General features: G+C 41.6%; 1 protein-coding gene across 1 annotated transcript; it reads left to right on the top strand.

Moving 5' to 3' along the window:
• The first annotated feature begins 19,411 nt into the window (after positions 1-19,411).
• MICAL2 (microtubule associated monooxygenase, calponin and LIM domain containing 2) lies at positions 19,412-137,916 on the top strand. Its single transcript, XM_061464237.1, has 37 exons — positions 19,412-21,907; positions 24,083-24,440; positions 43,466-43,673; positions 44,344-44,460; positions 45,573-45,674; positions 47,457-47,612; positions 48,588-48,688; positions 50,190-50,447; positions 51,226-51,341; positions 52,343-52,469; positions 52,645-52,735; positions 52,833-52,980; positions 55,116-55,315; positions 55,825-55,937; positions 60,197-60,268; positions 60,756-60,902; positions 62,004-62,108; positions 63,652-63,870; positions 64,098-64,199; positions 65,178-65,309; positions 73,582-73,689; positions 75,619-75,805; positions 76,894-76,982; positions 77,319-77,698; positions 94,073-94,176; positions 96,458-96,666; positions 99,059-99,192; positions 99,473-99,648; positions 100,747-100,821; positions 106,456-106,553; positions 108,720-110,079; positions 118,309-118,403; positions 120,458-120,550; positions 122,504-122,597; positions 132,304-132,403; positions 133,619-133,692; positions 134,607-137,916. Exons 2-37 carry the CDS (start codon positions 24,177-24,179, stop codon positions 134,789-134,791), a joined length of 6,339 nt encoding a protein of 2,112 aa, XP_061320221.1. The 5' UTR covers positions 19,412-21,907; positions 24,083-24,176; the 3' UTR covers positions 134,792-137,916.
• Positions 137,917-140,817: the final 2,901 nt, after the last annotated feature.

Here is a 140,817-nt window from a genome sequence, read left to right as displayed (position 1 = left end):
GGGGCTGCAGCGGAGCGGGGTGATGGTCCCCCTCTGCAGCGGGCACGGCCGGTCCCGAAAACCCACAGGAAAAGTCCAAACTCGGGGCGGTGGGGCCATGCACCTTCCCGGCAGCGCAAGAGCGCCCGGCGGCGGCTGGCTCGGGGCTGGGGCGGCCGGCCCGCCTCTGCCCGCCCCGACCCGCCGGCCACGCCCCGCCCGGAGCCGTGCTGTGCCGTGCCGAGCCGAGCCGCGGGCAGCATGTGGAGCGGCGTTGCCGCCGCCGGTAGGTCCGCGGGGCGGGGGTCGGGCGCGTTGCCGAGGACGCAGCAGGTGCGGCGGGAGCGGTGCTTCCCGCGGGGTCCCTCCGCGGGTCTAGGGCTCCCGGAGCCGGGCTCCGTCTTCGCGGGTGGCGGCGCTCGGGGCCGTGTGGTCCCTTCGCAGGGCTCCGCGGGCGGGTGGTGCCCAGTGGCCGTGCGGCGGCTCGGTGCGCCCGGCGGCTGGGCTTCGCTTCGCGGTTGGGGGTTTCTGCCGGCAGCGGCGCCTCGACAGCTGAGGGCAGAATCTGCCCCACGCGTCGGTGGCAGCGCTGGGTCCCTCGTGTGTCGGAGCGCGCCGCAAAAAGGTGACAGTAATCGTTGGCTTCGTGAGTACCTTGCGATTAAGATGGCAAAATGCTTTCCTAATAGGTTACGACACTGAACTGGGCTATTACCTTGGACGCGTCTTAATGCGTGTGATAATCAGCACTCTATCCTTCTCTGCTGACCTTTTGGGCTAAGGGAATATGGCATCTGATGGGTTTTGCTTTGCGCTTTGAAGTCTGTGTTAACCTATGATATTAATTGTCTTGTCATGTTCACTACATTTTTTAATGTGTAAATTCAGCATGTGACTTGAATTCGGATAGTTAGCCGTGGGTTGGCTCTAAGACCGATGATTGTAGATTTATTTGCCCCAAGGCTTATAGGGTTGAACTAGTATCAAAAAGTTTTCAGTTCTCTCTCAAGCTTATCACGAAAGATCTGGAGGTCTCTTGTTGACTTTCAAAACCGTTTACAGTTGGCAACCTTGCTGGTACTTTCAGCCAAAACGCGATCTGAGCGTGGAAACCAAACTGCATTCTTGTATCTAAAGATGGTCCCTGCTACTACTTTTTTTTTTTTTTCCTTACAGACTAAACCTTGTAACAAGGTGGAGTAGCGTAGTCTGGTGCTGCCAGGCCCGGCTCGGTGTAGCTGCCCCCCCCCTCTGACTGCACTGTTAATTTTGAGGAAGTTCTTAATCTCTGTGTGACTCAGTGTCCTAATCTTTAGAATGGCTTAATAAGGTTTGTCAGGCTTGCCTCCCAGGGATATTCACATCTAATTGATGTTCATGAAGTGCCTTGATCTGGGAGAAAAGAGGGCATCTTGCTTCCCTCATTTTGCCACTCTGAATTGGTTGCTAATTATATTACATAGGTGGGAAACAGGTTATCCAACGACCAAACTTGAACTCATATGTTTTCATTTATACAAGCATTCCAAGTAAGTGTAAGCTTAGTTTGAAGTATCTGGGGATTTCTTTAAGTACCGGGGGTTTTATCCTTTCTGGAGGACGCATCTGAAAAATGCGCTTCCACAATACTGTACTGAAGCATCAGTTAACTTTTGCTTCTGACTCTGTAGATACTACACAGCTTTTCTCCATATATTATGAACTCAATAAACGTTTTAAGAATTAAAATTACCTTGACTCACTTAACAGTCAACCCTCCTTGATCTTATTCTTACTCAGACTGAATCTTATGTTCAGTTTCAGTTTTTGACATGTTTCACTTCTTAGGAACTGAAAAAAAGTACAACAATTCTACAGATTTTTGCTAGAAAATACAAGCTGTCTTTAAAGTACAAGTACTGTATTTATCTTTGTAACCATTTTACCTGCTGCTGAAAGCAGTAATTAGCCAGTTTACTCCCCTGATTTGAATCTTGCCCCACCTCCTCTTTATCAGTGCTGCCTCCCATCTCCCCTGGGGCATATAGCAGAGCCTGCAGTGGCAGTAGCATAGGGCTAGGGTGGTGGAGTCACCAGTGATGTACGCCAGGAGACATCAGTATTCCATAGATCAGCTGCTGTGAGTGGACACACCTACTTAGAGCAGGGGCATAATGGTCCTTGTCTAGCTAAAGCTTTGGGTTGGGAAATTCTCTGTCCTTTCTCTGTGCCTTGGTTTCTCCATACCACAAGGCTGGGTGCTAGGAGGCTGCTTTCTGATGGGATAGGAAGCCAGGTACCAGCTCATTCAACCCATGCATTTTATTCAGTTCTCCTTTTCAGGATTGTTACTGCAAAACATGTATTACTGCCCATGTTAGGCCTGTCAAGTTGATACCTGACAAAGAAAGGTTTTAAAATGCTGCTTGACATTAGTTAGTGCTGTTATTTTCATAGTACTAGAAAAATATATTGGAGATGCAGCTTATAATGTGTGGTGGAGGAATGCCTGTGGTCTGCAGCAAGTGATGTGACTTTTCCTGCCGTGTCTGTAAAAGCGAGGTGAATTCTTAGCAAACCAGTATACAGAAGTGTATAGAAAAATATACAGAAATGAGAAGTCATCTCTGTTCAAATCTCTGATTTTTTTATTTTTTTTATTTAGTTGCCTTAATGCTGCTGTAAAGATGTACTACTGTACAATATCCCTGATATCAGGGTGGTTGTGCAGCTGTTGTGCTGCTGTTTGTGAGGAGTTCAGATTTCATTCAGTTTTATCTAGAATCTAGAAGTAAGTGTGATGTGTAAAGACTTCATTTTTCTCTAAGGTATTCTGAAGCAGAGTTTTCTTGTCTGGTGTCCATGTCTCAGTCTTTGTGGAGATAAGACTGCCTGTTTTTTGGCTGGAGAAGTTCTTTACGTATAAGAACCCATCAAACAAGAGAGGTGATTGCTATCCCGTTTTTCCATGAGTATGCTTTAAGCCTTTCACCTCTTTTAACACATACCTTGTATCTGCTCCAGCTGTCTCACTGCTCTGGTATTTTATAATTAGTATCTTGAAAACTCAAGGGAAAACTTTCAAATGCCATGTATTTCCCACTACGACTCTTCCACGTGGCTGTAACATTTGTTGTGAGTCCTTGGTAACGTGTATCTGTTCCTCAGGAGTCCTTCGTTTGATTTCCCTGGTGTCAGCAGAACTGTTTTCTAGTAGAAGAGGCTTTGCTTCTTAGGGGCAGAGTGTGTTTTCATTCCTTTAAAACAAAGGCAAATTCAGATGAATGAAATTGAGGTCTGCCTCCTTGTACAGTCCTGTTTTCTCAGCTTGCTCTCTATTGTAGCTGGAGCCAATGAGCTACAAGGAGTCTGAGGGTTGCTTTGTGCGTCTGTACAGGTAGCCCGCATGCATGCGTCTGTATAATGTACATGTACCTGCATAATGCAGCTTTAGTGTGTGCATTTTGCAAGTGAGCAAGTTGTTTCTTTGATACACCTTTTCTTCTCAAGCTCTTTTGTGTGAGAAGGCCATGAATTTGAAAAAGGCAGCCTCTGCTGTGTGCCTGTCAGCCTCCCTGCTAAAGGAAGGCACACTGCTTTGCTCATCGCTAGGACCAGTTTTAGAGGTGTTTATGCTGCAAATTGGCTTCTTCAGAAGTGGTAATGGTATTCCAGCATTGTATGTTAGGCTGTTTCCAGAAAATACAGAAGTTCTAAATTATGGCTATTAAGTGTCCACTGATTCAGTGACCGTGTAGATACATAGTTAATATTGTATTGTGACACATTCTAGAAATTGATGGGTTTGTTTTTGACACAAAGATGACTAACTCTTTCATCTGTGCATAGCTACATTTACAAGCAAGTAAAAACTTCCCCAAAGTGATCTTTAGTCATATTTGGACTCCTAGTTCCATGAAAGGAAAAAAATTCAGACTTGGGCTTTAATCTGAGCTGCATGTACTATCATGCTCTCTTCCAGCTCTGAGCTCGTAATGCCCCATTCAGTAAGGGGTTATGTCTGTGGGTTTTTGTTTTATTATCTGCTCTAAACTGTTAATGGGCAATTGCTCTCCTGAGACCTCACTTGGAGTACTGTGTACAGTTCTGTTGTCTCCAGCATAAGAAGGACATACACATGGAGCAAGTCCATAGGAGGGCCACAAGGATGATCAGGGGACTGGAGCACCTCCTGTATGAAGACAGGCTGAGAAAGTTGGGGCTGTTCAGCCTGGAGAAGAGAAGCTGCATGGATATCTCACAGCAGCCTTCCAGTGTCTGAAGGGGGCCTATAAGGATGCAAGAGAGGGGCTCTTCATCAGGGCCTGTAGCGATAGGACAAGGGGTAATGGGTTTAAACTTAATAAGGGGAAGTTTAGACTGGATATAAGGGAGAAGCTCTTTACTGTGAGGGTGGTGAGGCACTGGAATGGGTTGCCCAAAAAAGTGGTAAATGCTCCATCCCTGGCAGTGTGCAAGGCCAGGTTGGACAGAGCCTTTGGTGACATGGTTTAGTGTGAGGTGTCCCTGCCCACAGCAGGGGGTTTGGAACTAAATGATTTTAAGGTCCTTTCCAACCCAAACCATTCTATGATTCTATGATTTACTGTGCGGGGAGGGGGGCAAGAGAAGCCCCGTTCTGTGTTTGGAAAGGTAGACCCTACCACAACACAAATTATAATAGACATGACTGCCCTAGCTTATATGTAGTCCAAGTTCTGATTATTTTTATTGTGATGTCCCACTAACACTGGTGTAACCAGGAGAAAACTTGGGTTCATTTCTTCTTGTTTTTTTTTCCTCCTAGAGCTGAGATGGTAAGATAAGACCTGTTAATGAGGGAATAGTTGTGAAGACAACCCCTGGATTCAGAGATCACCTGCATGTCTGTCCCTGTATGCTTTGCTACATTTTGTTAACTGGTCTCCAAAAGCTTCCTATTTGGGGCCTGACTCCTTTAGGCAGGTGAATTGCATGATGGGAGTGTGAGGATTAGATTTAAACTTTTGTTCTTGTCACTGGCATCCTGTCTGTGTTGGTCTGGACAAACAGTGCCAGCAGTTTCCCCACTCCTGCATTCAGCCAAGTGGAGATTACCAATATGCTTTTTTAAAATGTCTCTGCCTAGTATTCTGTGTTGTGGAGTTTTGGCTTCCTAAAAAAGCAGGTTCTCTGGATCTGTTAGTACATGATAAATCCTTCTCAGACCTTTTAAGCTTGCAGTTTATTGCCTGTGTAGACTGCAGTAATGCTCAAGGGGGTGTTACAGTTCATTCTTCTGTGTAACTACCATAACCAAGCTTCAAAATAGAATTTCCAAAATTTTGTTTGGAATATGCAGGGAATATGTTTTATAATCAACCTTAAATAGTTGTGTGGTAATTCAGTTGCTTCTCTTAACTCTTTTGCATGTTTTATGGCAGGATTTTTTTATGCAGTGTTGCTTTTTAAAGACTACTTGGTTGAGATAACTTATTTTGCCATTTTCTTACCTGAATAGGCAACTCCAGTAGTCAATTGGAAGGTTTTTAAATCTTCCAGGATGTTTTTTTCCCTAGTCTGTTGTGTGCACATCAGATGCGATGGAGTCCAGCGAAAAACTATTAACAGTTTTGAATGAAACAAAGCAGAAAGCAGAGCAGGATCAGAAAGGCAGGTTTTCCTCTCTCTTTGAGAAGACTTGGGTTTGGCAGGTAGCGGAATTATTTTTTTGCGTGTAATCAGATAAGAGTGTATTGGAATGCCTACAGTCTGTGTTACTGGCTGAGGTGAGTCCCATCTGTTAGTGGTGTTAGGGATGTGCAATACCCTTGCTCTCTGAACTTCTGCATCACAGGAGGATTTAGAGCAACAAATGCAGTCTCTAAAGGCATTTGCTAAAAGCAAGGGAGAAAGTCATGCAGTGTAATACTGCATGATGAAAAGAACCCCTCTCATTAAGCCCTCTGGTTCTTAATGAACTTTACAAGATGCTGGGTAGTTTTTTGTTTCTCCTTACTCATGAGGTCAGCTTCTTTTTGTACAGATTGTTACCAGGCTGTTTACTATGAATTTTCTTTATGCTGTGTCACCTTGTGCTGAGCTGGGGAATAATTTTAAGTAGCAATCATCTGAGCTGATTAGGAGAAGATTCAGGGCTTGTGTTGCACGAAGTACTTGGGCTTGATGCCATCATAGTAAGTGTGTAGTAGGTACTGATATTTATTTATTTATTAAAAAAATGTTCTTGTAATCATTTTACCCCGGCTGTGGATCTGTCACAGTGTATACTTGTACACTTGAATCACTTTGGCTTTTCTCCTGTAAATGAGTAAGTATCCCAAGAAGAGAACTTGCTTCCTCAGGGCTCATTTGATCCTAGCTGGACTGAAGGAACTGCTGATGGAATGTGATATTTGGGCTTGGATAATAAATGTGAGCGAGTCCTCTTTCAGATCCAAACTCCTAGCCTTCTGCTTAGTATTCGATTTTCCCTTTTCACTGAGTGCTGTGAATTCCTGTGTTGCCACCTATGTACATGCCAACTGCATCTGTTGGTTCAGAAAATTGTTTAAATAGTTACACAGCTGTAAGGACAGAAGAATATTGAAGTCTGGAGCCACTGTTTGTATCTCATAGTTTTGGTTCCTAAGATGAATGCAGAATGTAGGTTACTCCTATTTCTATCTACGGGTTTTTGAAAGTAGCAGCTGACACTCTGTACGTTATTTGAGTTCAAAACGGTAATGTGGTTGAAAGAATATCAGAGAGGTGTATATGTTTAAGGCTTGGAAACAAGCTCCATAAAAATGAACTCTTGGTGCGTATTCAAAACTAAATTTAGTGGAAGTAACCAAATACCTCTTGCTGTAATAACTCTCTGAAACATTGCCCTTGCACCAGGTCAGCATAAATGTCCTAGCAAATGCATTAGGAAGAATAAGGTTTGCATAAAGAACTAAATGCAACCCAGCAGTGAACCTGTTAAGACAAAACTGTCTTTCTGTTGTTCTGATGTGAGAGAAAAGAGGATTATGGTGATTGACTTTATTTCCTGGAAATGACTAGCATACATTTTGCAGAGCATAAAACGGATATTACTCAGTTTGTGACCTGCTTCCTTGTAAAAGTGTCTTGAAACAGGGATTGGTTTAAATCTGTTTTCTGCATTCCTGACGTACAGTATTGTGTGATGCCATCTTGTCACAAAGGCATGCAATGTGCCATGATGTATAAATGAACCCTGTGTGTCAAAGGTAATTCGAGACGATGTGCCAAATATTTAATGAAGTGCAGAATCTTCTCCTGAGTGCCTGGTATATATTTGGGAGTAGGTATCTTGAGCTGAAACTGCGTCAGAGAGGTGATAAGTAACGCAATACTCCCCAGCACATACTGCAGAGCTACTCTGCACAGTACAGTAAGACACAACCAGCGCTGCAGGTCAGCAGCATCTTATTTGTAACTTTGAGGCTTAATATGCAGACAGCAGAATAAGTTAATATGCACTTGGCTAACCTTCTCTGTGCATGTTGTGGGGGGAAAAAAAGTTGCTTTTAGTATCCTCTGGAGTAATTTTAATGATTAGTTCGCATATCAGTTTTCAGGATCACTATAGAATAGCATGCAGAGGGGAATGGTTTTATTCCTTTGGGAGCACTGCTTCTTCCCTGGAGGTGGGCTTAGCCAGATGCCAGCCTCAGGCAGTGTGGCACGTTTTGTGTTTCAACACAGGGTTGAGGTACCCTGGAGCTGAGGGGAGTCCTGAGAGGGAGATAGCTTTGGGAGGTGCTGACAAGGGAAGGAGGAGCTGTATCGTGCTCCTGGAGCTTGGCAAAGGCCTGGGTGTGGGTGGCACAGGTGGATGCTGGCCCCTTGCTCAGAGGAGAGGGTTTCTGTCTGGGTCTCCCTCTGACCTGGGAATGAAACCCCACAATAGGGAGTTCCCCTCTGTATATTTATGTGAGAAAGGAGATCCACAAAGTCTTTATCTTACACTTGCCTATGCAAAAATGCGAAGGGCAGAATTATTTTCTCTCTCTCAATTTTCTTTTTTACTGAGGCAGAAGCTGTGATTGGTTTCTGAATGCATGCATGTAGAAGGCTTCAGCAATATTTCTAATGCTATTTTATGGTAAATGCTGAAATGTGATAATATCTCAAGGACTTCTTTTTTAAATATTTAAATATATACCACTGAACCTGTGTATAGCTACTTCTTCAGCTACTAACTGGCTTAATGAATGGATTGATATTATTAGTAACGTGTGTAGAAGCATCTTCAAGCTCAGTTATGGAGTCAAAATTTTGTCTCCCATTTATGTTTATCATGCATTAGTAGAGAACAGAAAGAATTATAGAGCAAGGTGAAACATTTTTGTGTGGTGTTCCTCTTACAAAGGTAAGTTCAAGGTTCAACCTGACATTCAATAGAATACACAGATGACTTCACACTGTGTTTGACAGACTTTCTTGACTCAGCTTTTTCTAACGGAGTATTTCTATGCATCCTTCAGATGGTTGGGTAAAGCAAGTAGTTGTACAAAGCAGTGCCAATATGAAACTCTTTTGCCCTTTGAGGTAAAGCTCTGTGGGTTCTTTGACAAGTAAAATATTCAATAATTCAGCAGGACATAAGTGACCCAGAACTTCACAGGATAAATGTTCATAAGGTGATCTGGCTCATTAGAAATCTTAAGCCAGTGTAAATAAAAACACTGGCTTCTGGAAAATAGCTGTATAATTATTGCAATGTTTCTCTTAGTTCACTTCTTTCTAAGATAGATAAATGAATGGCATATGCAGTATAGCAAGTCTATATTTACATACAAGATGTAATTCAGAAGTAAATATTGATGCAGATATAGGATTTTACTCTAATAATTCTAGTACACAAAGGGAGTGTGAACCACTGGTTTTCAATTTTATTTGCTCTACTGAAGTAGCATACAGGCAAGCAAAGAATGACAGGGCTTTCCTTGTCGTGCAGCCTATATACCAACCCACATGCAGAATTTATTGACAGTGTGTGTGTAAGAGAGAATTACTGGTACTTCTACCAAGCAGAAAGCAAACTTGCTTCATTACTTTGACTTTCCTGCTCGGTATCAGTGGACTGTAAGGTTGTGATCAGTGTGCTTCAGATGAGTTCAAGGAAGCCTTCATTACATTTATTTTTAATGACTGTTTCTCTAATGAGAAAAATACACCTATGTCATACTGAGAAGCAGTTCGTGTTTTAAATCCAAATTTTCTACTTTCCTCATGTTTTTTTTCTGTTGTCTAATATTTTTATTAGAAATTACACCACATACAGGGTGGAAAAGAATGTGGTTTTTAATTTTGGAGGAGGAAGTGAAGCCAAGCAGGTTGTTTTTTTTTTTTTTAATCTCTGGCTGTTTTATTTAATTTTTAAGTGATTATTTAATTATTCTGCTTTACTGGGGGAAAATCTCCGGAAGAGAGAAAGCTTTTCTCTTTTCTACAAGGTCTGGGTAACTTAAACTGAAAACTAATAGATTGTTCTGGACTTCGCCATTAGAAAGTAGTATTGATAACGTAAGTATTATCTTTCATAATTAGAATTAATCAAAAAGGCAACATTTACTTTCTTATTTACCCTACAGACCTGTATTAACATGAATAGTCTCTGTCAAGTGTATCTCCAGTCACCTTTCTGTTTTTAGAGATAGGAGCCTAATTTCTATTATCCATATTTCTACTATCTCTTAATTGATACATTTGAATCTTAAAAGTATTAACAGTGCAAATGGTTGTTTTGTATCTGGTGGTGTCACTGTTTCTTGTTAAGACTTCTTAAACTTCATTCATAGTGTTCTGTCTTTTCCCGTGTTTACAGATTGGTGAGAAAGGGGACATAAGAAGGAATTACTTTATTTTCAAATGGGTGGTTGAGTATTGACATACCCGAATACATGCTTAGTCATGTATTGTGCTGTGATGCGGATGAGTTTCGCTTGGCACACCCCAGCAGATGCAGTCCCTCCCCTGTTTTCAGCAGAGCCATCTTCTCTGTGGTGCAATTGTAGATGACTGGATTTGTTTTACAGCAGTGACACAGTGTAATGATAACCTTGCCAATGCTGTGAGGAGGTAGAAACAGCTGAACTTTTTGCTTGTATAGCATGTATAAAAATTCTACTCAAGGAACTGTAACGTGAAGGTTTTGGTCAGTGTCACAAAAGTGCCTTGAACTTCTGTAGGAAAGTGGCAGTGAGGTTCAGGCCAAAGGTTCTTTTTAATTCTACCAAAATTGTATTTTAGTTGCTCAGTCAGTTTTTTTGCCTTTACCTGATTTTTCTCTTCTCAAAGCCTATATTCTAGATGATGTTCCTAATGCTTTTGATTAAAATTCTGGCAGTAAACTTTCAGCTTTAAAGCTGTTAGATATGCTGATGTTCAACCTCATATAGAGGTAGGCAAGAATGTGGCTAAATCCATTTGAGAACTGCTGTGGTAATTGTGTTGGCAACTAGTTTTCCTGTCTGGGAAATATGAGCATGTTGAATTTATTGTACTGCTTAACACATGAAGTATCTGTGCCTATAAGGTCATGGCAGTCTGTCAGAGCCTGGATAGACTCGACTCTGTGAGGTAGCGCCTGTGAGCGCTCTGCACTTCCTCTGCCTGATCAGGCATGTTGTAGATCCAGGAACGTGGAGCCCCATTAGCAGTGGCTGTGCTGAGCGTCTTTGGTTGAGATCTTTGCCCCTGCCTGTTGGGCGTATGCCTTAAGTAGATTTACTAGTCTGACCTTTTAACCCACTGATGACTAATAGACCTCTGCCAGAGCATTATTAGACGTGGTTACTCTGGAGCAGCCCTGCCAGTAAAGATGAGGTAGAAGGAGTGACCACGTAAGTGCAGCTGCCCCAACTGCAAGAAGATGAGCTATAAGGGGCCTGCACAAAGCTGTCAGCTTCTGTTTTCAGAGAGGAAGAGTGCTTTCTGCCTGATGTTGCACTGGCTGATTTCAGATATAGTCTGACCTGAAAATACCCAGGTGAATTGTTCATGCATTGCCATACGCTGTCTGCCAAGATGCCTTGGAGAAATAGACTCTGCGAAAGTTGATTTGTAGTGAGTTGATATGTTGAATATTAGGAATCCTGTGAAGTGCTGCCTTCTATGCTTTTTTTCTAGTAATCTCCCTCAGACCCAATTTGTATATTCAAAGTGGTTTCTCACATGTGCATCTTACAGGCCACAACAGGAGAGATTGTGGTGGTCACTCATGTAAGTCAACATTTGTAACTTACATCTCTTTACATTTTTTGTTAGTCTTCTTTTATGCAAACATATGGCATCTTCTGTTGCAGTGGAAAAAAAAAAAAAGCTAGTAATTGAAGAATCCTATCACATCAATCACAGAAAGCTGGGAATAAACTGTTCTGGATGTCACTGACTGGCTGCATTAGGTCATCTGGTAAGCAAGCACTTTGTTACTAAGGCTTTTGAGTTTTTCTTGCTGTGCTGCTCCTCCAGCGGTAGTGTGCTGGTCACCTTAACTGGCAGGACTGTTGGGCAGCAGTAGGCAGAGGTCTAAGAACACCAGCAGTGTGTGGTGGGGTGAGGCGAACTTCGGATTGTGGAGCACAGATAAACCATCACATTAAATAAAACAGAAGAGTTTTTCAGGAAAGGCTCCACATCATAGTGGCAGCAGGAGCTATGGGATATGTGCTTACAAGCCAAATCACTGTAATATGTGCTTGTGTGTATGTGCATGAGTGTGGTTTTAAATATGGTGTTTAAAGGTAGCAGATTAATCTGGCTAGAAAGGAGCCCGTTTTTCTCGGGTGCAGACAGGGGTATGTCTGATGGACATTGTTTGAAAGGAATTCCCTGAAGTCGATAGCATCAATGAAGAAGTCGTGTTCAGTCTAGCTTTGATTAGACACATGAGGTCTGACAGCCCTCTCATCCTGCCTGGCTGTACCAGAAGCACCACCAAAGAGACACTGATGTTGAAAGCTTTTGCTGTGGTAATCTACCCCACACACAGGGGAGGCTCTGGAGTAATTGAATTTAGTGTATTTCATAGTTACCTGTGCTTGGCAGGAATGAGGGCAGGGGTAAAAATGCTCATGTTGCACCTTGAAGAAATGTACCGATTCTGTGACTATTGTAGTCACTGCCTGGCTCCTTCTAATCAGGATTTCCAATTTAGAAATTCATTAGGGAAATATCTTGAATAGTTTTCAAGATTTATTATTTTGATGTTGCTCTTGTTTCTTTTTCTGTTTCTTTAGGCTATTGGTTTGAGAGTTGTCTTTTAAGTAGTATCTGGCTGTAGTGTGACTTGGTGCAAAAGGAAACGCTGTTCCTTGAGAACTTTGCTTCCAGAGCTGATTAAATATCATTTAAACTTGTTCCATACTTCTTTCTCTCCAAATTATTTCATCTGAGGTTTAGCTTGTATGTTGACTCACGCCTTTTCTATTTTCTGTTTCTCTGGTGGGGTGAGCTCATAGTATGACTGTTGTATTCACTTGGACGTGGTGTGTCAACTGTCCAGAACTTGGGGTGTATGCCTTTTTTTCATCTGTTCTTTTTCTTCTCTCCGTATGATAACTGCACAATACCTGAAACTTGGTTGTGATCACAAGCCTGGGGGTGCAGCATGCAATGGAGAACCTGTTTTTAAATTCAGTTCAAAATTGAAAGGGGAAATACTGCAATTTTAGATTCATTATAATTCGGCTTTTACTTCAGGTAATATAACTCCCTTGCTTTATGCAGTGTATCACTTGCTTATTCTCTTTGGTAGTAGTTCTAAGCAATTTTTTGGGAGGAGAAAAAATAAAAATATTCATGTAACTTTAAGAAAAGAAAGAAGTCCCAGCTGGCAAGACAGGCTGAGGAGCAAACCCCATCCAACAGTAACTCCAAAGTTCATTTTTCTTTTCTTTCCTTCACCACAATGCTTTACAAAGCTGAAAGGTACAACATGATCTTTACGGGTGTTTCTGCCAATTTGGGTTTTCTTTGCTGTGGAGAAGTGAGTGATGTTGCCTGAGGGCCCTTGACCTGCTCATCCCAAACCAGCACCTACCACTATGCTGTGACAGAGGCAATGGCAGAATTTGATGTGGTCCAAATGCAGATCCATCCTCTGCCTGCACCTATCCATCACCAGCTACCTCCATGCTGGTGCCTCAGCCATAAGTCAGGCTCAATACAGCAACGGCAAAGCCAGATGCCAAATGCAGTTTAGTAAGAAAATGCAACACAACTAAATGCTAGCTCAGTGCTGTTTTCATGGCTTTATGAACACTCAAAGCCCTTTGCAGTGATCCCCAGTCAAGTCCTACTTCTGAAAGATGCTGCAACAAAGCCTATGTTGTTTTGTACATTTAGCTCTCGGGGCACTGATTGCATTAGTTTTTAATCACAGTGGTCATACAGCCACTGTATTAGGGCACTAGCTAACTCTTGATTCTTAGTAATCTAAAGCTTGATAACTTGAGCATAGATAAAGATCTGGTTGCATATTTCAGTGAAATGAAAGAAGTACTGTTTACCCGTATGCAAAAAAGAGGGAGAAATCTGTGCTAATGTACAACCAGAGATAAGTCCAAATCAACGTAAGGTCTCGGGCTCAATAACAAAACTTTTTTATAAATCATATTTGTAAACTGGAGAACTTAACAATATTGTCTTTATGAATAGCATGCATCCAGAAATTTTTCTGTCCATCCTTTTTCTGATGGTCGATTCTCTGGTTTTCCTCTTGATCTCTGTAAGCTGGGGGGTATCACAAACGTTTGAACTATATATCCAAAGGAACTGCAATAATGGAATACATCATCATGTCTTCAGTTTGTTTGCTTTATGTAAGCCCATTGGATGAATGGAATTTGGGTTTTCTTCTGGTCAGAAGTTGAGTAAAAACTTCCAATATTCTGACTGCTCCCATTCCCAAGTCCATGCTCTTTTCAGAGCAGGCTCTGTGAGCGAGGAGCACAGTGCCTGGGGGTCAGGCTGGGTGGGCTCAGCCTTGGGGATCATGCAGGGGCCATGGGCAGCCCACAGCAGCTGGTGCAATGGATCAGCCACCCCACACCTTCCTGGTGTAGTCCTGGGGAGTGACAGTGCTGAGGCACAGGCCAGCAGGCATCCAGCTTGCTGGCAGGGGCTAGGCTGTGCCAAAGCAAAACCATGTTGACCCAGAATGTTTCTGTGAAGCACTTTCATTCTAAAATTGTTGTTTTCCCTAACAAAGCCAGCTCTCTTCAGGACCTTGTGTACAAGGCACTCTGCAAACCCAAGACCACTCTTTTCTCTCTCTGAAAATTACAGGCTGTTTGAGAGTTGGGGCACCAAAGCAGCTTTAGCTCTGTCTTCCTGTAGCTGTAGGAAGGGGAAGATACGCGATGCCTTGAATCTACTCTGGTCTTGCAAACATAACACTCAAGTAAGCAGCATGTAGTAACCACATGGCATCATTTCAGGATTCCCAAACAGCTGTATCTCTTACATGTAACCTCATGGTAATATATGGGAATGAAATGGTAACCGTCTTAAAACACTTTGGATATGTCTAACATACTGGTGATGGTTTTGCACTTAAACATACTCAACTCTTTAAAAGCACATACTTTCAGATATGTATGTGTTGATATTGGCCATAGTCTTCTGCAATTTTCAATCTTCTATACATTAAAGCAAATGTTAGGAGAGTAACAGAAGTTAACCTTAGAAAAAACTGACGTTGTTCTTTGCCTTGGCACCTGAGAAGTGCCTTCCTTCTTAACAGTGTCTGCGTGCTTACATGCAGTGAAGTACAGCTGCATGGAAAAACACATTTCCGAATGAAAGAATGATTAGTTAAAAGCCAGATGGTAACATCTCCTACATATGTAAGTGTAAATCATTCTACTTGGTAGGTGATTGGAGGCAAATGGCCCATGTTGCATTGACTTTAATATGAGAAGGTGCCTTTGCCCCTGATCTTCAATACTGTTGACAGGGCTGACACTGAGGATTTCAACCTTAGGCTTTTGGAGCCAGGCTCTGTGATGAACAGTTACTATTAAGAAGTGCTCTTTTGGTGTTTCACATTTTCAAGTAAACTTTTCTGTTCTATCTCAGCTTGCATTGTGAAAACACTGATGCATTTGTCATCTCTCCTGTTACTGGCTAATGATGTTCTGCCCTCAGAGATATTTGTTGAAGGGACTGCTTCCTAACATTTTATTCCCACTCATGGATTTCCCAAAGCTAATGTTTCAATATGTATTTTCTTGTATGACTCAGAGGATTTTTCTACAGCAGAAATGGGTGATGTTTTTGTAACTCTCTTGGAATCTTTATTTGGGTATTTATGCTTTGTTTTTCTTCATTTTTGGGGAGGTCAAGATTGAGAGAGAGTAGACATTGTCCTGTGCATTTTCTTCCAAAAATACTGTTTCTACTTTCAGAAGCAATGTCTTTTCTAGTCTCTTCTGGTAACTTTTGTCCAGTTTACATGGACAAAAAAAGAAAACAGATATAAGGCAATCCCAGCAGCTTGCTTTCTTTTTTATTTTTTTTTTTTTTTTCTCCTCATGTAAATGTGCTCTGGAGCAGTTTGGTGTTTAACCTAAATTTCATGGTTTTCTACCACCCTCTGCCTGCCTTGACGGTATGCAGCGTCACAGTTCTTCACTGTTGCTCAATGGCTGTTTTGCTGGTGAATTGACATTACTCTAACCAAGGAGCCTGTCATTCACAACCCAAAACTGCCTTTTTTTTTTTTTGATTGTTTTTCTTTAACTTATTGGTGGTTCCCGTGGATTTCAGTGTGACTGACAACATTAGTGCCCCAATAAGCTGCAGGAAGTACTGTGTGCCAGCTTGCATTAAAAAATTGTAACAGTGGACTATGTTGATTCCTAAAAGCATGTGTGTATGCATATGAAGTACTGCCCAGAATGTTTTATTTCTTTGATTGGCAATACAATGATGTCTGTGTTTTCAGTGGATTAATCCTGATTACTGATCTGGAAGTCTGATGTCTACAGATGAGCTCTGCCAAAAGAATTCTCGTGGCCTGGAGCCCTTGGGGTCTTGCAGCAGTCATGCTGACTGTTTATTACTCCTGTTCAGCTTGGGTAGCTGCTGCAGCCCAAATAGCAAGAGGGAAGCATACTGGGGAGAAGATATATAACCAGCTATCCAGACTTGGAAAGACAATCTGAAACATACTCCAGAGAGCTTTTGGCACGTATTCTGTGAAAGCTAACATTGGTGCTCTTCTTTTTCTTCCCCCAAGACATTTTGCTTAAGCACAGCCGTAATTTAGTATTTTTTGATTAAAACACACCAAAACAACAAACATCAAAAACCTCACTTACCTTCTTTCTCACAGAAATCCTGAGGAGAAACAAAAGACGGTCTTATATTGTTATCCACTGTTGTCTGATCCCTTATTGCAAGGGACTTCTGGTGTCTCCAGCTGATGTCTTTGGGCAGTTCACTGCTGCTACTCAGCTGAGCTGATCACCTCTCTCTGCTCTGGGGCAAGAGTGGTGGCAGTAAGGGAACAGGCTGAATACAGGGATAGGGTTGCTCCCAGATGGAGAGAGCAGGAAGGCACCAAGACTGGTAGCCTTCTTTGCCTCATGCTCACTTCTGGGAGCCACCAGCTGCCAAGAAATGTGGTGGCATCTCCTCTGGCACTGCCAGAGGCAGTCTCCTGTTGCTGTGTCAGTTCATAGCCTGTCTTGCTGCCCCATCCATCTGGATTATCCCTATTCTCAAAGTGTCAAAACCCAACATTATTTCCATGACTGCTGACTAAGAGTATCCTTTTTCCTGGTTTCATGCATTTGTTCTTTTTTCATGGTGTATTTACCTCCATAATTATGTCCCAGGGAGGACATACAAAGGGAGGGCTGTATTAGAGGAACTGCTGGTGCCAATGTGGCTCAGTTTTGTTGGTATAGCTGCATCTATACCAGGGATTTTGCTGGCATAGCTCTGTCAGCTACTGGGTATGCATTTTTTGTGCCCCTCACAGACACAGATGTATCATCTAAGATTTCCTTGTGACCTGAGATGAGGAGCAGGGATGGCTGTGAGAGGGAGGGGGATGTCGATGCTGTCTGGCAGCTGAGCAGGAGTGGTGCCAGAGCTCCCTTTCTATCATCCTCTCATGTTGTCTGCCCAGCCTCATCTACCTGGCCCTGCTGCCTCCCTGCTGGACATGGTTTTGGTGATGGTAAATAGGATATTTCTCCTCTGAAGTAATTCAGTCTCTCAGTCCAGCCCAATGTCCTAATATCCTAATGAAAATAGAAAATCTTGTGCTGATCAAGAAACAACCAGCTTACTGTCTATTCTGTGACTATCTTTTGTGTCTCCGCTGTTCTAGTTTGTGAGCATGAAATTTTAAGTGTCAATACAGGAAAAGAAAGGCAGGATCTTCAAAGAGTTTAAAGTTTGTCATTTTAATTGTTTTCACTGACAGTATTTTCATAAGATCTTTCTAACTTAAATATAACAAGTGCCCTTTCTTAAGAGATGGCTGATATTATCCTTATGGTATACATTTTTCCCTTGCTTTTGTGATCCTAACCTAGGAAAACATCAGCATAAACTTTCTACTGTTGTTTATATTGTGTTTCTAATCTACTTGACCAGATCTGAAAAATGATCGTTCTTGTAACTAGTCTAAACAAGAGTTTTAACATCTTGTTTATTCATAACATTAACCCCTAATGACTATGGCTTAATCACCTACAATTAGCTTTGAAGATGTAGACTACATGGGAACTTGGGACCTTGTAATAAAGCTTTTAGCACCCCTGTTAAAACAATAATTTTTAAATATTCACTGTAACCTGCACAAAACAATAATTGGGGTAGAGACATTTTTCCTCAAAACCATTGGACTTAGAGGTTTAGAGTTACAATTTCCAGTGGTATAGGTGCAACACTGCTACTTAAAAAAAAAAACAACAAAACCAACAAACTTCTTTATTTTACAACTGACTCCTCAGAAATGCATTGGTATTTCTGGTCAGTGGTTTTGATGAGTAGTTCAAATATATGCTGCATACAGACGCCAGGTAAATGATGCATTGTCATTCATTTGAAATAATTGTGCCCGTGCTTTGCAAAATGAGCATCCATGGGTTTTAATGATGCTCTGCATGCGGTAGAGTGGCGTGACCCCTGTAAATGCCAGTACTCTGTGTTATCTGTACTCTGTGTTGCAAGAGTGGCAGTAAGGCAAAGGTAGTGCAACCTGCCTTGGGCCCACCAGCAGCTGTGGCAGGGGCAGATGTTCCTAGATACGAAGGATCTAGGATTACACAGAGACCCTTGGGCAGCATCCCATGCTTTACCCATGCCAGCACTCTGCATTAATGGAGAAGTATGCACACTGCTTCCTTACGTGCTTGAGCTCATTTTATTTGTCAGTGTCTTAGTGTATTCCCACAGTAAAACTTGAAGGCTCAGACCAGTAACATCAAGGAACAAACTGGACTATTTTTAAAGCTTTCAACATTAAAATGTGTGGAATGTGACTTAGTCTGTGTGGCAGATAAAATACTACAGATAAGTCACTTTATTTCATGCTTCCTGTGAACATATTTAAAATACTTACACCAGAGTGTTAGTGTACTTGTGCGCGTGCTTCCAGCTATGTTTTATTGAGGGATGATTCCAGATGTAGCAGGTTAAATCGGCACAGCAGCACTTGTTGGAAGGCTTGTGTTTGAAATGTCTCATGTAACTTTGGCAAAACAAGCTGATAGCGTGTATGGTAACCTTGTAAGTTCATAGGCACAGAATGTCTCAGTAGGAGCTGTTTTGAATTCCATACTTGGCCTGCAAAGTTATTTTGCAGGAGTTCAGTGGAAGTCATTTTTTTATAAAAATAAAGAAAAGTAATCTGTCTGTTTATAAAGAGAGAATGTTTGTGGGGCTATGTTCAGAAACATTGATGTTTCTGTTATGATTTGCATCTTAAGAAATGTGTTTCCTATTTGTCACCAATAGAAAACAAGTATTTTAGACAAATGTACTTTTGTGGGTTTTTTTTTTAGCCAGTTTTATAAGCAAAGTAAGGGAGAGCTTCAGTTATTACCAGAATAATTTTTTTTTTCCTCCTTTTATGTCAATTTGAGGAAAACATGCAAAGAAATAAAACCACCAAAAAGCTGTATTTCCTCCAGATAGAAATACTTATATTTAAAATGGTCACCATGAAAACAAAGTGCCTAATGCGAGTAGCAACTAAGTTGAAAAACCTAGAAGGTCCTGTAACACAGCCAGTCTCACTTAGAAATTTAACTTATTGTAATGGTATTGAAACTTGAGGCCATTATGTCAGAGAAGAGGCAGCACAAATGCTGTAAATTTTACTCATGACGAGGAAAGGCCAAGATGCTGCAGAAACCAGTCTTTTTTTTTTCTCTTGATATTTTTAACTTCAAGCAAGCAATAAATCTATTGTATCTTGCATGCCAAACTGAAGTCTTAATAAAAGAATTTGTTCTTGGTAAACATGACAGAATTAGGGCTATATTGAAAATGGAATCAGGATTAGTGGTATTGAAATGTGAGGAATTTAATTATTTTCCATTCTCCCCAAGGAACATGTTCTCAAATATTAGAAACAGCATTAGGGGACTAAGGAAGGACTTAAGTGCTGCAAGTTTGAATTCAAATTAGAGTTGTATTCTCTCCCATGGGACAACTAAGCTGAGAAAAGTTTTTGATTTTTGAGTATCCTACCTCAAAACACTGCTGACAAGCAATTCACGTGGTACCGTTGTCAAAAATGTAAGTTATTTTCATTTAATGACTCCTATATGTCAACTTTATTGCTTGCTCTGTTATGCTGAAAGGCTTCATGTGCAGGCGCGAGCCAGCTCCCTACATTCATTTAGTTGGTGATGATGACAGGAATTACCCTGACAGTGGAGACCTTTTTTCACTATTCTCAAAGTCATCTGGAGTAACAGAGTTTGTTTTACCAACAGGAAATATCAGCCAAGACTTGAGGCATTTGCTTTCAGATGCTTACATCTGTACATGCATTGTAGCTTCAATTTCTGCTTCCTTTCTGTCCCTTTTGCACTGCTTTCCTTTAAGTTGTAGTAAGATCTTCACTTTCTCCTTGGGTAGCTACCAGGCATGAACAGCACTTCTCAGCTTTTCTTATCTGACATTCTGTTTGCCTGGGAATGGAGGCAGAAAGGAGATTGGGCTAACATTACAGTAGAAGGGATCATCAGAATGGGGGTCATCTTGTTCTCAGTATCTGCACTTTGTGTGAGGGAGCCTCCAGAGATGCCTGTAATACCATGGGGAAGCTGCATGGAAGGCTAGATTCTTGTATGTGCTTAATACAGCATACGTGGAACCTAAAGTGACAGTTCTTTCAGATGTGAATCTAACCCATGGATGCTTCAGTTCTGACTTCAAAGAACTGTTTGTCCAGACCAGTTCCTGCTTTCTAATTCTCTTCCTTTCTGTGACCCAAATTTTTATTGGGCTCTAGCACTTCAGTAAAGTTTTAGATAAGCTTCATTATATTTTTGTATTGTACTTCCAGAGGAAGTTCAGCGATTACTTTAAAAAGCATAGTTTGAAGTTTCAATATCAATACTCACTTTGATGAGACTTTTGGATCTGTATTTCATCCCTAGAGTGGTCTACACAATGAAGGAAGAAAAAGGATAAATGATAATACTCTTTAAGAACTCTAGTACTTCCCCAAACACTGTTTTTATTTTCCCCACTACGGGTAAGCAGTTTATGCATTGCCTCTTAATTCCGTCTTAAGAGGCAGTTACAGAACAAGAAACTTTAATTATAGTTCAGAATTACTCTGTTCAACTTCTTGTCCTTATTGCATTGTTTCTAGTGAGCTATGTACAATGCTGCATTGAAATATTTGTGACTCCTCAGAAAAAAATGCATACTTTTCCAAGAGCTGCATACACTTAGGACACCATCTTCCTCTCTGTCATCTGTCAACGCTGTGTTCATGTCCAAAAAAAGAGGAAAAAAAGTGGTGTTTCCAGCAAGCCAGAAACCCAAGTAACCAGAGTCTCCTGTCTCATCCTGCCTTTTTGACCACAAAATGTGGCTGTTTTGGAGAACGTGACCTCTGACACAGTGAGGAGAAATGCTTTGCTGGTTAACAAATGTCTCTGCTGAGATGCCACTCCACAGCTTTTCAATGTGGACAGGATGGGAGTGGTTTGGGTGTTTTTTGGAAGATTTTGTGCCCAGAAGAAACAGTCTCAGTCTTGGTTTTTTGGTGTTGGAAAAGGGAATTTTAAAGTGTCCAGGCTGTCCTTCCTTCCTGCTCTCTTTCCCAGTGGAAAGGCAGAGGAAGCCCAGGCCTGCTGCCCGTGTTTGTGTGCAACACCAACGTCCACTGTTTTGCATCATGCTAAAAATGTTTTCCTCCCCTTCCCTTTGCTTGCAGCGTTTCCTGCCAACCATCTCTTCTGTCTCCTCTTCACTGTTATCAGCCCTGGCACATACTGCTTTTCTTCTTTGGTTGATTCAGATATGGCTCTACTCTCTTAGCTTTTCTCTCCCCCCATTCCCCAGTTAGATGGAAAGTGCTGAGGCTGTGAAAATCTCCTCTCTGTGAGCAGAAAAGATACTAAATTAAAGAGCTTGTGATCAGACTCACTTATCAATTATGCCAGAGGTAACTTTTAAAGATATTTGTGTTGTATGAACATAACAGCCTTGTGGTGAGCTAATGAAAACAGTGGAGAGGAAGTATTGTTTTACGGCTAGTAAGTCGGTCAAAGTCTTTGGTCTAGCACTGAGGCAGTAGCAATGTGAGTTTATAGTGATTAATAAAACATAATCTGGCTGCTGTTCACTTAGCTCAATTGTCCAAAGTGGAACATTTCACTGACACTTTGCCCCTCCCCAAGAGACAAGAAAAGTATGTTGGCTTTTCTGTTACAAAAAATATCTTAGGCAGGTAAGTATTTATCCTTGATTTGACCTCTTTCTTTTTCAATGCGTCCTGTATATCAAGCCGTTAAGCTGCATAGTGGCATCTTGCGCTGTGCTGTTGCTATCTTCAGTTACACTTGTGTATAAAGCTGAAATGCAGACACAAATTGGCCTCTCCCAGGCTCAGTAGAGACATGGCAGTCCCTACCCTTCCCCTAGGAACTTCTGGATCTATTGGGCTGTTTTGGAGCGACCCAAAAACCCACTGTAGCTCTTGAGTTCCCGAAGTCGTGGCTGGGGAAGGTAATACTGGGCCCCAGTCGCATCTGTACAGGGATTGAGGAGGTGGCCAGGGTTCTTTCCATCACCATGCAATTGTTGGAGGGGTTTGCTCATAAATCATTGAGAATTTGAACCTGGAAAGGTACTGAATGTCCTGAACTCCTTTCGAGTCAATGGGAGTTCATAGCACTCAGTCTCTTGAAAAATTGGACCTTCTGGAAGTCGGGTGTATAAAATACTTGTGCTTTTACCTCACAAAGCCACAAAGCTCTTCAGAAAAGGGCATGGAGCATACTATAAATGAAGTATTCAGAGGGGAAAACAAAAATTTCCTGACTTATTCTTGGCACTAAATATTTAATCATGACATTTGGTCTAAGAAAATGTACAAACTCTCAATGTTGCCAATTTGTTTTACCCACAAACCGACAACAGACAAAGTTGTGCACACAAAGGTTATTTATTTTGAGCACAGCCAAGGAATGTTAGTATTCCAAATGCTTCCTTATATCTCCCCATGGGATCTCTTTAATAAGTTGCATAGTATTTTTCAGTATTAGAGGATAGATAATATAAGATAATGTAAGATAGACATGGTAGGTCTGTACTTAAATACACTAGGTATGTTTTCTTTTTTTCTTCTTTGAAGGAAGTGCAAGCAGAGAACAAATAGTTTGTGGACAGTGTTAAATTAAAAAGCAAAACCTTCAAAGGCCTTTCTAACAATTTATTCTAAAACTATCAGCCAAGAGATGGTGTTCCAAGCAAAATAACTAATTATGTGGGAGATTAGACAAGCATTGATTTAGTTTTGGGGGTTTTGGAGTGGTAGATAATTCTTTAATAGCAACAGAACCCATCTCTGGCCTTGAGTCCAGGTAGACCCTCTTCTGAGGACAAGTTTATACATAACCTGTAACAATATTCTTGGAAAATGTGAAAGCTATTTGCGTATTTTCTGTGGACCTTGGCTGACTCTAAAACGCTCCTCATTAGAGATTGAGAGCAAGGTTAAAGAAGGATAAGGGAGTGCCACAGTGAGAGTTCGTTAGTTCTTTCAAACTTACATTAATTTAAAATAGCATTGCTTTTAGAGAATGTAAGGGCATTTATCTGGAATATCAGGCAGTTTGACAGTGATCATGTTACTATGAAAAACCAGTGGGGCTTAGTGGGCCAAGCATCACTATTTTATATCATAGCACATGACAAAGTAAGACTCTAAACATAGAGCTTTAGCATTTAACATGTGGAGATGTGGAGATAAAAAATTCCTTTCTGCGCACTAAAGCACCAAACTCTTTCTCATTTTGGCAAGAGTGTTAGAAAAAGGGGAGTGCTCTTGTTACTTGTTTGCTGTTTCTTCAGTTCTGGTGTAACTTGTGATAATATTTCTCCTTAGACTGTTTTGTGTATTTGCTTGTGGCAAGTGATTGTGCCAATTCTAAATTGCTCTAGCTAAGCTGTGCTCTTGGCCCTCACTTATGCAAGGGGTGGTGTTGACTTTTGGCTGCAGGTTTCTAAGAATTCTTAAGACCAAGATGTTACCAGACAAGTACTTGCTGAGACATAAATTCTTCTTGGGGAAAAGTATCGGGACATTTGTTTTTTCTTCATCTATTATCTAGCAGTTATCACTGAACAAAAATTAAAGAAATCTTGAGGCTTTTGGTGAAGCTGGTTGGTTTTGAAGCAGTAGACTTGTAGGGTTTCTGTACCAGTCATTGTGATGTATATCATGAGAGTGCAAATATGTTATGTTTGTAACACTTATCTTAGATGCTACTACTGACTTTTTGTACCTGGTTGTCCACTTGCCATGTGTTGTATTTTTATATTAATAGTGGATATGCAGTTTGTGGGTTTAATTTGGTTATGCTGTACCTGCTTTAACATGACCTGTGTTTCTCTTTTCTAGGAATAACATGCTTGAAAGTACTTGGTAGTGCTGATTACCTGTACTCCAGCACAAGAGCTCCAGCCCAATCCTTTTCAAACACTTCTCTCAGAACATGGGGGAAAATGATGATGAAAAATACAGTCAAGCTGGCCAGATATTTGAAAACTTTGTACAAGCATCAACATGCAAAGGTACCATTCAGGCCTTTAATATTCTCACTCGCCAACTTGAATTAGATCCTTTGGACAATAGAAACTTTTACACCAAACTGAAGTCAAGAGTGACCACGTGGAAGGCCAAAGCTTTGTGGAACAAGCTTGATAAAAGAGCAAGTCACAAAGAATATAAACGTGGAAAATCTTGTATGAACACTAAGGTAAGTAGAGTTCGGTTTGGGATTTTGTAGTTTAGAGTCTTTCACACTTTTTTCCTGCAGAAGCAAGGTTCCTGTCATCACATGCAATGCATCCATTCATGTAACTCTCCCTTGAACATACTTTTTGAAATTATGGGTGATATCAACTGATTTTGACAAGTTTTCAGGTATTTTTGTTCTGCAAGTTTTATGAAAACACACGGTATGTAGGAGTGATCCTTAAAGCACCCTGCTTTACAATCTGCCTCAATCACGCAAAAAGCTTTTCTACCCTCTTTGGACATCAGTGTCAATAAGGCATAAGATGTAAACTCATGAGGCAGTAGATTTCATTCATTCCAGGCTCACAAGAACTACTGGCTTTATTAAACAGTGTTTTGAAAGGTCCAAATCATAGCATATTCAGCAGGCTTCTCAGTTTCCTGCTTTGTGGAAACTGTAGAATATCAGGGCTGGCCTGATGCTTTTCAGCAGCAGTTCTCAAACTGTTCTCTGGGAAGTGCAGCTTGGAGGTCTGGGGATCTGTCTTTGTCACCTAGCACTGATTCTAGTTGCTAAACAACAGCACAAGAAAATCCTGCACTATTTATGGATCTAAATACTTTCCTGTAACTGCTTTTTTGCAAGCAGAATGTGGATAATTGCTAGTGGTAGTTACTGAAGGAAATGGTTGGCTTGGTTGGTCGTGAAAAGGGCAGGGTATTATCTTCTCTTCAGTAGGGCATGCAATACCATATTTTGATACAGAGAGCCACTGAACATTGGTATAAATCTTGTTGACAGAGCTGTACAACATACTCTAGCTCATACCACTTGTTTCATGTAGTTATCACAGAATATTTTTGATAGCTTTCTCTTGGAGCAATTTACTGCTAAGTGATGGCTAAAAGTTGCCCCAAGAAGGTTAAGTTTAAAAAAGCTACTTGACTGTATTGAGCAGAGAGGGAGGGTAACTAGACACAAAAATGAAGAGGACTTTTTAATTGAAACTATCACTGAAGTGTTATGTTGGACTCAGTAGATAGGCAATGTTGACGGTCTCTTCCTGTTTGCATCATTGCATTGAGGCTTCTCAGGAGCACCAGGGAGAAGGACACCATGTTACCTTCAGTATATATATATAGAGGTCTCCAGTTTTATTTATTCATTTTGAATAAAGTCCCATAAAGTGATTATGAATATTTTCTAAGGTAACAGATGCCCTTACTACAGTTTTATTTAGTAAGTGAAGCGTGCCATTACAGCTATTTGCACTGTTTTCCTGACAGTCTCTGTTTTTATCTTTTCCTTTCATCTCCTTTTTTTTGACTCTTGCTTCCTTCCTGCCTTTTGTTCTTTTGAAAAGGCCTTGAACATATGTCATTGAGCATCTTCATGATGAAAACGTACAGGAAAGGGAAGGAATGAGAAAAGGTCTGATGGTTAACAAATTATAGGAGACATTCCACATGCACCTTGCCTTACATATACAGCCTCAGGCCCACATTTCATAGTTAATTTGAGGAAATATTTGCAACAAAAAAAGCAGTTTTAAGACACATGTGAAATATAAAAATGAAGTTCTCTCTCAAGTGTGACAGTAAAATGCCAAGGCCTGGTTCTGCAAAGTTCCTGAGCAAAATGATTGATTTTTATGTATGGGAGAAGGCTCATGGCAATCAGTTGGTACATAAAATAAAGCCTGTTTAGTGCTTTACAAGGCTGCCAAGCTGGAGGCTAATCAACACCTTCCACAGTGTTCGAAGTATGGTATTACTGCTCTTTGCAAGTAAAGGTTTATTTTTAGTGGCGTGGTGGAAGTATTTGCAGAAATTAATAGACGTATCTGATGCACATATGATCAAATTACAGTAGAGTTTAGAACGTCTGTATGTGAACAGTGTGTGTATAGATAATCTGTGAAATACTTGTAGATGTTCATTATGAGCCTGGACCATGCCCAGACCTGTACTTCACTGTGTCATCACGCATTTAACGAGAGAAACATGAATCTTCAGACTGCTGCAAAAAAGCAATAACCACAGTCTCTGTGGGGATATCTACCAAACATTCCTCACCCGTGAATCACACACAGCCTGCTGTGAAAGCCTATCTATGCAACATGAATGAGAGGAGACATGCTGGGAGAAGGCTGTGGACTCTCTGATCACTGCAGTGGTGTGCTCTGACAGAACCACTTACAGATAAGGAATTCTCAGAAATGCTGGCAGTCCAACCAAAATACCAGTGTAGAGAGATTAGGCTACAGTATGCGTGCCATGATTTTCCTTGAGTGCAACTGGTGATTTTAAGTTCGTCTGTCTTGCATGTTATGCCAGCTACCATTTTTAGTAGTGAAGCAGGCAAACAGGAGTTAGCAGGCTAAATCCTGACAACAGCTCACTTCTGTGCAGCTGCCTGGGGGCTTGTTGAAGTAGATCATCCCAGAGTAAAAAATCTTTCTTGTTAAAGCAGGATCACAAAATGAGCTAAGTGGATTTTTGCAATTGCAGTTCTGTAAACAGAGCCAAGGTTGCTAGTAGGCATCATTAAAAAAAAAAATGACTTGAAGGCTTTATATGAGCTCGTGGCCATGAGCTGTGCAGCTGAGTCTGCAGCTTCAGTTCTCAGATATGGCTCTGCAATCTGGCTTCTTGCAGTCTCTCCAGTCTTTGGAGGAGATAAAGGAAATTAAACACAATTGGCATCTAAATTACTCATGGTGGTTTTTTTTTTGGTGTGTTTTTTAAAAACTGACAATCTACTGCCTTACCCCAAAACTGTTCATATTTTTTGCACTCTTATTTAAGAGGCGAATGTCGTACTTGTTGATTTTTGCATTTATAAACTCCTTAGCCACACTTAAGTTACTCATTACAATATACATAAGTTTTATACACACAGAACGTACCACTACCACTAAATAACAATAATCTTGTGTTTTAACTGCTCTTGAAGAACATTGCCAAATACAGCTTTCCAGGCTTCTACAATTACATGATTTTAAGCTGGATGAATAAAACCAGTTGAACAATTTTCAAGAAGTTCAAACCCACTGCTATTGCAGAGTTGCCTTATTATGGACATTATTTTCCCTTTTATTCTTTGTAGAAGAAAACAAAAAAACACCCCAAAATAAAACTGAAGTGCTATAGAAAGACATGCACAAAATTGGGGTGGGAATAAACTTTTTCTGAAGCTGTAGGAGTCCACCTGTATGTACGCTAAGTCTATATGAAACAGGTACTTCCTTCCATCACCAACTTGTAAAATAAAAATGAATACTGTTCAGAATTGCTGTTTCTGAGAGCTGGCATTTGTTCACTACTACTAGAGAGAAATGGAAGTCTGTCCTAAGTAGGCAAAGCTCTAGAAACCTGTGATTTTTGCAAGTGCGTCTAGAAAAAGAGCACAGATTTATTATCCTGGCAAAGCTTCTCTCTCATTTTCATCTTTTGCTAATCAGTGCAGAGTAATGTGCTCAGAATCTGTAATGATTATTTATTTCTTCAGGGAATGAAGCATAGCTAGACAACTGAAGAAGATTAAAGTTTTAGCGTATGTTGTTCACTGCGCTAACAGTTTGAATGTCTCTAGTCTAAAGTTTGGAACATGCAAAACAAAATACAGTGATGAACAAGAATTCATCCAGCTAGTTGCAGTGTATTCAGTAGCCTTTTTAAGACATGGGAGCATTCTTCAAACATTTATTTGAACCTCTGTGTATAGAGTAGATTCTTTACTTGCACTTGATTTACTGGCCATTTACCTGTGCAAATTATACAAATATATGCATGCTTGTATAAATGAGGCTCCCGCTGATGTTTGAGATGTGTATGTATATGTATCAGAGGACCTGGCTTGTGCTGTCCACCTGAAATTCTGACTCTCCTCATTCTTGAGAAGAGGAGAGGCCACTGCACATGAAAACATCCCAGACTTAATCTGAAGAGAAGTGTTGATTCTCTAAAGCAAATGTGGTGTTTTCTTCCCCTTCAAACATGTGTGCTGTTTTTTCAAACACATGCTTACATGAAGGAAATTCTAAAGTGCTACTATGTAGTTACCAGCTGCCATGGTAGACTGGTTTCAAGGCCTAACTGGACAAAATTAGCATAAAGCAAGTAAATAAAATCAAGCCAAGAAGTTTTGAGTGCTGTGTATGTAAATACACACATACATCCTCATTAGTAGATGTGTAGAAACATATACATTCCTGAAAAGCAAGTTAAATGATCTCGAGCTCTGTCTCTTGTTGGCCTGTCTAGTTTTCCTTGTTCCTGGATTTGGCCTTTCAAAGCTTGTTTCTCAGCAGATCAGGTTCCCTTCCAAAACCTCTTCTTGCAGAACTTTTTTCAAGAGAATGTCTCTAAAATTCTTTATGACCTTATTTCCATGGCTTATGTAAAAAAACACAGTGGCTCTGTTTGGTGGTGTCCTATGCTGTCCAGTCTTACATGGACTCAGTGGCATGTGCATCTCTGCTGTAGGGAAGGCTTTGCAGACTTCTCTGGCATGGTGCTGCTTTAGCAGAGAGCATGTGGCTTGAGGGGAGCCAGGTAGTTGGGGGCCAGGGTGTGAGCTGAGGAGCAGCCGTGGATCAGGAATGGTGCTGGAGGCTGGAGGTTCTACGCCTGACTCAGTGTTGGCTCAGAGCCTTGTCTCTGATACTAGCCACAGTGGTGTACCCATGAATGATAAACCAGGATGGTCTTTATCGGTCAAACCCCTTCTGAATCCTTTGGGAGTTAATAAAGCTTACTTTACCTGGTGCTCTCCTTCCATGGATTTGAGTAAGGGAGAGGTACCCCTGGGCCATGCTGGGTACTGCCATGTTACATAGCTGTAGGGTAGTCAGCAGGATGAGGAGTGGATACAAGGTCATGCTCCTTGTTATTAGGTAGAAGTTGGCTTCCTACCAGTCCTTGGTTGTTTACAAACATTCTATTCTGCAGTCTTGGCCCTCATGGTAAGTAAGGCAGGTTGGGCTCTGGATGTCTTCCTCTCTCCTGTCTCCACCTCTCTCTGTAGTGCTAAACAAATATTTGGCTCTTAATTAAGCAAATCATCCAGCATGTATAAACCTGTTGGTATTGTGGCTGAATTTCCTCCTGAATCACTGGCATTTGTTGATCCTTCAGAGTCAATTTGGATTTTCAGGCAGGTTTCTCCTTTGCTGTGTATATTGGTGCAGAAGACAGTGAGTCTGTGTGTTCAAGTGTTGTGACTGATTGTGTCCCATGAAACAAATACTGGTTCTTTTCTTAAGAAAGTAATTGAATTGTAAGATGAAAGAAGGGAATGCCAGTTGTGGCCAACTCAAAAATATCCTTCTTACAACAAAAACTTTAACCTGTTTATTCTATAAAGAGCGAATATCCAGATGGCATGTCCCTTCTGCTGGATTTACTGATTTCTACAAAATAAAGATTGAAATGGGGAGATTTCCGAACCTGATAATTGGTCTTTATAATGGAAATGCCAAACATATCTTAGATCTATTAGATAGCATTGCCAACCTGCTTATTATAATAAAAATGTGTTCCTGTGAAGGTCATAAAACTTGAAACTAGATGCTGAATGCCATATTTATAGGAAGTTTAGTGAATGAAAGGTTGTGACTTCTCACAAAAAGGCATTCAGCTGCTCTTTTGTTTGTTTCCTTTTAAAATCCAAACACGGTGTGCTTGGACAACAGAATCCAGAAGCTATTGAGGTGTTGGAGACATTAAAGGCCATGTACTCTACTTACTTTTTAAGTGTTACCTAGGTGTGTTTGGTATACTTGAAAGACAGTTTTTATTTTGGCATCTATGCTGCTTTGCTTTTGCCTTTTAGGACAGAGCACCTAAAGTCTTGCACTGCATTTTCATTGTAAATTCATTTTTTAGGAATTTTAATAAGTAACTTTTACAGAGTTATTTCAAAGTAGTAGAAAACATGGGATGAGAGGTAAGGAAAAGTTGCTTGAGATGCAGGGAGAACCAGCAAATCACCTATGAACATGCAGTGAAACCACAGTTGTAGAACACTGTGCATTCATTTCTCTAAGGATTTTTTGAGAGGGGATGGGGGCATTTCGGGTGATGACAGGACACAGAGCAGACAGGGTTCTTTGAAAACAAAACAAAGTGTTTGACTCTTTGAGCTGTGTTTTAAACAGATTGGGCCAAATTACGTCAGCAAAAGCAAATGTTTGGCATGTGATTTGGTAATGAAATCACTTTATTTTTATTATCCTACAGACATTTCCACAAACACACAATTTTTCAGCTTTATCAGTCATGAAAAGCAATGAACCCAGGCCAAAGCAATGTGATCAAACAGCCTAAATAAGAATTCTTCAGGCATTTGGGAATTTGAATTTTTTTTTGGCTGTCAAGATAACAGTAGCTTTACATCTGTGCTTTAACAGCACTGTGCTGTTTCTCTGTGCTTTGCTTAATGGCTTTGCAAGTAATCAACAGAAGGGAACTGTTCCACCCTGACCTGATTTCCTAGATATTTTACAGATTGCCACGGGGAGTGACACCCAGTCACTTTCACATAAAACACGACTATTGTCACCACAAGTGGCTTAACCTTTTGTTTCATTCAGACTTAATTACGACAGGGCGTGTTTCTCTAACTTTGGCTTTGTAGTGCTTTGGGGTTTAGCTGTATGAAGCAGCAGGGCTGGGTGTCCCTCCACCAGCCAGAGTGGTGTGTATGGGGTGAGGGATGCTCCTGTGTGGGCCGCAGTGCACAGCCTGTGCTGATGGTCTGCTCGGGTGAGGCCCTTCTCCTGGCTTCAGAGAGACCCTGTCAGTGCCAGATGTGGTTGTTAGGGGTTTGCTGTTTGCAACATTTCCAGCTTCACTCTGGTAATGTTTGTGTACTGATAAGTGAGGAAATACATAGCTTTTGCTACCAAGAAGTGATTAAACACTTGGCTGCTAAAACCCAGGTTTCAGACAATAAGGCAATTTCCTGTCTCCTTCAGTTCAGGTCCTTCCTGAGGTTCCCATGTCTGTCCTGAGAACTGGGGTTTTGGGGATGTGGTCACTCTTTCGTCTTTCTGCTGACAAATCTAGTTGTGCAGTATTTTCTGTTTCAGGCATCTGTGCAGACACTTTGGTAGAATTTAGAATCCCACAGTTCTAAGAGATTCTGTGTAAGAAGTGAAAATGCAAAATATCTTAATAGAAGCCAATTTTCTTAAGCAAACAAAATTTCTATTTGCTTTTTCTCTCTGAAAAGCCTTAATGTTGGAGTTTGTGGTGAAAAAAAGTTTAACTAGGATCTGTTGTAAAGACAAAGTAGAAATTCCCTGTTAATGCACTTGAAATTGGGTTAATTTACTTTCTCTGCTACAGTGTGTAAAGGTGGATTATATTGTGTCAGTCAGTTCTCAAAATTCCCACATTCCCTAGTATGTCTGTACTTGCGCACAAAATCCCGTGTTTCTGCCTGCAGGTAGCCGTGTTTCTGCAACCTAGACACCTGTTTGCCATTTCAGGTCTCTAGGATTTTGTACCTTGACCTGTATATCTGATGAAAGGTGCTAATTGAAAAATTATCTGAGTTTATGCCATAATCTGACATTATTACAGTTTTCTAATTCTTAAATCACTTAACCTTTTCCTCAGGTCAGGAATGTTTGCGTGAGTTTAAGCTGTATTTTGAAACGAACCTGGCAGGGGGGAGAGAACTAATTATTACTGTGGTGAAAAAGCCTTCACAAGGAGAGTCATTGTCCTGGCAGCTGGTCTCAATGTGCTTCGTATCTTCCAGAAGCGTGAAAGTCTGACAGGTACCCAAGTGGGCCTTGGTCCCATTCTGGGTCCTGGGCGAAGGCAGAGAGAAGAACAAGCGTTACGTCATTTCAGCTAACAGACCAGCTGTACTTCAAGTCTAGAGAAGTTTTAAGTTAAAAATGCACAAGAGCTGTGGGCCTGTTGTACTGACCACCTGGGAGATGAGAGATGAGATGGGTAATGGTGACTTTTTGCATTGGCTGTGATTACTACAGCCAGGTGTAGGTGTCTTCTCCTTTACAAAGAAGTTGCCCCAGTGTGTCTGAGGGAAGTAAAAGTTGCAGTTCTGACCTGATCCTCATAGAGCCCTTGCTTTAACAAGAAAACTTGTGGCTGTGGTTTAGGTTAAATTATATCACGCAGGCAGCTGAAGAACTATGCTTACAGTGGTACCAGTAAGTTTGCTCCAGACTAGTGAAACGCCTTCAGTGGGATTTCAGTGATTCCTGTTGTAGACTGGTATGTGTTGTGCTTATTAGAAGTGTGGGAGCTGGATTGAGGAAGGGCAGATGTGACCCAGCTGCAGTGACCTGCAAGTGCTTTAAAACACAGGGTTCAGAGTTTTAAAAAATGTTGAAAGCTAGAGGAGTAGTCCAAGATCAAGAGGATAAAATTTCCAGAAGCTACCAGAAAACTATGACTCTTCTAATAAAAGAGGACAAGAGGCAAGATTAGACTCAAACAAGCCCAGAGTTCCAGAGAGCATGGTCAGAATTTTAGAGAACATAACCTGTAGGAGAGGCTTAAATACCTTCACCTAATCTGTGGCAGAGAAGACCCAAAAAGGAACACTACACAGTTGTTCTATGGAGCTTGAACACAACCAGATCTGTTATTCTTTTCACCTTCACTCTGTAGTAGTCTGGCTGACACTGCTAGATCATACTCTGATTAGTTTTTCAGAGTTTGCATTTTGCCCTGGACATTCACTGCTCCTGTTTCAGCCCTGAAGAACAGCTTCTGTTTCCCAAGGCCATGCTTGTTTCTGCTTAAGAAACCAACCACAAGATACTTTCTTGCTTGTCTTGCATCACTCTGGATTTGTTCATTTGACTAAGATATGAACTTAGAAGGAACCACGTGGTTATGCCACAATTTGAATTAGACTTGTGTTGCTTACTCCCACTGCCCCTGTGAATGAGTTACAAGAGCAGCTTTGAAAGGACCTGTGCAACAGCAAATGCACGTCTCTGAGACTGATGTCCACCTCCCCATCCTGCCTGCACACTCTGCCATCCTCGCTGGATTTACAATTCAGATAAAACAACTGCCACAGGGAAGTTTGCAGCTCAGAGTAGAAAACATTGCAAGAGATGGTAGTGAGCTTCCTGCCAAGGACTACACACCCATATCACTAATAACAAGTTATGCTGATCAGCAACTGCTCAGTGGAAGGCAAAGGCATTTCTCTCTAATTCCACCCCCCCCCCATCTTTTCTCTTGTTTGTTTGTTTTTTAGCAAGGTAGGAAGCAGTTGCATGCAGTAGGAAGCCTTTCCTGATGGGTGAGGACTATTGTGACTGGTGGAGCTGCTGTTGGGGCTGCTCCCTGCCTGCCTGGCCACCAGGCTGTTGGGGCTTGGGTGGCTTACTCTGTCTTCTAATGGGCTGTAGGCATCTGGGGTAGGAAGTTCACTGCCTGGCAGCCCAGATACAGCCTTGATAGTGGCAGAACAAGCACAGCCAGTGCTGTTGAGTCAAGTGCCTCCATCTGAATTTCACCCTGTCTGGAATGTGAAAACAGAGTCATTAATATGGAGGTGTGTAAATAAACACTGATCTTCTATGTATGTTCATCTTCCTTTTATTGCATCGGAATATGGTGTAAAAGGGACTATCACACCTTGTGAAGTGCAGTTTGCTGTCAGATTTTACCTCCAACTCTCTGCCCCTCTCTTTGAAGCATGCTCTTTTTTTTTTTTTTTTCCCTTTTTTTATATTTACTTCTATTTTCCAAGACTCTTACCTTCAGTAATAAGGCTGTTTTGTCCCTTCCTTCTTTGTTTTCAGCCAAAAAGGTTTTGGAAATAAGAACTAGAGGTGCTGAAATTTGATTTTCTCTGTGTGATATACTGCCAGCAGCCTGGTTAGTTGGTTCTGTGTGAGTGCTGTTAACATTGCCTGCTGTCAGAAGCACTAAAGGTACATTTTCTAATTTGAGTTATGTGAAGTGTTTGAATCTATCTTGCATGTTGATGCTACTTGATACCATATTTTGAAGAGGTGCTGGTTGGTCAGTTCTTATAGTTTTTAGGTTGTAAATAAAAATGTAAAAGCATTTTCTACCCGTGGTAGACTGGTATGTGCAAGTGACCAGTCAAACTGGAAAAAAATCGGTTTATCACTCTTTGGAGCTGTATTTGGCTTTACTAGTTAAGTGGCTGTGAATGCTAGCACTGGAAAATGCGGTGCCTTCGAAGACTGCATGATGAGCCAGGAGAAAATAAACCCCAGGAGCCCAGAACTGTTGCTTTGTTGTCCAGTGTTGTATTTTGAGCTCATCTATAGCTGCCATGCACTATTGTACAGTCGTTCTGCTTGTCGAAATTAGAAATGATGGGGTTAAACGATTCAGCTCTTCAAAAATAAATAGATAAATGATTTTTAAATCTGGATTCTGATGGCTGGTTCTGTATGAGCTCGTTTACCCAGTACTGGCTTCTAAAAGCCAGGTCTTAATTTGTTGTTGGTTAATAATTCACCTAATATAAAAATGTATTTGCCAGTGTGTTTTAAAATATTCCGTGAAATGACCTTGGAATAACTTGACTCACCGCTTACTTTAAAAACCAGCTTCTGAATGGAAGCTTTACTCATTTATTAGATTGTCGTAATTGTTGTTCAGTTAACAATTTCAGGTTCAATTTAGTGTTTCATTTTGGTACCCACACCAGGCTGTAGCAACAGTGCTATTTTTGTGTTGTGGGTGGGATTTTTATTTTTTTTTCCCCAAGCATATTACCAGCTTCTTCCTGTAGCGATGCCATGGTTGTTGACCAGCCAACATACCTGCATGCTTTGGATGCTGTCAAGCATGAGAAATCCCTTCCTCTGCGCCTGTAGACAAGTCCTCCACTGGCTGGTCAGCCTCTGACCCTGAAACCATGTAGAGGATTAATTATTTCTTGCAATTGTGATCACGCAAGTGTCACTTCTTGCAAGGCTTCCAAGACTTGAGTCTTGGACACTGGCTAGTCTCTGCTGTGCTCACAAGTGAGGCTCTTGGTGCCTTTGTTTCTTCGCCTCTGCTCACCAGTTTTCTGTTTCTGAACAGTTTGTTTCATGGTTTTGTCTTGGTTTTGGGTTGGTTTTTTGTTTGTTTTTTTTTTTTGCTAAGTGTTTAAGGGTAGCCTTAAAGCATTATCTCAGTATGACAGGCATAAGCCTACAAGTAAAAGACAAGGTACTCAAGTGCTGCCAACCTATTCATGACTGGGATAGTCAGGCAGCATTCTTTCTGCAAGGTTTATCTTGTTTTCATTTTGATTGTTTAAGCAACTGATGTAAAAAGAAAAAAAAAAAGAAAATAAAGCGGTCTTTCCTGGTTTTTGGGTGTGCTTTTTTTCCCTGTTTTGATTACAATGAAAGACAGATAGGAAAACAGAAAATAGGCTCTTAATTGCAAATGATGTTAGAGGGTTTATTTTGTGCTTTGCACTTGCCTGATTTCTGCTGGATAATCTGTTTATTAAAAACAGTGTAACATTTGCTGTCAGGTTTTCTTCAGCTAGCTGTAATTGTGCTGCAGGACAACTTAAAGTTTCTGGAGATACTTTTCTATGTTATGTCTGCTAATTACAATTTTTATTTCGTTTTTCAGTAAATTATTATAAAAGCTCCGAGATCAAGCCGAATATATTTAAATATGTCCAATGCCACCTGAGTGAGCTCTTCAGAAAAGCTCCAAGTAACCAAGCCTTGACAGCGTTGGTGCGTGAATGAAGGAACTCTTGACCTTCTAGCACACTGAATGCATACAGCTTTTCTTTGTGTTGCACAGAAGACTATAAGTTTCAGATGTCTTTCATACCATTGTTTTAATTTCATGTAATGGAAAGATTTTTATATGCAGTTCTAATACTAGTACATATATCTGAGAGAGAGACAGGATGGATGGACAAGTGTGTCCAAATTAATCCAGGAAAAATGAAGGCACGTGTTTTTTTCCATGCAGAAGCTTATCTTCCAAAAAAGAGAAAAAAATCCCTGTAAAGATGAGCCAAATGAATGCAATAAATGTACTAATGTTTCACTTCTGGCATTAAAACAGGAGGGCAATAAAGATAGATCCTCTGATCCCTGGACTGTGCAATGTCCAGCTGTGAGCGTAGCAACTGCAGGGCACAGTGCTGGGGAAAGCTCTGTCCAAAATCAGCCTGGATTAGGTAGCCTCAAATCCTTGTTACAGTCTTTTAAGGAGAAAAATAGCAGTGTTTCCATTTTAGCCAGTTCCTGATATGGGCACTTTTGGCAGGAGATGACAAAACTGCATATTTTGGAGGTGCTCAGCTGAGGATATGAAGGGTAAACTACTGTTGGTAGTGAAAGCAGAAATGGAATTGTAGTGTTGCACCAAAATGGTTTTGTTGCTGTGGTTGGTGGCAATTAGGGGTGCATGAGTCTCACAGTTCCCAGCTGCCTTTGAACTTCCCCAGCAGCGGTATTTATGTGGTGTTCAGTCTCTAAAAAAGTCCATTCAGCAAGATCCAGCTAGTCATAATATTTTAAGGTAGATTTTGGAACTATCTGTAGTTCATTTAAATAGTGTTCATATAACCCTTTGGAGAGTTAAGACCTCTCATTAAAATACACTTAACTGAATATTATTTTTGTCAAATGAAACGTTTTTAACCTTACTAATTTTATAAGGAGCTCATGAAACATATTATAGTAGAGGAAAGTTCTCCTAAAGATTACTTCATTTTTGTAGGGCAAGTTTAATTAGCTCCTATACCTTCTCCTTTTGTTGGAAGAATCTGTAGTATAGATCTGTTAACCACAGAAGTTTGGGGTATATATTTTGGTATCTGGCCTCTTTCTAAAAACGAATGAAAGAATTCCTGGTTTAGGTCAGTGCTGTTCCCTTTCTATATGTATATCTAGTCAAATCGACACCTTCCAAATCATTCTTGTATTTAGCTGCAGTTATTATCATCAATGTTCTTGACAAGGTCATGTTCTGTTGCCTTTTACTAAAAGCAGTTGTATATGCATGGCAGCATTCAGCAAGTCAGGCAACAGGCAACAAGGACAAGCATCCTATGCACTGCAGGGCATGTTACTGACAAAGCAGGTCTATACTAAGGTGCCTGTTAACCAAGGTATTTTATAGCAACACATCCTTTGTTGGCAATGGCTGGGCTGGCTTGTAGTGGTATGTAGTATGTAAGGGGATGGCAAGCACTTTGTACAGGGGTCTTCATCTGGAGAAGCAGTGAGTATCTGAACAGGACTGTGAAGGGGAGCAGGCATATATTGAGGTGCTTTGGTAGGCCAGGCCTTCAGCATGATTGGGCTAGCACCATAAATTGACAAAATGTGTCATGCCTATTGTGAGTGTAACCTTTTTTTCTTTTCCTTCTTTTTTTTTTTTAATAAAACTTTATCTCTTGACATTTTTGATATTGCCTCAAGTGGCACATAGAATTGTATTTTTCAGTGATTTCTATTATAGTTTTTCAAACTTCAAAAACTATATTGGCTTTTCAGTGGATTCAGGGTACATTTGACTGCACTGTTGTATCCAGTGGTTGTCAATGAATTCATGTGATAAAATCTGCGACTATAAATATGAGATGAACTGTGAGTCAGGAATGTCCTACTGAGCAGCCCTCTTTTTGCCAGAAACATTTTCGTGTCTAATAAGGGGGATGAAGTGAAAAGCAATGTGGTGGAGAGAGATTCCTGCTGTAGCTTCTGGTAGCTGTCTGCCTTAGCTGCTTACGCAGCTGTTTCTCTTTGGAGCCATTCCAGGGAAACAGTCAATGCTGATCCAGAAAATGTGTTGTTTCATTGTGTTTTTGTGTCTATCTCGTGTTGCATCACTTGCCTAAATCCATGTATGATGTGATCCCGTATAGTCAGTCAAATTAATCCTTGTGAACTCCTGTTGCTTTAGACGTTGCACAAAGGCCGAAGTCCCACATCTGGTGACTCTGGGAATGAACACACCCGAGTCCCAGAGTAAATGGTGGAAGAGTGTTTGCCATGGAAAGGCAAAATATTGTGTCTGTCTGCATCCTGCAGGCTGTCTGGGCATGGGTAGAGCCTCCTGGGGAAACCTGCAGCACCAGGCAGGGACCTTGAGGCATGTGGGGAGTTGGTGTTCATTTCTAGCAGCATGATCCATTCCTATAGGTTTTGATTTCCAGTTAGTACTTTGGGCAAATATTACATATAAGCTGAAAGAAGTTAAATAATTTGGGTAGATGGTTTTCAGTATTTTTTTCACTAGTGTACGTGTGTGTATTTCCACTGAAGAGTAGAAATGGTGCTTCTGGCTAGGCATGCCTTTGGACGATAAAGGGTGTCTCTGCATCTATCCAGGTGCTGTTGAGCTGGAGTCTAAAATTAATCTCCTCTTTTTCACCTCTAAAGCAACTGAAAGGCAGAAATGAGAAAGTCTTGAACTCCTGGAGTGGTTGTAGCTCTTCATCCCCACCCCACAGGAAGTGGGTCATCATTGAACATATTTTGATTTTCCAGGACTAATTTAATGGTGAGGTACCTTGAGCAGGAGAGGAGTGAGGGATTTAAAGCTGGGTAATAACAATGTGATGCATTGAGCTACAATGGGATTTGTCTATTCTTAACCGTGCAAAGAGATGCAGTTTGGTTGCATCCCCCACCCACGTGCTACTACCAACTGGTGCATTCCTCAACTGTGAGCATGTAAATGTGGAGGACTAACAAATTTATATATATATATATTTATTTTTTTTTTTACATTTTTCAAGGTCAATGAGTAGATTCTGTCAGTTATTAAAGTGGATGAGAGATTTCTGTGACTAGGTCATTGTGGAGTGGGGTGGGGTTTTTTTTTAAGAGTAGTGTTAGTATTCATCTGCTCTCTCCCCTTTCTCTCAAAGCCTCAATTGTTTCTGTATTCTATATAAAGATTTACTTCAGTGTGTGAAAACCAATGGAAGAGTTCTACAAATTCTCAGCTGTTAAACTGCATATGGTTTTTCCAGAGTGGGATATAGGGGTCTGGATTCACAAGCTGCTGATTTAATAGTGGGGGACAGGAGGGGTTGCAAGAGGCTCCTACTTCCCATCCCTCTCTTCTTTCCTGTCCTTCTATTTTTAAGTCTCATGTTTGTACATTGTATAGAGGAGATCGTACCAAAAACCTGTGCCTGGCACAGAAGTCATTCTGCTTTTGGGGAGGTAACTTGTGCTGCCATTTATCTCAGCACTAAGTGCTCTTATTCAGTGTAGAAACATTTCCTGGAGATTTTCAAGGCACTGCCATTCTTAAACATACCAGTAGAGAGAAAGTAGGATCTCATAGAGTCAGATCAACCTTTGAGTAGAATCAAGCTTATGAGACTTACCAAATGCTGTGTATGTTTATATTATTACAAGTGAACACTTTCTGATATCTTTTAATTGCACTTGGGGAAAAAATACACAAAGTTTCTGCTCTATTTCAGTCTGAAGATAAATAATGGAACAAGAAGTGTGCTTAAGTGAGACAAGATTTATACAGAAACAAGTAATTATCTTTTAGGGAAAAGTATGGTGTTTTTTAACAGTACCATAAAACCATATTATTTACTCAGTGGTTTAAGTGACAACTTTTGTAAAATATGCAAAGCCTTATTAGTGTTTTATTTTGAAGTACAAAAATTTCCATGCTTTACCTAATGTTTATAATTGTAAGCTGAAATTGTCCTAAGTTTGTCACTAGGCAACTGTTACTGGCCTGTAAACTTGCCTTAATCCTCTTCAATGGGGATTTTGTAGCTGGTATTCAAAAAATGCCTTTGCAGAAGTCTAACTCAAACCAGCATGTCCATTTATTTATGATAATTTATATCGTAAGTGTAAAATTTTCCTTGTTGCATTTATTGCAAGCAGTAATTGGTATCATTCATATCCAGGATATTTGCAAGAAGAGTAGATGAACTTAGCTCACATAAAATCCTGATGAAAAGTACTCGTGGTGACTGTTGCTTGTAGGAGTTGGTGTTTATGGGCAGTCTCTTCAGTACTGCCAGTTACAGCATAGCTGGAGTTTGGAGCAGGAAATTTGATGTACATAACCTTACATGGTCCTGTTGCTGATGAGGTGATGGAGCACAGGCAGGTGTGCCCATGCTGTTCTTGGGGAGTGTATTAAATTTAATGAAGCTTCTGATTTAACAGGAAGTGTTTATGTATGTTTGCAGGCAGCCTCACCCTTTGTAGTATGAGGTTTTCGCTGAGAAATATGCCTTCTCTCAGTATTGCTATCTTGGACTAACGTGGTGTATATATGCAGTAAAACAGGATATAAACTCAACATGATACAGAATCTTCAGGTATGTTATGGAAGTCTAGTCATGATCTTATTCTTGAACAAGCTGCCCTGTATTCTGTACAAGTCTTTCTCCCTTCATTTGCAGCCTGAAAAGTAAATATGCAAAAGCTCCTTGTCAGTCCCCTTGAGAAACTGTTACTTTGAATAAGTTGCGGAAGATGCTTTTGAGTTACCCTTTACCTTTTTAGGAGGCGGTCTGGCACAATTGAAAGACAGTTGAGCTGTGAATGGTGATGTGGATGTCAAGAAACCCTTGGCATTTGTCCATCCATGTTTGTTACATTTCAGGATTGATTGCTTGAGACTTCCTTGCATGATGTCAGTTTTCATAATCGGTGTTAAATTGCAAGATGTTAATTTCAAAAGCAGGCCCTGATGAGCCAGGAGACTGAGGTAACAGGAGGTGAAAATGGGAAGCCATTCAAGGCTTGTTCTAGGCTGACTACAACAAGGTTTCTCCTGTGACTTTGCTAGCAGAGAGTTTGGGAGGGAGGGAAGGGACAGGCTAGTGGTATGCTCTCTTTCCTTACTTGATAAAGGTAGGAACACAAACACAGTAAGAATTACCTTTGCAAGGGTTTTATGTTGGTTTTGACCCCAGAAGTTTAAAAAGAAAAAAAAAAAAAAGACAAAGTGCCAAGAGTAAGCTCTACACCAGCAGGAAGTGTCCTTAATAAATCAAAGAACAAATAGTGCTGAGACACAGATAAATGTGTTTATGGAAGGTAACCATGGATGATGACAAATATACTACCATTTTTCATGGTGTCTCTAGGGAGTTACAAATACATTTTGCCAATGGTCACAGGAGGAGGGGAGGGGACAGAATCCTCCTCAGAATTGTAACATACTGTGTTGCAGAGCCCCCAGAGGAACTAAGAGTGTTTTCTGCTTGGGTTTTATTCCTTGGCAGGATCCACTATGGCTAAATCTCAAAGGCCGCTTTTTTAAAGAAAAAGTTGTGTGTATATAATACAGTTTGTTAGCCAAAACCCAGCCCCACATTGTCAAACCATGTATGGTCATTATTGTAAAATCTTTCTAACTGCTTGCTAAACATTACTGGAAAACTCTGTACCTGTGAAGGCAGTCACTTACTTGTTAGAATTCGCAGTTCCCATGTTAATCACAACATGCATGTGCAGTGAAGAGCTGACCCACCAGAGATCCTCTTCAGCTGGGGTAACATCTGCACTCTATTTTCTTCCTTTATATAATTACATCTGTTGCTAGTTTTTAATACTTAGCATGGAGTGAGGAGTGTTCTTCTGAAATTATGAATTAAATGTGTTCTTTTTAAGAGGAAGAAAGCCAAATGGTTAATACAACAACCTATCTTTAACTTATTTAATGTCTCTAGTTAAAAGAACACTTGCCTTAAGCAAAGCAAAAGCACCTCACAGGAACTCTTCTTTCAGTGGGAATTTACTCAGATTAATTATTAAATTAAAAAAATCCCTGGCACTTCTATGATTGGGTTGGACAAAAGTCATGGACTAAAGTCAGCACTGGGTAATTTTTTGCTTAAGTTATTAAATTTGAAAACAAATGTTGAACGAACCAAAATAAATAAATGACTCTATTTTATGAAATTGAAATGTAATGGGAACCAGACTTGTATCCAACAAGCCTCCAAATACAGTCCATGCTTGCTTTGAAGCTTCAATCACTGTCTGGCTATGTGTGCAGGATGCACAGGAGCATGTCTGGTGTGTGAGATAATGGGTTTGGGGTGCAATGCAGCACAGCTCAGCCTCTCTCCATTAAGGCTCACCTTGTCTCTCCCTGTCCGAACCTGGTGCTTGAACTGGTGGCATAGAGTTTGTGAAGTCCATGAGTGTTTTTGGGTGTTTTCGGGGAGGTAGGGTGAATTTTGGGGGAGATGTGGAACAGCAGTGATGAGACTTTCTAATCAGTTTTTAGTAATCAGTCAGGAAAACATAAGCATTAAATATGTTAAGTCTTAATTAGTTTGCTTCCTGGAAATCCTTTGCTTGTTAGGCTGTGAAAACTTACAGCTGTCAACTAAAATTTGGGCAAGAATTCTCTGTAGTGATTTCTGAAGCAGTTCTTCTGAGGATGCCCAAATTTAGACTTAAGCTCCTAAAATGTGATTGTGCTGACAGTGAGGATGTTGACCAGTGGGTGAAATGGAATAGGGCAGGTCAAGTTCCTTGGCTCTGGTAGGGAGTACAAGTCTGCTGACTGTTCTTAACATGCACTACTTTATGACAGTAGGTGAAATAGGTTGTCATATTCAGGATACATCATCACTTGAAAGAGTAACTAGTACCGTAAGATTACTGGCTTATCATAGATTTGTTTAACAAGTCTAACAAATGTCCACCTATTTCCTCTTCAAAACAAGACCACTTATTTCCTTTCCTCTCTTTTTTATGTAGCTGTAATCCTGTTTACTGCAAGCAGTTTTGAAACACTAAATGTGAGTTAGAAATGTACAAGCAGGTGCTCAAAACTGTTTAGCTTTTTTCTGTTTCTTGTTATATCGTTTTATCAGATGTTTCTACATCTGCATGAAGCACAGCTTATCCTCTTGTATAAATTGACTGAATGCCACACGAGCAGAATTTGAATGTTTATTGGTTTAAATAGATGACTTGCATCCATTCTCAGTAGTGTATATCTGGTTGAATATCAATTTGTAACAGAGGAGTGTGTGGAAGTCAATACAAAACCCTGTGTAAGACTCCTTCTTTTCTGTGCTAGTGTTTAATTATTGGAGGTGGCCCATGTGGCTTGCGGACTGCCATAGAACTTGCCTTTCTGGGAGCCAAAGTTGTCGTTGTGGAGAAGCGGGACACCTTTTCAAGAAATAATGTGTTGCATCTCTGGCCATTTACAATCCATGATCTCCGGGGACTGGGAGCAAAGAAATTCTATGGAAAATTCTGTGCAGGATCTATTGATCACATCAGTAAGTATCCAAGGGCATGGGCACAGTTCAGATAACAGGTGTACTGAAATCAGATGATTACCAGAGACTTCTTGATTTGGCAGAAAGTTCGTCTGCCTTAAACATGCTCAAGTGCATGCTTGCACACACACACACACACAGAGGAAAAGAAATGGTCTCATTTAAACAAAATGGCAGTTGAACATTTGACAGTCTTACAGAGTAGATTTTTTTATTAGTCTGGATTTGTTAAACTATTTTTTTTTAACTGTGAAGTATGAAGACTATTGACATTCATTCTAGTATGTTGAAGATAGACACAACCCTTAATCTAATGAAAAAATATGTGAAAGTGAGGTATTTTACAGGTAAATATGCTGTATAATATTCTGTTCTAAAATGGTCAACATACTGGTTAGCAGATCCTTTAAATGTCATTAAAAAGGAAAGTTCTATATAAGTATTGCTAGAAACTCACTGAAGTGAGTCTTATTACCTACAGATTTTGCTGCCAGAGGAAAATGAGACAGAAGAGAGCAACAGGCTGTGGCGGTTGCTACATTTGCATTCAGCACAGTATGGGAAATAATAACGCTGCATGCTTGTGTTAACAATATCAGTTGGGTTGCATGCTTGTAGCAGCTGTAATTACTTATGTATTAAATACTTCTTCATTACTCACTGTCTACAGGTATTCGACAGCTTCAACTTATCCTCTTCAAAGTTGCACTTATACTAGGAGTTGAAATCCATGTGAATCTAGAATTTGTGAAAGTCCTGGAACCTCCTGAAGATCAAGAAAACCAAAGTATTATTTGTCATAATGTAGTTTTGTTCACAGTACCTTCTTTTTGGCAGGCATTATGTGCGATCGTTCAAGGTGAATTCTGTCTAAAGAAATGGGAAGTTTTTGCCCTTCTTATTCAGCAAGGTTTGCTGTACACGGTTGTGATCATGATTTGTGTCATTGTGGCAGAGCACTGATAATTCTTAAAATACAGCCCAGTCGGAGAAGATGAGGTTTTGGACTATGCCTTCTGGCATGCATTTGAGGCTTTGTAGGGAGTCTGGTGTGGCTTTTTGGTATCTTCTTGCAAAAACAATTTTTGATTGATAATATAAATATTGAGGATGGATTAAGCTCCCTGGGCCTCATTTTGCTTTCACATTTGATGTAACTCCCACTGGTGCACAGAGTCTTATCAGGCATGTTATGCAAGGTTTTTAAACAAAATAGAGAATGATCCCTCATTCTTTTTTCCATTTTTTTAATAAGATTATTATGTAGGGTGTAGTTGCAATAGAGTATTTTAAAATTTTGCTTTCATTAAAAATACTATGCTGTCTCTTTTTAAAGGATCTTATAGTGACAGTAGAATAAATATATTTTATATAAATAAAATATAGAAATAGATATTTTATATTTATTCCTATAAAATATATAAATGTCTAAGGTAGTTAAATCATATATAATTTTTAAATATGGACAATGCAAACATTTTTGCATAATCAGCTTTGTGTTAACATAAAGGTTAAATTTTGGTTTGTGAGCATGCTCACATTTAATTTCTATTTAGAAGGTAATAAAAAGTATTGATGATGGAATGCTATATTTCTTCTTTTAATACCCAGTCCTTCATTGTGATACGGGTCTGAGAAGAAGTTTAGTGCATTAGGCGATTCAAATGAAGCCTTCTGTTCTTTTTTTTCTTATTGTCAGTTTACGAGCTTGACAACTTGCTAACACAGCCTGAGCATAGCTTTGACTGCAACAGAGCTTCCCTCCATCAGACCAGGGCAAAATTCAGCTCTGTTTGAATGAGAAATGGATAATTTATCCTAATGCCCTTTCTTCAGACTCTGAATCGCTTCTCCTTTGTATACTGAAGAATGAATAAGTATTATTCCTTGTGTTTTTAGAGATAGGTTGGAGGGCTGAATTTCTCCCCATGGATCACCCTTTGTCAGAGTATGAATTTGATGTTATTATTGGTGCAGATGGCCGCAGGAACACATTAGAAGGTAGGTGAATATGTGCTTAGGAGAGCACAAAACAACAGACTTTTCAATCCACTAAAGTCTGTGAAACTATTTTTTATGTGGTATCTTCTGCTTCTGTTGTTAAGTTGTAGCTCAAAATAAAGACATTTAATGTCATTACCAATTCTCAGCTCTGTGTATCTGCATTGCCTACAAAATTCATCATGACGCCATTGGGCTTGCTTCAAGCTTCAGCAATTATATGATTTTACTTCAAGGATGCTGACTAGATACATGGCAGGAATTGTCTAGTCTTTGCTATTGTGCCTTAAACTTGTACTGTATGTTTCAACTAATGACCAAAACATGACTGTCAGGTATTTAATGAAGGCATCAGAGATATTGCTGTCTTACAGAGATGATTTAACTTCAAAAGCAAATACTTTGGAAATGATACCAAAAGATAATAACTCTAAGCAAGGAGGGCAAAAGAGGGGGGAAATGCTTCATTATCTGGAGCCACTTCTGAGAATTCAGACCATCTGAGCTGTCTGTTTTAACGAGACACTAGCTAAGCTGCTCCTGTATCACATGAACAAACCTGTTACTTAATTATATATTTGCCTTGTAGCTTTAATTATATCCATGTTAGTTTCAGTTCACTAAGTACACTATTTCCTTCTTTATTAGCTTCATAGTTTGCTTATTCTTATATCTGCCAACCACAATATGTTTAGAGTTAATGCTCGATTAGAAATTACCCCACAGTATTGTCTAGCTATCCTCTCTAACAGACTGTTTAAATAATAAGGTATCAGCAAAATGAAATTATTCTTACCTCAGCTACAGACTCTATTGAGAAGTTAATGTGGTTATCGTAGTACCAGGATCTAAGGGAAAAATTAGTGCACTGAAGGTTGTTTACATACAGAGGCTGGTATTGTCAAATCAATCCCAGTGAAATAATGAGACCATATCAAGAAGCACAGAGACAAAAATTTATAGCTAATTTATTTCTTCTTAAAAACTACATGTATTCTCTGCAAAGTCATCTGCAATTGGCCTTAAAAATAAGGACCCTCTGTCCTACTTCAGAATTTACTTACAGGTAAAGGGGAATATCCAGACGGAAAAACTTCAATGTGTAATTGCAAGATAGTGGCTTAGTGGCCTTTTTTTTTTTTTTTTTTTTTGTGAAAAGAGGAAGCTAGGATGGAGCAAGACAGCGAGTGACTTTGCAGTCAATCTCACCTTGGGAATATGACAGATAAGCCACTGAATATTTTTCATCCCCTAATATCTTTGGAAAACCTCACTAGCTGGGAGTATGTGCATCTAAGCACTGTTCTAGAGGTTTCTGTTTTTCAGATCGTTCTTTGCTGCTTTTGACTGCTGATCCCCTTGCATGTTTTTTCTTAAGCAGTTTACCATCTATGTAACAAAAATCTTACTTAATATTTTACATGTTAATAATGTTTTCCTCCATTAAATTTGATCTATTTCCAATCTGTTGTTCTTTAGTTATCATTTGTTCTTAACTTCTTCCCATATTGCACTTCTTCCCATGGTTCCCCTCCAGGTTTTTTTTTTTTATCTTATTGAGACTTTATCTTGAATGCAGTGCAGCTTCAGTTTTGCACTGAAGTGGGGAGAAAAGACTCCTTCATTCAAGGGAATTTTGGAGAAGTGATGGAAGCTGCTTCTGGTGTGTTGTTTGATATGTAGGGCTAGACACAGAAAAGAGACCAAGCTGCCTTGCGCAGCTCCTTCCTGGAAGTCCAATGTGAAATTTTCAGTGTCTTTAATTTTTTCTTTGCTTACCAGGTTTCAGGAGGAAGGAGTTCCGTGGAAAGCTGGCCATAGCTATCACTGCCAATTTTATAAATAGAAATACAACTGCAGAAGCCAAGGTAGAAGAAATTAGTGGTGTTGCTTTCATCTTCAATCAGAAGTTCTTCCAGGATCTTAAAGAGGAAACGGGTGGGTGCATCCTCTTTTTCTTATTTCCACAACCAAATACAAGAGAGAATAGAGGAACTCTTCATGTGCCAGGCCACCCTCCTATTCACATCAATTTAAATACAGTGTATAAAAAAAACTGCCTAAAATGCCATTGATGTCAGAGCCTTGCAGATGGAGGTGTCCATTTATGGTGCAGTGGGATTTATTTATTTATATTTTTTAGCTTGGGCGTTGCTACCTCATAGCTTGTTTTACTGTTTAAATTTTTCTCAACTGTAAAAATGTCTGCTATCTTGAACAAATTTAGAAGAGCATTTGCAGTGCCCAGAGATTTCCCTTAAGACATAGCTTGTTTTGTTTGTATCTGTTCACATACTGAACAGCTTAAACCCTGTGAAAAAGGCTCTGCCCTTCTGGGAGGAGTTTAATCTTCGGTTTTGATGTGCAGATCTGATAAACTGAAAAGAATTACACAGGAATCTGCCATAAATACTTAAAATATAAACTATGAAACATCTTCATGAAAAGGGGTTTCAGAGGAGTTGCGCTGTCAGTACAAGCAATTCCATTCTTGATGTACAGCTAATTTCATTTATTAAAAATTACTACAATAGAAACCCAAACTGCTGGTTAGACCCAATGCCAGAGCCCCAGCAACCTAAAAAGCACTTTACTGGCTTATTTCCCTTTTTGATTTTGGTTGGTTTTGTGGGTTGGTTGGGTTTTTTGGTTTTTGGTTGGTTGGTTTTTGGGTTTTTGGGGTTTGTGTTTGTTTGTTTGATTGTGGGGTTTGTGTGTGTGTGTGTGTGTGGTTTGTTTGTTTTTTGTTTGTCTGTTGGGGTTGGGGTTTTTTTTAATAGTATCTTGTCCACTAATGCTTTATCCCAGCTGCTAAGGTATCCCAAGAAGGAAAGGCATCTGTGAGGCTCTGTCACATGTTGTTAGTAAAGTACACAGGCAGTGCTTGATAACAAATGTATTATCTCTTTTCAGGAATTGACCTGGAGAATATTGTTTACTATAAAGATAGTACTCATTATTTTGTGATGACAGCAAAAAAGCAGAGTCTTCTGGACAAAGGAGTGATTATTAATGTATGTAAAAATGCTGGCTAAAACCTAATTTTATTTACTTGGCACAGAATAAGTGTGAACATCTGCATAAATGTTGATGCATGTTATAGAGGGTATTTATGGACTTACTACATCATTCCATGAAAGCTCAGATCTCTTAGATCTTACTGTGGCTTTTTTTGTTAATGTTCTTTTTCCCTCCAGTCAGCACCAAGTTTCTGTAGAGAACTGAAAACAATATGTCCTAAATTTATCAGTTCTGAAACTGGCTGAAATGGGATCTTGACTCACCTTGGAAATATGTAGTGTGGTCATCACACTAGAAAATAAAATCCTCATTATTTAAAGGTGAACTTAACACAGCTATGTCCAGTTTTATCAGACAAATAAGGAAGACCTACCCCAGGCTAAATTGCAAATTCTCTAATGTGCATAGAACATGATATAAGTAGGCTATAAGCACAATGTCCCAAGTACCTCTGAAAGTTCAGGCCTTTGAGGCCTTTTTTCTTTTTTTTTTTTTTTGTTCTTCTCTAAGATGTACGGGTTTATTCTCTTTTGTTTCTAGAGAGTGTTTTGGCATCATTTAAATTTGTCTTCCTGGAAACTCAAGAGAGGTCAATTTTTCTTAAAGTAAGACAGTGCCAAAATGAGTCGAGTATAATTTCCCGAAGGAAGTACTTGTGGGGAGCTATCAGAAAGCTGCTTGGCTTCCTGATGGGACCACTTAGCTTGGTACCATGAACTCCTGCCCTTTCAGAGGATGGTCCCAGAGCAGAGCAGCTGGCCTTGACCAGCCAGGATGGGAGAGGGGAAGGGCATCAGCCCCCCTGCAGTGCAGGGTGGACAGAACTGGACATAGGTCCTGGGGTTGAGGGGCTGATGTTTGTAGGTGAGGGCAGTCCTGGGAGGTCTGTGGGTAGTTTGAAGAAGAGGAGCAGAAGCTGTGGCTGTCAGAGCTCTTCTAAGCTGCTCAGGTCTGAGTAGGAGAGAAACCAAAACAGTCTCTCTAAAACAACTGGGCTAATAGGGGTTCTGTGGTATCATCCCTACGATTAGGGGTCTCATCTGCGATTAAGCTGTAAATAGAAACTGCCTTATTAATAATCACTGGCTTTAAGTAGGGTGACCTGCAAAGGTGGGGGCCTTTACCACACTGGCCAAAGAAAACCCAGCCCAAAACAGCACAACAGAAAAGTTTCCACAGTGTAAGTTTGAATGTATTGTTACCGAGGTGTTAAGTCAAGCCTTGAGGCTGAGACCTGCATGTTATATCATCAGTATGTTGGTATTTCTGCTCTCGTGTGGTTTCAGATGTGGGGTGCACACATGCAAGAAAGCATTGCAGTGATGATGGTAACATCTTTTGATGTTTTGTATTAACTTCTTGGAGGAGATCACAAACTTTACGTGGTTCTTTATGCTGTGAGATGTGTGATTGCTACTCATGCTATGACACTGCAATGTTCCAATCCAGTGCGTATAGTTGGAGTATCTAATCTACATGCTTCTCTCCCTGCAGGACTATATTGATACTGAGTTGCTCCTCTGTGGCGAGAATGTGAACCAGAGCAATTTGCTCTCCTATGCTAGAGAAGCTGCTGACTTTGCAACCAACTACCAGCTGCCTTCCTTGGATTTTGCAATTAATCACTATGGTCAACCAGATGTGGCAATGTTTGATTTTACTTCTATGTATGCATCTGAAAATGCTGCGCTAGTGAGACAGAGACACAGACATCAGCTCCTGGTGGCTCTTGTTGGAGATAGTTTGCTTGAGGTATATCTTTATTTTTTCCCCTTAACCGAGCCATTCAGTCTACCCTCCAAAACAAACTGTACTCTCTTATGTGTACTTTCTTTGGAATAGATTTTTTTTTTCCTTTTTTTTTATGCCATAGTTATGTCATAACTAATGCTTGGCTCACACCCTGTAGCTGAGATCCTATTTTGCTTTATGCAAGGTTTTTTTTCTGTCTGAAAACTGAGCTGTGTGTCCTCAGCTTGGGTGCATGGCATAATTTTCCTGACTTTCATCATAGAGAAAACTTGGTCCAAATTTGAATTGTAGTCTCTTTGCCTTAATATGTTCTATTTTTCTGAAGTGAAAAGTGTATTTCACAACTAATTTTTTTATTTTTTTTTTTTAATTCATGCTGACAGCCTGAAGTGTCTGAAAAGATCAGTTCAAAGCAAAATTAGGAGATGGGAAGAAAGGCATTTTTTTTCCTTTTTTTTTTTTCCTAGAGTAATTCTTGAGTATTGAGTCTTTTTTTTCTTTTATTTTTTCCTTGTTTTCCTGTCAGCCTGTACCTTTAGAGGTTAAGAAATCTGTTTTTAAATATAGAAGCTAAAAAAAGAAAATGTGAAAGCAGTTTTTTTCATTACCTAGGATGTGGAGGAGAGAAATGTCTAAAAATTGCAAGTTGTTGCATTTTAACTCTTTCAGGGCTACTTTTCTGTTACAGTATGAAACCCTAGACTCCAAAATCACATTGCAGGTTACTTTTGTAATAAGACATTAATACAAGGAATTAAAATGTAATTGCTTCTTACAGCCCTTCTGGCCAATGGGTACTGGCTGTGCAAGAGGCTTCTTAGCTGCTTTTGATACTGCATGGATGGTGCGGAGCTGGGCTCAAGGAAAACCCCCATTAGAAATTCTTGCTGAACGGTAAGTGCTGCTTTTGTCTTCTCCACCATTCCCAGTATTTGAAGGAGTTGCAGCACTAGTAGAAGGCAGTGAAGTTCAGAATGCCACTAGGAAAAATATTCTTCACTGCGATGGCATTGGGTTGAGATTATCTATTAGCTCAGGTTACTAAACAGTTTACAATAGCAGTAGGCCATTGTGCTGTACACTTCTGCACACTAATACAGAGATCCAGCAATGTGTATAACATGGGTTTACAGCATTAATTTAAGTCGCTAATGACTAGGAGTAAGTGAGATCCTTAAGGAAGTAAACCGGAGTTACTTTGGTTGTGTCAAAAGACTAACTTTCCAGCCATAAGTACACCAGCAATCCTGGTGTTGCCATGGTCTGATGGTTCAAGTTGCTGATTCTGGTCCGGATGGCAACTTCCCTGCTCTGCTACAGCTGCCCAGGTGTTTCTGGGGCAGATACACAATAGAAATAGTCATGGTTGTAGTAATGCAAGTAGAAGCATTACTAAGAACAGTGCTTTGAGAAGTTTTAAGATAGAAGCCTGTGGGATGACTCAAACACAGCCTAGTCCCAAATGGAAAATTGAACAGCATAATAAAAAGGCTGTGGTGGTTATAGGCATTGCAGAATGACAGGATTTAGTGCTGTTATGTGGTAAATAAGTTACTCCTTGTGTGGATGTTAAAGCAAAACCAGATGACTGAATGATGTAACCTTTTTTTTTTTTTTTCCTCCCTCCTCTTCTTTTTCTTGCTCACTTCCTGCCTCAGGAAAATATGGGCATAAGTTCTGAGCGTCTGTCTTTTTACTGTCCTTTTTGTCTGGCATTTTTCTGTTGTTCTGCTGAGTGGGGATAGGAAATAGGATGGATGCATTATGCAGTTAGTGCATAACACTTGTCCTAGCAGAATCAAAATAAGGTGCAGGTAGCTGCAAAAAATAAATACACTTTATGTAATAAATATTTATTTTAATCAATATATCTTGCATCTTTTTTTCTCTACCAGAGAGAGCATTTATCGACTCTTGCCTCAGACTACCCCTGAAAATATTAACAAGAACTTTGACCAGTATACCATTGACCCTGGAACAAGATACCCAAATTTGAACTCAAGCTGTGTTCGACCTCATCAGGTTAGTTCTTAAAAGGTTGCTTGTGAAATCAGGGCTGTAAATAGTGCATGAACAAAATCTTCAGGAGATTCCTTAATTTAGAGCCAACTGTTAATAAAGTTTTCTTTCTAGGGTAACTCTTGTTTTTCTCTCTAAGCGATTCTCACATTGTGCTGCTAATTGCTTTTACTTGTAGGTGAGACAATTATATGTTACCACTGAGTTACAACAATGTCCTCTTGAAAGAGTGAGCTCCATTAGAAGATCAGTGAATCTCGCAAGACACGGTATGTGACATCTCATGTTTCCTGCAGCGCTTAGTATTTAGAGCATTCTGAGCATACAAAAATTGATTGAAACATTTGCTCTCCACTGTAACTGCAGAGTCAGATATTCGACCTAACAAGCTTTTGACCTGGTGTCAGAAGCAGACAGAAGGGTACCGTAATGTTAACATCACAGACCTGACTACCTCCTGGAAAAGTGGCCTTGCACTGTGTGCTATTATCCATCGCTTCAGACCTGACCTCATGTAAGTGGCATCTGTAGATCTTGTTAAGTGTAGGCATGTTAAGCATTTACTAAAGTATAGGGTAAAACCAATGAGAACAACACTGATACTCCAGAGTCCTCTTTTATTTCTGGTCTTTGCAAGGAGATGCACACCATTGCCAGGTTTGGGGGATGGAGAGGGTGGGGTAGTTTTTGCTTTGGTTTTTTTTTTGTATGTCTTTGCACACCATTTAAAATGAAGTATATATGCTTTCAAAGAGCTAGGAAGGCTTTGAACCTTATGATTTATGGTCATGTTTGTCACATGGCTATTTAAAACGAAAATTGCAGTGCTTGGAGAATGTGAGAGTTGCATTCCCAGGTCTCTAGAGACAGCTTTTTAGTGTATGTTTGAAACCACAACGTCACTGTCATGAGTTACAGAAATACCAGAGTGAGCCTTAAATGGACCATCCTCAGTATATTGTAGTGGTTACTGTGACAGTCATGTAGGGAAATGGTGGGCCATGTTGGTGCACAGGAGATGGTGGTTTTGCATAACTCTTTGTCCAGAAGAGCACAGTTCCCTTGCACGTGGGCTGTGTAGCAAGGGCTGGCCCTTGAAAATTAACTGCTTTAGGGATTGAATGTAAGCCAGCATTCCACTTTTGACAGTGTTTCTGGGGTCCTAACTCTATAATACATACATTCTTATGTATAAATGTTTTGTAAGGTTCCTCTGTTAGATACCACGGGGTCGGTGTTTAATAGGTGTCAGGAAATGGCAATTGCTGGTGCTGGGTTACTGTGCCTGCCTGCTGCAGTCTGTGGTGGGGTGACTCTTTTGTCCTCTCACCAGTCTCCAGAATGCAGTGGATGCATTCTCTTGTCTACCTACACAGACTTAGGAGTCACGAATGAATTATTGTCCGCCACCCATTACTGTGGATAAATGAAAGAAATGATTGAGCTCTTTTATGAGGTGTGATAATTTGGAAAAAACAGGAATGATATCAAGGATGCTTGTTTGTACAGCTTTGCCAGAGGAAGAGCTAGGATTTTAAAAATTAGATTTTTTGGGTTTGGTTTGTTTTTTCCCTTTTATTCGTTTAAAAGAATTATGGATGGTTTTGTGGAGAGGACAGTGTAGAAAGCAAAGTAATCTTTTCTGTCTGTGGAAAGCATGTCTCTTAAGCCCTGCTCTCTCTAGAAAGCTGATAGATTTCCTGAGCTAACAGACTTCCTGCTATTTAATTAACATTGTGTTCAGATATTGTTGGCTTTTTGTAATAAATGGGACTGCTGAAGGACTTGGCCAGATCAAAGCTGGGCAGGCAGCAGTCAGCTGCCTGTGGATTGCAGGCAGGGCTGGGGTGGAGGGCTGCCTGCAGCCCCCTGGCTCCAGGAATAGACAGTTTGTGTGGGGAGAGAGAGAAGTTCTTTGGGGATTCAAAACCTCACATTCCTTATGAGGAGAAGCTACCCTGCCCTGAGCTTTGTAATTTATTCACATGTTTATTTTAATCATGAATTTTGGAGGCTGTTCAAGAGATCAGAGTCTTAGAATAGGTCCCATAGAAAATGGATTAGAGAATGGATAAACACAGTTCCAGATGTGTGATATACTTATTTAGTGTGCTGCTAAATTCAGTTATGACATGGACAGTAGGTCCTCATCTGAACTGTGTGTGGAACACCTTAAAAAGAAAGGTAGCGCCTGTGCATGTGTGTGTGTGTACACCTAACGTTTGTTTCATAAAACATGAGCCTAAATTTTTCTACTCCTGACTTTGATGTTTTGTAGAACTAATCAAAACTAAAAAGTCAGTTGCTAACAGGTGAACTCTGTAGAAGTACAGCTGTATTTGGAGAGGATAAAATTTTCTTAGCACTTCTAAGGAGGAATTGCAGTTGTTCACAAATAAGCTAATCCTTTTCATGGGACTGCATCAAAATCCATTTCAGTGAAATAGCTTCTAAATTACAGTTTTGCAAAGCCAGGATTTGTAATAATGGGATTTCTTACCTTTGGCATATCTGTCGCTTTGACCCAGTGAAATGCCTGTGTGCACATTCGTGGTGCTGTTCTGCACCTATGTGATGGACATGAGCACTGCATGTTTCTGTGGGAATCAGAGAGGAAACTGCCACTAATACTAGTGTGTTGCCCCACAGTGACTTTGATGCTCTGAATGAAGAGGATGTTGTCAAAAACAACCAGCTGGCATTCGATGTTGCTGAGCAGGAGTTTGGGATCCCCCCTGTGACCACGGGGAAGGAGGTGGGGTCGGCTGGGGAGCCCGACAAGCTCAGCATGGTCATGTACCTCTCCAAGTTCTATGAACTGTTCAGGGGCACACCGCTGCGGGCAGTAGGTAAGCCAAACCCAGGCCACTCCTAATTCTTGCAAGTTTAGGGGACGGAAGCACTTCATCCAGGCTGCTTATGAGCACTGCTCTTGAGCCAAGAGTCTTTTCCCAGCTGAGCTGTTCTGGAATGCAAGAGTGCCTGCTTCTGTCTGCAATAGCTACCTTGTGCTTTAAAAATGAAAGGGGGAAAAACTTGATTGAAGACCAAGGTTTTGTGGGTCCTTGGTGGTTTCAGAGAACAGAAGCAGCTGAATAACTGCTGCTTGACATCATAAAGTTCATGTATCGGGCCGTTAGAATGATTCTCTGGTAAGAATGACTGCATATAGCTTGTCCATTCCTGGGTGCTTCTCTTCCTTTTTTAAAAAGTCACCCTATATTGTATGTGTTTATTTTATTGGCTTGGGTTTCTTATGTATCATTGCTACCAGCACTCAACTGGAAAATTTTGCCTGGGACAAAACATTTAAAAAAGAAATTTGAGTAAATATCCTAAGCAGTTGTTTTTTGAACAGATGCTGGTGAGAAGCAAAATGGAGAACATAACGATCTTTGTTCAGCAAAATCATCCAATTTCATCTTTAATAATTACATCAATTTAACTTTTCCAAGAAAACGAGTACCAAAGGTAAGAATGGCCCTATAAACCTTTCTCTGTTGAGAAGATGAAAATAAGCTGTCAGGTTTAGAAATAAAGGTTTTATATGTATCCTACTATTAAAAGAGCTGTAGAAGGAGATTTTTGAGCATATTAAAGAAGAAAAATAAGATTTCACAGTAAACAAAGCTAACACACACATGCACAGTCAGTTCTTATGATGTTTGTAAGGATAATACTGAAGCATTTGTCAGTGTCAAATTGCTGAAGCGTTAATAATAGTCCCAGTTAAGCATTCTCTGTAACTGCAAAATTTCAAATCACAGTGAGAATTTAGGTGTACTTGGGGAGAATTAATATCTATTGTCCACTGATATCTTCTTCAGTGAAGGTGAAAATAAGAGGAGAAGGTTGTTTTATTTGTTGTGTTTACAAATTAACATTTTCAACTTGAAATATTTGAGATCTTGGCTCTGTTATGTGTATTGTCTTTTATGTTTTATTTCTTGAAAAAAAGATTTTCCAAAATAATTTTTAGGAGGTTTTGTGCAATGCTAAATACTAAGGATTATTTTATTTGGGGGGGGCTTTGGGCTTGAGTTTGTTTTTTTTTTTTTGAGACAGGAAAGTCTGGTGGAATTTTTCTAGGTTATTCCTACCCTTAAGAAAAAATAGTACTGTAGTTCTGTATTCCTAGAGTTAAATATGCAGCCATATTATTATATTTCAGTTCAAATAGTCACTGGTATGCTAGAAGGCTTATTGATTGGGAGTGAGTGCTATTTTTTCACAAAGCAGTGTTTTGAACAGGTGTGGTTGCTGTCATGGTTCTGGAGGGAAGCTTTCGAATACTTAAGATGTATAAAGCCTGAAACGGTAACAAACAGTGGGCAGGCTGACTGGCATGACTCTGAGATGATGCTCTCTTACTCATATACATATATTCTTCTCTTGGTCACTTATTAGTGAAGACTTATTGAAATGCCCTTTTTATGCCCCTTTATAAAACATATCCATGCCCATACATGTTGTGATTCAACACTCTGGGGCCTTGAAAGGTTATGAAGACCTGAGTTAATATTGTGTGGCATAGGACTGTGTGCAGTAAGAGTATTATGTTTCTGAATGGATTAAAACTTCAAAAGTTTTCTATGATTTAATTTAGAGGTTACTCTAATGAAATTATTCAGTAATAAACTGTTTCACCTTCTGCCTATTCATTAACCTGGTCCTCTTTTGCAAGGAGACCTTGAGGAGGGACTGTGCGTCCACAGCCAAGCCTACCTTCATTCTAATTTCAGTTTACATGGGGAATGTCTGCAAAGCCTGGCTCAGAGGCACCAGTGTCTCAAATCCAGCTGCTGCAGATTAACCAGCACAAGTTAGACAGCAGCATGTACTCCACCAAAATGAATTTAACTTCTGTATTTTCTGAAACAAAGCTTAATGCAAAATTGTTCCAGGCTTTGACTTTCCTGGGCTGGTCAGAAACTGTGTATTTACTGCTGCAGTTCTCAAGCCCTTGCTTTGTTGGGTTCTGGTTGTTTTTTTTTTTCTTTTTATTTCTTCCTTTTCTTTTTTTTCCTTTTTAATAGACCTCATTCATGCTTAACTGTATTGCTTCATTTACACCTATGCAGAGACTCTTTAAGTTTTGCCTTCAAAACTACACATTTCCAAATTCTTTGGAATTCAGTGTCCTTCAGAAAAGTTCAGGTGTACATGTATGTACTGCATTCTCTGTAGTTTAATGTGTTGCTTTTTAAATTTGTTGCCAACTTACCTTCTCAGTTTTCATGGAAATGTGGGATTTTTTGTTTGCTCGTTTTCTACCTGAAGGTAGAATTTCTACCTGAAGGTAGAATTTCTAGTGATTTCCTAGATGATGTCTCAGATATTTTCTACAAGGAAACACATTTTTGAAACCTGTGGACAACACAGTAACCTCATATATCCTTGTTAGGAAATAACTTTTCCCTGCCACCCACATATACACAAAACCAAGTGATATTTCCCAGCTAACCAACCAGTGGGAAATCAAATAGGCAAAATAAACATTGCTTTTTCTTGTGGGTGACTTCTTCAGAAGAAAAATCTTCTTCATGACCACAGTGTTGTTGGTTTTCCCTGAGTTATTTGTGGAAGTAAATAGACTTTTTAGTAATGGGGAGAGCTTTCCATTACTAAGCTGTGCAGCCCTTCTGACTAACCTCCCATCATGAAATAAGCCTTCTGTCATAACAGGAGGTATAGTTCTTGGCACTACATGAAAGCATGAGGTTATTTGCTTGATGGGCCCCTTTGGTTTCACACTGCAGTGGTTTGTTTGAAATGAGAAGCGAAGGCGGTATTTTCCAAATTAGCTTGGGGAGTGGGACTGTGAAGACCTTATTTTGTATAGGGCTTTGCAGCCCTGTCATGGCTGGGGTGTGAAAGTAAGCAAGGAACATGGTACTCGGGTTAGAACAGAGCCTTTTGGGTGCCAGAACCAGCTGAAACTAGCTGGGAAATGAAACTCTTTGGAAAGCAACTGCTTGAGTTAAGAGTTTGGCTTCAGATTTATGTCTCTTTCCCCTGCAAAACGTGATGCTGAGCATTATCCAGGTATTACTGTAAGAGAGCACTCACATATCATAGACTCAGAAACCAGCCAGGGTAACAGTGTTGCTTACAAAACTTTCTATACCATCTAGTTTGTCCTTTTATTTGGCTGGAAGAGGGATCCTTATCTGGGCTCAGATTAGGAGAGACCAGGAAGTGGGACCCTGGAGCTGGTGTGGCCAGCTGTTCTGGCAGGGTGTGTTGGGCTGGATAATGTTTTCCATTCTCCAACAGTGTCAGCAGGGCTGGAGAGGAACTGAGATTTCCTGTGCTCCAGACTAATAAATGAATAGAGGTGTTTACACAATAAAGGGCACAGTCCTTTTTCTTGCAGTTTTGCTAGGTAATTAAATTGCTTTGTCTTTCATTTCTTTGTAAAATATCTTAATTAAAGTCCTTTGTGTAAGACTTTTCGAAAGGCATCATCTTGTTTGCTCCATTCACTTAGGCGAATTCTGCTTTTATGTGGTACAGATTATTATGCAGAATACATTGTGCTGTTACGTTGTTCAATTTTCCTTGGTAGACTAATGACTATAGGCAGTGTTAAGCTAGGTTACTGAGAGCTAGTGCTTGAAAGACAATGTACCAAAGCATTCAAGTAATCAAAATACTGTCACCTGATTCTTTTGGTGTTTGCCCAGAAGTTGTTTGGGATTACTTCTATTCACTGCATAATGATTTATTACAGTGTATCTATAAAAAGGAATCCTGTATTCTTTGATCTCTCTTCATTCTTTTTTTCTTTTTTTTTAATTGGCTGAGCAATCACTAAGATGCAGCATGGGCAGATGCAAATAAGTGGAGTCTATTGTTCATAAAGTGTAACCCAACATGACATCTATCAGACAAAAAAAAAATTTCCATTGTACCAAGTCTTCAAAATTGAATTTAATAAGAACTGTTACAAATTTTTAAGCATTGACTATTTTGCAAGTTCATCCAGACTGAGTATGAAGTAGTATTTGTTGTGTCATCCCTAATTCAGTAGAGTAATTAAACATGTGCGTAGCTTGAGCACAAAATAGGCAATTTGGTTGCTTAAGTATTGTAATGTAAAGCCATAGTCAGGGAGATGAACCTTACAAGGGCGACAGACTTTAAGGTAGACAATAATTGCTTCCCAAAAAGAGGTATGTCTGCGCTATAAACACATGATCTGCATGCAGATATCTAATTAAAAGATGTGAAAGAGTAAGGGGTTTCTGGATTTTGTTACTTACCTGTAAACCAGTGTAGTCTAGACTAAAATTCACAGAATAAGTGATGCTGTAATGCCTTTTCCTTCAAGGATGTGTCAGTAATTTATGAATTACAAACTCTTCAACACTGAAAGAGGACAAGATAAACACCAACAATGTAGGGCCTGTGTTCAACAGGGTGTAGAAGCATGTATTTTCACCCATCAGAGTCCAGTGAGAGCTCCCAGTCAGGGGTTACAGGGCAGTTTTGATATATGTGATAACTCCCATGAGGGCCACCAGCCTCCTCATGTGAGGGTTTGATGAGGCACACCAGTGCCATGAGGATCCCCGCATGCTGGCACTGCTCACCTGGGTTTGCCTTATTTAACACAGGCCAGACCACACTGCCTGGTTATGAAAGTTAATATCCTGGGAGGAACTGTGTGGGTAAATCTGGTAGCTGCTGCAGTAATCCATAAACTTGTTTTGACTTTACCATTCCAGGTTGAAGGGAAAACAGAAGAAAAAGAGTCTAATAAAAGACGTCGAAAAGGTCTTTTTGGTGTCTTCGAGGAGGTTGGTGTTCAGTGGTGTTCAGCCAGTTCCTTGATGAGCACCAGAGCTGAGGAAGAAGTGGAGTTGGGGGGCTGGGGCTTGGCCCTTTTTGTGCTTGGCAGGAAAGAAAAAGCCAGCCTCTCTCCTTAAAACCTTGAATTTACCATGGTGTGCACTAAAGAAGAGCTAAATTTATTTAAATCATTTGTCAGGGAGGAGAGCATCACCTAAATTGCACTAGTTTTCTTTGAGATCCAAGAATGCTTAAGGTGTTGGTGACTCTGTTTTATCACTAACACCAGTTAATATTCCCTTTTTTGCTGTACTCTGGGACCAAAGAGAGTACTTGTTGGTGACTTTGGCATGCTAAACAGCCTCATCTTTAAAATATTATATAGATGTATTTTCTATTGCCCTTTGCTGATAAGGATGTTACATCTCTCTTTTTATCTCTCCGTGAGTGTTGTAGGCAAACTCAGGAAAACCATAGTTTGTTGTTTCCTTGCAGACTTCAGGCTTTTCAAGCCAAGGGATAAATGGAAAAGAACAGAGTGATGGCAGAGAAGGAACAAACCAGAATAAAGTTAAATCAATGGCAACTCAACTGTTGGCAAAGTTTGAAGAGAATGCTCCAAATACAATTTTTCGGAGGCAGGTATGTCATAGGTGAATGCAAAAGTAATCTCTGAAATTAAACTGTAGTCACTCCTTGCGAACGTGATGCTGTATGCGAATTAAAGGTATTCCTTTCAATAGTTAATGAACAAATCTGACTAATATAGGTTGACTAATGCATATTTATATAATGTATTAATATATATTTTAATAATAAAGTTTGGTGGAATTGCAATGTCTAGAAATCTCTTGTAAGCCAGTCTGTAGAATTTTTGCTTTGTGTGGAAGTCACAGCTGACTGCATATGGTATTGCAGAAGGACTTTTTTTTTTCCCTATATTCTATGACTAAAGGACTCTACACATCCAGTGGAATCTTTCTTTGTGGAAAATTTAGAAAGCATAGAAGGTAATCTAACCTTTTGTAAGATGTGTCTGGCTGCATTTCCATTTGTAAAGTAGACATAATGGAATATATTTGTACGTTCAGTGGCATTTTCATGGTTTAAAGATAATCCAGTGCTGTCAAGGTACTGATCATAAACTCAAAATCACACTTTAGCTAGTGAGATGGTTTGAGTCAGCTGAGTTTGGATCTGTCACATGAAATATTTGAAGGAAGGATGAACAAGGTGTTGAGGTTCCACAGAAGGAGGTGGTTTTCTTAATTCTTTGTGCTTGTATCCATTTTTTTCTTTTACATATTTAAGTCCTCCAGAAACGTAGGCTGTAGATGTCAAGTGACTTCTGCAGTGTGTGAACTGCTGTTCTTTGCGCTCTACCTGGCTACTTGTCAATGCCCTGAGTTTTCTGCATGTGCTATGTGTGCAGAGGTTTGCTTGACCTTGTTGAAGGAATGCTTGATGCTTTTTTTTTTTTTTTACCTTTTGATCATAACCTTTCTAAAAGAATCCTGAATGCGCTGAATTTTAAGTATATCTTTGATGGTAGAAGGGGTTAATAAAATTGGTCAGTGACAAAAGTCTACAAAGCATGTTGTTAAGCTCCGTAGTAACGTGTCTTTAAAACCAGCTTTTATTTCTATCTGCCTCAAAAGACCTTTGAATCCTATTTACTGTCTTCCTTTTTTTTTTTTTTTTTCCCTCTTCTCTGTCTTTGTAATTTTAAAAATGCTTTACAAGGAGCTAATAGATAGACGAGGCCTGCTTTCTTCTGACCCTCCTGTTAATCCTCGCTTTGCTAAGCCTAAGGATGCAAGTCTTCTTCCTCCTCAACCAAAAAGGCAGGTAGGAACTCATATTGGTAACACCAGACAATCACACTTTTTCTCTCATTGCTGAGAACTCAGTCTTATTGTGTAACTATAGAATATATAAAACAACATGTGGATGTAATCTGCAAAGTTAACAGATATATTTAGCTCAGAATTGTGAAAACCACATTAAAGTTTAAGGCTATTTTATACCTGCTTGACCAGATGAGAAAACTCTTTGAAAGAATTAATAACTGTGGGGGGAAATAAAACCAAACCAAAACAAACCTAAAAACATAGGTGTTGATTTCTGTGTTATCACATCTAGAGTCCAAACTGTATAATTACATAGCTACATTTAACATGTGAGAAAACTACAGCAGTATCTGAAAATTTGTCTGTGCATGTACTTGATGTTTTGGGCTATTGTAAAGATAATGCAAAAGGAGTTTTCCGTCCCAAGAAACCCGGCAAAAATATTTGAGATAAAAGCTTGAGCATTGAAAAGCTGATATTGATGCCCAGAGGTTTTATTTCTTTAAGCAAAACTTGTGATAAGAATTTCTGCTGAAAACTCTTTTGCTGCATCATATACATGGGGCAAAATGTTTGAATACATTGTCTAAATTTTTCTCTTGATACTTCCAATGAAAGCAGTCTTATATCAAATAGTATTGACATTCACTTTACAATAGAATGTTAAATTGAAGTAAATACCATGTAGGGGCATTGCAAGAGTAGTCTTCAGTGAAATGGGATCTGCATTGCATATGGAAATCTGCCAATCAGCTTGATGAAAAATGCAGATTCATAAACTAGTTGAGAATTGCTGTTTCAAAGGCAGATCTGCTATTCTGAAACATCAGAAGCACACTGCAAGTTGATTGGCATTAGGTTTTTATATTTTAATTCTGAGAAATTTGGAAAGTTTATGTATTTAATTGAATTGGACAGATAGGATGAAGTAGAAAACTCTCATGAAAAGACCCAACTGGAAGGTAAGACTGAGTTTGATAAAGCTGAACTGATTCAAATGTTTTATTTACTTCAAAAGCTATTCTATGTAAAGACTCAAATTCAGAGACCTATTCTGAAATCCTCAATGAACTCCTTAAAATTGTTTAAATCTTAAATACTTTATAGCTTAACTTGGGTTAGACTAGATCTAGAATTACACTGAGAACTACTGTTGATATCCTTACAAGTTGATTGTAAGTTTAGTTTCAAGCAGATGTAATACTAAAACAAACAAGCAAGCAAAATCCTTGCTAAAAAACCTGGAAGGAGATGCAGTGTCGTGTTCTTCTGCACTGATGCTAACTGGGGTTATTCATAAAAACTGACACAGACCTAGAGAAGGATGTCAAGACCTGCGTAAGTTATGCAGGACCGATTTATTTCAGTGCATGGATGCAAGCATCAGAGATGCAGTAGATAGTTTGCAAAGAGTGATGTGAGAACATTTTGATTCTAGTTATGTGCATGACTGTGCTGTGCTTTCAGAAGCATTCTTAAAAGCTGCATATACTGCATGGTAGTGCAGAAAGCAGATTTTTTTCACTTCAAGTGTTTCCCAGTTTCAGGTGCTAGCTAGGAGTGAACACGAGGTCAGGGAACCCAAACAGTCTTTAGATGGTTCTGATCATATGGCCAGGAAAGCAAAGACTGTACAAAAAACAGATACCCAACCCAGTCTGTCAGAAACCTCTGAAAATCTCGCATCTGCCTGTTCTGCTGCATTTGTACTTTCTGGAGTGCTTGAGCGTCTTCAGCACCTGGAGGAAAAAATGAAACAGGTGACAAGCAATTTCTTTTCCTTTCTGTCTCTTAACTGCATATGTTAATCTGTATCCTGTATTGTCCCTAGATATGTGCTGGCTTTTTCTCTGTTGACTATAGGCTATATTAAGACAATAAAAAGTCTTTCTACAAACTTGATATATTCTCATGATGTATGTGACATTAACAGAGATCTCTCTCTCTCTCTCCTTTCTTGGCATTCCTTCCCTGGCTCTTATTGCAGAAAAGAGCTCAGACCGTAGCAAACAGGGAATTCCATAAAAAGAACATTAAAGAGAAAGCAGCACATCTTGCCTCAATGTTTGGATACATGGAGCTTCCAAAGGTGAATATTAGGTTTTATACCTGAAAAAGTGCTGAGTTAGAAGACATACGAGAAATCAGGGGGAGGGAAATTTCAGTAGTTTTGTTTCTAACTTTCCTTTCACCTTGGGTGGATCTGAAAAACAATGTGGATTCTGCTGTAACTGGCAAAAGGCTATGTATTATTCATAATTTGAGGCAAAACACAATCTAAATCATAGAGCTAATCAGAGTACGTTAGCATGAGAGAAATGTTAGTATAAACCATGTCTTGTGCTTACATATACACTGGTAGCTCACAGTTTCTAATGAATTTGTAGTTCTTGGTGGAATCTGGCATTTCTTATGCTTTGTTATGCTTTCTCACAGCACTATCTTACCTAACTGTCCACTGTAAATATTTTTAAAAGAAAACTGAGTACAGTAATATAATTTGCCATGAAGGTTTTACCTTGATAATTTCTGTGGCTCCTCCCTGTGCAGAAATAGAGGAAAAAGAACAGAATTAGAGGAAGTTGGGTCTGTTCAGCCTGGAGAAGGGAAGGCTATGTGGAGACCTCATAGCAGCCTTCCAGTATCTGAAGGGGGCCTATAGGGATGCTGGAGAGGGATTCTTCATTAGAGACTGTAGTGATAGGACAAGGGGTAACGGGTTAAAACTTAAACAGGGGAAGTTTAGGTTGGATATAAGAAGGAAATTCTTTCCTGTTAGGGTGGTGAGGCACTGGAATAGGTTGCCCAGGGAGGTTGTGAATTCTCCATCGGTGGCAGTGTTCAAGGCCAGGTTGGACGAGGCCTTGGGTGATATGATTTAGCGTAAGGTGTCCCTACCCACGGCAGGGAGGTTGGAACTAGATGATCTTAAGGTCCTTTCCAACCCTAAAGATTCTATGATTCTATGACTATCCTATCTTTTTCATGCATGACTTTGAAATTACTCTCTTAACCTCTGCTAATGTCACTGTCTCTTGGATAACTCTCCTATTTCTGCTTTACACAGAATAAACTATCTACTAAAGGCTTATCCTATTCTCAGCCCCCAACTCCTTCTTGCCCTCCACCTCATGACTCGGCTGCTGCCTCTTCTCCATCATCTGTCGATTCAGCTTCCCCTGCTGCTCCTTCTAGACAGGTACTCTATTAACAGCTTTTTCCTGTTAAATCCAAACGTGTTGCTAAAGCTAAAGCTACTTAAGAAACTGCTTGGATGGAAGGTGCTGCCAGCAGATCTGTTGTATAGGTTGCATTTCACACTGGAATAAAATTTTATTTTATTCACTGTTGTTAATTCTGCATGTTTGTAGGAGGAAAGTCGTTAAAAACTGTTCAGGTATTAAGTTGAAGAACAAAGCAAATAGCTAATAAAATTTTTACTTCAGTTCTGAAAATTTTGCATTGCTGCTTATCTGAAATGTTCTGTTGTTGGACAGTACTACAGACATGCCTAGCAAAGAAAGAGCTTCACATTTTATAGCTAACTGGATGTTATGGGATCAGTTAGATGTTCTTGGATGGCATTTGTGTTTGGTTGGTTTTTGTTTTCATAAGAACATCTGTCTGGGCTATAGGGGGGAACCTGCACAATAATGTTGGTTTTAACTAGAAATAGTATGAACACTTGTAGATACAGACCAATTTAATTGTTTTGTTTGTTTATTTATTTGTACTTGCTAGAATTTTTTGCTAGAATAGTTTTTGTAACAGCAAACTTTTACAGAGAGGAAACATGCATACTCTGAGTGAAAGCGGTTATGTAACACTTGAATCAGATATTCGGCTCTTACTACTTATGCTGATGTTAGAAGGGGGTTTGCTTTTATCTGTGGAAGTTAGGATGAGATTGACTTCTAACTCCCTTTGTTTTAGAAGGATTTTAATTGAAGAAAGTTTCTTTTTCAGCTTTTCAGGGCAGGTACAGGCCTGGGTTCCCAGTATTGAATTGGGTGGGTGAAGAAATGAAGGTGGACACTTCATTTTTTCTAGGGGTATTGATGGCAATTGCTGTGACTCTGCACATGCTGGTGGTTCTGCTGCCTGACACATGAAAGAAGTGCTATTCAGCAAAATCTGGTACTGTCTGCATTTACTGGGAGGAGAAGCAAAGCATTCTGCTTTTGTTGTATTCAAATAACAGTAGTTTTATGAATTACTCATGACTGTTGCTCAACTTCAGGCAAGCCATGGGTGAAGGTAATTTCCCATCTGGTGGGCAGAATCATTTAGTGGAATGGTCTAGGTATTTTAAGGTTATTTTGCACCATATTGTTAGTGCTGGTTGGAAATTGGGCTCACAGCCCCAGCAGTAACCAAGAAGCTAGGTACTGAGCTGACTTGCAGTTTGCAAAGCCATGTCCCTCAGTTGAAATGGATCTGTGTTGAAAAGACTCCCTCTCATTCTCTGGGAAAATATAGGCTAAAGAGTCCTTCAAGGACACTGCAAGCCCAGCAGGTGCCTTACTGCAGTAATCCCCTAATTCTCTTCAGCTTCAAAGTAAATCCTTTGCCTGGATTTACCTCTTACTTTCTATGACCTAGGAGGTATAGCATGTGATGGGTTTTAAGCTAAGTAATGGTTTCCAAAATGTAGGGGCCTGTTGCTCATTTTATTTGGAGAACCATTGTGACACTGCAATGAGAATAAAGAAAAAAACCCAAACTATATGAACAACCCTTTAACATATGAGAACTAAGTTCTTAATCATACAGAAACTCTGTACAGAGCCATAATTTTACTGGGTTTTAAAGTTTTTTTCATAGAGAGCGTTTGGCCTGAGCAGTCATTTTTGAATGTTTTAATCTAACTGTGTTTTGTTTGAACTACACTTACAGTCTTTTATTAGCTTGCCATTGTATTTGAATGATGTAGCAATATTTTGTTATGACTTGATTTCAGTCAGGCTGAGTTTACGTCAATTGAAAAATGCTCTCCATTCTGCCATTACTCCAGAGGTGATGGCAGAATGCAGCACAGCTGCTGAGCCAAGAAAATCTTATTCTGTCACCAGTACAGAAAATATACATTCATCTCATTTGGTAAATATTTGGCTGGTTAGGTAGGACTACATGTATTCTTTGGCAGATCTACATGTATGAACATCTTGATGCCTACTATGCTGCTCCATAGGGTTACATAGGCTCAGGTCTTCTTGTACACTGTATGCATTACATATGTCTAAATATGGTGCATTTGGCACAGCATATTTGGGAATTTTTAAATAGCAGGTCTGATAATGAACAGGCAAGCTTTAACTTTCCTCCCCTTTGAGGTAGATGCTACAGGGGTAACTTAAAGCAAGCGGAGGGGTTAGACAGGGTCAGTCAGCCATGGTGTCTCAAAGCTGTTGCAGAGAAGGGGAGGGTACCTGTCCTCCATGCTCAGTTTTGGCACAGTAAGTGGACAGTCACTATGGAAACAGAGATTCAGGTGAGGCTTGGGGATGGGGATAGGAGACCCCTGAATAGTAAGTAGCAGGGTGCTGGAGGAGGCCTGCAGTCTGCAGCAGGTTATGTTTGGAGCAGGTTATGCCAATGTGCACTTTACACAAGTAAAATGGATCTGTCCTGAGGACAGAAGATGAACTAAATGGCTCTGTGGACCTATGTCTAGGCCCCTTACTTGCATTGATGATGTGGTGGTGAGGTGTTAATGGATGTGCAAGACTTTTGTTCTCCATACTATTTATTCATGTGCTGTGAGGTTGGTTTAGTCCTGTGATACCCATTACTTTAGCTTTACCTCTCTTTGGCAACTTAATTTCTGTTTCTCTTTAAGTTACACAGGCCATGTTCTGGCTTATCTTCTGTTATTTCTCAAGCAAAATTTTTCCAGAAGCAGGTTTCTTACTGCTGTTTTACTGTGAGAGTATCAGTTTTTCAGAGAACACCTGCTGAACCTGGATTTCATAACAAGCAATCTGTCTGTGCCCTTTCATGGTTAACTTCTTGTCCCTGGGTTTTGTCTTAAGATTGCACACTTAGAATCATAGAATCATAGAATAGTTAGGGTTGGAAAGGACCTTAAGATCATCTAGTTCCAACCCCCCTGCCATGGGCAGGGACACCTCACACTAAGCCATCTCACCCAAGGCTTCGTCCAACCTGATCTTGAATGCTGCCAGGGATGGAGCATTCACAACCTCCCTGGGCAACCCATTCCAGTGCCTCACCACTTTTTGTAACATGAAAATTTTATCCTACTCTAAAACACTGGCTAAATGTGCAGCACTATAAAATAAAATCAGATCATATTTCAGGTGCGCAGTGCACATTTTCAAGTGCTATGCATGATAATTTAACAGTATGTTTGGACTTCTCTGCTCTGAGTATGCACTGGTAATTAATTGCCTGTGTTTGTGTTATCTTGCGGTTGGGGTTATAGGACTTAGAATTTCTATTTTTGGTCCCTGTTCTGAGAGATACCACGAGATAAGCCTAGACTTCAGTGAGAAAAAGGGCTTCAGGATTGGTAAGTCAGCAGAACAAGCTTCTTCATGTCGCTCTCAGTGTTTCTGCATTTTCCCAGCAGAAGATAATGGAAGTCTTCTGAGTTTTGTAAGATTTCATGAGAGATGGCCTATAAATATCAGTACCCTCCCATTCTTTAAGTAGTTAGAACCGTCACTTTAATTTCAAGTGAGTACTGAGATTGTTATGAGACACAATGATCCTTTGCAACTGTTGAATTTTCACTAGAGTGGTATTAGTTATGGTACCGTATTTATTGAAAATGGTGGCTAAGAAATCATACTGTCTTATTACAGAAACCTGTTAAGCCTCAGTCCTGAAAGGAGCACTTGAAAGGAAAGCTATGGAAGCATATTGTTTCTTCTAAAGGCATACAGTCATTACAATTTATTAAGAACTTCCTACTACATGAAAGTATATGCAAGTTGCCAGTAATAATCAAAGCTACCTTCTAGCTTTAATCAGCTGTCAAAATTCACATAGGTAGAATTATGAAGGAACAAATATTATATTACAGGCTGGGCTTTGGTTATTCCTGTTGTCTGTTTAAAGTTGGATTTGATCTTCAGAAAACTGTGTTCATCTGAGCTTTGCATGCGTGACTCCACACCATATGTCATAAGAACTATGATGTTGCAATCAGTAGGCTTTGCTGCCTGCGGTGTTTGGACCAACTGCTTCCCTTCAGTGAGGTGACTAATTACCAGCAGGGCTTGGGTGTTTTCTACACACAGTAACTTATTACTCACATGTTGTTTATCTCAGAGGTAAAACATATGTAGCAGGTGGTACCAAAGTAAATAAATACCTCTCAAAGCTAAATAAGACCAGGAAAATCATTAAGGATATGAAACAACAAAGGGGAAGCATTGTATGCTTTGGAGGCAGAGAGTACATTTCCTTTGTTTTATGAAAATACTACCAGGCATAGTTGTTGGTTGGCTGTGGTGTTACAAACAATAACATGGGGAAACACAGAAGGCAGCTTTCGCTTCCCACTAATAACCACTCTGATCAACCTGCTGAAAAGCTTTGGTAACATGTCATTGACAGGTCAACAGTCTTCACAAATCACACACACGTGGTGGATTTTTAAGTGTTTTCTTTGCAGATTTTTTCTGAAATTCACTGTGTAAGGTAACTCTAAGATTCCTTTCCAACACAGGGTTTAAAGCTAATAGTATAAACCTGCTTGAATTGTGAGAAGTAACCTGCTATTTATTGATAGTGGCCGCCGCACTACAGAATTGCAGGGTTGTGTGGCACTTCAAGTACACCAGTAGCCTCAAAGGTAGTAAGTGCATGAGCAAAATATAAAACCTATTATGTGTATAGTGAATTTCTAGGGTACATGAGTAGCATCAGGCTGGCAGAGATCTGTGTGCTATCAACCAAAGCTAACCCATGTAAGAGCTGACAGGTTCTCTGCAGGAAAGTCTGTAGATTTTGGGGTCAGACCATCTCTCCTGCAACTGGAATTTATTACACTTACATGATTACATGGTGAGGATGTTACTGAAGTCCTTGTCCATAACTAGGTGAGTTTTAGAGAAGACAAGGTTACTCAGTGGTTGTACTGTTGTCATATTAGGGCAGAAGTCCCTAGCCTGGTGGGCTAGAACCCGTCCCTCCCATTCTCTGCAGGTTTCTGCAAGTGCTCATGAGGTGGTCTGGTGGCTTCTTATCTTTCCTTGATGTTTCTATTTTGTAATTTAATTTCTTTTGAATAGAAAACAATAGAATATTTTGGTTGTAAGGGATGTACCATGATCATCTAGTCCAACTGCCTGACCAATTCAGGGCTGACCAAAAGCTAAAGCATGAAACTAAGGACATTGTCCAAATGCCTCTTAATCACTGACAGGCGTGGGGCATCAACCAGCTCTCTGGGAAGCCTGTTCCAGTGTTTGACCACTGTTTTGGTGAAGGAGTGCTTCCTAATGTCCAGTCTGAACCTCTCCTGATGCAGCTTTGAACCATTCCCAAGCATCCTATCACTAGGTACAGGAAGAAGAGATCAGCACCTCCTCTCCAGTTTCCCTCCTCAGGAAGCTGTAGAAAGCAATGAGGTCACCCCTTAGCTTCCTTCTCTCCGAACTAGACAAGCCCACAGTCCTTAGCTGCCCCTCACAAGACTTGCCTTCCAGTGCTCCCACCAGCTTTGTTGCCCTCCTCCAGACACATTTAAGGAACTTCACATCCTTTTCCAGCTGTGGGGCCCAGAGCTGCACACAGTACTCAATGTGAGGCTGCACCAATGCTGAATACAGTGGGATAGTCCCCTCTTTTGAACTGGTTGCTGGTGCTGTGTTTGATGCCCTCCATTATGGGGTTTACCCTCTTGGCTGCCAGGGCACACTGCTGGCTCATACTGAGCCTGCTGCCAACCAGCAATCCCTGATCCCATTCTGCAGGGCTGCTCTCCAGCCACCCCTCTCCCGGTTTATACTTGCACCTGGCATTACTCTATCCTGAGTGCAGAACTCAGCATTTGGACTTGGTAAATTTTATCCCCTTAATCATTGCCCAATGCTCCAATCTATCTAGGCCCCTCTGCGCATCACCTGGAAGGTGTGGTGCCAAGGTTGTAGCAAATCGATCTCCTCTTGTCTACCCACATTCCTGATTCAGTAAGGAGAACCAATAGAGATCTTTCCCCAGTAATGTGGCCTTATTAAACAATTTGTATAAAGTGAGATCTAATCAGTCCTCAAGTCCACTTGCCTCCTGCCCTTCCCACTGGTGAGCAGCAACAATGCGTGTGTTGATGGTGGTTGTAGGAGACAAGAGTAGTCAGCAGTCTTTCGGTTACTAGATTAAATTGAAATCCCACTTGCTTTTACACAGAATGTGAGTTCCCTTTCATTACAATAACATTTCCTTTTAATAACATTTCCTTTTAATAACATTTTTTAAGTATGTACAGATGTGCAGTTTTCTTGTTTTGACTGCTTTAATGTTGAGGTAGATTGCTCCAATGGGTGGAGAACAGAAATCGACCAACCTGATGAATTTCAAGGTGTAGTTCAGGCTTAAGGATGCTTTTCCTGAAATTCACCTACTTGCATTCTAGGCACAGCCTTATTGTTCAAGTGATTGCTCCAGCATTTAACTAGTTCAAGGTAAACTTTTTGCTTCAATTAACTTCAGAAGCTTTCTTTTACCTAGGAGCTCATAGGTAATAAGTTGTATGTGGCCTAAAAGCCACTCAGCGTATTCTGAGGGGCAGAATTTGGGGAGGAAAATTTTGTCTTCTGTGATTTTAAACAATACAAAGGAGCATAGTTTTCCTGTAGTAGCAAGTAGCACTTCTGTTGGCTAATAATCTAGTGTACCACTTGGGACAGCACTGTGGTGTGTAATTAACAGTTTACTTTGCTGTTGTTACCCTGCAAGTTCTGCAGATATTGAACAACATTTTAAAGTCTTTTTATAATAAGCAAAACCAAACAGGACATAAATTTATTCCTTGAATGGCCTTTGTTGTCTTAACCTGCATATTTTGTACCTACCTGGATATTAAGCTAATTACAGGATAACTCTCAAAAGATAAGGGAAGCTGTAAGGAGCTGGACATACTCCTCTGGATTATATTTTTTTTTATTAGCAAGAATATTTTTATCTGTCATAATTTTTGAAAATGCACCCACAATGCATCATAGTTGTTTTAAACTTGATAGAAAATGTTTCAAAATTATTTTAAAGTAGCATAAATACCATTGCCTTTATATTTTTCTCTTTTCTTCTTGGTAGCTTTCTGATATTTTAAAACCTTTCCATTAGCAAGACTTGGTGTAGTGGCAGTAAAAAATTGTATCGCTGACAAGTGTGAGACTTTAATATTTGGACTCTTTGGGAGGCAAATGAAGCATGATATATGAGACAGTGGATCCTCTAGGAAATAAAAAGAATGTTCTGACTTCAGAAGCAGAATACCAGATCCCTGGCCTTACCAGGATTGTTCTTGCTGCCTTTGCTACCAGAGAGGTCGTGGGATCTTATGTTGACTATAAAACTAAAATGAAAGTCACTACAGCAAATTTGGTTTAGGGTGGAAAATATTTCTATAGCTCTATGAAGTCTTCACAGTCTTTTTTTCCAGGAGCAGGGAATTAGAATACCTACCTGCCTGCCACACACACCCCCCCTTTCTACTGTTCCACTGTCCAGGCATGTGTTTTGGCAAGGAAGCCTGGACCATGCAGTCAGTGATCTGGTAGTGGTGCGTTTGGAGCCACAGCCTAAAGAAGTGCAGTCTCCTTGCAGGCCTGTCTATTTGATAAATTTGGTTAGAAAGAGCCTAACATTTGTGGCTGCTATAGTGTGATGAAGCAGATTAAAGGGGATGGCTTCCTTTCATGAACATGGTTTATCCAGTTTTCTCTGGCATTGAGTCAATGGGGAAGAGGGAGAATGATTGCTTTGTGAGAATCAACAAAATGTTTGTACGTGGGATTTCTACTACATTTTCATAGGCTGTTTCCTGAAATGCCACATTCTGTAGTCTGGTAATGTAAAGTTTAGTCCCCACTTCTGTGAAATACAACAACAAAGTTCCAAGAAGTCAAAGTGAACAGGGTTTGTTTTTTTCAGTCTATCAGAACAGCCCAACCCTGATAGGCAGTAGCTCCCAGCTCAGCCTTTCATAGGCATGGCAGGAGGACTGTGCTGTGGGAGTGTTTGCTCCCAGCAGTTGTTTCTCCATCATTTCACAGAGAAGTGTGGGAACTGCACACACTTCTGTGGCCACCAGCTGGACCATGCTGCTAACAAATGAACATGCTTGTGTTCTGCTAGACTTTGGCTCTGCTCTTTCTCGTAGCCTCTCTTTATCGTTGTTTGCATGTTTTCAAATCATCCCTGTCCTTTTCTCGTAAAATCCTTTTTCAAGAAAAACTAAAGCTCTTCCTTCTATTCTTCATCTTCTCTTTTCTGGTTAGATGACTGTAGGAAAGGTATCATGTGCAATTGGAGCTGTGGCTGAAGTTCTTGTCAATCTGTATGTGAATGATCACAGACCCAAGCCACAGCTTAACCCCCTTGAACTGGTAAGACCAAACCCAAAAAGAAGCAATAACTCGATTTTAAAGAGTGGTGTTTCCGGAACTAACATCCTAATTTAAGATTTTGGCTGTGGAGCACTTCAAGCATTATGAAAGATCTTAGTCTAACATTTATTAAGGAATCAAGTACATACTGGCAAAACATGCTGATGTGTGGATGTGCTGGAAATGTTGTTCACGGTGTCTTCTATTTAGATTTTTATTATTTGCATGAATTAAAACTTCAGGAGGGTTTTATTAAACGTAATTACTGGTACAGTTAGTAAGAGAAGGCAATTATTAATCAGGGCAGCTTCTAAAGAAAGTTTTGTTATAGTATATGTTTATGCAGTTATTTTTAACACACAAATGCTGAATCACTGTGCCTCATTTTGGAGAGCTGTTTTTAAACTCTGACACTGTTCTGTGTTGAATTCAGAAGCAGTCTCTGGACAGAGCTACAGGTTCTTGCCCCATTCCTCATTCTCCATCTTCTGCCTCTACTGCTCAGAGCTGTCAGGTATTGGGAAATGAAGTAAGATGTTGTGTTGTGGTGATGACACTTATCTATTAGCCAGCACAAACTCAGTTGCTTGTACTTCACTGTAACTATCTGTTCTTTTTTCAAAAACATGTATATACATGGGTAACCATTTGCATGGTTATTCATTTGGGAAATTTCATGCTCTGAAATGATCCATCACAGCAAAACGGATTATTGATGGCAGATTTGGTCCTTAACTTTTAAGCACAAGACAATGTGATGATTAAAATTGTGACTTGAACTTAACATTATGAAGCTGTTACAAGGCTACTTTTTGGCAGCAAACTAAAGATGAGTTGTGTGGACTATGTGCTGTTGTCTGAATGTGCCTGGTCTCTGCCAAGCCTATGCCTCCTCTGTCCCATGCATAGAACTTCTCCCGTGGCAGTGGGGATGGTGGAAAGGAAGGGAGATGGTGATGGCTGTGGTAGAGACAGGTTGCTCGTCTGTACTGACTTATAACTAATACAAAGTAACATCTTCATATCTACCTCTAATAAGAAAAGGGAAGTCCAGTGGCATCTAATTAATTTCTAATTTATTTTTCTGTACCTTTTTATTTTTTCTGTACCTTTTGCATGTATATCCAGAGAGGGTAAGATGTATGGCAATTAAAGAATGATGATTGACAGCCCAAATTCAACAAAAACCTTCACAATAGATTCCAGTTGTAAATATGGATCGTATTTTAAAGTCCAATGAGTTAAAAATATTCTGCATGTCTGTGGAAGGAGAGAAAGTGATTTTTTTTTTTTTTTTTTTAAAACAAATCAAGCCCCAGCTTGGGCTGTAGTCTTGGGAGGAACATGTCTGAGAGGGGAAGCATGTCTGCAGTGATAAAAACAGTTCAGACACCAGCATTAACGACTGTCAGGTTTTCTTCCTGGACATTAAAATGCAAGCCTACATTTTCCTCCAGAGTGTGTATGAGCGAGTGTATATTGAAAGTTTCAGGATGTCTGTTTTCCTAGCTCTGCATGCCTGTTATTTGAGGCTAGCAAGGTCTGCCTTTGCCCTCTTCTGAGAAGCACCGATGCCCTCAGACTGTGAGATGCAAGTGCCTGAGCCAGCGCAGTGCAGGGTGATGAAAGAGCATCTGGGACTGATGCTGCTCTTGTACCTGAGTAAACACAAAATGTCAGTGAACTCCCAGAGGGAAGCTGGATACAAGTCCAGCTGAAAATCACCCCTTAAAGTCCTTGTGATGTCTGATTTATGAATTGCAGCATAAACCTACAGGATTGTAGCAAATGAGTAATAAAAAAGCTGACATTTTAATTGTGTGTGGAGGGTGCTGTGTAAAAATTCAAGCAGATAAAGAAGCTTCCCAGTTAAGAATTTGGGTGTAGTGCAACAGCTTTATGTGCATTTCTATTTTTGTCATTTAACAGGCATCTCTGCGAAAAGAATTCCCTCAGTCTGTCGGGGGGAGTGACATTTGTTACTTCTGCAAAAAACGGGTATACGTTATGGAGCGGCTGAGCGCAGAAGGCCACTTCTTTCATAGGGAGTGCTTCAAGTGTGAAGTATGTTCTACAACACTCCGCTTAGGAATTTACGCCTTTGATGTTGAGGAAGGTAATAGAGGAGCTATTTAAGAATATTTAAAATATTGATTGTTTAAGTATTGATGTTTTTAAAGGAACCAGGGAAAAAGACCTGGCCAAGTAATTCAGTAAAGAGGAGGTCTGCCAAATATGTTGTTTGTGTCCATACTGATCTTCAAGTCCTTGTACTTGCAGTTCTAGTCTTTCAAAATAATCCAGTTATGACAGACCTGAGCTTTAAATAAGAATTCCTCAGTGGAAAATAACTTGAGTGATCAAAATGCAATTTGTCCAAGCACAGGACAGAGGGAGGGAGAGGGGAAAGGTGATTTTTTTTTTTTTTTTTTTTTTTTTTTCTCTCCAACAGTACAGAATTATTCTCATCTCTCATTTACAACTGGCCATTAAATAACATGATCTACAAGGGTAAGACACAATAGTGGCAGATTTACATGGATCAAGGGAATATAGGTTATCTCTTTCAAGATGTTACGGCTCAGGAATTGAAAGCAGTAGTACTGGCCGAGCAGTGGTGTAATTTATTCCAGTCTACTGTAGAACAGGAGATTCAGATCTTGGGCACTCAATCCCACCTACACCCCCATTTTGGTTTGTTTGCTTGTTTTTTGTTTAGAGGGAAATTATTAAACTGAATTGAAATTCCCTTGCCGCTTCCAAATGGTTTGAGTAGATTGGAATATTAACCTGATCTCTTTCTGCAAAGAAAAAATTAGACTCAAGGCTAAAAGTGGCTCTTTTGAAGTCCAGAGAATGCTTTGCAAAGACTTTTTTTTTAACTGATTATTTGAGTTTTTGCTGCTTGATGTCTTGTTTTGGTTTGTGACATTGTATTTATTGAATTTTGGGTTTCTGCTATTAATTAATCTTAAACCTGTGTGGTAGATAAATGACCTTGCCTTATTTAAAAAACATGCAAATCTGTGTACTGTAAAAGAAACCCATTCAGAGCTGTGAGCTATTCAGCTGGTGGCAAGTTTCCCATTCCTTTTGCTGCCCAACCATTGATTATCCTGATTTTATCTTTTTATGGATGCAGCAGTGGGGTTTCAGTCCATATATATATAGATGAAAAATCTTTTTTTTTTTTTTCTCTTGTAGGTAAATTTTACTGCAAACCTCATTTTACACACTGCAAAATCAGTACTAAGCAGAGAAAGAGAAGAGCAACCTTACAGATCCAAGGAAAGGTACATATTGTTTATATTAATAATGCAGGGAATGTTGAGGCAGCTTTATTTCAAGCAGGGTGCAATACTTGCAATTGTATGTGTGTGTGAGAGATGTTTCCTAGCTAATATCCAGAAGCACTTAAATCAATACTAAAACATAACCTCCTGGTTCTGTTTGACATATTTATAGTCTGGTTCTGAATGGAATTGAGTTTTCTCTATACAAAATAAATGTGAACTTAGGAGAAATTGGAAGTGAATATATATATAAAGACCTGAAAACACTAACAGAAATTGAATGTGCCATATTTTAGAAGTGTATATATAACATTTTTTTTTAACGCTTTATGTAAGGAGACAGCAGAAGCATGGAAGAAAGAGGAACCCAAACCCACAGAGACCACCACAGAAAGCACTTTGTCTACTGCTAGCAGTCCAGAGGACAGGTCCCCAGGTATCCTGACTTCCTTCTTTAGGGGCACACTAAGCTGGCCCCTTCGGGTGACAAGGGATCTGCTTGACATTCCCAGACGCCTGTCTAACTGGATGCATGGTTTTCTGCACGCTACCAATCTTCATTTCAGGGACAATGCATATAACTATACCTACTTGTATGAACTCTTGAGCCTTGGTGTGCCATTCCTCTGTGCTCTTCTAGAGGTACTTACTCATATGTACCGGGAAGCAGAGCTATCACTTGAAAATGTGCTTGAATGGGTGAAAAAAATTCTGTAGGGTTTAAATTCTTCTGTGTCTTGCTCAATTTTGCCTTTCAGATTTTCAAAATTAACAGCCTCACTATTTTCTTGAGGGTTTTTTGTTTGTTTCTTTGGGGGTTTTGTTGGTTTTTTGTTTGTTTGCTTTTTTACTTTTCATACAATTTAATGTGTGACTTGAATGGTGGATTCCTTCTGATATATATGAGGTGTGCAATCAAAAATTTCAATATGAAATGTACTGTATGTTAGAGCATGAAGGGCAATGTCCAGACACATTTCCAAAACATGGCAATGGATGAAGGATGTTTGTAGATTTATCTTTTTCACTTGTTTTATCCTGTGATCAGACCATGGGGCATATTGTATATTTAAAAACCATGCTCCCTCCCCTGCCCTCCTCCTTTTTCTTTTTTTCATTAGACCAAGAAAGAATGTGTCTTCTTTCAGATGTTTGGGGAATATTTGTGATAAATGACTGGGTTTTGAAACCTGAAGATGGCGCATACCTTTTTTTTTCCTTGCTTTCATCTTTGCTCTGCGTTATGAGGTTTATAATTTGCATGAATATGTTAAAAAGAAAAAAAGAAGAATTAATCATGTACTTAATTGCCATTGCTTCTAGTCATGCCTTTTTTCATTTCTTATATGTGATAGATACCCTTTGATGATAGTGGGTATAATCTGTACTACTAATTTATTTAAAGTTTTGAAATAAATTTGAAGAGCAAATCTTAGTTGAGTGAAGGCTTGATTGCAACTAGGTCAAAGGAACTGATAGTGTAATTAGATCTGACTTATTTCTCAAATCGAGGCTTCCTCATTAGGTGGCTGATTCAAGGAATATCAGTTTATGGAGCACTCATCTGTAAGTGAAATCACTGCTGTGTTTCCTCTGGGTAGGCAATGCTCCTATTGTCTTTTGGATTTTTTATTTTTTTTTTTTAATACAAGTTTAGAGCAAACAAGAAAAACCTAAAAATGTATTCCAAGGAGATTAATTCTTAGTTGGGTATTTCATTCATTTCAATGTGTAATGGCAGAAAGGTGAAATTCTGTCTGGAGCAGCTGTTAAGTAACTTTCTTTCAGATGTCTCTCAACAAAGTCTACCTTAATCAGAAGGTGTTGGGGCAGGTTAAGTAAGCTATTTAGTGGCAAGGAGACACCAACATCCCAAATCCTGATTACTTTCAGCCTAGTTAGCCAGCAAGGTAAGCATGCTCCCTGCCTCTCAAATACTTGAGTGTTTAAATTCAGAAGTTAACCAGGAAATAGGTAAATACATAAACATGGTAGTATGTATAGCCTAAAATTAAAAGCTTCTGTAGCATTCATTTCTAGCCAACAGAATATGGCTTAAATAATAGGAAATAATGTTGCATTCAGTTAGAACCAAAGTTGAGCATCCAGTGGTCTTCCAGTGGTCTTAAATGGCTGTGCTGCTTATGGACTGGCAGTTTTTTCTTAGGTATAAAGAGGAAATTATCTTCTGTTTAAAGGAAATGGCAAACTGGATTTTTCTTCTAGATAGTCTGACTTCCTTTAAACTATGAGGATAAAGCTTTTCACAGTTTAAAATGATTATGTATTTGGGGGGAAAAAGATTGTTAGTATATGCACAGAACTTGAAAAAGTGATTGAAGAAAATTGTTTAGGTGTAAGGCAGCATTCATTTGAAATAAATTGCCATTAATGCTCAAACATGTATTAGCAAAACTTTGCTAGAATATTGACTGGACACAGCAACAATTATAGTAACATGGTGGGCATCTGTATATATGTAACAAAACGTATCTGTATCTTTTTTTTAATAGCATGTAAAAAAACCCCAAACCTACTTTGGAACATTGTATACTTTTTAATTATTTGCTAATTATAGTTTCACTTTAAAAAGGAAAAAATCTGTGCTGTGATTGAGCATGTTACTCCTGCAACACAGCAAACTGCTAAGTAGTAAAGTTTTAAAACTTGGCTTGCGATCAGTTCTCTGTCAGTTTGTCAACAGCACAGTCCTTAGGAACACTGTTTCCTGAAATCTTCTACTGTTTACTACAGGGAATTTTCTGCTTTTCAGCAGAGTGAGCGTAATGGTAAACATACCATTGGTATGGAAAATGGTGATATAGTAAGAAATCTATAAATCTCTGATGTCCAATTAATGTAAAGTAGATGAATCTTACTAGGAGAAAGTTTAAAATTCAACCTAAAAAAAATAAAAAGATGGCATTGACGCTTATAGATTTATATAATGAGGAATAAAATCCCTACATTCCCACAACAGAAATCAGGAATCTGCAGAATGAAAACATTTTCCTGAGGAATCTTAATTGCACTGCATATCCCACTGGGATTTTGCAGGTGAATCTGTTGGCAAGGTTTTTTTATTGATATCAATCTAATTGGTAGATTTTTTTATTTCTGTTTTTTTAATCTTAATATTCTGTTAGTAAGATTCATACTTAATTGTCCTCATTCATGATTTAATGAAGAAAGGCAGTTTCCTTTTGGCCTATTCTTCTCTGTGCCTACATAATCTTTCTGATGCTTTTCTGTATAACCAAGTTAAGGTCTGTGTTTTGTTTTTTTTTCATGGCTGTCTTCTTTGTCAATCTCCCTCATTGCTTTTAGTTCATTTCATCATTCCAGTGCTGCACCCACTCACTGGCTGAAGCCTTTCTGCTCTCAGGTGATTTTTTTTCTGCTTGCCAGTTCCAAAATTGTGTGACTAACACTGTTGTTTGACAGCATTTCAATGGCATTTTTTTCAAGACTTTTGGAGCAAACTGTGTGTGTCTGGTATATTAATGGATGCAAGCTTTGGCATGATCATTTAACCTGATGCTGAGTTCACAGTTCTAGAAAAAGCAAAGTCTGTGCTCTCTGTAGAGAATGTTTTTCTGTCTGTCTGTGCATGTACACTTCCTTGTGCCTTCAAGGTAAGTTAGGTAAGTAAGTTGCTTCTCGAAAGAACTAATTAAAGTTTCTTTCAAAAACTAATTAAATTTCTTTCAAAGTATTGAAGGAAAGATTTGAAATAAGGTCAGGACAAGATTAGCCAGCTGATTCTCCTGGTTAGCGTGACCACCTATTTCCATTGAGCTCCAATAAGCAGTGAACAAGCAATGTTTGAGCACTGTGGTGCTTCCTAAGCACTTTCTTGCTTTCATACTGTAAGAGTACAATATAAAAGGATTCTGTTAAAAAATTAGCCAAGTAGGTGCAAATTCTAGTCTTGCACCCCAAGAAACATGGTAGGCTGGCCTAACAGTAATATATAAGCATGCTATTTTTAGTCTGTAATATCAGAATGCCAAGTTTATATAACGAGAGTGTTTTGGTTTGAATTGTTTTGTTAACTAATTAACTAGGCCCTATTTGCCACTGTGATGAATGGATTTGTCTTGCTGCATGAGACCTTGCCATGCTCTCCATAACAAAGTTGTGCTATTATTTTGTATTTTTTACATAAGTTCCAGTATGTGTAATCAATCACACGTTGATAATCTAGAAGGGGAAATGAATCCAAACAAGAACCAAGGGCTCATTCTGACAATCATGTGCACTAAAGCTTTGTTTGACATGGTCATGACCCAGCCTTCCCTCCTGAGATCCTCTTCTAAAGGGAAGGGTCTTCGGGAATTGATCTAAGTGGCAGTTTTCAGGAGAGGCCACACATCCTCTGCCACTTGCCTCATTTCACACACCTCAGCCAGGAATGCTGAAGTGCTGCAGGGTCAGAGCTCTACACTCCTTATCTTGCTGACCTGTACATTTGTGTAGCTTAAGCAATAGTATTTATTTGTGTGGGTATGCCAGAATGTCTTGATGGCTTTGAAAGTCCCCGCTCTGTGCCCACACAGAAACCTTCTCTGTATTTTAAGCGTCACTTCCTGCACAAATGGTTAGGACGTGACTTCCTATGTATTTCAGGGCTATGGTGTTTTGTTACAGAGCTCAGCATGCTTTCAGGTGAAGGTCATGACATAAAGGCCTGCCATTTCAAACCACTCCACTGCTGTGTTTTTTACCCTCTGTTGCAGAGTCCTCCTAGCTCTTCCTGGCCAGTGAGGATTCTGTCCTTCTCCTCCTCAATCTTCTGTCTTCATTTTACTTTATAATCTTAACTGAATATTTTTATTAAATAGTTTTTAATGCTGTATTTAAATTTTCACATGGAAATTCTGTATTTTGCACACAGTGAAAATTGTTTTAGCTTTATTTATGATATCTGCTGTAAACAAAAATAAATGTAGTTCTTTGTAAGTCTTCTTGTTTCATCTCTTCCTTTTAAAAATGTTTCCTAAGGACAGAGACTTAATAGTGACTTCACAGTGGTTCTGCACATTCCTCTTCTGGTGGATGCTGTTGCGTTATCTTTGTGGCCTGACCCAAAGGCCAGAGAGTTTCACTGTGGTGGCATAACTGCATGTGTCCCTTTTGAAACAGATAAATGTCAGGGTCCTTGGCAAGTTATCCCACCCAGTGCTGATCAGGAGGTGGCTGGTGTTGGGATTTCTCCTTCCTGGGAATGATAAATTGGTGTTGGTGAGAATGGGAGCTGCTTGTATTGCATACAAAAATGGCACTTGCCCACTTCCCTCTCACTTCTCTTACCTTTCTTTATGATTTTAATTTGCATATTTACAAACATCATAAAGGTCACGCTGAGTTAATGTGTTTGGGATTTTATACTGTGTACAGGAAAAGCAGGTAATAACTGTGGGTAAAGCTTTACTTTTGCTACTAGCTCTTGAGTGCTGTTTGCAAGCTCCCTGTGTCTTCCGGATGCTGGGAAGCTTCAACTAGTGGTGACCTATTATATGCTAACAGTGGCCTTGTTTATGTATTTATTCATTTCTTTAGCCTTCCTTTGCTCTGTCATGGCTATTTATTTTTTTTCCCTTAATTTTAATTTGTTGTTAAAGGTGGTGTTTGTGGTTCTTTTTAAGCAGTGGGGTCTCCAAAAAAGCTTTCCTAAGTCTTCCTCCCCTTCATCTTCTTTTCTTTTTTTTTTTGCTTGCACTTCAATTCTTAAACTGTAATCTCTTCCTTTGTATTTCAAGAAAAAAAAAACAACAAACAAATCCCAGAAAGAATAATCCCAGTAATTTAATGGAAAGATTGTGTGATGTGTTTTTTAAAGTTAGTTCAAAATGAGCCTCAGAAGGGTTGTTTGAGTGACAGAATTTTTTTTTACAGTGCTGCTAAAGACAACATTGCTAAAGAACAACAAATGTTATTCCCAATGAACTATTCCATCTTCCCTGCCAAAGAAAAAGCCACCATGTACAGTAGAAAGTTTATTGTCTGGGGGGGAGATGATTTGCATAATGAAAACATAGGGCAACAAATACTATTTAAGACAATACTTGGCACCTTCTTAATTGTAATGGACAAAACAATCTGGGTAAGACTCCATTTACTCTTTGTGCAACTAACAGATTCAGAGCAGCCTTATTTCTGCCATCTTGATCATTTTAGGCAGAGGCAGTGACATGGAAACATTAGAAGAGGTTGTTTTTTTTTCTGCAGAAGGTGATGATTTGTTTGGCACTGAAGCTTTGAGAGGCATCAGATGTTCATGCTGTTCTCATAAGTTTTCACTTACAATAACTTGGAATTGGGGTAATGTTAGATTTGTTATAGTTTTGTTTCTTGTGGTGGCACAGAGGTCCAAAAAGTCAAATCACTACCAAATCATGTCACTGGAGGGATATACCTAGCGGTGAACAGTCCATGTGCTTGAATGCTAGTGGACAAAACAAAACACCATGTTTGGAAAGGAAATAAAGAAGACAAAATGAGCAGCATGAGGGGAACAAGTTTGTGCTAGTTCCCTTGCTCTGAATCAAAACCATTACACAATAAAACTGAATATTCCTTGTTTTGCTTCTAGTACTGCTGATGAAGGAGCAGACTAGTGGGTTAAGTTCTCTACAAATTTAATGAGCCTGATTTGGCCACATGTGCAGAGCTCCCTGTGGGTAGAAGACCTGAATCCTCCTCCTGCTGTTGTGCTGAGCTCTCTCCAAAAGCTCGAGTGCTCTCAGTCTCTGGCAGCATGTGCTGTTAAAAATGCACCCTGAAGCAGTGATGCTTTGTCCTTTCACATAGCTGAAATTATCAGTGGTGCTTGTTTGAAAGGCAACCAGGCTGCTGCTCTGGTCACAAGCTGGCACTGGACTGGTTGCCTTCTAAAAACCGTGGTTTCAGAGCAGAAGACACTAATGGCTCTTGATATAGCTAATGCTTTCTAAGACTTGAAAGTTGCTTGATGCTATAGATGCCATTATAGCAGTAGAAATGCAGAGGTGACATTTGCTTTGTCTGGCAGGCTCAGGAGATGCTTTGTCTTTCCTCCTCTTTATACTGGTTCAAATGGGTTCTGAACTTGTCTGTTGCCACAGGGGTCGTTTGGATTGGAAATAAGTACACAGGTGTGCTTTTTTGAAGAGCCAGGCCCATCTTAAAGCAAGGCAGCCTTACCTGCCTACATGTCTGGTAATGAAAATCAAACATGCTGAGATTCTGTAAAGGTAACCTGCCTTTATTATGATAATGCTAATGCTTGATAATGAAAAAGAACTTTGGAAAAAAGAACACAGACAAAACTTCTTAAAATTGCTTAAATTAAAACATCAGCCTTTCATTAGTTCTGCAAGAAGAGTAATTTCTATTCCTCTCGCTTTCATCTAGGTTGCTACAGCTATAAAATGCCATTGAAAGTGGTTTCTGTATGTATTCCGACCTCAAGCAAGGGCTGTGATCTGGGTTCTCCCACAATATTATGGCAATTAGTTACTATAATTGGCTTTAATTCACTTCTGGCTCACTCGTTCCTCCCATTCCAATCAAAACAATGAGTTCTGAAATGCACTGAATTCTGTGTTTTTGAAGGCATGACATGGTTGCAGATGATGCGATTTTTTTTTTTTGCATTAGAGATCATATCACTGAAGCAGAAGACAGTGTGTATTAATGCTTGATCCAGGTGTACATATTAGTCATGTAAATGCTTCCCCAAGTCTCTCCTTTTCTCCCTGAACTGTGTTAACATAAAAATAAGGGATTCTTTGATCTCATCTCTTCAGGTGGTGGGCTCCAAACCTGTTTGAAATGGATGCAATTTCTGATATGTTTTTATGAAATATGAAATTACAAAGGAATTTATATATTGCTATAATCTTGAATTTGCTCTTTCAGCATTTATTCTGCAGGCATTCATTCGCGTCTTTGTTTTAAGGTGTTTGATGCTTTGAGTCTATGTCTGAAGATACTATTTTGACAGACACTGATCACTCTGGAGACTGAAACAGTTGTCCCTGCACTCCGAATTCATCATTACTACATGCATTAATATACCAGACTAGCACAGATTGCTCTGATAAAATATATATTTACTCTAAAATTACAGACACTGTGTGTTACCACAGCAGGTTTTTTTTGAGAAGCAATTTTCGATAAAGATGCACCTTCACTTTGTCTAGTAGGCTTTCACTAAAGTGTTTTTTCCTTTATTAATTTTTGCTCAGTTTGTATTAGAATGTTAATGTGCACCATCCCGGATGCATTCGAAAGTCGTGTGCTTTGGGCTCTGTCTTGCTTTGCCAGCTTCGCATTCATGTTTCATGCTTGAATTCAGGTGTCTGTTTAGCAAGTAAGTAATGGGTACTTTGAAAAAGTCTTTTGCTGCTGAAGAACTTGTGTAGGTGCTGGTGTGGGCCCATGGGGGTATGGGAGAAGGTGGGCTCCTGGCGTGGGGACAGGAGGAGGGGCTCTTCAGGAGCCCATTGCAGGGCCATGGGTGGAGAAGGAGCAGCAGGAAAGCGTTTGTTGGGTGCTGGTGGTTGGAAGCCAGGCAGGTGATCAGGCCTCACTGCCACAGGGAGCAGTGTGCCACCCTATGGCTAACAGGAGAGCTGGTTGCCTTTATTCTTCACCATCTGTTAGCCACTATAACATGGAAATTACTCCTGTAGGACCATGAAGCAAGTATGAGGGAAAAGGAGAAACGTGGCAAGAGTTGACATCTGTGGAATGTCAGACATATCTTTTACAGGTGTCCTTTTTGAAGGACAAGAACCTGCCTGGTGCTTTTTCAGGTGTGATGAAAAGTCAAATTTTGGACAGGACATCAGTTTGGGAATGCTGCTAGAACTCCTACAGCTTCCTCAGGTAGCGATCTGTGAAGTACCTTAGTGGGATGACTTCAGTTTCAAAATCTGACACAGGCAATGTTCCCATTGCAGCCTTATATGTTTTGACATTCCTGTTACAGGGCACAGCTGAAGCTATAACAGGTTTGAGCTCAGTTTTCGCTCCAGTGTGGGCTGGTAACCAGTGCATTGCATCAACACCAAGGTGTAACCAAGCTAAAGATGTCACAGTTACCCCATCCCCTCTCACAGTCCCATGTGGGCTGTGCTTCCCTGGAGAGTGCTTTGTGTTCTGTAGCTCATCCCTGAGCTCGCTGGGTTCATTTCAGCCTGCTTCCACAGCACAGGTATGAGGATGCCTTCCTTCTGCCCCACAGCTTTCTTAAAGCACTGCTGTGTTATAAGCAGGACTCATGAATATTTTTTTATTTATTACACAGTAAGAAGTCAGAGAGCAGCAAAGTGTGCTGGGTGTGCTGCAAATCAATCTGTGGCCCGCTGACTGAATGTCTTAACGTCGGGTTTCGATGCCAAATGGTGTTCATTTTCACCATCAGAGCTGCCTACATGTATGAGTAACTCCACTTTAAAACTGTTCACTCCTGTCGTTGCCTTAGTCAGCAGCTCCATACAAGGCCAGGCAGAGTCCACTCATCCTGTGAATGAGTTATGGGGTGACACAGTTTAATGGCAGGCCAAGAGCCTCAGGATTGTCAGCTGGGAAAGCAGGACACAAGCTAGGTTGGGGTCTTTATGGGGGTTGTGCTGGGCCAGCTGCACAGCAGGGGAAGTGAGCCCTGTGCTACCCCTGGGTGCCTGGGCACCCACCTCCTCTTGGTGAGAGCAGCACTTGGGATCACAGTGGTGCTTTTCACCTGAGGACCTGAAAGCCCTCTGCCAGTTTCACACGGCTGGGGCAGCTTTGGGTAAGTACTGCTGCTTCCCAGCCAGGAGGGGGTCACAAGAACGCGAGGTGTCAGAGGTGCCAAAACGTCACATCCCAAGTGCGCGTTGTGACCCCGAGTTCCTGTAGGTTTCCTTTTTCCTCCCCAAACATGGCCTGCACTCAAGTGTGCAATGTAGGCACGGCTGTAAGAACTTGGTCACTTCTTTGTCTGCCTTTCCTGAGCCACAGAGCGGGTGCGAGCTGCCTGCCCTTGAGGCAGGGCAGTTATGGCAGGGTCCCCTTTCCCTGCCAGCAGCAGGTATGAACAATTTCTTATCCCCTCTAAGGGGCCAGCCAGGGGTTCTCCATCTGATCAGCCACCAGACCTTGTGTTTTCTGGGGGACCCCAAGCTGGATGTATCAGGGTGCCCTCAGGGGAGTTTTCTGGACCAGCCTCCCTGCAGAGTCTGTTCCTGACTACCAGTACACTGAGTGTGTTGTGTCCCAAGGCAGAAAAGTGGATGCCACTTTAAAATTTGTTGTTTCCTGGCTCTGTCTCTGGTTTTCATCTGCCTTCAGGGGTGTTCTCTGGGTTTCTATTAGCTTAAGTTTTCATACTTTGGTTAGCTCAACAAGGTTCACTCCCCCTTTCTGCTTGTGTGGGGCTCCCACTTGGTCTGATTCACCTTAGTCAAGAAATACTGCAGGAGCTCTCACTGTACCTTGCTTAACAATGAGTCCCCCTCTTGTGACTTAAAACCAGCTAAAGGGGAAGAGGAAGGACAAACGTGAACACTTGTGGCTGCTTATGGCATGGTGGTGCTGACTTGACAGGGAGGCCGCTGCAGCTGGTGGGGATTTTTCATTGGAGCATCTTTGACCATTTTTGTCCAAGACGGGCAGCAGCAGGCGCAGAGCAGCCGCTCCTGAACACTGCTGATAAATCACAGCTGCCTGAGCCAGCTGGTGTCCGAGGCGCTTGGCCCGGCCCTCCCATGGTGGGGGGGATGTTGTTGGCAGAGCTCAGGCTTTGTGACTCTGTGGGCAGTGCAGGGAAACCACTGACCCGGTCTGGCTGCCCCAGCGGGGGCCTGGCTCTGCCCAAACTTGGCTGTGTCCCGAGCCCTTGTCATCTCCTTGCCAGGTCACAGTAGTGTGATTTGCCTGATGCTGGTTTGGCAGTGACTCGGGAGCAGCAGCAGCTCATACAGAAAGTCAGGCTGCCTTGTCAACTGGGACCAGCCAGTGTGAATAGTATCTCCTGCTTACATCTGTTCATTGGCCCTGGTGTTACTGGTGGGGGCACTCAGATACTGGAGCCTTATTTATCAGCTCCTTATTAATGGTAATCATAGAAGATGCCAAGAGCCATCTGTGAAGCCCCAGGTGGGTGGACAGTAAGCTCCTTTGGAAAGGGCCTCTCCTTAGCCACATGTACAGTGGCACTCTGCTCCTAGGCAGGTTCCTGAAGGAGACCCCTGACAGGGACTCTCACTGGACCCTGGTGTTTTCATCAGCTAAACAAGCCCATTGCAATTGCACTGCCAAACATAGCATAACATGGAAATAGGTTTCAGTGCTTCTCTGTGCCGCTGTGAAATGCCACAGTGTGTGTGAGACACCAGTGTGTAACTCAGCACCTTTCTCTCGTTAAATCGGGCTGGTGTGTTGGCAGAGCCTCAGGGACCAGGAAGACGGATGTGATGATGCATTTATCTGTTGTGTGGTAGCAGAGGGAGCTTGCCTGCTGGTAGGCTGCATTTTGCAGTTTGTTAGTCACGGAGGGGCAGTAAACAGCTCTGGGGGCTGAGCTTTCCAAAACCTGAGCTTCAGCTTTTTGGCTGAGCAATGTAGTGGAACTGGCATTGGCCCAGCCACACCGTGCAGAGCACAGCATCAGTCCTGGATTTGGGTCTGCACTACTCAGAGCTCCATGCACACCCTCCCTCATCCTTTGGGATGTGATGTTGGGAGAGGTTTGATCTCTCCCAGGCAATGCCGATGGGCCCATGCAGCCATGCTGCTCCTGTTTATCTTGAGCAAAACCAGCACAGGTGCCTGATAACTGTGGGGGAGACCACATTTCCATGGGTATAAATTGCCCTAAAATCATTGTAGGAGAAAATGACTAACAAAGCTAATTGCAAGTTTTCAGGGCTTTAAGAACATTCACGTAGCTCATGTCTGTAATATGCAGCATGTTACAGACAGGAAAGACCTCTTCACTGCTATTCTTGGCTGTCAGCTTTGCCCTTGTACCTGAGGGAGGAAAGTGAACCAAGGTATTCACAGAAGCACTTGAGATCCCTGAGTCCCTGATCCCACATGCTGAGAGATTTCTCCATCCTTGTTTCTGGGCTTCTGGATGATTTGCTGCCATTCTCCCTCCTTGGCCATTCCTGCTGGGCATAGAGCCTTCGAAGGAAAGCAGTGCTGCTTGAAGGCCTTGTTAGATGCTGAAATGCATCCAGACCACTGAGGATGCTGATACAAAAAGTTATTTAAGGTGGGGAGAGGGGGGCAAGAATGCCTTTTAGGTTGTGGAGGATCATCACCAGGTGTTATTCTGCAAGTGTGTGAATTTTACAAGTCTGCCATTGAGAAAATCACAGCTGTGATGATCTTCCAATGAGCAGAACCACCATACTGAATTTGCATGCTTTTTGCTTGTAGGAAGCTGCCTTCAGCCCGTGTGCTTTCTGCAGGGCTTAGCTGGTCTCCAGAGAGACTGAAGGGAAAAGTCTCTTAAAAACTATTGCGGGGAGGCTGCTGCTGGACTTGTATATACAGGGACTTCCAAATACCATCATTATATTCCTACTTAAGGCTGCTACTTGGCAGAGCCATAAACAAACTACAGTTTGTTTCTCAGATTTGATAATCAGCTTGAAACAGGTCCCTGCCAAGGTACCAGCCCTGCCCGGCTCCTGCTCAGTGGCTGTGCTGAGATGGGAGCATCTTTGTACAGCCCGTCCACCCCTGAAGTGGGGTGGAGGATTCTGGAGGTGTTGAGGCTCTGGATGCAGGCTGTCAGTCCAGGGTGCCACCTTGCTGCATTGTCCCAAAGGCCTGGATTACTTTGTTGCCTTCTCTCCTCCGTGGTACAAGCTTCACTGAGTGGTTCAGTCCACTCAGCTGCACTCTCTGCTGAGTCTGGTAGGTGAATTCCTGCAAGTCTAGCCAGAAGTCACGAGATGGCTCAAGACAGTCCCAGATGTTCTTGCTAATTTACCTTTAGTGACTAAAGCCCTGTATATACAAGCTGTGGTATTTGGATTATTGGTGCTAGGAAAAAATGAGGATTTGTGCTCCTTGACCATATCTGAGTATCTGCAGTAAGGCCCACCTCCAATTTTCGTCAACCATCCTGGCATTGCAGAGCTCTTTGAATGTCTTTGTCCCTCACTGGCTGCATCTGTGACTCATTTGAGATTTGGCTCAAAAATTGCAGTCTCAAATGCAAGGCTGAGCTGGCACAACATTGACTTGAGAAAACTCAGCATGACACTTAATGGAGAATAAGCGTGTTTTACTGGAAAGAGGTTTGCATCTGCCTGTGGGGTCTGCAGGGGCTGTTTGGCCAAGCCTGTACACTGGAGTGTGTTTTGACCAGCCCTGATCTCCGAATGAGTGCTGATCTGCATGCGAGCCCTGCAGATGAAGCTTTAGGAATACATCTCAGTTACCACATGGTTAGCTAAATCCTTACCCTGTAAGGAAAAAAGTTGTTTCTCTCCGTGTGTGAGGAGGATGAGGTGGGTTTGGAAACACAGACAAAGCAGAAATTGTTTATCCAAATTGTTTGTGGTGTTCAAGTGGGAGGGCCAGATGAATACAGGATTGTACTGTTGAAATCACTGGCTGTACTGCTGCTGTTTGAGTGACTGAAGGCAGCTAAGCTCCACTGCTCGCATAACAAAAAAACCCAAACAAAACCCACTCTTTGTTATCAGTGCCAGTCAGTCAGGGACTCTGATCAGGAGAGCTCTGACAGAGGAGAGACACTTGCACTGAAGAGATGGGCAGTAGAGCTTGTGTGTGGAGGTGCTGCTGCCAGTCTGGTACTGGAGTGGACAAACTCACTCCAGGCCTCAGCTGGGCAGGCAGTGTGTTCTCCAAAGGCCAGTTGCCGGCAGCATGCCATGGTGCAGCTTGCCCTTTGTCCACGTGTTCAGTGCCCTTGGGCTGGTGAGGGTGAGAACAGCCTCACCTCCCTCTGTGCACACTGTGCCCAGCAACAAAGTGCAGCCCCTGGCCTGTGTGCTCCAGCCCAGGCTGACTCCTCTCTCGATTTGGGAGCAGTGTTTTTGTCGTGTGGCTTAGGCAGAGGAAGTGAGAGGCTGGTTTTGTGGTACCGCAGAGCTGTTCTTGTTGCTTTGATGAGCAGAGCCCCTCCAAGCCCTCACCTTGGGCCAGGTCCACCTGCTGTGGAGCCAGCAACATGTCCCTGGCCCCAGCAACTGCCCAGAGCCAGCCTGCAGCTGGGTGATGGCTGTTGAGGTCTGGAGCTGGGAGAGAAGGGAAGGGAGCACCCAGAGCCATGGTAGTAGGGACATCACCCTAAGAAGGGCTGCTGGGGAAAGGCAGCCAGGAGGTAGGGAGTCAGTTAGGGAAGGCACAGGGTGCTTGGCAGAGGAGAATCAGGAGACCAATGAGAAAGGTAATGGTGTGGCCAAAACAAAGCACTGTGGCAGCACTATGGATCAGGAAGGATCATCATATGCTCGGTCATACTTACTAGTTGAGGAAACATCAGCACCCAAAGAAGCTCCACAGGTCAGTTGTCAGGAGGTTTCACTTTAACTGGCCAGCAGTGTGCTGCAACATACTCGTGGCGTGTGCTGCCTGTCCCTGCAGCCGTATTCGCGTGACAGATTGCTGGCTGTGACCAAAGATTAACACCTTCCCATGTATGCCTTGTCCATGCCACCCCATGTAAAGGATGCGAACATTTTAGCAAAGGAGTAGTAGGGACTCCGACCCAAACTGTGCTACAGAGCAGGAGTACTCACTGCTGGAGGTCTTTGGCATTCTGAGACAGACAGTAGGAAATGTGAAGTGAGCACGATGGAAATCAAATAAGATCTTGCGCAAATGCTATTTTGAGTGACTGTTTCCTGAGGACTGGGCTCGCCTCTGATAATGTCTGGTGCTGCCACACGGAGGTCAGTGGCACAGCACCAGTTTGCATCGGCAGGAAATGGGGCTGTGCCCTTTTCTGTCCTACACACTGGATGTCTCTCCAGCTTTTCCATTGTGTGTGTTTATCTTACAAAATTCAATTCTTCTGACTCAGTCTCTTAGCTTCTATTAGAAAAATCTCCTGTCCTGGGCAGGAACCCTGATGCGGAATGAGAGTGCTGGCTGGCCACAGAGCTGCCTGCAGCACCACAGGCTGCCTCAGGGATCCAGCCTTAGGGGTCCACTCTTGTGCCACTTCCCCTTCAGGAGTAGCAGTTTGGCCATTTTTGTGTCTTCTGATGAGGAAATGGATAATGTGGTAAGTACAGCCAGGCACAGGCTTATGAAAGGCTCAAGCAGGAGCTTACATGAGAATTGCCACCTTGGATTTAGCAGCTGAATGGCCACCTCAGTACTTCTGCCAGAGCTTGAGTTTCCCCAGAGGGCATGTGGCTGCTGTATGTGCCCAGAAGTGCCAAACAACTTGCGCTTACCCCCCAGCACAGCTCAGCCTCCAGCCAGGACCCATCTGCACCTCCACGAGGGCTGGTTTACCAGCAGCTCAGTGCATGACCAGTTAATTGCAATGGTCACTAGAGGTACCAGTCTGAGGTGTTCAACCGTCAGTCTGCAGTGTGATGGGAATCAGGGCGCTGAGGTTTAGAGCCTGGTTTCCACCCTGGAGTCAGATTGCCAAAAAATCGGTATGCTCCTGCTCAGCCTCACTGTGCTGATGTCTCACGGAGGCCCTGACTGCTGGTGCTGTGAGGCTGTCCAGGATTCAAGAGGGAGCTGCAAAGCTCCCAGCTGAAATTGGAAGGTAAAAGGGCTGCTGCTTATTTAGCCTAGCCATCTGTTCAGGAGCATAAATGTATGCCTCACTTTTGTGTAAGTACTCAGCCTTTGGGTTCCTCGTCTAAATCATGTTTCTCCTTTTGATACTCCGTTAAAATAGATGGCAGCAATGGCTAGTGGTGGAGTCGCATCTGATGGCTGATCAGATTTATTTGCATTGCTGTGGAGAGGCAGGTAATAATTCCCAGGGGCACTCCAGGCCTGCAGAGCCTCCAGGCTTTTGTTTGAAATGGCCATGCTCTTCTTCCGCAGTGTTTACACAAAGCCAGCAGCAGCTTGTCCCTGCTCTCTCTATTTGGTCTGTACCCCTCTTGTTCTTGGGGCTTGGAATCTCTGTCTTGCAGGAGCCTAAAGTGCTCTTCTGAGCTGTGTTTCGCCATGCAGTGCATGCCTGTGGGACTGGGGTTCAGTCTGGTGCTGCAGGAAGGGCTGCTTTCAGGAGAGACCAGTCAAGTTGTGTAACGTCATCAGAGCCTACAAAACCCTGACACTTGGGTGTCTGGGACACCTTTGCTCTTTGTTTGAGCCTGTTACCCAAGGTGCAGCCCTGCAATGAGAAGCAGCAGCATTAAATTTAATCTTTTTAAATGTCCTGTGGAGTGTGTAACCCCATGTATGAGTGCACATCCCACACACTGAAACACCCAGGCACCCCAGTCTCTGCTTCTATGGAGTTGAGTGCAACATAGTTTATTCAACTTCATATATCACAGTACAAATATTGATTAAATATGTTAGTGAGGAGTGGGGTTGCTTTCTAATCCTAGAGTGGCTTGGGCTAGAAAGGGACCTGTAAAGATCTGTTCCAACCCACCTGCCATGGGCAGGGATCTGCTGGATTGAAGTGGGTGCTGGTGCCGGTTGCTGATCTTAAACCTGATTGATATTGCTGTGAATGCAAGCTTATCTTGCTCAGGGAGGACTCGGCTGTCTAATAGATTCCTGACGGGGGCAGCTTCTAGGTGCTGAATTCAATTGATACCAGAATATAAAAAAATGAAAGAAAGAGAGGGGAAAAAAAAGGAGCACAGAAATGTAAATATGTAACTCTTCAGAGAGGTGATGGTGCCATCCATCACCTCATCTAGTGTCCTGGAAGATATCCTGAGGGCCCTTCACTGGCTCTAACTATTACATCTATCATGATTGAAAACTGGATGTGTAATGGGCTATTGCAGAGGGATTTGGCTGGAAATCTGTTCACATTCAGGAACCATGCTGGGAATCGTTTTAGGTAGTCTGTCTGTGGGTTTCAATGCTCTCCAGCTGTGTGTCTGTTAGTCATAAACATGTTTTCTCCTCTTTCCTGCTAGCGAGGTGAGGAAGGAGTACGTACTGAGCATGCAGCAAATGGCGGAACTGACTTTCTTTAACAGCCACTTGCAGCAACCTTGGGCAGTGCTTATTGCCAGCATGGGTACAAAGTTTATAGACAAAGCTGGCAAACTTTTGTTCAGCTTTGCTTGCTCTGATTTTCATATAAAATGCAGCTTTTTCTAAGGAGAAAGACAAGTTGAAGGACTTGGGTTTTACAAATTGGCTCAAGATACCCCTTTCTGCTTTGCTTCTGGAGAGTAGAAATGGCACGTTGTGGTCCAGCCCAGCTCTGGGGGAAGAAAGGGGCTGTTCCTAGGAGGGTTTCCCATGCTGCCAGGCTTGCTGTGCACTGCTGTGGGCAGCTTTGGGGTGGGTGGTCTGGCTGGGACAAAGTAGAAGTCAAACACAAGTCAGAGAGGGATGAGTTTTCTCCATCTCCCAAAGGAAATGAAATATCTGTGGTCAAGAAACACGTGGCTGCTGTGGTGCTAGTGAGCTGGATGTAGAGCCTGAGCACATGTTTTCACATGGGAGCATCTTGCTCTGAAGAAGCAGCAAGCCACTCCTCCATCCTCCTTGGCTTCTTGTACATGGAAGTATTTAAGAAAACACCACAAAACCACACAAAACTCTTGTGAGAGGTGGAGTTGTGAGGAGTTTTCAAGCCAAGAAAATACACTGACTTCTCTGAAGGGTGAAAAAACAGAGATCCCTTCTGCCCTTCGGAAAGTGTGTAGGTCTGTGTCACTTGGGAAAGACCGAATCGGTAAAACTATAAAAAAAAAAAGGACTCAAAGCCATGTTAGTCAGTCTGTGAGCACAAATAAGAGAGCTTCACCAAGCCAGCATAAGAGTTGTACCTGTAAAGCAGTCATCCCTGCCACCAGCAGCTGGGCTTTCCTCTGTGGTGCTTGTTTTCAGACACAGAGAGGGGATGGACAATAACTGGGAGTGGTGCAGAAGCTCGGGACACCAGTTTTCTTTTTCTGGGGGAGGCCAGGAGCTACATGAATCATGCAAAATAAAGGCACAGCTCTGCTGTTGCAACCTTGTTTCAGAGCTCTATAGGAATGGTACCAGAGAGGGGACAGTGACAGATGGACCAAGTGATCTGAGATGGGGTTAGAGCTTGGTGTGGTGTGGGTTGTGCAGCTGCAGTACCTGCAGGTGGGAAATTGCTGCTCTGTAGGGTCCCATGGGCTCGTACTCTGTCTTCTGTGGTGTATATAATCCTCCTGATGGTCTGGGATTTGCCTGTAGCATTGCTGTTCCCTGTGGGTTTGTTTTCTGCATTCAACCATGCATACATTTGATGTTTGAGTTAAAAGCCTTTGTGAGGTAAAGGATGGGGGAGGGAAATACACTCCTGCAATAAATGGAGGAACTCAAAGTTAAAGAGGAGTTTAATTGATGTTTACTAGATAGGTTTCTCTAATAAATGAGAAAGTAAGCCTTGTCCCAGGTCCGGGTTGGGTTTTCTTCCACCTATACAGCTGTAAATTAGAAGCAGCAGTGTTGAATTAAATCCGGCAAAAGCACCACGCATGGGAGGTAAACTGAGCAAAGCCACTCTCTGGGAGCTTGTCATTTGTCCCTTCTGCACCAAGGCCCAGGGGAACTTGTGCAGCTGTATGTTTGTATTTGCCTGGGCAGGAGGTTGTGGATAGGTGAGGTTGCTCCAAAACTAAGGATTTCACAGGGAGGGATGATCTGTCTGTGGCTCTGTTTGTATTACCTGAGGTGAGCAAAGGAAACTTGTCTTTATTCTTCATTCCTCCTGCCTGAATGTGAAGTTCGGGGATGGTGCTGTTTAGCTGCTGTGATGATGCTTCTTCTCCCAAATCAGTGTCTGATTGTGCTGTACACACTCAAAAATAAGAGCCTGTTTTTACTTTCTTGCTCCTGCTGTCCTAAATTGACCTAAACTTCCAATGAAAGGCTGAAGCCTTAGCCCCCCAGGCAAGATTGGTCCATGTGCTTCCTGCCACACATAAATGTGAATCAGGGACCTGAAAAGGGACCATAAATCCCTACTTGTGTGGCTGGCACATGTTGTACTGCTGCCACCAGGCATCCAGCCTGGTGACTGTCCCATGGAGCAGAGCGAGGATTCATAGCTGCAAAAGCTGAGGCTGCCCCTGAAGTCTGCTTCTCTCTGCATCTGAGCTGATGAACCCCAGCAGGGCTGTACTGGGTTGAAGGGATGTTCTTGCTGTGCCAGGCTGTCAGTGCACACACCTTGCCTGTGCCTGTGGGCACAGACAGGGCCTCACACAGAAACCACCAGTGATGGCCAAGGACCACTTGAACATGGGGGCGAGGTTCCTCCCATGGACTCTGTCCTCTCCTAATACCTTGCTGTCACCTTTGTGCTTTCCCAGATCACTGCCTGCCCACAGCTGATGAGCCCACTTCCCCAAAGAAGGCAAAGAGCATCTCTGAGTGCCGTGACTTGGAAAGCTGGTTCTCACCTCCTTCCCCTGAGTGGGCCACCGTGAGGGTCATCCCTGAGGAGGAGATGACGGAGCACAACCTTCTCGCTATCCGAGTCATGGTCACCAGTGACACAAGCAGGTACTTTAAAATACAAGTAAGCCTATAAAATAACCTGTAAGAGCTGCTTGGTTTTCTCTGGAACACTAAGGAAAAATATAGCAAAATACAGTACAGAATGTATGTACAACTCGGGGGGGGGGGAGGGAGGGAGGAAGGAAGGAAAAGACAAACCTCTCAGAATAACAACTGTTCTTTACCGCAGCCATAAATCCCCAAGACACATGAGTCACTCTGCAACAAATCTTCAAACATTTGCATCCCACACAGGGGCCTGAATCAGAGGGAAAAACATTGTCCTGATCAGCCCGGGTTCAGCTCTTTGTGCACTGAAATACGTCGGATCAGGGATTAGGGCAGCGGGTGTGCCTATGGCAAAAGGTGCATCCTGTTGTGTGGCTGCCTCCCACCTCAGGCATCATCCTGCAGCTCCACACCACAGGCCTCTCCCAGCTCCTGCCCACCCCTAAGAAATCTGAAATTTGATGACCCCTGGGGAGCTGTCAGAGGAAGCCCGATTTCTGTGTGCAAATTAGAATGTATTGGCTTTCTGGGCAGGATGCTGTAGGAGTTCATTCCGTCTAAGGATTAGATGGATATCTAGGGACTAAAGCAGTTCTCCTTGCTGAGAACTAAAATAGAAGAGGGAGAGCAGGGTGGGGGAAAGGCAAAAAACAAATCAGGGTGAACCCAAAGCCAACTGTTGCAAACACTAAGCTATTGCTCTGTAAGGATGCTCATTCAAATTCTTGATGTCCTTTAAACACCTATCTGTGATGCTGTGTGTGGTTTGTGGAGAGTCACACTTTCAGAAATGCAACTTTCTATTCCCTACAGTGGTTTTAAATGGCTTTTGTGCTCTGCTGCCTGGGTCTGGAGAAGGAGGAACCTCTCCAGAATTCCTCTCCCACAGGACACAGGGTTTCCTACCTGCTTGACAGACCCTCTGCAGAGCTTGTACTTGTATCCCTCACCAATACCCTCTGGCTTGTGGTGTCCGCTCCGCCCAGGCAGCAGTGAGAGTCAGCTAATCCCTCTGATCTGAGGGATCAGCTCCCTTCACTTTCATAGCCCTTGTGGCCAGGTAGCAGGGCCCCTGGTTTCCTGCCAGGGGTGACACCACAGCTATCACCCCTGAGGTCAGCCCCCCACTGCTGTGGTGCTCTCCAGAGGCCAGCCCCTGCTGAAAAATGGGGCACGAGAGAAATAGTAAGTGACAAATAGCACTGCTGAGCTGGCTGTGGGGCACTTAGTGGGATGGGGAAAACCACCAGCTCAGTGACGTGGTTCTGCAGCTCAGGCTTAAGGTACTTGTGGATAATGACCACCTAGCAAGCAGAGATCGGAGGAGAAGCTGTAGCTCGCACTATAGCACTTACCTCCTTGCCAGCCAAGGAAAATAAACATTTTGCTCTTTAAAACAGAAATATATCAATCAATGTTAATGGCAGGTCTTTTTCTTTTGTGTGGCACTCTGCCCAATCTCAGTGTGGTATCTCTCCATCCACACAGGATCTCAACTATCAAAGACTTCATATATTCGTATTTTTAACTATATCTCTCTCTATGCTCGACACAGCTTGAAAGACATCTTAAAAGTGCATGTTAGTGCTGAAACTTAAGGCCATGCTGATTCAGCCTACTGAGAGAGCAACGCACCTGGAGCTGTGCTCCCATCCTTGCCTCCCAGCACTGCTCGTTTGAACTGGGCAAAGCCAGGATGGTGGGCGCTACCCATCTGGCGTTTACCCTGGCTTTATACAGACTGCAGCCTTTTCTTTAACTCTTATTTCTCCTGTCTCCTGGGCTGTGCCTTGGGCTGTTACAGTCAATCTTTACTTTCTACAAGGTCGTGCTGTATAAACACCAAACAGCTTTCTCCTGCCATGCCAGCAGGACTACTCATGGCATAAGCTCTTCTTTTTTAAGGTAGAGCTATTAGTAGTCATGATAAATATATGAATTAGGTTAGCAGTATTGTTTGCATTAGAAACATGCAGAGTGGGATGGTGGGATGTGACTGGGAACATGGTCACATCAGAAGGCCTCAAAGTGCCTGTTGCCAAGGTGAGCAGCTCCAGTGAGGCCACGAGGCAAACAGCTCCCAGGAGCCTGTTCCTGCCGGAGCAGTGTCACGAGGCAGCTGTGGAGGTACTGGCACCACCACTGCTTGCCAGGTGATGTGTGCTCAGCTGCCACCAGAGAGGGGAGCTGGTTCCACATCCCACATGGGCAATGAGGCCAGGTTCAGCAATAACTGTATTTAATTTGAGGGTGAAGCCCACCTCACAGTCAGAGCAAGCTGCTCTGACCGATCAGGACTTGGCCTCCAGTGAGTTCTTTCTCTATGGTATACCTCCGATTTCCAAAAAATCTAAGGGGGGAAAAGGTAAAAATGTAGTGTTTTGTCCCTTGTGCCTTGTTTCTAGGCCAATTACAGTATTGCAAATGCTGTTTACCTCTCTTCATCCTGGTGTACAGCCTTGCAGGCAGAAGGACCCATCCCTGCTAACCAAGAAGTGGTATTTCACCAAAGTTTGTCTCGGCAGCAGTTTGATTTCAGGTGCTGAAAGTAAAGGTTGTGGGCATGAATCCAGGCAGCAGAAGTCTGATGGGAATAGGTGTAGCTCAGCTGTGTTGCACCTAGAGCAAATTACAGGCCTGTAATAATAGCAGTGAAAAAGAGCAAAATGAGGATGCTGACTCTGGCTGCAAAAACACCTATTTCTCTGTGGCCTGCATTGCTGTCAATGCTTGCTGCACTGAAGGGGAATGAATACCTCCATGCCATGCATCTTCTGAAATGTCCTGCTTTCTTTCCATCTTGCCCTGTTACCCTGTAGCTCCGAGCTGGAGGAGTCTGATTTTAACGGCGACTCATCAAATTCGGAAGTGAACGGAGGACAGACCTTGCTGCTGGAGCTCCCCACCTGCCCGAGCCCCGTCCAGAGGTGGGCATCGCTCACCAGGAGCTCTGTGGCAGTGGAGGAAAGCCCCAAAACATCCAAAGTTGCTGATGGTAAGCAACGTCCTGACCTGAGGATGCTCCAGCAGCCTCTCCTGAGGGATGAAGTCAGGGATGGGGGGAGTGGAGGCTGTTGCCTGCAGTGTAGCCAGGTTGAACCTGTTAAAGATGTCTTCGTTTGGGGGTTTCTACCTTTCGGGCGCTGTAACTGAAACACCATTTCCAAGATGCAGTGTAACCCAGAGTACTTGTGCCTCACCCTTAGATTGCAGGGTGGGAAGAATGTTTTCCTACTGGTAAAAATTTGGGATGTTATTGGCAGTATCCACAGTGTTGCCTAAGGAAGGGCGATGTTGGGAAGCAATAGAGAGTTCTGCTTGGCTAAATTAGTATTTCTACCAGTAGCTGCTTAAAAATTTTGTGTCAGGTGAAAGCACAAAGGATGTAGCTAGCAGAGAGGTGGGGAGAGGTTTGGGAACAGTCTGCTTCCAAATAGAAACTCATTTCTGGAGCTGCGGAAGGTCAGAACTAAAAGATGTGCTAAAAACAGCCGAAGAAATTGTTTTGCAGAAAATAAAAGGCCATCGGCATTCATTTCTTCCCATGTCCCACCACCCCCACATCCATATATGCATTTTTAATCCAAACAGAAAAGAGGGGATTTCATACAGCAATTTAAATTGACTCTTCAATAATGGAGCACTTGTTTAGGGCACGAGAAAAAAAGGACAGCGGCAAACCCTAAAGTGTGCCCAGCAGTGTGTGGTGCCATGCAGCCACTGAAGGATTTTATCCTTTTTCTTCCGCAATTCCATGTTCTCCTCCACACCCAGCTGCTGACACCTTCCTCCCTGCAGTCGCTTCCTTCCCACCATACCAGCCGGGTTATCTAGATCTTCACGAGCAGCTTGGCTCTCAGAAGGATCTACGTGAGCTCCTTCCCTCCGGGCCTGTCCCTGCCTCCCGCAGCGGGGCCGGTGGCGGGTGCGCGCTGCCCCCTCCCGGCCGCCGCAGCTGGGAGAGGGCTCGGGAAATCACGGCTCGGGTTTGGAGGTTTTGTTGTCGCCGTCGTCCGCGTGCCCCTCCTCCCCTTTTTCCCTCCTCTGTTTTTGCTGTGCTATCTGACCAGGTGTTTTTCCTGTTTCTGTTCAGCACTGCAGAGAGCCAACAGTTTTCACTCAACCGCGTTAAATAAGTATCAGAATTGGAGGAGAAAACTCCAAACGAGTGAGTGAAGCCCGAGAAGCAACTGTGTCTTGAATTTGTGCTGTCTTCTCTGTTCTGTCTCTTAAATATGCTTCTCCTCCTTTCCTTTGGAAGTTTTGTAATTTTGAGTCACTACACAAGAAAATAGAGATCTAAAATGCACCAAGTACTTCTTTTCCCTTCTGTAATCCTCAGAAAAATCAAATTCCCCGTGTGGCTGTTCCCTATATTATTACATGCATCAGCAAGTGGTGTCTGCTCTAATTCTCCAAGAAAATGCACCCCTATCCCAGAGCCATGTATTCTCTGTCTAGCCCTGCCTGCACTGATTGCTTTTGCTCGGGTGTAACATTGGCTCTAACATCATGAGTATCACTTATTAGGGATGCTCCTGGAGGTGCCTATTTACACTCAACTACAGGTGCTCTATCAATTCTTTTTTGTTGGAAAAAAGAAACAGGTGATGTTTCTAGGTTACAAAAAGGGAGGGATTACTAACAGCCATCCCAAGAGGTGACTTGGTGAACATAAGTGTTACTAGTTCTTGTCCTCTAGCAGTTTGACTTGGTTTGGGCTGACCCATCTCTGCCCATGCACAGGAATGCAGAGATTTCGACAACAATTGGGTCTGCCACTGCCAAAACACAGTGCAGTCACCCCTAGCAGCTGAGGCTCCATCAAGGTAAACTTTCTCCTGGGCTGCAGTCCCAAAACAGGCTATCCATCCTTGGTCACACCTCTGCTGCTCATAACAGGGCTGCCTGCCTGCCGTGGCACAGCCCCTCTGCAAGCACACACAGTGCCTGCCCAGTCCCCGCTAAGGACTCACAGGTACCTGCCAGGATTGATTATACCAGTATGGGAGCTGGGTGAGCTTACCAGGATCCCAGATCCTCCCAAAAGCTTTCCTGTCCTTGCTAAGGATTCACAGATACCTTCCAGGTCTGATCATACCAGTATGAAAGCTGGGTGAGCTTACCAGTATCCCAAATCCTCTCCAGACTTCATTAGAAATGCAGTCATAGCTGTTAGACTGGGGTGTTGACAGCCTTAAGTATGAAACACGAATGTACAGCAGTGGAAGGAAGGGATATGAGGACATGACTGAGTGCCACAGTTTCTGGGCATGGAGACAGTGGCTTTTGGGCAATGGTGGTGACAGCAGCTCTTTAATCCTGCCCTCTGCAATGAGGGGGTTTTCTGCTGCTGCTCAGAGTACCAGTTGTCTTTAGAGAAGTTAAGACTCTGCTCCCAAAACAAGTAGGAATCCTGTGTGTGTTACAGGACTCAGAATTCAAGCAGAGGCATTTGGGCTTGCTTGATTTGAATGTACACCAGGCTTTAAGATTATATGCAAGTACCCACTATGGGATGAATTTTTATACCTCAAAAGAGGAGACAAGCTGCATCTCTCCTTCCTGGCACAGGACTCGCCTCAGTCAAATGCCTGCAGGTACATGCGAGCACTGTCACCACCCACCCTTGGAGGCTCCCAATGCCAGGCATCTCGGATTACTCTGCAAATCTCGGTAGGGAATAGACAGGGCTATTTCACAGTCCTGAAAGGGTGCTCTCACCAAGCTTACCTTCAGCAGACCATCCCCTTTGATGGGCTGTTACCAGAGAGGCAGCAGTCACAGACAGATAAATGGGTCTTGATGGGGCTCTGTTTCCTAGGATTCACAGTACCTCTGAGTCCTGGGGACTTGCTGTGCTCTGAGAGGCCTCTCTGGAACAGCAAATGGAGTCACGGAATCATAGAATAGTTAGGGTTGGAAAGGACCTTAAGATCACCCAGTTCCAACCCCCATGCCATGGGGAGGGACACCTCACACTAAACCATGTCACCCAAGGCTTTGTCCAAACTGGCCTTGAACACTGCCAGGGATGAAGCATTCACAGCTTCCATGGGCAACCCATTCCAGTGCCTCATCACCCTCACAGTAAGGAACTTCTTCCTTATATCCAATCTAAACTTCCCCTGTTTAAATTTGAACCCATTACCCCTTGTCCTGTCAATACAGTCTCTAATGAAGAGCCCCTCCCCAGCATCCTTATAGGCCCTCTTCAGATACTGGAAGGCTGCTATGAGGTCTCCAAGCAGCCTTCTCTTCTCCAGGCCGAACAGCCCCAACTTTCTCAGCCTGTCTTCATACAGGAGGTGCTCCAGTCCCCTGATCATCCTCGTGGCCCTCCTCTGGGCTTGTTCCAACAGTTCCATGTCCTTTTTATGCTGAGGACACCAGAATTGCACACAATACTCCAGGTGAGGTCTCACAAGAGCAGAGTAGAGGGGCAGGATCACCTCCTTCGACCTGCTGGTCCTGCTCCTTTTGATGCAGCCCAGGATACGGTTGGCTTTCTGGGCTGCGAGCGCACACTGAAGCCGGCTCATGTTCATTTTCTCATCGCCCAAGACCCCCAAGTCCTTCTCTGTGGGCCTGCTCTGAATCTCTTCTCTGCCCAACCTGTAGCTGTGCCTGGGATTGCTCCAACCCAGGTGCAGGACCTTGCACTTGTCATGGTTAAACTTCATGAGGTTGGCATCAGCCCACCTCACAAGCGTGTCAAGGTCCCTCTGGATGGCATTCCTTCCCTCCAGTGTATCAACCGAACCACACAGCTTGGTGTCATCAGCAAACTTGCTGAGGGCGCACTCAATCCCACCGTCCATGTCAGCGACAGAGATGTTGAACAAGACCGGTCCCAACACCGATCCCTGAGGGACACCACTCGTTACTGGTCTCCAGCCGGACATTGAGCCATTGACCACAACTCTTTGTGTGCGACCATCCACCCAGTTCTTTATCCACTGAGTGGTCCATCCATGAAATTGATGTCTCTCCAATTTAGAGACAAGGATGTCTTGTGGGACAGTGTCGAATGCTTTGCACAAGTCCAGGTAGATGACATCAACTGCTCTACCCCTGTCCATCAGTTCCGTAGCCCCATCATAGAAGGCCACCAAATTGGTCAGGCAGGATTTCCCCTTAGTGAAGCCATGCTGGCTGTCACCAAGCACCTTGTTGATTTTCATGTGCCTTAGCATGCCTTCCAGGAGAATCTGCTCCAAGATTTTGCCAGGCACAGAGGTGAGACTGACTGGTCTGTAATTCCCCGGGTCATCCATTTTCCCCTTCTTGAACATGGGGGTTATATTTCCCTTTTTCCAGCCATTGGGAACTTCACCTGACTGCCATGATTTTTCAAATATGATGGACAGTGGCTTTGCAACTTCATTCATCAGCTCCTTCAGGACCCGCGGGTGGATTTCATCAGGTCCCATGGACTTGTGCACGTTCAGGTTCTTAAGATTGTCTCGAACCAGATCTCTCCTTCAGTGGGAAGGCTGATCCATGCCCAGGATGGGGAGGGAGAAAAGTCTCATGGCATCTTTGTCAATTATACTTATTACAGGTTTGATGGGAGGAAAAAAGAATCATTGAGAGGAAAGAAGAGAAGACTGTGGGTCACTCTTAATTTCAACTCATTTCCGGCTTGTTCTTAGCAAGGACATTACCTAATCGTTTCCTAATTCATTTTCCCATCATTTTATTAAAATCTTCCATGTGCCTAAAGGGCTCTAGAGGGAGCTACAAGCCTTTGAGAGGGAAGCAATGCACTGCGTGAATTTGAAACTTCAAGTATGCTGTTAAAGCGCATGTAAAGCACATTCAGTGTATACTGGGAACAGAATAAACGCTTTTTTTTACTCTCTGGAGGATCACTAAGTCTTAGTTTTTATATTTAATCCACTTAATGTTTGGTTATAAGAATTCATATGATCATCAGTCCCATGAAAGAAAAAATCCGTCTTCTTTTCGGACTTATTTCCCAAAACACGTATGTTTCATAAACAGCACAAGGTACGTGGCCAAGGAAAGGAAATCGGTATCATAGTTATATTGGCTGAAAGGCTCAGAGCAGGATATTACCTTTCAAGATCTTTAATCCCTATCCCATGGCCACAGGGAATACTGTGTTCCTAATTTATCTTGGTGACTTGGAGCAGCTTTTGGGTCAAACAGATCATGACGGTGCCCTAGGGAGCTGCTTTTTTTTTTTATTTTAGATCCTGTTTTGAATGTGAAGCTGCAAATTCAGCATCTTGGTGGGAATAAATCCAGCACTGGAATAGGTTGCCTGGTGATGGAGTCTCCTTCCCTGGAGATATTTGAAGCTGTCTGGACACAATCCTGAGCAGTGTAGGTGACCCTGCTTGAGCAGGGAGGTTGGACTAGATGACGCTCGGCGGTCCCTACCAGCCTCAACCGTCCTCTGAGTCTGTGAAAGCCAGCAAGCTATGGCTTTGCATGGAGCAGTGCTCCTGCATGTGCAGGTCCTGTCTGTGTAAGCACATGCACACCCACAGGAGCTGTTGTAGGGAACAGTTGTTCCCATGGGCATGTGCCGCTTCCCCGCTGACCCCTGGCTGTGGGGTTTATGCCCTTGTTGGTGTTATGGCTGTTGCTGCTGCAGCGGTTGTATTTCCCCTGCTATGCTGAGTTATAACATTTGCCTGTGTCAGGGTTTTAGTGGATCAGGCTAAACCTGTTTGGCTCATTTATGCAGGTGATGGTGGGATTTTTTGTCCTAATTCTTGATTTTCCTGTTTTCCCATGACTTAATTCACTTTACAGAACATAAAGGTCATCCCCTGGTTGCTAGTCCCTGCAGGAGTTCCTTAACGAACTCCAGTTCATCATTTCCCTCTGCTCTTGACAAAACATGACAGATTTAATCAAGATTGGGAGCAAATAGTTGAGACACTGAGAGGAAAGGAAAGTTGGGCCTCTCTTCCTGGCTTGTCTCTTCTAAAGTCTGCTGTCTACTTTCTCTGGTGTGTTGCTTGTGTCCTTACGCATATTTAAATTCCTATGTAGAAGATTCAAAGTTTGCTTTTGGAACCTTTGTGGGTTTCAGAACTAATAATTGGGAGTTAATAATTCACCTATAAATATACTTGTCATAGTTTGTTACAGCTTGACATGGTAATATCTTGGCTCACGGATAGTTTTGTTCTGTCCAAAGATTATTTATTATGTAAAGTTCCCACAGGCACAAATATTAGAGAGCCCCCCTGACTCCCTACTTTTTCTTCCAGCAGGTCTATCGGTGCTAGTTTTGGTTCAAGGCCTCTAGCAATTAGTTCCCTTGTCTGCTCCTAGGAGAGCTCCCAGCATGCTGTTCTGTTTGCCTGGCTTGGGAGACCACAGGATTATTTCTATCCTTACTGCCTGCAGGTGGTTGCATGTCCCATTCTCTCCCATTCTGACAGACAGCCTTCTTGGAAGTCATCCATTTTCTTCATTTCTCGGAACTGCCCAAAGCTTCCAGAGTTGCTGGTTGTTTTGACTGCCTCTGCTTTTAAGGCTGGTTTTCCAGAAAGTTTCCCGGAACTCTAAAGCCGTTTTACTAGGTCCAGCCAAAAAGTGGATGCAGTTCAGGACCACTGCTAAAAATACCAATGTGTGTTTGGCACAGCATGCCCACACATGTGAGTGAGGCCATAAACTTCATTACTGAAAGGTCAGCTCTTCAGGTACAACTGTGTCCAGATGACTGTTTAACTTTCTGTTCTTGTTCTTTAATTTCAAACTTCATTTAAGACAAAACCAGTATCAATGTGATGGAAAAAATGTGTGTCTTTGGCAGGCTTCCCATTACTGTGCAGCAAGAAACCTGGGCCACATGGGAAGGACAGCTCAGCCAGCTGTCAAAATGGTCCTGGAGAGAATCCCTCCCAAACACAGGTACAAAGGAGAATTGCGTAGAGCAAAACACATGTAGCTGCTGTTGGGTATCTCTGCTCTCAGCAGGCTGTCTGAGCATCCTCTGCTCTTTCAAATGGTTTTGATCCTCACACTAACCACTGAAGTTGGAGTTATGCCTGTGCTGCACAGAGGGAAGAGACTTTGATGCTCTGATGGATTAGCCATTCCCAAATCATGCACTGAAGTCACATTTTGCTGTGGGACTCAGACCTTGATCGCACTGGGAGTTAGTCACTAATCTGTTGCATCAGTCAACATATAGGCACCACCAGCCTGCCCTGGGATTTCCTTTGTGCCACAGTTTCTGCCCAAAGGAGAGGAAATCCCCCAAACCTCTGTTCCCTGGTGCTCCCAAGCTGCCTGTTGGTCTGTGTGCTCGTAGGGTTGGATGGAAATGTGGCATGCTGGCAACGTGGTGGGGTGCAAGGGTATCACTTGGTTGCTGTATATCACTGGGAAAAAGACAAGTGCCATCACCAGCCTTAGGGAGTAAATACAGGAGTCAAGCTAAGGGCTCGCATAATGACAACTGTAGGAAACCTGGTATAAGAGTCTGGGGTATTTCAGGCTGTTACAGCCCCTAGAAGTAGGTGTTCCTGTGTCTGATGTTTATTCTTTGTGTCTGGTGGGCAACAGCCTTTCTTAATTTGCAGCATGCCCTTGGCTCCACACCTCCCACAGCTCAAGAACATCCTCAGCTTCCTTCAGGACCTAGGTTTTCCATTGCATTTTCTGAGGTTTTAAATTTATGGGGTGTTTTAGGCTCGAGGTATGGTGGGGCTGCTCTTTGTGCAGTGCTGCAGCAGGAGTCGTGACCTGCTGCATCCCAGGCAAAGGGCAGCACGTCCCCTGGACTTGGAGCTGGGTGGAGTGGGAACCAGCTAATGTCCTCCTCGTCCTAGCCAGTTGTCCTCACCCTTGGGTTAAACATGATTAAAATTGCTTGACCTCAGGGTCTGCATTAGAAAATAATAAAGTCTCCCACGTCCATGGTGGTATTTGAAATGCGGTCCAGGACAATAGGGCCAGGAAGGGACTGTCCCATGGGAACAGAGCTGCACAATGCTGCTTCACCACGCTGCGCACGAGGAGAGGTGACTCTGCAGCTCCCACTCCAGAAGCAGTGCTTAGCAGCCTTAATCCTCTCTCTCTTTAGAATAGAAATAAGAGGGTGCTCATTTATTTATTAGTGTTTCGCATGTTTTTCTGTCTGAAATACTGGCCAATATTAACTTTGGTCAACAAATACAACTGTGAAACAGGGTAATCATTATTTCCTTACTTCCCATGTTTCTGGGAAACAAGAAGTCAGATGGATTAGCGGCTTCACCCATGTAGATTTGGGAATCTGGCACATAAATAGAAACAGGAATTGAATCTTTGCACCATCCATTATCACATAGCATTGAGGTTAAAACACCTCCATTTTTAGAAAGACAGAAACCCCCAACCCTCTAGTTTTGATGTGCTGGCTAGATAATGTGGTCATTTCTCCTTGTTACTATCTCCAGCAGAAGATTTCAATGGCTAGGGTAATGAATTAAAACTTTAATTAAAGGAAAAGTAGTCATAAGAGAGAACTAATTGAATTGTTTAAAATTACTGTCTTACATTTAATGATCTTTTCTGGGTCAGGGTCACTTCGTACTTATGCTATGTAAACATGCAATATTATAGAAGCAGTTGGAAAGATGGCTGATGGTCTCTTGGGCTTGCTGGAAACACTAAGGTAATGCAACTGGAATGTACACAGGAGGAAAGAGCAGATCTGTTCTTGTTTGTTTTCCTATAGATATAGGACTATTTCTTTCTGAGGAAAACACTGAAGGCACTTCGTAAAGATATGACAGGTTCTTAATGTGAATGTTATTTTTAGACTATTAATATTTCCAGTAAGATTAGATCTCCACTCCTAGGGAAATATTAGCCATTTAGGGAGAAAAACTTTTCTTACTGTATTGTCATCTAAATAAGTATATACATTATGCATATATATATTAGATATATATACATGCATATATATGAGTATATACATTAACTAGTATTATGTTAAGATTAAAATTTATGAAAATATTACATGAAATAAAAGATAAACTAAACTATCTTTTTCTATCCCTAAAATATTCTTTTTCATGCACTTCACAGTTGGCTCATAAGAAACCACCGGAAATCACAAGAAGACATTTCAAACCCTACAGCCCAGTATTTCAAAGAAAAGAAAAAGCCAGAGAGATGCATGAAGACATCCATGTCTATGTGCCCCATTGTTCTCCTTTTCAGAGCAGTACCAGAGGTTCCCCATGGACCCCTCCTGGGAATGGGACACTGGCTGATTTTTCTGAGGCTGAAGATACAGATAGTGACAATGGGACATACAAAGCCCAGGGCTGGAAGGAAGAAACCCAGAAATATACTTCTGAACCAGAAGATATTATTAGGAAGACAAAAGTGCTGTCATCTCTGGATTTGCAGGAGAAAGATGGCAAAAATACAAGGCACCCAGAAGAAAAGCTTGAGCAAGAACTAAAGGAGGCAAAAAAGAGGCCGGTGCTATGTGCTCAACAGCTGCCCTTGTCATATGATTCTAACAGGACAGACTTAGGCAGAACTAGCTCAGGGTATCAAAACAAAGGAGTGCTGTGGACTTCACAGGAGAACAATGCTGACTGGGCAAAAGTTGTGTTCAAACAGTCTGGTTGTCCTGTGCCTCTCTTATTTGCTGATGATGCTCCATCAGCTTTGCCAGTTAACACAAAAGATGCTCTGAGGAGTCCAGATGTAGTTGCCAGGGAGCTTGCAGCTGGCCCACCAAAGTCACCACTGAAGCTCATAGCCAATGCTATCAAAAGGTCCGTTTTTGAGCCTCTGACCTCATCTTCAGAGGGACCAAAGCAAGACTCAAACAGCAAAGTCAGAGTCTCCTCAGAAAAAGGTTTCTTCAGCCTCCCCAGTACTCCTGGCTATTCCCTAAGCCAAAGGAACAGTAACAATAGCTGGGGAAATAACACTCAGCCACCAGAGCTTAAAGCAGGGGAGTGGGCAGGAGAATATTTAGGAAATGGGAGCAATTTCTCAAATTCATGTAATTTTTCTGTTGTCTCTGAAGAGAGATCTCCAAGGGGTTACAACAAGGAGGTATCCTTCCCAGTTTACAGTTCTCACACCAGGTCTTCCCAGACAGCCAGTATACCTCAGAAATCAACTTGCACTAGGATGGAGGATGTTCCAGGACTCCTAGAAAAGTTTACCTTCAAAGATACTCTTCCAGGGGCTCCCATGGATGACATGTTTATCTGTAATGAAAAGTACCTCCTTCTTTCATCTCCAGAGCCCAAGAACACCCCCAAGGACAATCTGAATGACTCTGCACAGAAGAGTAGTCTTGGGTCCCTCTTTGATAGACTGAGAAGTAAAGTTCATGACAGAGAAGGGAATTCCTTTGTGTCATTTCTGCCTTTTGTGAGGGACCATTCTCCAGAAACCAGGCTCTGTTATCCTTCCACAGGTGAGGCCCCAGTTGAATTATTATTGTTATGATGATGATTTAATAGCAGCTAACATTTAAAATATCTCTGTGCGATCACGCAAACACCTATCTGTTGTATGCTATGTTTAATTTGTAGTTACTTTCTACACATGAAGACTTATTAAATCTATTTTTTTTGGTTAAGGTTTAGGACCTGCTTCTGGTTTAAAGGAGCAGAATGGATTTGCAAGCAGCACACAGCTTGCTGGCCCCAAGTTTGGTCTGCTGCTTGATGCTGTTCAAATATGTTTAGGTCAGACAAATGTGCTGGTCAAGGTGGAAGGAGTGGTTTGGCAGCGGGGTAACTGCTGCTGTGACCCTGGGTGTGTGGTGGTAGGGGGACTGCAGCAGACAAGCAGAAGGACAAGCACTGAAAACTCAAGTGCAGTGCAGAGTACATTTGCTACTCTTTCCATGAGGAGCTCAGAGGCTGAAGCAGTATGTTTGCAACAGCAAGCAGCTGTGCTTTGTGTATGTGCTTCCTCAGCAGGTGTCTCTTCAGCTCTGTCTACTGTTGTGTGACCAAACTGTAGAACTGCTTTAGGGACCCTGTGGTTTCATTAATATGCCCTTGTTCTTTTATGTGAGAGGAGATATAGCTCCTTACTGACCTACTCTGGCCTACTTGTGAGTCTGGGCAGCGATTAAAAGGCATCAATTTTCATGTTTGCTTGGAAGAACAAGGTTAGTACTAAAATTGCAGTCCAAGCTCAGAAATATTGATGTCAGAGACAAAGAAGAGTCCAAGTAATCTGAGCATAGGCTCAAAAAGAATTAAGTGCAGTACAGTTTCAGGTCTGAAATATAAGGTATGAGAGCCTTACCACTGTGATCCATCTTTCCACTACTCCATTGGAGAAAGTCAGTTATTTAACTATAACCTATTGAATTTTGACTTACCTGTTTGTTTCTTACTTTATTAAATTACAACCCAAACTGTAACCCCAAAATTGCTGCTGTATTGCAGCATTAAAATAACAATCTGTATATAAAATGTGAAGTCACTGAAGTTCCCAGTAAGCAGCCAGAGCCTTTTTGCATCTTTTTTGCTTCAGAACTACTGCATACTGAAAGAGACTTGATAATTAATATTGATTAAATATCATTGAAATTGATACAATAACTCCTGTTCTTATTCCTGAATGTTTGGATTGGATTCTTGGGGGCATCCTTTACCTAACAACTCACAAAACTAGGCATCCCCATTGTGCCAGAGTATGCTAAGGACTGCACTGAACCCACAGAGAGTTGCTGGTGTTCTCACTAGTCATGCTGTGGTCTTAAATGGGGAGCTTTTTCTGAGTCTATGAGTAGTCATTATCTATCAACTAAGTCAAGCTGACTTGCTTTTAACAAAATGTATTACAATAATTGGTATGTGGTGTTCCTATGAAAATGGGAAAAGCTCTTGTTAGGTTTGAATATTGCTTTGCTTTATTTATGTTTTAAATATTTTGGAAAACATGCTGGTTTAATATGTGTTGCTTTCCTCTGCTGTGCAAGCCAAAACAGGAATGATTAAATTATTATAATTATTGAATATAAGCATTGCAAAGTCTGTTCAGAGGAAAAAATGCAGCTTTGATCTAGCCATTTGTCCAGGAATCTGTCATCCTCAGTGTTTCAACATTGAACCTCCCTGAACTTTTTCAAACCTTAATATTTGAGTAAATTAAACTCATAAAAGAGCCAAGTCCTGCTTGACTCTCTCAAATGGCATTTCTGTCTCCTACTGGCACTTGTCTGAGGCTCAGGCTTGGCAAACTTCATGAAGTGATGGTGAGCTTTAGCCCACATTACGTCATTATTTTTCTCTCTTGAAATTTACCATGAATCTCAGAAAATTTCTTTTCTTTAAAGAGAAAAAAATACTCCCAGCATCTGGCAGAAACCAGTTTAATGAGGCTCTTTCTCATACTCCTCCTGGCTCTTTCCAGTAGGGCTTTTCTATCCTATTTGAGGCCAGGCTCATTCTGTGCAAGTATGGTGGGTCTCACATTACACTGGTGTTTTCTCCCTCAATAGGCTGCTGGCTTGTGGAGCCAAAGAATGAGCTGGGTGATTAAAGTGCAGGGCTTGAGATGAGACTGGCTGAGCTCACTGGGGAGTAACCAAATGCTTAGAAACCACTTCCAATTTAAAAAGCTCCTGAATTGAAAAATGCTTGGAGGCTGGGTGAGTGTCACAGGAGGAATCATGTATGACTCCCTGGTGTCTATAGTGTTCCTTTAGACATCCGCTGCTGGGCAGCCTGGAAGGACCATCAGTCTCGCTCTACCCATCTACTTCTGTTATGTTGCTCATCTTTTCTTACACCTTATCTTAGTTATGTTACCTGCAAATACACATCACAATGTCTATCCTGTGCTTATGACTTCTGCATTACAGACCCAGGTGTCTGTTCAAACTAAAACTGTATTCTGTCCTTCTGTCACTTCCTGCCAAGTGTCCAGCCACCAGGACAGCATGAGGGTCAGCATGAGGAAGCAGAGATCTTAATTGCTCAGAAGCAGATTACCTGTAGCTCAAACTTATGCCTGCATTACACCTTCCATATGGGTCTTTCCAGCTTCTGATATCCAGACCTGGTCTAAAAGCTTTCAGGCTAACACTTCGTAAGAGCCATTCCTCAGAGCCACTTGGCAATTTTGGACTGTGTAGAGGTCCGGCTGCACAGGCTACCTGTGCGGGACATAGACAAATCTTACTGAAGTAATGGGGGTTCATGTGCTGTTTTCAGTGAAAGAATGAGTTTTTTAAAAAGTAAAACCCTGTCCAAGTTTGCCAGTAGAATATACAAACGTCTCCAAATGACCACACTGGAGTTTCCAGGTGCAATGCCGGACTTCTGATTTACTGCACAAACATCTTTGAGGCTTTTATCTGTTGACTCATCCTTTGTGTTCCAACCTGTGGTTGAAAAAACCCAGACTTGATCCATAAAATTGATCAATCAGGTTGTTAACTGTTTTCTCGTACTTTTGACTGTCAGACTTTCAGAGGACCAGACCATGAAGGTGGTTGGTTACTGGTAGATGTTTGTGACTCCAGGGTTGCTTCTTTGTAGTAGTGGAGATGGGAGGAATATTTCTGTCCCTGACTGAGCAGGGATCATGTGGAAACATGCATTCCGAGAACTGTCCCTTAGCTGGGAGTTGTTATAACTCAGTTTGTGGCTGTGTGTTGTTTACATGGCTCACTTCATTTAGCAGGACAACCAGTTCTGCCGATCAGAAAATTAGATGTGTTATGAACTCACTTTGCTGGTTTTGTGCACTTCCAGATTGAAAAGGCATTTCTTGCAAGTATTTCAGGTTCACACATGGTTCCTATTACTGCATCTTTGAATCACTGAAATTCTGTGTGTTGGTAATGTTATTGGCAGCTAGGACACTGTTATCTTGGTGATTTTGTGTTTTAGAAGAGGACTGAGGCACTACAGGATTAAATTTCAGGCCTAAGACCATATGAGAAATCTATGGAGAAGCAGAGATGTGAAGCCCACTCTTGATTTCTACTGGCCTTTTCATCTCCTGCCTCATGCCAATTCCTGTCTGGTTTGGGACACCAGTGCCCAAGAGATGTGTGTGGCTTTGCCTCTCTTTTGTAAAACACTGAAGTACTTAAAGTGGTCATGATTAACACCAATAACTTTACAAAAATATGGAATCTTGGACAGTTACACAGGAAGCCAACAGATTAAAATAACACAATGCTATCAAAACAGTTCCTGCTCCAAGACTTTCTACGTATTTAGATTGCAGTTACTACCATGACACAGAAACACCCCACGAAAGGGAGGTGAGCTGTGACATGCAGAATGACAGAAGTGGTGGTTTTCCCCATTAATCTCTAGGGCAGTCAGCAGTGCTTGCCCATCTAATAGAAGGTATCACCCTCGTAACATCTTCATATGACAGGTCCCTCTTTGTTCAGAGGACCTTAAGTATGTTAGGAAAACCAGTACCTTAGATTTATATGGGGGAGGTGTTTCAAAAGCACTGGACTTAGGTCCAGTAGATCACTCTGAATGCAGTTAGGGTTTTGCTGCTGGTGGCATTCAGTGGCAGTGCACTTTAAGTGGAAGCAAAGTGTCTTTGAGACACACCCTTGGATTACCAAGCTCTAACGAACTGGCATAGGACCAGATTTTAATTTTATGGATGTAATTTTTCTTATCTCTTGTGACATACACAAGGGAAGATACCAAGTCCTAATATCAAGAACTGGAGGTTTCCTCCAACTTTGTAGTGTATTCCGTGACACTGTCAGATTGAATAACAATTAATAATAATATTAAATAATCTGCAGTTTCCTGTGATTTAACAGTTGTAAATCAGATATGCTGGAAAGGTGTCTTGACCAAACTCCTAGTAGCTACTGTGAGGTAGAAATCAAGAACAGAGATATTTATTCCTTTCCTCCTTCTAATTAAGAACTAAAACTATGGCTGACCATTCCTAGTGATCCAAAGTCATGTTAGCTGGGGAGGTAAAGCTCCCCAGTTAATTTGGAAGTTGTGAGATGCTAGAGTACTTAAGAAATAAAGTAATTAAGTAATAAATAACTCCCTAGAAGGAATAAGATGGCCAGAAAGAGAAAGCCCAAATCTAGAAGAATTGAATTAAGATTTGGAAAAAAACATATTATTTTTGAGATTTTTTTTTGTAGCTATCAGGCTTTAAGGCTTGACATACTTGGAGTGGACAAATTCTTATTATTATCTAACTTTACTATTACAATTCTAAGTTTCAAATCTAAATGAGCCCGTAAGTGTAAAAGTCCATAAACTGAGCATCTTTATATGTGAACTCCTTGTCCATATCCTCACAGCTGGCAGCTAAATTCTGCTTATTCCAGCCCTTAGGAGGTGGGAAAGTTTAATGCTCAGTCATCTAGAATAGAACATATAGATGCTGTGATAAGGAAGAGTGGTTTGGGTTTTTTGGTTGGATTTTTTTTTTTTTTTGTTAATTTGGTTGGAAATAGCCAAAGAAAAATAGTTGAGCAGACCAGTCGGTGGGTGCCCTTTTAATGTTGAAAGAAATGCATTGTCCCACTCTTTCTGTACCCCTACAATATGGCAAGACCACATATCTGGGAGCCAAAGCCTGTGGGGAGTGAAGGTGATAAGATTTGCATGAAAAAGAGTTTGGGAATGAGCTCTGAGGCCTTGGCGCTTGACAAGCCCTGGGGCGATGAGTTGAAACATTGAAGGGCAGGGAAGGTAAACAAGCAAGCCTCGGGAGGATGGGTCAGGATGTAGCTGTGGCGGGAATCTCAGCTGTAGGCCAGAGGATGTGGGGGTTGTGAGAGGGCCTGCAACACTGTGATTGGACTATTTACCTGGAGAGTTTTACAGGGACCAATGAGATTGAATGTCTCATGTATGTGCAGGTTGGGAAAGTACCTAACAAGGGGATAAAAAGGGCTTGGTGGTAATAAACGAGGGTTTGAGTCTCCGCATCAACTTCAGTCTGTGTCATGAAATGCCGCAAACACCCTGTATTCTCATCCCAATTCTGTCACTATTTGTGTGTTTCCAGACACCTTCTTTTTCCTGTGACTTCGATTTTCCACATTAAATTAGTAGAGAACATCAGTGCCATGAAATATATGGGGTTCAAACTTAAATAGGGGAAGTTTAGATTGGATATAAGGAGGAAGTTCTTTCCTGTTAGGGTGGTGAGGCACTGGAATGGGTTGCCCAGGGAGGTTGTGAATGCTCCATCCCTGGCAGTGTTCAAGGCCAGGTTGGCCAGAGCCTTGGGTGATATGGTTTAGTCTGAGGTGTCCCTGCCCACGGCAGGGGGGTTAGAACTAGATGATCTTAAGGTCCTTTCCAGCCCTAACGATTCTATGATTCTATATATGCAATAAATGTGACAGAGACTGTAACTGTCAATGTGTGCAGGTAGGTTCCTCAGATGCCTCATCACTGAGCAGATTCATGTGGTCCTCCATCAATCCTGTAGGATGCTCAGGTGGAGACAATGAAGGAGATTGCTGATCTCAGTTAGGTGGCTACTGTCTTACAGGTCTTTGGGTACTGTGTCGCTTTAAAGGCTGAGCTGCTTTGGAGCAATCAAAATGGCTCTTCTCTGCAAAGCAAGGTGCAAATACCTGGCTGTCCATAGTAGACTGTCACAGGGAGGACTGTGGATGTTATGAAAGTATTCTGTGTGCAGACATGGGCTTCCTGTGCTCATGAGGTTGTTCTTGGAAGTCCCTGGGGAAGCCATTGACTGTGTCTAAAAGGTGAGGAGCTCCCGAGTCCCAGCCCTGAGGAGGAGGCGGGTGCCCTTGTGTTACAGCATGCTGGTTTTCCTGGAGACCTTGTAACGCTTTTTGAATTATTGGTACCACTCAAAAGGGAAGACATAGGCAAGCAGTCACTTATTCTCACAGCTGAGAGAAGAAAGGGAGTGTGTAGTTGCCATGCTGGGCTGTAAATTTTGCCCTTTGCATGTTAGGGAATTTGATTTCCCCATGGGCATGACTGAAGGGTAGTTACTGCAATCTTTTAGTTGCACAGGGAAAAGCAAGGTATGTAACTTTACTACCCAGAAGAAGTAGTGGCTGATACTCCCCATGTCTTCCTCCATCTCATGCATTGGGAAGGGCTTTATGCCTGACTGTCATTGCTGGGGGCAGAGACGGGGCGAGGCTGGATTTGCACTCTGGTCTGCAGAGCATGGGGCAGTGTGTGGCACTGGTGTGACCTCAGCAATCCTGAGCCATCGGAGAGTCCCTGGCAGGTCAGCAAGCAGGACAGTGTCCCTGCCTCCAAGTGGCAGCCTTGGGCAATCCTGGAGCAGGGGAATTGCCTGGGAGTTGGAGACCCACCTGGAGAGCTATTGCACCTTCTTGCTTTCAACTGCAGGTGTCTCCTGCCCAAGGACTTGTCCTGCAAAAAGGATGGCAGGACCCAAACCTGCTCTACTGGACCTTCTGAGGTTGCAGCTTCATTTAGCAAAAGGACTGGGTTCTTCCAATGTTGAGATTGCACAGAAAAATCAGAATCTCTGCCTCAAATTACTTGGATCTGCTTGTATTGCTTTACTGTCTGGGATGAATCTGTTTCATGGATCCTGATTTTAAATTAGGGCTTGAGATGGAATTCCTACTTCAGGACTGGGATCCAGGACAAAGCAGAGAAGAAACATTTACACTAGGAGAATGGGAAGTGATTTTAATCTGGATACAACTTGCACACAGGCAGCCAGTTACCTGGAAGATACAAAGGAAAATGGCACTGTTAGCTTTAAATAATGTACATTTCCAAGATGTTGCCCAGCTGTTAATCATTAACCCCGTAGCAGGTTGAAGTGTAGGGACAGATGTTCCAAAAATGGTTTTATTTTCTGAAATAAAGAGAATGAAGCTATGAATTAGACAAATTAAGAATAAATTCAAATATTTACACCCAGTTGAAACAAGATGCTGGAAAAACAGGCATGGTAAAATTGCTGCAATTAAATGTAATTTAATTTATAAATCTGAAAGCATGCTTCCTCCAGCGGCAGCCTTGGAGATTTCCTTATGGAGTGCATTGTTGTGATGTATGGATTTTCCTGACTTATTATGGCATTTTAATCAACAGTTCAATGATGTGATAATATTCCTAAAGCAGAAAAATAAGTGACATTTGTTTAGACATAATTAATGAAATATTTATGTTGCATGCGGCTGTGTGATAAAGCCTTGTTCTCTTAGTCCATTTGCTTCTGATTACATTTGTGATTTTTTTATATGACCAGACATTCTGACGCCAACTATTTTACACTGAGCAGATGTCATGTAGTAAAAATGGGTGCCAGATGCTACAAGCCACATAAGGGTAATTTGTTTAAGAGCTGGTTCAGACTTTTTGCATTCAATTACACTGTATAGTGAGCCTTATACAATCATTTGGGTAATATGGCTAACTTCAGATATACATTTTAATGAATGCTGAGTGCATTCAGAGCAGCGTGCTGCACGCAGGGTGCTCAAGGAATTAATTTATTTGCACGTAATACCTGAAAAAATCAAATATATCCAGATAGAGTTTTTGAAAGGCATCAAGAATCTAATTAATGCCATCAGCCAAATTTCCACATTGCTCTAGGTGCTGCTGATTAGAACTCGGGGCAGGTGCAAAGTGTCTATATAAGTTAGAGAACAGTATTTTTTTGCTTCACTAACTATTTTGTTCCTGCATTTTAGGATGTGAACACCTAACTGTTAGAAAACAAGCTACTGAGTATTCCACTTCTTCCTCTGATGATGAATTTGAATGCAAGCCTTCATTAACACACAAGGTAATCTTGACTTGGAAACAGAAAGATATTTCCTCAGTTGGACTGTAGCTAAGATTCGTCATATGATTTTGATCTAAAACACACAGCAATTTCTCAAAGTGGGGTTTGGAATATTTTATCAGTGGAGGTTATGTGCAATGGAGAAAAAACACATTAAAACTCTTTAAGGAACATGAACATTAAAATTCCTTTTTCCTCTTTGAATCTTTAATTCCCCCAGGTTGCACCAGTGTTGACAGAGGAGGTCTTAATTTGACAGACAGAGATGTTTCACTGAATCCACTTTGAGGCTGCACTCTTAAATGGCCTTAATGCATAGCCCAACAACCAAACTATTGAAAAAAATAAAGCAAACAGATGCAGATTTCCTATGGGAAAATACAACTTCATTTGAGAAGCGCTGCAGGCAGGTTGTTTGGAAACCTCTGTTTATCCTAATCAGTGGCACTGCATGAGCCACCAAGTTGCACCCAGAGCCTACACGCTGAAAGGGCTGGCTGCACAGCGGGGTCTCTGAGCCCTAATCTGTTTCCTGTGGCTAGGATGAGGTTAAAGCACCAATGAACTCTTGATGCCTAGCTCTGATGTGAAGAAACAGAGCTTTTATTGCCTGAATAGCTCATCAGAAATGTGTTTACCTCTTTCCTGTGGAGAATATCAGTAAGTGGAGTTAATAGTACAAAGTGGCCTTTTGATTTGTTGCCTTTGAGGTAGGATGGAAACAGGGAAAGCAAAGCAAGAGGCTGCCCACTACGCTGGAAAAACAGCCAAGCTGAAACTTAAGTGGGGCTATAAATGGAAACCCAGTTGCACAGCTCCAGAAGAACAGAAGTGCCCGGAGGCAGAAGTGCAGCAGTGTGTGGTGGCACATCCCGCCAGTGGCTCTATTTCAGGGTGTGCCGAGATGTCAGAATCCATCATTCATCTTTCCCGTTACAGGAAAGGCAGTCTATAGTAAGATGATACAACGGTGAATTAAATAAAATAGAGAAAAGAAGGGAGGTATAGGAGAAAACTGGATAGGAGCAACACCAAATAGTTAAGGCAGGCACAGGAACAGGCAGGGTCAGGCAGCGGGGAAGGCAGCACTGCCAGGCAGTGCCAGAACCAGTGTGAATGAGCAGCTGTCACACATGGGCATTAGTAGTGATTCAGTTTTGATGCACGTTCTCCACTCAGCTTGTTTCTCTCAGCTACCACCTAGCACTTCTTTGCATGCCAGTTCTGCCTGCTATTTTGCCACTCTCTGTGTCTCTGGAAAAACTCAGTGGGAAAATTTTAGCAAGCAGCGTCATCACTTGATAGTTTTTTTGTCTTATCTATGGTGCTCATATATTCTGTCTCCTCCAAAATGGGAAACCCACAGCTTTAAAGCACTTCCAGATCACTTGGGTCAAGGGCAGTATGGAGCAAGCACAGGTGATTCCCTCAGGCAGCCCTGTAGCTGCCCTGCTTTCCCAGCAGCAGTGACAGGTATGCCAGGAAAAGGGAAAAAAAAACCTCTAATGCTGTAGAGAACTGGCACTGGGGAATATTTCATAGGGCTGCAGATAGTGTCCTATGATGGCTGTTTCTAATAAAGGGATGTATCCTTTTTACTGTGTTATAAGCGATCCAAAGTGAATTTTACTACTTATCAGCTACAGCAGTAGAAACAGGTTGAGTTTCCTTAAACCAGCGCTTCCTCCTCCCTGTGCCTGGCTTTTTCTCTGGTCATGGTGATGTCTGCAGAAGCAACTTTGCCATTCAGACTTTTCTTTTATTGATAGACACAGTTCACACTCACTGAGGGTTGCAATAAGAGCTTGTAATGATTTAAAGTCATGTAGGCAAATGCATGAAAATATTCCTACATGCATATTTTCATTTCAGTTAGGTTGCCCCAAGCACCCTGCAGCAGTGCACCTTATTTTGAGCAGGGGATTCAAGTTAGATGAGATCCAGAGGTCTCTCCCATGCCCTTAATGTTCTGCGATTCTGGGAGGTTTGAGGAAACCTGTAATAGCATGCTTATGCTCTGATTGCCTTTCTTTATTCCTCTCTCTCTTTTGTAGGCAAAATGGTCTATCAGAAGGAGAAGGAAGCTGGAGAGGGAGACAAAGCAATTGATTAAACAAGAGGAACTGAAGAGGCTTCACAAAGCACAGGTGAAAATGTAACTCACAGGTGTCACTATAGGAAGACAAATGGGACTAGTGAGTATGAGGGTACCCAGTATGGGGTTTGCGCTTCCTCTCACTTCTCATTATGGCCTTCTGTGTTGAAGCCCTGTCAAACTATCAGTCAGGAGCAAGAAGGTGTATGTGGCAGGGCCTTGCAGCTCTGTTTGTGACAAATCCACATGTGCCCCAGGAGACCTTCATAATTTTGTAACTGTATGAAGAACAAGAGGGAATAGTGACTGGCAATAAGAGAAGAATACACTGAAGAGGGAAGGAGATAGAAAGGGGAAGTAATATCAGTCCCTGAGAATGTAAGAAACTCCACTATTAGCCCTATGTATTACAGGAGGGTATGAAAATACAGTGATGGGTTTTGTTCTCTCTCTGCCGTAACAATGAAAGTGAATCATTTTCTCTCTTAATGATGCAAGGTCAATTTGCTATATGCAGGCCCTGCATTTTGGAAGATGCTGGATAAGCTTTGGACTCTGCTAATGTTTATTATTTTCAATTACAGTTCAAAGATTTTGCGATGCACTTGTGCACAACTTGATCTCAGACTATGTTCTCTCAGGTGTCAAAATTTTTGGGTTTATCTATTTCACTTACCATACATACATATTCATATGCATATGTGTATGTGTATATACATATATATATATACATATACACACAAAAAAAAAACCCAACCCTTAATGGCTTATGTGGCCATTAGCAATTTTTGTGTGTGTACGTACAGTAGCACAGGGCAGAGAAACCTGAACTAGATTTAATCTCATTAATTCAGGCTGTAATGGTAATCAAGATATGGTAGTGAAAAGAGCAGAAGTTGTCATTATCTTGTGTTGTATTCAGCAGGTGGGGAGTTTTGAGTGGAGCTTCCACTGGCTACTTCTTTACCAATATTAAATTAAAAAAGGGAACTACTAAATTGTTTTTCAGATATGAATCTGAAATCTCTGGTTTTGCAGACATCACTGCCTTTGTAAAATGCATTGCTGAAAAGGAGAGAATTTTTGTGTTTGAACCAGTGGATTTTAGAAAATGCTTATATCTAGCTGTTGCTATAAAATCTGTGACAGAATAAAACCCATGGGGAAGAAAACCCAGCATCTTATTTAATCTAAAGTAAGAGCAACTGTATTATTTTTCAGCTAAGAATTGTAAATTATCTCAAGCTAAAAAATAGGTACATAAACACCTTGTCTTATTTTACCCCTTTCTGGAAATAATGAAGTCCAAACTTGTTGAATTATCTTTCATATTCATCAGGCTGTTGCTGAGGGCTTGGCTTAGTATGCCGTAACACATCCTGAAATGAGAACTGCTGAGCATCTACCTTTGACGTGTTTCATGCCTATAATCCACATGGCACCTCTGAAAATCTTGTTTAAAAGGGGATGGACCAGTGAACGTAGAAGTCCTTCCTAAAGTGCCACTTCTTAGGTATTAGACTCTTTCCTTCATGTGTCAAAAGCCTGGCAATATGAAAGCAAAAGAAAGAAACAACAAAATCCCATAGACAACAAAATAGTTAGCAAAGCTTTCTAGCTGTAAACCTTCAATACTATATGACCTTTATTCAGGTAGCATCTCAGAATATATGCCTCTGAATGTGTAAGTTGTTGACTTTGACACCTCGAAAGACAGAAATGTTATGATCTCTGTTTTACAACAGGAGAGCTGGAGTTCAGAAAAAAACCTAGGTTTTTCTATTGACTACAATACCTACCCACACAAACCATAGCCATACCTGCTGGATTTCAGTACCTAGTGGGATTATTAAATTGCTTAGGCACCTAATGTACTCAATGAGTTTGCAAATCCCATGACTCCTCTGAGACCCTTTCAAGCTGTTTCTCTAACCACTGAGACTATCTTTTTGTCTCTGAATTTTTAAGCTATGCCTGTAGCTTTTATATCATTACAATTTTGCAGGCAGTCCAGCGACAGCTAGAAGAGTTGGAGGAAAGACAAAGAGCTCTGGAGATTTTTGGTGTCAAACTGGAGAGAGAACTAAGAGGAGAATCAGGTAAATGAAGCAGTGTGTGTTTGGTGGTGGGTTTTGTTTGGTCAGGGTTTTTTTTCTTTAAAATCACATTTTTCAAAGTAGAGAGGTTTTGGTGACTGTCATAGAAATACAGTTTAGTGCAAAATCTCAAATGGAGCAGTAACTAGAAGGACAAAACACTGTTTGCCTTTTTTCCAAACTCTCTTAGCTCAAGCACCTTTACGCTGAATGCTAGAAATCTACTGTTGGTTGTCACAGATTTGGAATTATTTGCCTGTTGAACCTGAATCTACATCCTCCCCAACCCCTTCTCCCCTTCCCCTTTTTTCAAAAACCTATCCTGAGCTGAATTTCATCCTCTGGAGGGAACCCATGAGGTTTCCAGGAGCTGTATCTGTTATCTCAGTTACCAAGCCAGCAGCAGCCTGTGCCTAGTAACAGTCCTTAATGACTCCTCTGGAGTGTGAGATGCCATTAATACAATTAGAGTCAGTGGCCATGCTATAGCAACGGCAGTATCGGGCACACAGACCCAAACCACACAGCTTTTCCCCCAATGCGTAGAAGATAGCGGGGACATTGTCCTGGCCCCTCCAGGTTGGAGGCAAGGTTTTGCCTCACCTGAACTGACAGTCCCAAACACCCAGGACCGTGTCATCCTCCCACCAAGCCAGCCTTGCCAGTGCTCCCCAACACACATGGAGTGAAGCTGTGGAGACCTCCCACAGAGGGACGGGACATCTGGGAGCTCCTGCCAGGCTCAAAATGGGGATGGGACTGTGAACCATGTGTGTAAAAGACTTCAGAGGGGGCTGTAGTTCTGTGCTGAAAGGACTCTGTGGAGCCTGATTGCAAATGTGTGTTTATTTACCTCTGTTTTAGAAAGCTGAATATGGTGCTTTCATGACAAGCAGTTGCACAACGCTGAAAACCTAGATATGTTTTGGCACCTGATCTTTTTGTTGTCTTAGGTGGGCAACCTAGCACAATATCTACATGCTGGCTTTTTTAAATGCCATGTTTCTTAGCAGTTGTTGCCCCTATTCTAACACTGAAGTAATCAATTCAGCAAGACAGCATTTGCCCAGCCTTTTATATTTATTAACTGATTTTCTATATTTGATAGTGCCAACCTATTTCAACTGTTATTTAAAGGCTAGCATCTTTTTCCTTAAATGAAAGAATAGCCTTTTATGAAATGGTACCCACTTTACCACCTGTGAGAAAGTCTTCAAAAAAGACTTTGAGGATTTGTTTGGATTAGCTTTTTTTTTTACTGCTGAGCTGTGTAGGGGTGGTTGGCTTTTTGGAAACCTCAAAAACCAGAGAGGGACAAGAGGCTTCTATCTCTTGGGATAGACGCCAAATACCAAGATAAATGGCCTACAGCCACCTCTTGTTTTTGGTGTTTTGACAATCGCATTTCCTAAAGAAGGCTGTCTGCCAAGAGATTGATGCTTCTCATTCTCTTCCCATCTTTAGTAATTGGATTGCCCTCATTAAGGTGAAAGTACTATTTTTTTCTCCCTGTTGATTGTGTGTAGGTGGCCAGTTACAAATAGGGCAGATACTGAAGAGTAGGATGTTACTGTGTCTCAATAACTCTTCTGGTGTGAAAGCATGAAGCTGCAAGTTTCCCAAACAAAATGTAAATGCTTTGTTGCTTGTAATAACACGCTTGTAATGATGCAGGAATTGGTGAGTTTAATATTCTCTTCAACTTTCCTAAAAATAATGTGCATTATTGTTTAATGAATGACCAGTATTTATTAGGTTAAGTTGTATTTAAGCAGGTCTGCGCTTACGCAATTCAAGTGATTTAATAGGTATTATTAAGGTAATTAGAAAACGATCACAGTTCAGCAATAATATTGAGCTGCAAAGGTTGTGAATAACCAAATTTAGAGACAGGCCTGCAAACACTAGTCTTCCGTGACATTTACGCAACTCTCCTCTAATAATTCTGTAAGCCTGGGATGAATGGCCCTTTTGTTAGGAGGAGTTATTCATTAGCTCCTCAACTGAATTAGAAGAGAACATGCGTGGGTGCAAAACAACTGCCATGAAGACTGATGAGCAAAATGAGGCTTTGATGATCTTCTAATTGTAGTGACAACAATTCATGCATTTAAAAAAAAAAACCAAAAGGAATCGTATCAGTCCTATGAATAATTTTTGAAGCCCGTTATTTGCTTTATTCTGGTTCAAAATACCAAATAATAAATCATTGATGTACTGTCGCTTTGTTTTCCACTGACATTTGTGGAGGCTTATGGAGATCTTCTGCCTACCAGAAAATACAGAAATAAAAATCTCAAAACACATTTTCCACTGAAATTAGCATAACTGATCAGTGACTAAACAAATCATGAAAAAAGAAAATCTGTGTTGAGAGAACTTCAAGAAACCTCTCCATTTTTTGGAAGGGGAACAAATATCTGCACACATTGCCGTTCGTTTTTATTTCATAAGGAGCATATTCAACGTTTCTCAGAACTTTCAAGAGAGTCAAAAGAAATCAGTTTAAACCTGTAAGAATGAAGAATATGAAGTTTAGCTGTTTCTAAAAGCGTGCAAACTGGCCAAGGCCCCTTTACTGTGTGACTGCTCTATGGAGGGACAGTGTAGCATCACTCTGAAGAACAGAAGGTTGATGTTTTGAGAACTGTGTTCAGTAAATACTCCTATGCAGCCTGTCATTCCCTAGAAGTATTGAAAACAGAAATAGCTACGATGTGATTAGAAGAGTATCTGACTTTCAAACAGTATCAAAGTTAAAGGAGACTTGGGTAAACCAGGAGGCAAGTTTTGCTTTAGCAGTGCTGTAAGAGAAAGCCAATATGGCTCACAAAACAAACTCACAAATTGTTTTCCTCTAACCTTTAAAAAGATCTGTCATACTGCATAATGCAAAATACTTCATTGGTTTGTTCCGCCCTCGGAAGGCATAAAATGCTCTATCAGACTTAAATAACTATTACCATTATAAGTAAAAACATTTGAAAAGCTCAGGAAAAAAATGTCCCTGGGGACACCTGGGGGGCATTCTATGGGATGGAGAATGAGGTAAAACAAGGGCTACTTTTACTCTGGCTTGCACTGAGGATTTTACTAAAATGAGTGGCATTTTTACAAAGTGCATTACTCTTTGCTTACCTCAGTCAACCTACATATGCAGTCTTTTATTAGAGGTACGCAGATTTTGAAGTGTAAAGAGGAAACATAAAGAAAAAAAAATTAAAAAATGCCTTATCAAGAAAACAGGAAAAAGGGAGCAGTAATTCTCTGTGTGTGTATGGGACATACACATACCTACAATTGTGATGTTTTTACTGTCGGTAAATTAGATCAAATTTTGATGATAACTTCTGATGGTGGCATATGAAGACCCCAGGTACTAATGCTGCATCCCTGCACTGGGTGTGGGAGAAGCCACAGCTGGCATGTCACAGTTAGAACTGCTCCAGCAGTCACTTTGCGATCAGATTTTTTTTATCACCGCTCACTGACCTGGAAGATCCCATGGGAGCACATCAATTATTGACAAGTTTTAATGGAATCAGGCAGAAATCAGACCAAGATTGCTCTGCCCTCTCCTGCTGTTTAGCTTCCCATTTCACGGTAAATTCAGATTGAGGTCAAATCCTAGTAAGAAATTGCAGAACTGCACCAAAACGAGCACGACTCTTGCCCTCAGTATGAGGGCCCATGCAATTCCTCCAACACTGGCAGGAGGATGACTGTGCCTGGTAAAGGCACAGAAATGGGCTGGTGAACATCTAACATTTCCCTTCTGCTCAGGAGGATTGCTAAAGGGCTGCATTGAGCAAAGTCATTGATCGCCTAAAGGACATGGGCTTTAAACTGCTGTTCTTGAGTGGAGTCAGCTCCTGGCTTTCGTGTTAAAGTGATGGACAGCTGAAGCAGTAGAGGCAAGAGGGTAATTTCTGGGGCTGACAAAAAAAAAGAGCATTTCAAAATGACAACAGAAAGGCATCCGAAACACTGCTGAGCTGTCCAAGGCTCTGCCTCTTTTACCACTTGCTGACCTACTTTTGTAGCTGTCATCACTGGAGCTTGAACCTGAGACCTTTGGGCTTATATCTCAGCACCCTCAGTGCAGTCCATCCACAGAAGGTGCAGTCCATTCACAGAAGTCTCCATCCACAGAAAACAGCCAAGCTTATTTATGGGTGGGTTATGCTTGGTTATCTAGCAGTGTGATATAAGGCTGGAGGAGCAGAGAGCTGTGTTCTCCTGCCTGCTGGCAGTGCCTTGTTTTGCTTTGTCCCAGGTCCAGCTGGCCCTGCCTCCAACACACAGTGGTGGAGTGTGCAACTACCATGTCCTGAGGCAGAAGCACAGGCTGGCTGTTGATTTTATGCTTCTGAAGGGGCCAGCGTGTCACTTGAATTGTTGCCTCAACCTGGAGCAGTGTAAGATATTTGCTTCCTACAAGTGATCACTATTTTGTGGCAACAGATGGCAGAGGGGCAGAGCAGACATTGTGGGAGGTGTGTTTGCAGTGCTATCACTGCTGTAATTCTGCATCAAGGGGTGCTGGGGTGGGTTTGTTTTGTGAAGAAAATTAATGGAAAATGTGAAGTGATGAGCATATTAAAAAGGGCAGCAAGGAAAATAAACACATATGTACTCTGATTTGCGACTTGAAAACACATAGGGTTTCTTCATTGCCAAAGATTTTTGTACAGACAGCATTTTAGGAGCTTTAAAGGCCCTCACCTGGTGAAAGAAATCCCTCCTTCTCTTCAGCAAGGCAGAGTTAAGCTGTGAGATCTTTGGGAAACAGACCATCTGTCCTGGGTTCAGCAGTAGCAGTCATTTTTCTCCTTCTTAGTAGCTGGTGCAGTGCTGTGTTTCTGACTTTCAGCCTGGGAACAGCACTGATAACACCGATGTTTTTAGTTGGTGCTCAGTAATGTTTACTCTGACCAAGGAGTCTCATGTTCTGCCAGGGAGGAGGGGAAGCTGGGAGTAAGCAGAGGCAGGACGCCTGACCCAAACTAACCAAAGAGGTATTCCATACCACAGCACATCATGACCAGTATATAAACTGTGGGGAGTTACCCGGAAGCCCCAGATCACTGTTTGGGTCGGGTTGGGTATCGGTCAGCGGGTGGTGAGTGGTTGTATTCTCTTCCTTTGTTATTTCCCTTATCATTATCATTATTGGTGGCAGCAGTAGTGGTTTGTGTTATACCTTAGTTACTGGACTGTTCTTATCTCAACCCACGGGAGTTACATTCTTTCGATTCTCCTCCCCATCCCTCTGGGAACAGGGGGAAGAAGAAGGTGGGGAGTGAGCAAGCGGCTGCATGGTTCTGAGTTACCGGCTGGACTTGAACCATGACAGTTCTTTGTGGCACCCAGTGTGGGGCACTAAGGGTTGAGTTAATGACAGATCTGACCAGAGTGTGTATGATCATATTTGTGATAAGCATTCATTGTTTTGGATTAATAGTCACACATCACGATGCTGATTTATTGGCTCTCGGAGTTGTTGCTCTTGATCTCACAGTTTCAGCATGTTGTACCTTATTTACAGCCGGTATTTGCTGTGTTAGTGTTTATTGGCTGGGGAGCCTGGGTTAAGGCTCTTGTTTCACTGTACTTTATGGTAATGATTTGTAATACAATAGAATCATTGATCATAAAACTGGTCTGGCTTGCGTTCCCAGTGTGGTTACCACCTCTATACTTCGGGAGGTATATAATGGAAGTGTTTAGCAATTACACATCTTTTTTTCCCTCCTTGGGTGGTCAACCTATGAAGGAGACATTTCTTTACATCCCAGCTCCCCCACCGGACTATTTAGAGCATCATTTGAGAGTTCTGATAGTTTTGAATGGCCTTAGAGTACCCTTGAGACCTGCCTGCTGATTGTGATGGGGATCACCATGTTGGCACTCGCACAGAGTGTGTTTTACCCATGGCCATTTCATCTGATCTCAAAAGTTAAGCAGAATCGGGTTTGGGTCTTGTCTAGGGTTAGATGAAGATACAGGAGGACCAAGAGATTTTCCCTGAGGCTGGACAGTCATGAGTGGCAGGGTGTGTGGGATAGTATGGGCAAGTATCTAGGCCAGTAGGCCCCTCCAGTATTTTGGAATTTCACTATCGAACAACTGCAAAGTCCAGAAGAATTAGTAAAACGCTTAAATAAGGTGTGTGGTCATTCTGGATGTACCAGAGAGGGACAAATCATGGCAACATGCTCATGTATGTAGCCTACGCTTACAGAGCCCTGTTCAACACTGTCCAACATCTTCAAAGGGAAAAAGATGTTTCTGTATCCGTTGCAAAGCAACAGACAATGCAGCTACTACAACTCCAAGTACAACAGCTACACCAACCCTACTGACAAGTACAGCAGCTACTCAAACTCTGCCTGCAACAGACAATGCAGCTACTCCAAGTACAGCAACTACACCAACCCCAGCGACAAGTACAGCAGACTCCGACAATGCAGCTGCTGGTGCTACTCAACCCCCAAGCACAGCGGCTGCACCAACCCCAACAACAGACACTGCAGCCACTCCAACCACAGTGATAGTCACTGCAGCTAAACCAAAGGACCAATTCATGCCAATATCAGTTGCCCCTGTACACAAGGGGAAAAGCAAACAAGAGGCACAAAGAGCAACCCATACAGTGAAGATAAAGAACCAGTGCACTTATTTCATGGGACAGCATCTGAACAAAAGTAATTATGTGAATCAGAGGAAGAGGAAGAAGTGACTTCTCGACCCCAGATCTCACCTGAGATACGGAATATGCAAAAAGATTTCACCCATCATCCAGGGGAGCACATCATCACCTGGTTGCTCTGATGCTGGGACAACAGGGCCGATGGTCATGAACTAGAAGGTGGGGAAGCCAAGCGGCTGGGATCACTTGCTAGGGAAGGGGGAATTAACAAAGCAATTGCAAGAGAGAAACAGTCCCTCAGCCTCTGGAGGCGGCTCTTGGCAGGTGTGAGGGAAAGGTTTCCCTACAAGAATGATGTTATGAGTCGTTCGGCCAACTGGATCATGATAGAGAAAGGCATCCAATCTCTGAGGAAATCGGCCATTCTAGAGATGATCTATTGTAGGCTGGATGCTGGGAATACATCCATAGATCCAAATGAAGTTGAATGTACATGACCCATGTGGCAGAAATTTACATGGAGTGCACCACCATTATATGCACATTCATTGGCATCAATAACCTGGTATGACGTAGCACCACCAACAGTGGATGAACTGATTCATCAACTCCAAGAGTTCGAAGACAATCTCACCCCTTCCATCATTTCAGCTGTGGAAAAACTGTCCCAGGAGTTAAAACAATTGAGAGGTGATCTATTTGATCTGTCCAGTTCCTTATGTGTACCAGCCCCTGTCTCAGCTATAAACTAAAGGCACCCTACTGCTCAAGAGAGAAGATATAGGAGGTACAGGCCACAGGCCACCCTATGGTTTTACCTGCTGGATCAGGGAGAAGACATGAGAAAGCGGGCTGGAAAACCTACCTCAGCTGCGGAGGTATGCATGCGTGAATTGAAGAGGAGAGCAAAGGTCAAGGATGATCATCCCATGAAAGCTGCAGCTTCAGTCTCTGGTGAGCAGGTTCCCAGATGGAGTGGAAGAGTTGATTTTACTCCAGATCCTGTGACAAAGAATCCTAATCCCTGTCTACAAGATGTAAGTGACCAATATTGTGATTGCTATTCGAGGGGCCCTGCCTCCAGCCCGGTGGAGGTAGGGAACAATTGGATTTACTGGACTGTGTGGATCAGATGGCCTGGCACATCAGTCCCACAGGAGTGTAAGGCTCTAGTAGATACTGGTGCACAGTGTACCCTGATGCCATTAAGCTATCAAGGGGTGGAACCCATTTATATTTCTGGAGTGACAGGAGGACCCCAAGAGTTGACTGTACTGAAGGCTGAAATCAGCCTGACTGGGAAGGAGTGGCAAAAGCACCCTAATGTAACTGGTCCAGAGGATCCATGCATCCTTGGCATAGACTACCTCAGGAGCAGGAGAGGGTACTTCAAAGACCCAAAAGGGTACTGATAGGCTTTTGGTGTTGCTGCTTTGAAGACAGAGGAAATTAAGAAGCTGTCCACCTTGCCTGGTCTCTCAGAGGATCCTTCTGTTGTGGGGTTGCCAAAGGTCAAAGAACAACAAGTGCCAATCGTGAACACAACAGTGCATGGGTGGCAATATCGCACCAACCGAGACTCCCTGATTCCCATCCATAAGGTGATCAGCAAGGAGTGATCAGCAGGACCTGCTCACCCTTCAGTAGCCCCATATGGCCAGTGCAAAAGTCTGACAGAGAGTGGAGACTAATAGTATCGTGGCCTGAATGAAGTCACACCACCATTGAGTGCTGCCGTACCGGACATGCTAGAACTTCAGTATGAACTAGAGTCAAAGGCAGCCAAGTGGTATGCCACGACTGATATTGCCAATGCATTTTTCTCAATTCCTTTGGCCAGAGGGCAAAGATTTCGGAATGTCACCAAAGGAGGAGGTGGTGCGTGCTGAAGAGGCCCCACCATATAATAAACTGTCAGAAAGTGAAAAGCAGTATGCCTTGTTTACTGATGGGTCTTGCCGTATTGTGGGAAAGCATCGGACATGGAAGGCAGCTGTATGGAGTCCTGGACGACAAGTTGCAGAAACTGCTGAAGGAGAGGGTGAATCTCTGATCCAAACTAGCCAAAGAGATATTCCATACCACAGCACGTCATACCCAGTAAATAAATGGGGCAGTTACCCGGAAGCCCCAGATCATTGTTCGGGTTGGGCTGGGTATTGATCAGAAGGTGGTGAGCGGTTGTATTCTCTTCCCTTGTTATTTTCTTTATCATTATTATTATTGGTGGCAGCAGTAGTGGTTTGTGTTATACCTTAGTTACTGGACTGTTCTTATCTCAACCCACGGGAGTTATATTCTTTCAGTTCTCCTCCCCATCCCTCTGGGAGCAGGGGAAGGTAGAAGGAGGGCAATGAGTGAGCAGCTGCATGGTTCTGAGTTACCAGCTGGGCTTCAACCACGATACCATCTCATGTTTCACGTCTGTATAGTGCCTAACAGTGATGCACTGGCCCAAAGTGTTACAAAACCATGAAGTAATAGAAGAGTTACCCTGTCCCACAGCCTTTCCTGTCATTCAAAGCAGATGCAGATTTAGAGGCCAGTTGGAAAATGATCAGAAACTTGTGGATTTGATTGTGTGTCTGATGCCCACTCACTGGAAACAGGGACTAAGTTGATACTTGCCAGGATGTACATCCTGAAGTCCGGTTGCATTAATGGGATTACCTATTTATACATATAGTTCAGCTGCTGGAGTCCAGTATCAGCAGAGGAACTATGTTGTCAAAGGCAGAAGTAAGAAAAAGAAAAAGTGCCCATTAAGAAAAGAAAGTCTTGAAAGGAAAATCTTAACTGCCTGAACAGAAGTGGTTTTAAGTCTAATGCATCTTTAACTACAACATATGCAATAAACTACATCATTCAAGCAAAGGTAGACAAGAATGTTATACCTGTTATACCCAGACTTTACTGATGTAAGTTACACACAGCAAAAAAAATCTACATTTGAACTCACGTAGGCTTACCAATGGGGACTATTTAACATGAACTTAAGTGGTGAGTGCGTTGGAAAGAAAGCTGGTAATGCACACTTAAGCCTTTTATTTTAAACAGATTCAGGCACAAAGGATGAAACTCAGATGCTGCATGAATGGTTTGAGCTGGTCCTGGAGAAGAATAAATTAATGCGTTATGAGTCTGAGCTCCTGATTATGTAAGTGAGGACAAGCATTAGTACTAAAGATGGGGAGGGGAGAGAGGAAGAGTGTACTGAAAATACACCTGAACACCCTGTTGTGTGCTGCAGTTTGAGACTGTTGTGGAATAAATGTACCCAGAGTAGCTACAATCTGTTTTGAACACAGATTTTTAGTTGAGCCTTCCTTGTCCTTCACTCTCACAGGGGTTCGTTTATTTCAATCTTATAACATGCTTTGAAACAATATAGCATGTAGACGCTCTGTATTTACATAATGTGCGTCTAATGAACTTTCTTCTGTGAAAGAAAAGCAGTCTGACAAATTTATCTCAGGTTTCATTGGACATAGGGGAAAAGATCTAGGAATTCACTACAGCAATGAAGCAAGCAGATGCCCCAAGCAAATAAAAACTGCCTCAGATGCTCACTGTAGTTGATGGAAACAATATAGGCTGTAGCTCTGTTGCCTCACCTCACCTCCTTGGAAACGTGCTCAACAGATAAGTGGAGGTGACTCTCAGCTATTTTCTCCAGGATTTCTGGACCATGTGGGAAGGCGATGAGAGTTATTACTCACCCCTGGATTTCACACCAGTGCAGGCTGCTTGTTGCCATTTATCATTTCCATATCACTCAGCACCCAGTGCTGTGGGCAGTAATGCAGACCAACCATTAGTTCCAGCTGCACCCCAATTTCTCCCCAGCTGATGCTGTTGGGGCCAAACCTCCTCTTTCCTGTTCAATTGTCATTGTGTGTTGCAGTAGTAATGCTTCCTGCTCACACCGTCTGGAAAAGCAGTTACAAAAGCAAAAGCAGGCTGCTTTTGTCACTGCAGAACGCAAAATGTTGTCTGGATGCGTTCACATGTGTTAATTCCCTTCCTTCAGGACCCATTCCTGTGCAGAGAGCCTGCCAGGGCCCTTCATGTCGGGGGGATCATTCAGTCCTATCCAGAATTACGTTGTGGGTGCCACCAAAAAGCACAGCTGGCTAAAGCATGAAGTGTTGCAGTGTATGAGAGAGCTTAATCTGATATATAATGCAAAAGGTGGTAGTGGTACATCTGGCATTGCTGTGGCAATGTAGGCATGGGCAAACTTTTTAGCCTTGATTGCCCAAGAGGAGAAAACACTGGAAAACAGAACATGGAATCTCTTGGTTGAAATAATATTAACGTTTATGTCTTTATTGGAAAAAAGCTCTTTTAATGTACTTTTTGTTGTACCTAGAGCCCAAGAGCTAGAATTGGAAGACCACCAAAGCAGGTTGGAACAAAAACTGAGAGAGAAGATGGCCATTGATGGTAAGTCAAAGGGAAGTATATGTTCCAGGCCACAGTGAGAGGCCATGCCCGTACATACCTGTTTGCTTCCAGAGGAACAGAGTTGCTAAGGCTCTTCCTCCACTTCTCTTCTGCAAGGGCAGTTCAGCCAGAAAAATGCAACGTGAGAGGTCTTCTCAACTGACTTCTAGTGAAGACAGCTAAGCTAACCTGCCCAGTTTTACACTGAACTGGATCAGAAGCACTCGCACATGTAATTGCACTAATTGTGTGTGCAGGCAGCAACATCCAGCTAGCATGCAATGATGGGAAGCAGTGGAAAGTAATTGTTTCAACCACTTAAACACGAAAGAGGTTATCTGGTTTTGTGCCAGCTGTAGCATTACTGGTTACCACAGTATTTTGGAATTGCTTTCAGATACTTTGGGTTACAGTTTAGGCTTGCCCTTTCATTTGATATTAGAAAAGAGAACATGGGGAGGAGGAATGGAGGAAGAAGGGGAGTTAAATAGCACTTGAATACCCAAAAATAGCCTGTCATGTTCAAAGCATGCAGTTTATAAGCCATGGCAGTTTTCAATGCATTTTCTGAAAAACACTTTTCATTTTCTTACAGGTACTACATTTCATGGTTGGGCTTTTTATCTTATAAATTAAACTCCAGTTTTTGTAAATAAGTTGTGCTCTTCCTATGCATTCCAGTCAAAGCTTTGCTAAAAGACCTACCCTAGCCTTTAGGAGCCTTAATGGTCAACCTTAAATGTCCCAAATGCTGGAGAAATTTTCCCTGGACTGTAACATAAAAACCATTAACTGCTATTGACTTAATTTCTCATTGACTATAATATTAATTCAAGCTGCACGCCAACAGTTAAAATGTAAAGTGTAACAAGTGTGTTATCTGGATTTTGACCTCTTGTTTTGTGATCTTTCAGACAGCCTTAAAGACGAAATGGATCTGAATGAGGAGGTTGAAATTTTTACTGAGATGATGAAAGTGGTTGAAGAAAGGGATAAACTTGTGTCTACCTTAGAGGAGCAGAGAGTGAAAGAAAAAGCAGAAGACCAGCACTTTGAAAGCGTTATATTATCTAGAGGCTATCAGCAGAGCAGGATTTAGACAGCCACATGCAAATAAACATGATTTCAGCAATATTCATAATCGTGGAGATACAGTATTATGAAAAATGGAGAAATTCAAATTGAAAATCAGTTTATTTGGGAAACATGTTGCTTTCTTATCAAAAGTGCTTAAGCAGTTCTTTTGCATATACCAGAGTGAGTCATTTCACTATCAGCTTAAAGGATCACGGGAATACAGAATAGGACTGAATTTACCTCTCTGATGGGCATCAGAGTCTGTGAAAGGGAAATCAGAGCTCTGTTGTTTTCTTGGAATTTTATTTTAATGCTGAGAATAGAGTTTCTGAGAAGCATGGTGACATAATTTAGTATTTTTGAGACAACGTTACTTTCCATGTGTTTATCTGAATCTGTATGTGGTTTTGTTAATATTTTGGCACAGCCAAGCCATGGTGAACTATTTAAAGGTCAGAAAGCAAGCATCACATAAAAACAAGGTTAGTCTGTATTTCTGGTGGAGGAAGTGTCATTTGATTAATAACTACATATAAGCACTCATTAAAACTACTGTAAATGCAGTATCAGAAATTAATTTTCCAGGTATTTGCAAGTTTTAGTGCACTGTGTATTTTTGAACAAGTTAAAGCAATATTAAATCCCTACATTTTGTACAATGGTAAGGGATTATCAAAGGGGTTACTACCCTTAAAACTGTTAAATGCTCAAAAAAGCTTTTGTATGTCACAGATTAAGGTCTTTAAAATATGCTAAATGATAGTTTAAAACTAATAATCCAAACCCAATTAGTATTTGTAGGGTAGGCTTTACAATGGCTTGATAAAATACATTGCACGTAGTATCATAGGGTGTGATGAGTTAAAAATCTCCCTGAGAATAATTCCTCAAAAGGATTGCAAAAACAAGTGTTGATTTTTTTTTAATGTCAACATCTGACAGAAAATATTGTGGGTATATTTACACTACATCTATCTTGCTGCTTAAGAACACACGCATATTTTTTGCTTAAAGGAAATATCTCCTGTCTTCTCTGTATATGTGTTTGTAGATATTGGCAAAGCGTATGTGCAGGTTCTCTTTAGTATTCTGTGTAATTCAAGTACTTTATTAAATCTGAGATAATTCTGCAATTTAAGATTGGTAGTAGGTCCAACTGTATGTATGATGCACTAGATTTTCAAAGTGGAAAAAACAAGGAGAAACTTAGACTTTCTTTTTGAATATCACTTTACCTCATGCACAGAGAAGATTTGATATTCTCATTCTTTCATGAATGGTACTTATTCGCAGCAGTTGCCCAGGGTACAGGCAAAGCTAGAAGCATTCCTGTTACAAAAGCTTTAAGCTAAAAAACCTCTTGGTAAGTATTTGTAGAGTAACAGACACACTGGATCCTGTCACAACAATTTATGAATTATCTTAAGTTTTTGCTGTATTGTAAGAAATTTACCCTTTCTAAAGATATAAGCAAGATTTTACTATTGACCACAGAAAAATAATATACCTCTATTAGTGCAAGGAATATATGACTGTTCCTCAATATTTATGTATTTATATTTATTTATTAGACTGTTTAAAGAGGATAAGAGTGTCTGGTTACATTTTACAGTTTGGATGTTGTCTCTGATTTTGATACGTAGATGTGTATTTCTAACAGCTATGTATAGGTAATGGTGTGCATTGTAGAGTAGATAGCTTTATCGATTCGGTAAATAATTAGTAAAAAAATATGAATTAAGATTTTAAAAATATGTTCTCAGTTACCATAACTTGAAGGGATACCCTTAAAGCATACCATGTAGGGCTTTAATAGTAAAATTTGTCTTTCAGCACAGTGGGAAGACAAAGCAGAATCCTTAAATGTGTTCCAAAATTACCATCAGACTTTTTTTTTTTCCTCTGTCATTCATAAGCTAAGCATACCTGATCTTCAGGTTACATTTTTATTGAGATGGATTGCAGCAATTGATTTTTAAATTAACTCTATTACTTAAGATTGACACAAAGTAGGAGCAGGCAGAGCAGTAATAAGTATTTTAATTTTCTCTGTTGAGGTCTGCTTGTATTTCCAGTTTTGTGGAGAAAATTTATGGATTTTATCACTGTTCCCAGAAGCCTCATGTAATCATGTAGAGCAAGACTGTCTGGAACATTGTCAGTTCACTGTAGAAGATGGAGAGCCATAATGCTTTCAAGGTATTTAGTAAAAGAAAAAAAGCAAGCAAACTTCTTGATGCTTTGCACGGAAGGGGAATTCAGCAGAAACCTCCAGCTATATCAGTCAAAGATTGGTTTTCTTCACCTTGCTTTTACAAACTAAAAATTCCATTCACCTTAGTGCTGCTGCCATGAAAAGAGGAAGAGGAAGGGAATAATTAGAGAAACATGATTGCTCTCCTCTACCAAAGTCCAGTCTGGTCACTCCAGGGAGGTACACATGCTGCAATCAGTAAGGTTCAGGTTGCTCTGCATTGTATTTAAGCCCTGAGATTTCAGTTTACAGCAGATACTTGTTTGGCTATAAGACCAAATACAAAAAAATGCTTTCCTTTTAGCTCCAAAGATTTGAGTTCTTGGGAGTATTAGAGTCAACAGAAGCTGAGGGCCATCAGCATTTTGTGGACCTCAAGTATATTCTTTGCTAAAAAGATTATTTTCTGGATGCCATGGAGTCATAACACGTGTCACCCAAAACTGTGTCCACTCTTTGGTGGAATAAACCTGTCAGGCAACTGTTACCTGCCTGATAGGAAGTACTTCACAAGATTAGATCCAGAAATAAACCATTCAAGTGATTTAAAAAAAAATAAGCTCTTAAGTCCTTTAAAGCAGGTCTTCATATAGTATAAGAGTAGAGAAGCAGGTTAAAAAAGAGAAGCTATGTGCACTGTTCACAGGTCAATTTAATATGGTTGGCTTGTATTAGAAATGTATTTAAACATTGGTTTGGTTATGAGTCTTCTTGCTGCTCAATCTTTTCTGTAAATTGACTTGTTACCCTGTAATAGATTTGTTCATTTTTAAGTCCTTAGAGCTGTCATTTTTTGGTATAGTGTGATGTGCTGGAATGTATTGAGTATGTGTAAATGGACTAGATGTGAACAATTTTCTATTTGAAAAAATAAAATTATCTCACTCTCTGAAGTCCCTGAATCATTTCCATAGCAATTTTTCTCCACCAATACCTACAATGTAATAGTGTGTGTCTAGGAAAGATCCATAGGTAAGAAATAATATCAGATTCTTAATCCCTGTACTGGTAAGTAGATCATACCATCTTGCAATTCACAGATTCATGTTATAGTTTAGGAATAATGACACCCTGAAGGTAGACAGCATTCAACTCCACCTTTAGCACAAGAGGTTACAAGCTCCATAATGTCAACAACTTCCACACATTCTTACGCAGGGATTCACAACTTAAGTTCCTTAGGCGTGACATGCAAATTAAAACAGCTCCTTGAAGACCTGAAGGAAGTGTCATTGTGTGGATCACTAAGAGTTGGTGATCAAAACCTTAACTGCCAGTTTATATCTTCTGTTGACTTTACCTCTGTCAGGTCACCTCATTTTCTTGCTTTCTACCAGAGCAAAACAATATGCTGCTTGAGAGGAGGGAAGTGGATAAGCAAGAATTAGGGCTTATGTTAGTGCCTGTACCACTGTCCCCTGCTCAGTGACTCTGAATTTACCCTCATTTTCATATTCAGAGGACAGATGGACGGCTGCTTCTCTTCAGAGTTCGAAGTAACTTTTGGTGTATTTAAACGGAGGTTTCTCTTCTACTGTCTTGTCCTTTTGCTTCCATCTTGTGTGTCCCAGAGGCAGATGTGGTGGTGACTCATCTGATAATACCACACATAAGTTTTAGGACTGTACAGGAATTACCTGCCTTCTGGGTTCATTAGAAGTAATATGTAGAACTTTAACCCATGTTCAAAACCTTGCAGCCATGTTGATTTCTCAACCAGCTGATCAATAGCTGGAGAACTTGAATGGCCCTGGAGTAGGATGTGGGTAGAAATGCCACCACAGGAATTTACTAAGGCTCCCTTCCTATCCCCCCCCCCCCCCCCCCCCTTCTTCAAAAGATCATAGGTCTAAAAATCAATTGGACAAGAAGTTCAGGAAAAAAAATCTGTAAGCCATTATTTTGACTAAATTATGTTTTCCTATGTTTGTTCTAAAGAACTACAAAAAGAGACCTGGTGGCCCTGTGTCCCAGCAGAGTGCTTGCTAATATATATGTTCATGTGAAAATTGATGTACAAACTTGCAGGCACAAGTGAAAACCCCACTTTCTTTCCCTTGAAACTTCCCAAATAACATACTGCATATAGTCACAGAGATTCAGTACCTTTTGTCTTTCAGCCATGTGAAGAGGAGCATGCCTTCCTAGTGAAATTCAAAATCACTGTCCTTCGGGACAGGACTGGAGGTAGCTCACACTTCCCAGCCTCCTGGGGTGCCAGCACTGGCCACAGCCTTGCCTCACCTGAGGGAGCAGGTGCCTGGCATGTCTTGCTCATGGACAATTGCAGGAGCACTAGGTCCTGCCAGAGCTCTTATCTCCAGGTATTTCGGGGCACTCTCAGGAAAATCCCAAGCAAGAAACATCCTCAAAGCAACCTGTATGTAAATGCTTTCTTTTCTAAGTGGGCTCCTTTAATGTCCTGTTAGCTATTACTCAAGGTGCGTGGGGCAAGCACATTCAGCAGTTAACCACCCAGAATTGGCAGGTCAGTAAAAGGCTGACTGCAAACACTTAGAAAAATAAAAAGAGTATACTTTGGTCTAGTTCTCTTCTTCCTGAGCCCAGTGAAGAGTGTTTCTGTATCGACCACAGCAACAGCAGTAGGTCCATAGAGCATTTTTGAAAATACTGCTGCCATTCTTTAAATGACCAAGTGGTTAAAAGCTACAGCAGAGGTACACCTAGGAAAAAGGTTAGGAGAAAACTCTAAGGAAAATGAATAATTTCTTGTTCAGCCTTAATCAGCATGGCTTCTGCACTGCACTTTCTTACTAGCCTAGCCTACGGTTAGTATATGTACCCTGCCTCTTCTGTCTAATTTGAACAGTTTGTGATCATTCTGAGTCCTGTATTACCAGAAATAAAAACCAGGTGTGCATAGAGAGATGTGCAGGTGAATAAGATGTGGATTTAGTCTTCTTTTTATAGCCTGGCAAAAGTGATCAGGATACAATTAATTTGAACTACTGCTTGGCTCATCTGTAAGAACAAGGCACTGACAGAGAGCACAGTGAGAGCTCTCATGGTCTGCTCCAGACTTCTATATGTCAGATGCAGTGAGGCCAGCCTGAACAGCAGCCTGCTGACTACTGCGTCCTGTGTGTGGAATCACAGAGCATCATCAGGAAAGTGTTCAATTATAAAATATAAAGCAGGGCAAAAAACATTCCTGTATGTGCATGTGCCATAAGATAGAAATTGTGCATATCTATGAGCCCTTTTGCACTGAATGCAATACTAATTTAAAGGTCATAGGTCTATATATATTCCCAGATCAAAAGAAAAAGGTGTAGCACATGTAGTTCTAGATTTAAGAGATGGGAGGAAAAAATGTTGTAACTATCCTTGAAAAGAACATTCTAAGTGAAAAACACTACAATAATGTTATACCCAAAGAACTGCAAAAAAAATTCTGAAAAAAAACAAACATAAAAAAAACCATCGGTAAATTTAAGTGTCTGTTACTTTATCATTATTACGTAAAACACACAGTATTTGCATATCCAGATCTGACAAAGTTGATTTTAAACACTTTAATTTAAAAATTACTTTCTCCTTGTGATGTGAAACACCCTAACTCATGAGGCTATTAAATAAGTTATATCGTATTTGTTATTTATTTACACATGCTGAATTTAGTGAAATAGGAAAGAAAGATTCTGGGTCTTTTTGGCTGTATCATGTGAGTCTCAGTAAATGCATGATGAATCCTGACTTTCCCGTAATGTACAACCCAGCATCCATTACTGTTTGTGAAGTATGTGGCTTGTTCTTTCTGTCTTAAACACAAC

The sequence above is a fragment of the Pezoporus flaviventris genome, unplaced genomic scaffold (assembly GCF_033815535.1).
Source record: "Pezoporus flaviventris isolate CSIRO_AGI_PZ_B2104156 unplaced genomic scaffold, CSIRO_AGI_Pfla_v1 ptg000036l, whole genome shotgun sequence".
NCBI classification, from domain to species: domain Eukaryota; kingdom Metazoa; phylum Chordata; class Aves; order Psittaciformes; family Psittacidae; genus Pezoporus; species Pezoporus flaviventris.
Note: the sequence above shows the minus strand (reverse complement) of the source record. Positions and strands in the feature narration are given on the sequence as shown.

Bases quoted from the DNA above. Each gene is read 5' to 3' on its own strand.
- MICAL2 (XM_061464237.1), top strand. From the start codon at position 24,177: ATGGGGGAAAATGATGATGAAAAATACAGTCAAGCTGGCCAGATATTT. The intron at 51,342-52,342 runs GTAAGTGCTGCT...TTTCTCTACCAG, and splicing joins TTAGAAATTCTTGCTGAACG to AGAGAGCATTTATCGACTCT. The intron at 55,938-60,196 runs GTAAGAATGGCC...TTACCATTCCAG, and splicing joins CAAGAAAACGAGTACCAAAG to GTTGAAGGGAAAACAGAAGA.